The following is a 144179-nucleotide window of genomic DNA, read 5'->3' as shown; positions in this document are numbered from 1 at the left end:
AGGTGTCTGGTTTTGTGCTCGTCCTGCTGCCTTTGCACTAATTTTGGCATTTGAATGCACTGTGAGTTGACTGAACTTAACAGCAACGGGAAAAAACAAGTGCAGTGATAGAGGGAGTAGCTGTTTACAGGCGTAGTGAGTCAAATTGCTCTGTATTGCCGTGCCAGAACTTTTGCAAAAGCAAAGCAAAGGGAGCTTGGGGGGAGGTGCATCAGCAAAGAGAAGGGCTATGAAAGGTCCGTTGCTGAGGACCTGCTGATTTTATTCAGCTGTTTTGTGAACCCATGCCCCTGGTGTGAGGAGATCAGGCTGGTAAGCAGGACCTACACTTTCTTTCAGTATTCTTAAATGTAACTCACAGATTCCTTAACTCATTCTTTTTTTTGGGGCTTTTCCAAGCTTTCCTGGTGTCATGGTTTCACCCCTGCTGGTATGATGGGGGAGAGAATTGGAAGAGTAAAAGTGAGAAAAACTCATGGGTTGAGATATACACAGTTTATTAAGTAAAGCAAAAGCTGCATGTACAAGCAAATCGAAACAAAAAATTTATTCACTCCTACCCATTGGCAGGTGTTCAGCCCTCTCCAGAAAAGCAGGGCTCTGTCACTTGTAATGCTTACTGTTGCAAATGGGTGATTTAGAACCAGTCAAAGGTATTAACAGTGGTATTTTTCAAAAATAGATTTTTACATGGCTTTGATTTAACAACAGTTTAGGATTTATAAATAGTTTTGAGCTGTATCACAAGATTAGATTGTGTAATTTTAACAGCACTTAATCATCATCCAATTTGATGAAGGGATTCAACAGAATTTACTATAATGAAAACAGCAACTTAATGGAAGAGAAGAAAATAGCAAGGTTTACATGAGACACTTCAAGGTTTCCCAAAGCAAATCACGCACACCTACACAGAGACACATAGATATACACAGAGGTTAGCCTTCCCTGAGTCACCTTCCCTGGAGGTGTTTAAGGCACAGGTGGACGAGGTGCTAAGGGGCATGGTTTAGTGTTTGATAGGAATGGTTGGACTCGATGATCCGGTGGGTCTCTTCCAACCTGGTTATTCTATGATTCTATAATAAAAATTTCCCTCTTCTTGGTTTTATTGAATTACTCACTTTTAATGCATTGGCTTTCATCAACGGACAGTCATTGATTCTTGAGGAATCTGACTTTACCTTTCTTCTTTGTCAGCTTAGTTAGCAGACAGTCATTAAATCTTGAGAAGTGTATACCTTCATCGGCTTTGTTAGCTGGTGGTCTTTAAACCTTGAGGAGCCCATATCTGAAAGGTGTCCCATCTCAGGAGGAGGTGCTGGTCACTGCTTGCTGCAGTCTAGAAGAGCTCAAAGGGTCTCACCTAGGATTGCTAGTTATAGGATTGTAAGATGATTGACTTTGGTAAGTGTTTTTTCCCCTTCTGGCTGTAATTCAGGATAGGCAATTCTGGTATTTTCCACCAGCTGTACAACTCTAGTACTTTTGAGACCATTCTTCTCAGGCTACAATCCAGGCTGCAGGTGTCCCAGGGCTTCCCAGGAGGACTGATTGTCCACCACCACTACCTTTGTCAGGCAGCAGGAGTTCCAGGTGCAATCAGAGTGCCTCATTGCTCCAACTCACTGCACTAGTACAAAGGCAAGGACACAATGGGAATTCTCTCCCAAGACATGTATGGCTCACCCTGAGAACTCCTGAGTGGCCTGGGTGGGCTGCAACACTATAATTATTGGGGCAGAAAAATTCCATAACTCCAAATATATTCCCCTTCCTTCTTCTTCCCCTTAGTTTATATAGATGACACCATGTCATGTGGAATAGCCCTTTGGTCGGCTGTCCCAGATGTGTCCCCTCCCAGTTTCTCGTACTCCCAGCTGACTCACTGGAGGGGTGTTAGGAGGAGTAGAAAAGACCTTGACTCTGTGTAAGCACTGCTCAGCAATGGTGAAAACATCCCTGGATTATCAATGCTGTTTCCAGCACAAACCCAAACCAGCCCAACACGAGCTGCTCTGAAAAAAATTAACTCCACCCCAACCAAACCCAGCACACCTGGTTATTTAAACTAATTAGGTCACAATTTATTTCCTTTTGTGAAGGCTGAAAAAGGCAACAGATGTTGTAGGTTTTTCCTTGTTATTTCTTCTTCCCTGGTAAGTGGTAATTTGTACTTATTCTTGTTTTGCTTCGGTAGTGTCTGGCAAATCAAAACTGATTTGCAGTCTGACCCTTGGCATAGCCAGTGTTCTGCTTTTAAGTGGATAGATACAACATGCACATGTGACTGGCTCAAGTCACTGAAATATTATGTCTGAATACAAATCCTTTCTGAGAGATGAATTAGGAAGAGTGCTGAAAGGAATCAGCCCTTGCAGGACAGCAGAATGTGAGTGTGGGTATTTCCAGCTCTATTCTCCATGCTCCTGCCAGTAGCAAAGGAGAGGTATCTCTTATTGCATTTAACTCTTTATTTATAAAGAGAAATACCATTGGAAAGAGTCCCATCCAGCTCTGGAGAGACCTAGTAGTCTGGTGACTTTGTAGAGGGGATTTATGTTTTCAAAGGGATAAGCAGTGCAACTTAGGAAAACATCTGGTGGTCGAAACCTAGGGATCCGATGAGAGAGCCTGAAAATTGTGCAAACCCTAAAGTATGATGTCTTGGTACAATTTATTAATAAAAAATGAAAAACCAAACAGACATAATTGCTGCAAGCTACAAGAAGAGTTAATAACAGAAAAATGCCAAATATCCAGTCGATCACCACTGTTTGCTGTAATAGATCTGACCCACCTCAGGCTGGGAGAAGTGCTTCCTGTGAACATCTCAGCAACTCCAAATGGTGGTACTTTAAGAACAGATCTATTCACCTCACTTCTTTTTTTTTTTTTCTACTGCCTCCTGTAAACAAGATGACATCTGAAGTGACTGGACAACGGTTAAACATGAAAAATATAATTCAAATGTAGTTTAACTCCCCCCTGTTTATAATTAGGATAAGTTAAAGAGTGACAGATATTCTAAGGACTTTGTTTCTTAGCAACGCATTTATGGAATCTTAAAAAAAATAAAAGCTCTGCGGTCGCAGGAATATAAACATGTATCTGTCTAGCTGTTTAATTTCAGCACCATGGTTGCAAAATAAATACTTGCTACAGCAGTTTGCAAAGATAAGTCCATTTTTTTTTTAAACCTGACAAGTTAAAGTACTTGAGGCAAAAAACTGTTATCAGCAAAACATCACTACCAAGTAGCTACCATTCCCAGCAGAAGTTTATGTGTGCATGCCTTTACTTTCTTCTGAAGCCAGCAGAAGAAAAATGCTTTACATTCTATTATCAGTTATAAATTCAGATATTTGTGGTTGGAAACAATTTCTTCATTGGATTACGTGTTTTAGTCCTATTTTTACTTCAGACACGCTGAAGGTAGAGCTGTGTGAGGGCTCCAGCAGGAGAACTTATGGTAGTCCATGCCAAAGCAGGCTGGCAGCTTAGAGTGAAACTTTTGCAAAGTCATTGGGACAACTCTCAAAGTCTATATTCCATTTCTGGATTCAAATTTTTAATTTTTAGAAAGCCCCATAAGCAGTGACTTCTAGTAATTTCTAGGGTTTCCCAGATGTCTGAAATAGCATGTGCTATCTGCTGCTCCTTCTTAGCTATGTAACACAATCACCAGAGGAAGATGAAGGAGGCACAACTTTAATCCATGATTGCCTGAAGCAATTAAACCCCCTGCTTTCTAAACCAGTAATTTGACATCCATTGTCTGTGTTGAAGGTATTCTGGTTTGCAAAACCCAGCATGACTGACCCCGCAGCAGGGGAGGGCTGTGACTCCGTAACGTGTGCCCTCAGCAGAAAACTGCGCTGAGCCCTGGAGTCCAATTATTGCTTAAGTCAAGAAAACAAAGATCCTTTGTGGGTTTGAGATCTTGAACTTGATACATTTCTCTGGCATGTGGATGGTGTGACCTTCTCCGTTGTCTTCCCTTTTCTTTTCTGGTATTTTTCCACTGCAGCGGCAACAATATTCAAGGCCCCTGGCTGTTCCCTCTTGGCTGGTACCAGCTCCTCTGTGGTGGGTGAGATTTCTTTTTCCATGGCAATAAAGTTTGTGAAGGTGCACCCTCAAGTTTCAAAAGCACAAGGTGATACCCACCTTCAAAGCTTCCCTTGCTCTGAACTGGGGACATGATGACCTCCAGGATCACTTCCAACCTAAATTATTTCATGTTTCTTGCACAAATTCTCAGCATGTGCCCCAAGTCAGGCATGTCATCATTACAGTTTATTCACTTATCTGTGTTTGTGGCTGATGGAACAGTCATTCTTGTTGCTGGGCGTACTCTGTCAACAAAGTCATGGCTTCTGACAAAATCCTTGGTGGCTTCTCTACTTCTGATGTCTGAAGTTCTTTGTAGTTACTCTTCTTCCAGCACGTTGCCTGCCATTGTTGGAGATCAGCAGTGATCCCCTTTACGTTCAGCTTTAAGCAATCCAAACCAAGTACTCTCTTTGATTGTACATCCTGGCTCTTTAAATTTAACAGAGCATGTTAAATTTGCTCATTTATGGTTTTACATCATTCCTCAGAAGAGAAGGTATGATTTTTAAGAGAATGTTATAGCAGTATAAAATTTTACATGATGTAAAATAAAATATCTTCTTCAGATTTATCTCCTTCAAATGCACCCACATGTTACATGATTCTCTGCAAATATGTTTAACCACGCGATAATTTTTACTGCTGTACTACAGTCCATAGAATTAGGAGCTCACAGAATATTAGCATAGGGAAGGGTTATGGTAAAAGCCTTTTCAGGAAAAATCTGGGATTGAAAAAAATATTTTCTTCTTATTGAGAGTTTTAGGAAATAACCATAAAATAATTCCTCTGCCACCTTAGTTGAAAAGTCTAAGGTGTCTGAATCTGATCAGATATAAATAACACCTTACTGCTTCAGCGATCCTCTTCCTCCTGGTTTTACACAATCATCCTCCAAGGGATAGTGTTATGCAAGTTGCAAGTATTCTTGGGAAATCATAGAATCACCAGGTTGAAAGAGACCCACCGGATCATTGAGTCCAACCATTCCGGTCAAACACTAAACCATGCCCCTTAGCACCTCGTCCACCCGTCCTTTAAACCCCTCCAGGGAAGGTGAATCAACCACCTCCCTGGGCAGCCTCTGCCAGTGCCCAGTGACCCTTTCTATGAAAAATTTTTTCATAATGTTCAGCCTGAACCTCCCCCAGTGGAGCTTGAGGCCATTCCCTCTCATCCTGTCCCCTGTCCCTTGGGAGAAGAGCCCAGCTCCCTCCTCTCCACAACCTCTTTTCAGATAGTTGTAGAAAAATCCTCAAGAATGAAATGCAGTCACTTTAGAAGTAAAATTATCTAATTAAAAATAATTATAAAATAAACTGCATAAGAGAAATTCATACCAACATCTCCACACCTACTCCTCGGGTGAGCTCTCTCTTGTGTGTGAGTAGGAGCTAATGGCTAGAAGAAAGCATAGTGAGTTGGATGATTTACCCTTTAGAGCTGAATAAGCTGTCCTCATGTAGGTAGGAACTGTTTATATTTTTATACAGAAATGTCAGACTTTCTACATATCTTTGAAGTTATTTTCTCTTCCAAGAAATCACTAATCCACTTCAGTAAGAGCTTATAATTCTTTCTGTCGTGTTTTATTGGTTCAGTACAACAGAACCAGTAAAATGATTTTTAAAGCGTTGGCAATGTTTGCTGTTACTTTTTATTTGATAGGCTTACTGCAAGCCTGTTCCTCTTCAATTCACTGGCAGAGTTCACGTTGACTTTGATGGAACAGTTTTCAGTTCTAGAAGACTTGACAGAGCTCTGGTAAATCATTCAGTGCTTGAAGAAATACTGATATGTTTTAAAATTACTTCCTTCTACCAAAGAACTCACAACTTGACAGAAGTTATTTCCAAAAAATATCACTCACTGCTTCATTTCACACCCAAATAAATGTCCATGTTACACTATGACTGGTGTATTCCTGTTCACATGACTCTTTTCTTAGGAAATAGCTCATTTCTCAAGAAATAGTTTATATGCTTTCAGTGTTCTGAAAGGAATGCGCTGGAGGATTTGCAAATATGTATAGAAAAAACAGGTTTCTCCCTTGAAATTTTTTAAACTATTTCTAAATTTTCTGCTTTCAAACAAAAGAAAAGCAATTGTCAAGTAAAAATAAGTATTATTCATAAATGAAAAAGTTACTTTCCTTTTTTTAAAACACTTCAGGTCATGAAGCAGGAACCATGCTTTTTGCTATGATTAAGCAAGAATGATTCTTCCAACTTGTGTACCTCTTCTGTATTAAGAATTATCCAACTCACTGTAACTAATTTGAGAAGGTGATATTTTGATAAAGGAAAAAAAAAGGCCCAAATGAATTGTTGTAATACTGATATCCCAGTAATGGAATATCGCCTACTGCATCAATAAACCATACACTCATTTTTGTGTCATAGTTTGTGCTGTGTATAGTCCTGCTAGTGCTTATATGTCAGAAGTTCAAGAAAATGGACTGAGTTGAGGGTAGTAACATGTAGAAAAATAGTATCCTGAGTCAAAGCCTCGTTAAGGTTATATATGAGTGCTGGCGCCTCCTGCCAGTGTAATAATTAGCGTTGTATGGTTTTACATACTGCCACATTTTGCTTAGTTAATTTTGCTTTCTCAGCTATGAAAATCAGAAATGCCATTTTAATTTTAAAGCTCTAGAGTGAATATAAGGGGGACTTAGTGTATGTGTCTGTGCAATGTGTGTTTTCCATAGAAACACACAATTGCTAGGATTTAGCAGTGTAAATGTTCAGCAGTGAAATATAAAAAGTCAAGCAGTAATTTAAAACAGGTTATTAGGACTTGCTGATCATATTCAGTTTTTATTTGTATGCAGTTTTTACTTTCTTCCATAGAAAGGGTTTGAGAGATGCAAATAAAACAAAATCAAACAAAGAATAGTGATAGACTATTGTAACATGTCTGAGCCTGACCTTATATTATAAGTGAGATCACAAAACATCTGGAAAAATCCAAGGACAAACCCAAGCCAGTATAACTTCATAAAAGGTAAAAAATATCAAGTGTGATGTTGTCTAGTATGTTTATTTTCAGGGAAATTATGCAAAGAACAGATGGGGAAAGTCACAGATGTGGCCTTCTTGGATTTCAAAATAACTTTTGACAGAATCCAGTACCATGGCCTGGATGGATGAGCTTAATCCATATCTCCGTATCTTCATCCATTTCTCCAAACAAGGAAAAAACTTGGCTGGAGACAAGGAAAAGTGCATGAAGTGGGTTAAATGATAGTGTCATACATATGCCAGCAGAATCCCAGCCAGGAAAGTCACTCTTTGTGATTGTGCTCTTGCCAGAAGAAATGATGATGTGGCAATCTTTTCCCATCTGTTTTATGCTGCAGGTCTCTCCAGAAAGACCCCAGATAAATTTGACTTGTCAGTGCTCCCCACATCGTTCTGGGGGATGCTCCTGCGGTTGGGATGTGATGCTTTAGCAATGTCAGTGATTGGCCTGTGAAAGGAGAGATTAAGTTCAGCTTAATCTCCTTGTGAAAGGAGATTAAGTTCAGCTGCTGGGATGTGCAGGCATCCTCAGGTGGTTGGGTGGAGCATCCGAAAGCCCTACAAGCCTCCAGCATCTGCAGACCCACTATGCAATTTCTGAGATATGTGAGATCGCTTATTTATACTCTGACCAGTAAAAGAAAGGTGGAATTGTGAAATGAATGTGTATTCTTTTCACTGTGAAAAAGGAGAAAAAAAAATAATTTCTGCAGCAGTTATTGTTTTAATTAATAAAACTTTTCACCTTAATAGAGTTCTGTGAGAACATACTACTCAGAGGGCAGCTCCAACAAGGGCATCTTTGGGGGATCCTTATTCCTCAGGGAGATTGAGATCACCTGAGAGCAATAAGTAATTATAAATTTTCCCACTTAGCTCTGCTCTTACTGACTATTTGCAGTCAGAGCCAGGAAATCTCTCAAAGAAGCCAAGGTGGAAGGTAGGTATGGCTCTTATTTGCTTGAGATACTTGCGTTTCCTGCCCTTGGCGACTTAATAAAATTAACCTGCAGCCTGGTGAAGGGCTTAGAGAGGAAGCTGTATGAGGAGCTGCTAAAGTCTTTTGGTCTGTTCAGCCTGGAGAAGAGAAAACTGAGGGGAGACCTCATTGCAGTTTACAGCTTCCTCTCAAGGGGAGGAGGAGGAGCAGGTGCTGATCTCTCTGGTGACCAATGATAGGACCTGATGATGTGCCAGGGGAGATTTGGGTTGTGTATTTGGGAAAGCATCTTCCCTCAAAGGGTGGTGGAGCCCTGGAACGGCTCCCTAGGGAAGCAGTCACAGCGCCAAACCTGACTACATTGAAGAAGCATTTGGCCAATGCCCTCAGACACATGGTGTGAACTTTGGGGTTGTCCTATGCAGGGACAGGAGTTGGACTTGATGATCCTTGCGGTTCCTTCCCGGTTCAGGACGTTCTGTGGTTCCAATTCCATGCCAAGGGTTTGTCTCGTGTGTAGTGGTGTCAGAGAGTGAGGATGTAGCAGTAAGAAACCTAAATAAATTTGAGGAACACAAGCATTTATGTTGGAAAGTGGTGTTGATACTTTTCTTAAATGGAAAAAACAATCAAAGCAGGGCTGGGTGTTTTTTGCTGGTATTTCTGATGTTGTGTTCTGTGACTTTACTTGGGAGAAAGTTTGTTTTTCATTGAAAATGAAACTGGTATGGAAATAAGACTCTGTTCTGAGGAGACCCCAGGTTTTGGTTTAATAAACCCCAATATAGGAACAGTACACCTTCAAATTAAGATTTATTAAGTTCAAATGGTATCCACATTGAGACTGAATCAATTACTTTCCCTCACATGGGAAAACAGCTTAATCTGTAATCCTAGCCTACTACAGAAGGCACAGTTAAGAAAATAAACCAATAGAGAGAGGAAAAGCTACCTGTAGTGCTTTAATCAGCACTCATCATCAAACTCTTGTATTTTCTATTTTTCATCTTTCCTCTAGTTTTTCTGTGTAGGCAGGGGGAATTATGGTAGAAATAGTCAGATCTTGCACTGTCACAGTTCTGATATGTCTTTATATCACAATTCCTTCACTCAAGTGTTCATGTCTACTGCTTATCTTCAGGACTACAAAATGCTCATCTCCTCCACTGTATGTTAGCAGAAAAATCAATGTATAATGTCTTTCAAAATTACAAATGATGCAAAAAAGACTGTGTTCCAGTAGAATAAACAAACAGAGAACAGCTACCAGTCAGATGCACGTGGCAGAGGACTGAGTAAAATGCAATTCACGTTATTCTTAGTCCTGCAAATTCAGAGTTGCTATCCTCTCAGCTGATGTGCTGTGCAAACCAGTGGGTATGAGGACAGGACTTGTAAGTGTTTTGGTTTTTTTTAATATCTCCCCAGTATTAACAAACATTTCTTGTTTTTTTTTTTTAATGAAGAAAATGAGAACTGATAATGCCCACACTTAAAAAAATTGATTCTTTAATGTCTTTTCAAATCGCTTAATCTGCGCTACCAGTTTAGTGTGGCTTGTTCTGATCTGGTGATGAGTTATTCTTACTGTGAGCTGTGGTGAATGATTCCACTGCTGCTAACTGGTGATGATTCATGTTGCAGTTTTTAGTGAGTGCATTGAGTCTACTAAGTCCTGCTCTGCTGTCTCCAGTAAAAATGACAGTCCACAACTACATGGCCTGCCTAAGACAAAAATAGATGTGTGAGTAGGGTTAAAACAATGATCCTCAGTGAGTTCACTTGTGCTGAAGACAGGATGTTCAAGTTCTGCCATCAGGAGGAAAAGGAAGGTCAGGGTAAGTTCCTCAACTTGCATGAGAGGACCTCATACTAACTAGGTGGGACTCCTTTCCAGCTATGGTTATGAGGAAAGTTTCTACTTAGCTATGGAAGGTGAATAAGTAGATCCTCCACCCATTCAGTCATATATACGTATAAATTTCTGCAAAAGTTGTTCAATATTGGCTTATAACTCTGTGTGAGGCAACACACCTCTATTTAACAAACTATTTACCAAAACAATGCAGAGGTTGCAGGAAAAAAAGTCACAGTGCAGAAGCTCCAAGAAAGGAAAGAAAGGAAAACTGAAAAAAAGAGAAAAAAAAAAAGAAAAAAACCAAAAAAAACCCCGAAGAAACCCAAAAAATAGAAAAATGGTACAACACTAAAACTAGAGAAAAAGGTTCACGTGGTTTTAATTTTTGAAATGTGATTCAAGCTTAGCCACAAAAAGCCCTATGAACTTTATAGCTGAAATGCAATGGAGCTGTATTTTTAAGGCTTCAAAGACCAGATAACTCCTTTGACATCCAGCTTCCACCAAAGCAAGATAGTCTTCTTGTTGCCATCAAAAGCAGCAGTAATTGTGTGCTTTGCAGTACGTTTCTTTGGTGAATAGAACGATATTTATTTCTTAGACCTTCAAGGTAAAACCATTGAATATATTTCAGACCTGTAGCTGGGTAACTTGTGTTTTGTTGGGAGAGGGAGACCAGTTTGTTTAAAGGCAGTTTATATAAAGTTCAAAGTTCAAATTGTGAAAAGTATAAGGAGCTAGAAGAGGATCCCTTATCTGTCTGTCATTAGCAAAGTGCTGGCTAATTGCTGCCAGCATTGTACATACACCCCAGCCACAGCTGTGCTTTCTGAAGCAATGACTTATACTCTTTTTATCTGCTTTGAGATAATTTCTTGAAGGCAAGAAATTACTTCATTTGAGCTAGTACAATAAAGATAGTTATGTAGATAGGTATTAATATGCTTTTAAAGTGCAATTACACCAAAGGAAGCATTATTAAGTCTGCAGAAGGATTCAGCCTTGGATTTGATCCTGTTTTTATAGTGATGGAAATAAAAAGTGTCTAATGGAAAAGGAAAGACATCCCAAGTGATGGACATGCCAACACTTCGTGCTCGACTGTGCAGTGGAGTGATATTTTATCTAACTTCATCTAACGTAGTAGGGATGCCAGGATCGGTGTCACTGTAATATGGGGCTTTGCAAGGCAGGCAGGCATGTTGTAATGGAATTCAGGAGATAGCCTTGCATTCATTCAGGAAACTGGTTAGTCATGAATGCACGTGGTTCAAATGATCAGGAAAGAAATGAGTATACAGTAAAATTGGCTAATTTGCTTCTATAGTTTAATGGCATGAAAATGCTAGACTTATATGTAACCTTGCATCAAAGTCGCATCATATAAATGATACAAAATCAAATTACTTATTAGTAGATTAAATCATTGCAAGAGAGAGGATTTGCTTGCAAGTCCTTTTCATGTAATTTAATACAGACCTTTTGTTAAATTGTGTTACATGTGGTAGGAATTTAGATTATGTTCCTAGCTCAAGTGGCTGAAGAAACCTGCATGTTATTAACTTGCTAAGAAAATGAAATAGTAGTATAATATTGGATGCTCAGTCTGGAAACAAACATTATAAAATAGTGGCACACAGGCTTGCTGAGCAGATAGATATATTTTATTTTGAGATCTGGCAAGAAATAGGACACTGGGACAAGTGAGCACAATTGAATGGGGCTTCATAGCACCTGAGGCAGATCTCAAAACAGTTGGGTGGGATAATAGTCGAGCTGGTGCCATGAGCAGCTGCATGGATCACATTCATACAGTGCAGTCGCAGTCCTGAAATAACTTTGTGGCCCAGTAATGTTCATAGTCTACTATCCCACCCCTTTCCTGCTCCCTTTATAGAAGAAGAGAGTAAATGAGTTGCACAATGGCTGGATCCTTTTCTAATGTGTGCTGCCTCCTTGAATCCTCCCCAAGGATGTGTCCATTGCCTATATCCATGTTTGCAAATATGTGGTGGCCTTGCCTATGAGACCATCTGTGAGGCTCCATGAGAACTCGAAGTACAACCAGTTGTACTTGCTGAAATTTGAAATGTTAACCTTTTGCTTGAAAAATTCATGTTGGATGGCTTCCTGAAGGGAATCTTTTTGGGAAAAATTCAACTGTAGCAGTTCAGCTGTCTGTGTAGCTGGGACTGGGGAATGATATGTTGTTTGGCTCACAGCCGGTGGGAAAAATAGCTAAGGATTGTCTTGTAGTGTATGTGCTTGCAGTGTAAAAGGAAAACTGATTTGGACATTTCCTATGTCCAAAAATCTAATGAAGATTTTTATTAGTTGCTTGAGATAGAGAAACTTGCCTTCATAACAAAACTTGATTAATATGAAATCCCACCAGAAAAAAAATCGAGAAGGTCTTCATCAGCCAGAGGGTAGATAGTGTTTCTTTGGGCTGTATCTGTTCTAAATTTCTCTGGAATGGTGATGCTTATACCTTTGATGAAGGGAATGGTACGTGAAGTTCCTGTGAACAGGACAGGTTGTGGTAGAAAACACGAAGGTGTCGTGTGGGGATTAGGGTGGTGTGGAGTACAGGTTACAGAGCTGCACACAGGTTCTGATCCTTGGAGCGGCTGCTTGCTGTATGTCTGAACTTTCAGGCTGGTGTAAAAATATCATTTTTCAGTGCTCTGAGGAAATATAGCAGGTAGGGGTGGAAACTCTGCTGCTGAATTGCTCTGCTGATGGAGTTATGATGAAGAGGTAACCCAGTTTCTACCTTTTAGGAGAAAAAAATGAAGTAAAAAATGCAGGGGAGGTGTGTGTGTGTTTGTTTTTTTTTTTTAAATAATACTTTTGAGCACAAAAGACTGCAAAAACCTCACAAAACTACTGTTTTTTGTTGAAGAGGAAATATAGCTCTTAAAAATTATACATTTTCCCTGATTACTGTGTTTCCCACTTCTATTGAATTCAGATTATACATGTAGAAAAAGGACTATATAGAAATCTCTAATATTTGATACAACAGTATTGTTTCAAACAAAACCCCTGGCAACAAACACCAAATAATAATAATGAATATGCAGTGTGAAAACATAGCAGCAATACTGATGGAGCGAAGGAGTTAAACTATTTAAACATTGTTCTGCTATGAGTAAATCTGTAGATAAACGCGCACACGTAAGGGTTTTAATTTATAAGAAGAAAGCTCGAAGCCTTGTACAGCCCTTTGTAATTATTAAAATGGTTTATATAGCAAGAGAAGGAACACACTCTATGTGTAACAATTAATAATGTGAAAGTAATCTGTGTAAATAAAATATATCTGTTCAATGTAAAAGTCACATTGGTACTTTTATTGGTGTAGAGGGATCAACAAAGTATTTCTATCCTCTGTAGAAAGGATCATTATTATTATAATTTTAGACTAACATATTATTATCCGCATCTGAAATGCTTTTATTGCTTATGTTGTAAGTTCATCTTGGAAGGTTGTTTTAACTCTGCACAGATTTCAATTTACATAAGTCATAATTTGTGTGCAATATTGACCATCGCGTTATTCAGCTATAATTAGGAAACCACATGGGAAAATGTCATACTTTACACCTGTTACCACCACACCAAAGTCATTGCCCATAGAGTTGCAAGGCATTACTCTGCAAAATCAGTTTAAAAGTTTAATAAGAAAACAGGATATGCTCATTCTTTCCTGCCCTCTGACCTTTATTTTTGTTATTTTTATTTCTAAATGAGGTTTTTTGTTTTCTGTTGTTTACTACCAGAAAAAAACCCCAAACAAACCCAACATTAAAATGCTGCAGCTGAAAATGCGAAGCCTTTGTCTTACTGGAATTTTGATTCCTTTTGAATCACTGCATCTAATTGTATAATTCCACCAGATAAATGTACTTTCACAGATAAACCCATAAAAAAATGAATTAGGAGCTGTGTTTGAAAGTGTGTTGACAATGTTGATATAGGACAGATCATGATTTCAACTGTTGGTTGTTTCTCTTCCTGAAAAATGTTTTCTTTTATTTTCTCTTTTATTTTTATCTTTCTTTTTTTTTCTGAATCAGTATTTTCTAATTTGATAATTTTTTAGCTGAATCTAATAAAGCACTACTGGTTAAGTTGTATTAAATTTGCTGTTAAAGTTGTGAGAATTGACTTCAGACAATAGGAGCAGCTAGCAGGGCACTGGTGTGCCCCCCTCTCTGCTACATGAGCCTGAAGGATCTTGAAGGGAGTTCGCCTGCCAAGGTCAGATCTTGTACTCAGCCCATCCCTCCTTTAAGAACAGGTGCTTTCCACAGCAGGAATAAAAGAAAAGAGAGTTTCCTGTCCACATCAATAAGTTCATGAGCAATACTGATGCTACGCAGGACAGGGTAAAGTGCTTTGCAAAATTATGCAAGTACTCTGCAGGGAGTCGATGTGCTGGATTTTCTTCCCATCCTTCTTGAATAACGTGATTCCTGCTCCCCAACTCTTTAACTCGTGGAGAAGATCTTTAAACCTAAGCTGCTTCTTTCTCTCAGCTCATACCTGTGGCTTTTGGGGCTTGATGTATGATTAAGGCCAGCAGACAGGACACTTTGCATCAGACACTTCTGCTTACTTGATGAGCTATGTAAGTTTTATTAGTGTCACACTGAAAATGTAATACAAATTATATTCCTGAAAGGTACTTTGTGTTGTGATTGAAATTGGTTTGTGCTCTTATGTGTACAGAATCATTAATGATTTTTAATAGTACTTTTATTAGAGTTTCTAAAATTAAAAGACTTGATTGGTTATTTAAGGGATTTAATCAGATTTATTAACACATTTTAAAGTTCTTCAGGCTGAGTGAGAAACTGGGGTGGAATTCCTATGAGTTAGACGTTAACTGAACTATCTTAGTAATGGACTTGTCATACTAATAATCACATTTCTTTCATCAATGCCAGAACTTATTTTATGGAGTGTAAAAGATCTTTTCTAAAGATATGAGGAAGCACAGAAAAAAAAAATCACTCAGTGCACACATTTATAAGAGAGATCTTTTGGTTGATCTATTTTACTTACCATATATTTATTATAGCCTTCATCCACTAATGGCTTCCGTTATTTTCCCATTCAAATTCTGCATCACAGGACTATCATAAATGAATTATCTTCTTAGATTTATTTGACCTAAATGGCAATAATTTTGCTACGTATGTTTGCATTGGGTTTTTGTCTTTTGGCTTTTTTGTTGTTGTTTGTATTTCAGCTTCCAGGAGATTGCACAGATAGAAAAAAAAAAAAACCAACCAAAAAAACCCAAAACCAGAACAATTGAGTGCAATTTTCTTTCCCTTCTGCGTTTATGAGCCCAGCAGGAAGAAGTTCATAGCTAAACAGATGGAGTAGATACAAATGAATCACTACATCTGTTAGATATTGAAATTATGACAGGGTGCTTAAACCCAGCCCTGTGCAAGGAAGACACAAGGGCTTACGAAGCCAGAGCCTGGTGGATAACTGTAGAGAGGGGTTGAAAACTCATTACCCATGCAGAAAGATGGAATCATGAATTGCTGCTCTTGTGGGGCCATCAGTTCATCTTGTTCGTTTTGGTTCAGTGGCAAAATCCCTCTCATGGAGAGGAGCAGATGAAGTCTGTCTGGGTGATGCCAGGAACAGCTGGAGATGTGCTCCGTGTCTTGGATATTTAAAAAGAGAAAATCGACTTCCTTATCCAAAGTCCTGAAAGGGTCTGGAGCAGAACAGGAAAGCAAGCTGTTGGTCGTACTTTCCATCCAATCCGCAGGTTTAATGTGTAAAACAGGAAAATCCCTCGTCATGAAATTCTCCTCAAGTGTGCCTTAAGCACATCATGTCATTTTTAGGATGACTGAAAGGTCTGAATTAAATGAAAACAACCAACCACAGGTTCATATAAAACAAAACTGAAAAAATATTTAGGCCAGTTTAATGATCTACAATATTTTGCAGGATGCTGTGCCAACAGATAAAATTGAGGGAGGTTCAGAAACTTGATGTAAAATGTAAACAGGGCTGTACAGGGCGGCTGTAAGGAAATACAGTACTTTAATCTTCCTCCTTTGAAGGAGAATGGGAAAATCCAATGTGAAATTGCTTTGACTTAATTTTATTTTGAGATTATTTTACATAGTCTGAAAACGATATATCTGACATAATGTTGTCTTTGTATAGCATCTGTATAATAATGTGCCTGACAAATACAAAATAGGTAGGCTGTGGGTAGTCAAGTAATACCTGAAACTTTGCTGACTGTGTATCTCTTCAGGTTAGACATTTTAGAGGATAATTCCAGTCACAAATATTATTGGGCAAATCTGGCTGGGAAATGTTACATGCCTGTCATGGTTCAGCCTTTTCTTCTACGATTGTAATTGTGATCTCTGTGGTTTCCGGTATAATTCATGTTGTACAATGTCCAACATTTCTACATATTGGCAATAGGAACTAAGAAAGACCATGTAGTGTTGCTGACTTCCAATACTTTTTCATCTTTTAAGGACAGCAAAGTCCATAAGTAGGTAAGATATGTAAAATGTGTTTGTAAAACAAATAGTTTACCACAAGACAAGACATCAAATTTTCTATTTTGATGTATACGAAACGTATACTGAAATATTTCACTTGGAACTCCCAAGTGTACTTTCACCTTTCTAAACCATTTCTGAGTTTAAAGAAGCTTCACGACATTCAAAGGAATAGCTTTAGATTTCTGTTTCTTTTTTTTTTGGTTTTTTTTTCAGGTCGTGTTTATTTTCCCTGCAGATGCTATGAGTAAATGCTTTTAATAGAAGCAAATTTTTAAAAATTTAGTTTATTTTCCTCCCTTGAACCTTCTGTAAAGAATAATGCTGGTAGATGTTGTTCAGTGTTTGCTTGGAAACAGTATGCAGTTGCACTGTGCTTTTGTGCTTTTGCTAGTGTGTGTGTTTTCCAAGCATAGCCTGACCAATGACTCCACACCAGGTGCTCTTGAAACAAAAGATTCCTCACGTCTTTGCTTTCTGCATGTGCATAGTGCTAGCAAGAGTTAAAATCACCATTTCAAATTCCTACAAGCACTCCATTACCCAAATTAATGAACTGTTGTGGTCTATGGTGACTTGCCTCCTGGGAGGAACTGCGATGGTTCTAAAGCAGCCTCAGAGCTGTCAGGAGAAGATAAATCCACTGGCAGTTCTGCTCAGTTATTTAAGTATGCTGAATGTTTGCTCTTATTTGAGATCACCATCTCAAATCAGTATCCATTCCTTCCTTCTTTCTCAGTTCTGAGAGTAAAACTAATTTTGAGCTTCTTGTGCCTATGTGGACATTCTGCAACCATCTGCACTGACGGTGTTTGCTGTTGTCTATCCAATACAGTATAATTGGCTTCAAGTGTGGACCACCATAACTTGGATTTTATTTTTGCATTCCTTTTCCTCTATATTTGCATTTTTGCAGTAATATGACCAGACTCCTCAAACAGTGCATTCCAGGTTTAAGTTTTCGGTTAAACAAGACGTTAGCCACTGACATTGTTTGCTTTAGGAAAATGCTTTGTTGTTATTGCAGTTTGTAAAGCCGTGTGTTTTAGCACATTAATAAAGACGGTTCGACTAAATCTGTCAGAGGACTGGAGTAATGCATCTCAAATCATGCCTTGCTGAAAACTGCTTAATTTCCTACCACTATGCAGTGTGTGCAGATCTAGCAACTACTTCAGTATAGCTTTTTTTCTATGTTTGAATCTATTTTTAACAAAAGGCTTTCAAGTGGTTTAAAAAACCATGTACTAGAATGTGTTGGTAGAGAACTTAATTGTTTATATTTATCGTGCAGGAACAGTATGATGAATTCCAAGTAATTGGAGGTGGTAGAAATATGTGAAGATCAGCCATAAAATGGAAACTTTTCAGCACTTTGTAACGCTCCTTTGGCTTGGGCATTTGAGTACATTAATTGCAAAGTCAAGTATCTATGCCTTTAAATTGAAATGTTGCACTGCCTTTTTTAAGTAATCCATTTATCTTCTGCTATAATATTATCCACCAGTTCACTTTAAATTCCTTGGAATTACTGTTACTCTTGTTATCCTTTATTTATGCTGTGGAAGCTCTGTTGATATTCTCAAATTCTTGCAAAGTGATAGAATCCTTTGAAGTTTTTGCATCTTTCCCCCAATACAGGGTTTGTTTAGTGATATTTCACCCTTCTGTAAAACAAAATAGTCTTGAAGATTGAAGTTCACATTTCTGTCTTTATCTCCCACATTATTTTGAATATTTTCTTGTCCTTGGTGTCAGGATATCACTCAGCCTTCAATCTCAACTTTTACTTGCCAACAAATAATTCCTGAGTTTTCTAGCCCTTCTGAACATCCTGTTGTAGAAAACTGTATTGCAGTCTGAAACAGCTCAAGTCGTAGAATCATAGAATAGTCTGGGTTGGAAGGGACCTTAAAGATTATCCAGTTCCAACCCCCTGCCCCATCCAACCTGGCCTTGAGCACCTCCAGGGATGGGGCAGACACCACTTCCCTGGGCAGCCTGTGCCAGAGCCTCACCACCCTCATAGTGAAGAAATTCCTCCTTATGTCTAGTCTAAATCTGCCCCTCTCCAGTTTATACCCATTGCCCCTCGTCCTATCACTACAAGGCTTTGTAAACAGTCCCTCCCCAGCTTTCTTGTAGCCCCTTCAGGTACTGGAAGGTCGGTATGAAGGCTCCTCGGAGCCTTCTCTTCTCCACAAAAACCTAGCTCTTTACTTTTAAAATAGTCACTGACTCTACTTCCTTTTCATGCTTTGTCTCAAATTCTCTTGTAAGTTTGAGTGTGGTGGATGTTGTATGTCAGTATAAAGGACAGTAGTAGCTTGTCTGTCTACCCAGAACAAGGCCTGCTGAAAATTGCTTCACAACTAGCAATATCCAAAAATAAAACTACTTTCTTCTTGTCTTCCTTCTTGCTCACTCCCATTGACTGCTGATACAGCCTCTGCTTTTGTTCTCCCCATATTTCCCGGTACATTAATACTGCTGGGACTTGTTTTTTTATTTTAAAGAACATTTCATTAGCTTTTGCCTACTGCAATATTCTTTTCATTGTAGTTTTGCACATGTCTGGTGGACACTTGCTTCCAAAAGTCTTTCAGTTCATGTGTCAGTCGAGCAACAGAGTCGTCTTCTTAACTGTGCGAGTTGGGGTTTAGGCTGGATATTAGGAAAAAGATTCTTCCCTCAGAGGGTGTTGGAGCACTGGAACGGCTCCCCAGGGAGGCAGTCACAGCACCAAGCCTGACAATAATCAAGAAGCATTTGGACAATGCATTCAGACGCATGGTGTGAATTTTGGAGTTATGTTATGCAGGGATGGAAGCTGGACTTGACAATCCTTGTGTGTCCCTTCCAGCTCTGGACGTTCTATTATTCTAAGCTGCCTCATGCCACTTTCTCTTATCCATATTTATTTAGTAAGTTCTCTGAGCAGAGAAGCTGAACATGTGGCTCATCCCTTTAGCAAGTTGACATATGCCATTCTTGAATCTATTGAATGGTTCCTGATGCTGAGACAGTCATTTGATTACATTAATTTGTCAATATTTACCTAAATAAATGTTAACGTTCATTCTGTGGGAAAAGCTATCTCTCAAATTCCCCTCTTATGGAAGCTTTGTGTGAAAGAATTAAATAAAACATTACATTCTAGTTGCAATCCTTGATAACTATTGCATGTTGTATGATAATTTGATCAGATTTCCTTTATTTTTATGAATAAGTAAGCAGTTTAAACTGCAAGAAAGTGAGTAGTGTTATTTTGCCATGCTTGCTCAGATCATGACATGATGAGATCCAATTGCCTGGAGGTCTAGCAGGGATAGAGGGTTGAGTTTAGTCCTGTCTCAGTTTCAAAATCACTGTCCCATCTAAGGAGTGAACTTAGAACTTGCCTTTCACTTCTGTGGACTTCTGTTGCTCTGTGAATGTTGACCTTTCACTGTTGCTTTCTTGGTCTTCTGCTGCTTTCTTCTTCTGTGTTGTTTTCTACCTGTGATTTTGTTCAGCATGCAGATGAGTTGACAGGTGGGGAGAGAACTTGGCCTTTCAGATACAAATTTATACCAGCCTCAACATCTGAGGGTGGTCCATGTGAAAAGGAGCAAATGTTCACCCCAAGGAAGTCATCCTCAGCACAAATAATCTGCTGTTGAGAAAAGGTGTATGATGGAACTAGAGGAGGTTGTCAAACACATCTGTGAAAGTGTTTACATGGCAAAATGAATTAGTAAAACTATAACAAGGTGAGTCCAATGGGAAATTATTGAGTCTGTATTTACTACTTATTTCCTGCTGAGGTCGGAAGAGAAAAGTGGCCTCTGTTAATAATGGCAAAGGCATGAAACTCAAATTACAAATTTGTGCCATATGTTTTCTGATGCATGAACATAACCCTTTAAGGCACTTGGGTGTGGAGGTTTTACAGCCTAATGAAAGGCTGTCAAGGAGATCATCAGGTTTCTAACAAAATTGAATCACGAGGGTGTGTTATCAGTGAACTGATGAGCAGAACTCAGGTGTTTGGAATAATTGCCCTTTGCTTGCATTGTTATGGTGATGGGTTTTCTATTTTGTTGCAAGTCACAGATGTCTCTTGAAAGCTTCTTTATGTCAGTAGTGCTATTGTGTGCCTTTTCTCAATAGCAAATATCATGTGTTTGGTGTGGCTGCGTCATAACCATATTTGCTTCTCTTTATAAACTAAAACTGGCTAATGCTTCTTCAAATCAGTACGTGAACATGTTCTCCTCCCTCTTCCTCTCCACAGCTATCACCTCTCATTTATGCAAGGGACCAGGATGAAATGAAAATGCAGTGATAAAAACACCAAGGCAAACTATATTTTTCTCTCTGTTTAAACTTTATCTAGTTTCTTATTATCTTCCTTCTCCTCTTTCATACTGTTCTCTCTCTGAGCTCTTTCCTGCTTAATTTTCACTTCCCTTTCTTAGGTGTTGCAGTAGAAAATATGAAGGTATTGTCCTTCAGGACTAAAGAACAGCCACAGGAGAAGAAGGAAAAAGATTTAGAGATATATTTATATATAAATTTTCAATTTTTCACCATCTACATTCTCTTCCTTGGGATCAGAGCAGAAGAAAAGGAGTATATTACATAGATACAGATGATAGAGTAGGCTTCCAGTAGTTTGTTGCTACATGTGAACTCACTGATGAGATGCTGCCTTCCTCATTGTAAGTGTGGGAGCTAGAAGGTCAGTTCTCACTCTACTCTGCTCCAGACTCACATGTTTCCCTGAGTGTGCACTCTGGACCTTAGTTCACAACACTTTTTTATTTAGTAGTAATTTGCTTTCATTTCTTCATGCTATTAGAGCATAATTCCTATGCATTATGTCCTATTATTAATAATATATTGACTACAATTAATTTTTTATTGGTGTGTTTGCTATTTCTAATAGATGTGGTGGATAGTTACAGTGTTTATGTTATGGGGCAATATGGTGCTGCACTGAAATAATGCCCTGAAACAGTGCAAACACCTGCTTCCTTCTAATTATGAAAAAAGTGCAAGTTATTTTCTTCTTTAATCTTTGATTTTGATGCTTTGGCCTGGCAGTGATTATATGTTATTGTAGATACTTCTAAAGTGAGTGAAAGTTGCTTCAAAATGTCTCCAAGAAAGTGGAGGTGGTTTTTTTTGTTTTTGTTTTATTTGAAATTGAAAAATGTCTCTTCTCGGCACTGGCTACTGTACAAAACATCAGTTGCATAAAATTTGGGACTCACTAACTAATGAGGAGGTGGCTGTGGTATTAGTTAATAATGGGTCCGAAAGTTAATGCAGCAATTCACAGTTTGTGTCCTCTGTTTAATTTTGGTGTAGGCAGGTAATTCTTTAAGGCCTGATAATCGTAGTTTGGCATATCCCAGACTTGTAAGACTAACAAAGGTAAACTGGTCTCTAATTAATATTAATGTTTGAATGTCTCTTTCTTATTTAGAACTGAAAAAGCAGCCCATTTCTCATACACAAATCCCTGTACATATGATCTCAAGCTGAACAGGAATTAAACGATGTCCCTTGTTCCTTAAAGTCTCTGACAAACAATATATCTTAACACCATGAGTCATATCTGATGCCAGCATAAAGACAGTGAATCATTTCAGAAAAGACATTCATCTGGAGGATACTATCTCTCACTTTATATTCTTTCTCTCAGGATCAGGGCAGGAGAGGAAATTAGTAATTTTAAATAGGCTTTTTGGGGAAAAAAAGCTATTGATTTATTAGCAAAATAACAGTTTCTGTAGCTGACAGTTTTTTTTCTACTATATTTGGGAAGCAAATTCCTATTCTTTGCATAACATTTATTTAAGATCACTTATGCAGGAGGAAAATTTTAAAAGAGTTTTTCCAGAAGGATCCAAAGGTCTCACAGTAAAGAAACTAGGCTCGTTTACTGAATTCTGTGCTTTCTTACTGGCTTGAGAAATGGAAGGTAAGACTTATTATGGCTGGAGACACCTTCATTATGTCTCTATAATTGAGATAATGAGGTTCACACATCTCATCTCTGAAAGAACTACCTAGATGCAGTTCAACTTAGGCTTTCTGGTACTTCAGACTGTATTTGAGAAGCCAGTTATACAGTCTTGCATACTTGCTTTAAATGGCTGTAAGACACACTTTTCTGTATTACTTGTTGACTGGAAATTCATCTAATGGAAGTGGTGCTTTCAATCAGCCCTATTCAATAAACAAATTTAACACATCACAACCTAATGAGCAATGAGACCAAACCAATTATTCTGTCATTAATTAATAAGGATTAGACTAACAGCTGATAAAGTGCTTTTCACCTGTTACAACGAAGCCCTTTGCAAGTTGGTATCCCTGGTCCACATAGAGACTGAGGTGCTGATGGTAAATAACAGTGAATAGGAAATACAACATAGTTTTACTGGGGCGCAGTCCTGTCCCCTGGGCATAAAAAGCTCAATTACACTGAGATGGCTGACTTTTCTGGTGATATTACAGAAACTAATGCTGAAAAACATTTAGACTTCAAAAAAAAAAAAATTCATTGTGAATTATCTTTTTTGCAATCAACAATATTTTGTTTCCAATTACTGTAAAATTACTCTTCAGCCTTGGTCAGAATATTCAGTGGTGGAAAAATGATCTCTCGTTTATTTAAGAAAAGCTTTGAGATGTCAGGAGTTGACAGGGGCAACCCAGATGTTTTTAATTCTGAAAATTGAGAAATAGATTTTGAACAGGAAAGCTATCTTGCTTAATGTGCATCCTCAGGAAGGAGGATAACTGAACATTCCCCAGTTCTCTGCTATGCAGTCATTTATATAAAAAGATGGAGCAGAAGCAGTTTCTGGGCATCTGTGCAGAGCCTTAGGAAGATTTTGAAGGAATCAAAAGAAAATCGATGGCAGCTACAACACTTATATCTTCATCAGGTACTAAATCCCCTATCAAACCTCTCTGAGTAAATCTCATAATGTCTATTTTTCTTATCTTTTCTTAAATACTGCAAGCACAGCTTATAAAATAAGATCTATGATTCTAAAACCCCAACACAATAGAGTCAGAAAACGCTAACTAATTTCTGCAAATATTTCTTCAAAAACTGTATTTTTTATTTCATTTTTTTTGTACCCAACTATGCATGCTATGACATACTCGCACGTTATGCTTAGCAAGCAGCATGATAGGATTTCCACACAAGTGTCAAGGAGAGCACTAAAACTTTAGGTTTTTCTCTTTGTTGGTGTAATGGTCCCCACTGGATCTGAAGCAGAAAACTTCCTTGAAGGACAGTTTGTGTATAGAATCATAGCATAACCAGGCTGGAAGAGACCCACCGGATCATCGAGTCCAAACATTCCTATCAAACACTAAACCATGTCCCTTAGCACCTTGTCCACCCGTCCCTCAAACCCCTCCAGGGAAGGTGGCTCAACCCCCTCCCTGGGCAGCCTGTTCCAGTCCCCAGTGACCCTTTCTGTGAAAAATTTTTGCAATTTTTGAAATACCTCTCAGTTCTTCTGAAGTCAGCATGAGCCACTGGAATGTGGGACACAGGGAGAGCTTCCCCCTGCTCAGATGTGATTGTTCCTCAGAAACCAAACCCCCTTTTATAAAGGATTTTTTTTTCTGACTACTTAATTCAAACAAGGCATGTGACGTTTTATTCATAAATTTGAGTGCGAATCTGCGGTTTCTAAATACACTTGAATGCATGAGCAATTTTTAAGAAAAAACTGTTAAAACAATCTCGCTCATGAGTCACACAGTATGGACAAATATGGATCATTTCTTCTGCTTTCTTTGTGATTTCTTTTACATCCTCTGTTGAGGATGTTAGCCCAATGGCTAACACAATATTTTTCAGTGAGTTGACTCTTGTGCAATTAACACGGAGCGACAATCTCTAAATATGAGCTGAGGCTTTTTGTATTCCTGGTTCTGCTGCTCAGGTACTCCTGTGGTGATTTACTGGTGCCTGAGAACACAAGGTGCTGCTGACATCTGTTCTGGACTTTGTTTTAGCAGCACTGTGTGAATAGCTTCTAAACACACCCGTTAGCCCTTCCAAACCACAGGATGCTCCAAACAATTATTGAAACCATTAACCACCTGCTTTCTTTGCTTCAAATAATAGCGTTACTCTGAATCCTTAGTGCTGTATCTATTCATTTACACTGAATTATAACTAATATTTGCTTTTTTGTTGTTTTTTTTTTTTTATGGCCATTATTATTTGGTTGTACTACTTTGGAACCATACTGTTAAGAAGTGATCTTTACAGAACAGTAATTTATCTCAAAGAGCATTTCAAGTGAGTTAATCCATTATATTTTTCCAGCTCCTAATTCCTTATTTAATGGTTTATTTCATGTTTTCACATTCATTCTGCTCTAAATGGCCTTTTACCGAGTAGTGCAAGGCCGGTAATGATTCTGTAACTGTTCTTAGGCTCAGGCTGGTACTTTAGAAATGTAGTACATCATAGAAAAATAATGAGAAGTGGTCAAGAAACATTAATATTCCTTGGCTTTCAGTGACTGTAGTTTACATTGAAAACAAGTAGGGATTGGGTTTTGTATTTCTTTGCCTGTCCTTCAGTGTCACTTCTCAAAATCAATGTATTATTTTTTTTCCTCTTTTTCAAACATTAATGGTACATGTCTCATGGACGGCAAGATCGGGTCTTGCAAGTGGCGCGAGTCCTGTTAGTAATCCTATTCCCTCATAGTGTTGCTGATCCAACAGTATTTGCAGGACAGGGTGGTGGTAAAGGGCTATTAATTCAAATATATTGGTAGCTGTGAGTCTGGATATAACAACATGCCCCGGGAAAGACATATTTATCAAAAAAAAAAAAAAAAGGAAAAAAACAAAGGTGTTTGAGTTACGGTTCTCAAGTTCTCTTGCTAGACTAAGCTACTAGAAAACTAAGAGCTCTGTGTTTACTGGATGTACCTTTAAGAGATATTTGTAATATTCTCTTCACTGGTCCAACCACAGTGTTTTCTTGGGCACAAGTCAGATAGTAGAGATGAAGATGGTTCAGATGATGCTACCTACAGCTTTTCACCTTTTTTACTACGGTGTTCTCTTGCCTTGTACTATAGAAACAACCTGATCTGCTACCCTTAGTCTCACTAGGGATCAAAAGGTTGAAAATATTTCTCAACAGTAAACATCCATCACGGTGTGAGGAAAACTGTGCATATTGTTACAAATGAAAGGCCATTTTGAAGGCTGAATCTAACTTTCATATGTTTCAAGTGTTTTAGCCTTTGCTTCCCCTTGCCTTGCCAACTGGATTCTGCAGAAGTCTGAACGCTAAGTCTCAGTGATGTAGAATGGAGCATGAAAAAAATGAACCAGTTTAAATCTTATAATGAGCCAGGAGACCACTTTGACACCAAACAGCAAAAGTAGCTTGCCACAAAAATGTAAAGGTGGAAGTAAGGCTCTTCTCTCTTTCATTTTATATTCTCAGTTCCTTTTTGTGCCAGATGAGCTGGATTTCTGCAGAAAAATCCAATTTTCAGCATGTCTCTGTAATCAGAACTTCCACAATACAATTGGATTTCCCAATTACTGCCGATTGTTTTCTTTCAGTTCACATCTAAGTCTACAATAGATTTTTTTTTTTTTAATAAGTAAAAATTCTCATTGGAAATTCCTGAAAAAATTGTTGCTGTTACATTGACAGGAAAAATTATCCTTAACTATGTGCCTTAGAGCTCAGTTTTTCACGCTGGTAACCATTTTCAGGTTTTCTGCTTTGAGGCTTACAGGTGTTGCCCTGTGAAGAAGTGCATTTTATGGTATTGTACTTGTTAGTGGAGGTGCCAAGCCTGAAATAATTGAACCAGAAGTTTAATGCACTTTCCTTACCATTCTCTGAATTTTCAGTCCAGCTGTTGAGTTGTTGCACAGATCCTAGTGCTCAGCTCAGAGTAAGAACTACTTAGAGTATAAGTGCTTTCAACTCCACGTGAGTTCAAAGCGTCCATTTAAATCATAGAATCTAGAATGGTTTGGGTTGGAAGGGACCTTAAAGATCATCCAGTTCCAACCATGATACCATGGGCAGTGTTGCCTCCCACTGGATCAGGTTGCTCAAAGCCTCATCCAACCTGGCCTTGAACACCCCCAGGGATGGGGCAGCCACAGCTTCTCTGGACAACCTGTTCTGGTGATAAGGATAAAGTTGTTAACTCACACAGATAATCTGAGCAGCCCTTTCCCCTCTATCTGTTGAAAGGGAAAAAGTAGAACATTCAACCAGCTGTTCTAAAATGCTGGAGGGGGCAGGGGAGTGAGGTCTATAAAGCCTGTGCTATTGTGTGCCTTGAAAAGTTCACTTGACCATTTTAAGTAACTCATGAATAACTCTTCAACAAAATATTACTCACCTTTTATACCTTCCTCTTCACTTCAAAATCTTGTTTTAGCAATATAATTCAACAATTTAGTTGTAGTCAATGTTAAAATCTTTCATATTCTTCTACAATTCTTCGTTTTACCTAGTGATTTTTGTTTTCCTTGGGAATCACAAAATAGGTAGGAAGAGAACTCAGGAGATTATTTGATCTAAACTGTAAGCCTGTGTAGGTCTAAATTTAGACCAAATTGCTCAGGGCCTCGCAGTCAAATCCTGATTATCCTCAAGGATGGAAATTTTAATGTCACTGGGAGAATGCTGTTTGAATTCTGTGGTGTGGAACTTGGGCCTAATGTATTTTAGCCTAAACAATTTAATACTAAACAGTCAGGTGGTCACTGAAGCTGGGATTTCTGTGATGAATCTGTAGCTTGGGATAGCCCTCAGAAAAGAGATGGATTTTTATAGCAGCGTATCCTTGAATGGTGTGATGGGAACATAGTACTTGGGACTGATCTAGTGTGACGTGTCCCTATCCATGGCAGGGGGGCTGGAACTAGAAGATCTTTAAGGTCCCTTCTGACTCAAAGGATGCTTTCCTGTAAAGGAACAATCCGTATTGAATCAGTTCATCACTAATAGAAAGCTTTCTGCTGCTGTGTAGTGCACTAATATCAGATTATTGTGACAAGCCAGTTTTGAAGTACTTCTCAATACAATGATACATTCTAGTTGATGTTTGAACTTGGGTGACTTCAGTTTCAATGGGATCTTGCTACAGCTTTGATTTATTGAAGAACATCTCTCTCTCTTTTTCACTGACAGAAACTGACCTCACAAATAAGGTTGAATATTTGACTAGTAGGACATTGATAAATAATACTGTAAGAGTAAACCTTCTAGGATGCGATTTTTTTTTTCTTTCTTTTTTTGTATGATATACTATTTTACTTCTTGAAAAAAATAACCTATCCCAGCTCCACAGTCTACTCAGAGCTTATTTGTGGTGGATAAATTTACATATCTAAAATTGTTTTAGCACACACTTTAGTTATACGAGTACTAGTTTACATGGAAGCTACATATAGTGTATTTGGATTAAATACGTCTATTTCTAATAAATTACTGTAAACTTTCATTGCATACATAATATACTACATATAGTTCTCCTAAACGGGGCTATGAAATATCATACCTCTCATAGAAGTAGTAAAGGCAAATTATTACACCTTAGAAATATTGATACACCAATTCTATGCTGCAATAAAGGAAAAGATGACAACTACAGTCACAGAACCTAATTTAAAAAAGGTTAATAATTTGTACTTTTTATGGTATCTCTATTCTTTCAAACTCACAGGATATATCAGAGGAAAAAAAAAGATGCGAATTTCAAAGGGAAAACTCAAAACTCTTATTTTCTCATGTTCATTTTGGAGTTCTCTGTTTTTAGATGCTCTTTTTAGCAGTGGAGAGGGTTCTGTGGCAGCAATCTTCTTTCTCCGTGATTTTCCTCCTGGGAGGGTTTCACATCATCAGGGTGCAGTGAGAAATGGCACTGAGCATCTGATATCAGGAAGTTCATTCAATTTATTGTGACCTGTATTGTGGGAAATGTGTAGTCATATTGCTTTCCTTATTTCTCTTTCATGCTGGCTCACTCCCAAACCAGACTTAAGAGCAGATACATCTGGAAATTTATTTTTTTTCTTGTTATTCCTGTTTTTGCCAAATTTTCAATTAAAAGTGTTCTGCAAGCCAAGAAAACTGTCTCTCCTCTCTGCTCTTCCCCCTTACCCTATTTACTTTTTTAATCAAGTTTTTGTTATTTGGAATATTTCTGTACTTGTATAACCTCATTTTATATGTACACACATAAATATTTGAGAATATTTTCCCTGCAAAGGCTTGGTAGGGATGGTCCGTAATTTTTAGAGAGCAGAGAGAGATGCCAAAGTTCCTTTATTAGGGACAGCTATGTAGTTTATGAAGATTCCAGTCCTAAAGAGCAGAGCAGGCCCTTAAATGTAGATTTCTTTCACACTGTATGAATAAATTACCACCTGGGTTATATAAATCTGTCTTGTAAGGAATCTCTCCCATTTAGGAAAAGAGATTTGACATCAATAAATGTCAAAACCTTAAAATCCATAGTGAATTATGTTCTTGTCACTGGCCAGCTGTACTTTTCTTCCCCCTTTTCTTTTCTCCTTTACCCCCTGTAATTTTTTTTGCCCTTCCTAGGAAAATGGGAAAGCTTTTTGAGGAGGTTCAGTTTCACAGTATTAAGAGCACTGCTCTGAACCTAAAGCATGTAATAACAGCCTCAGTAACAACTTGGGACTAGTGACTTTCCCTGTTAAATGAACAAAGAGAAATGGGATTTTTCACACACAAAGAAAAGCTGAATATCTTAGACTCTGTCTGGTAAAAGACTCAGTATGATCGCTGAAAAGCTATTCAGGTATTCTGTGATCATTTACTTGTTAGTTTTTGAGTTAGAATTAAGTCATCTGAGCCATTCTGCTTCCTCTAGGAACCAGAGCATTTCCAAAGAAAAAGACCTTAATGTGAATGTGACCCATGGCCCTTCTTAAAATGTTTGAATGAGAGAAAAAAAAAAGAAACCATAAACTCTCCTGTCATCTTGAAAATGTTTGCGGCTGATACGTGTTCATGAAGCGCTTCCTCTCTGCACCTTGAGGAGAAAGAGTGAAAGGGCTCTTTGTATTATCTCTGAGAGAGAAACTAATAGAATTTAATATAGTACTAAAATGTGCACTGAGCAGGGAGGAGGGATGATGTGTGGGCAACACGTTGGTTGACATTGGGGAACTTGCCACAAAAAAGCACAACTAGGAAAATGAAGATAAAGGGGAAAAGGAGCTTGCTGGGAGGCATTGTAACACTCACTGGTCAGTGCACAAAGGAAAAGTAATGCCTGAAACACCCCATGCAAGTGAGGAGTTGCTGCTGTACTTGAATACTTTTCCAGAAGAGAGCTTACCTGAGGGGTCAGGGCAAAAGCAAGTGGCTTCATCACTATTTCGTCTTACTCTTTTATGTAGAAATAATTCAAAAAGCCAGTAAAACTAAAAGCCCACCCAGAACTAGACAAAATATCATTTTTAAGCCCTAAGGTTGACTGCTATAAATTTAACTGTTGAATTTCCCATGTGGCTAGAAAACAGATAGCTTTTGTGTTTAGTTTTGGGCGCCTCAGTACAAGAAAGATATTGAGCTGGTGGCATCTAGAGGTGGGCAATGAGGCAGGTGAAGGGTCTGGAGAACAAGCCTTATGATGAGCATCTGAGGGGACTGGGGTTGTTTAGCCTGGAGAAGAGGAGGCTGAGGGGAGACCTCATTGCTCTCTACAACTACCTGAAAGGAGGCTGTGGAGAGGTGGGTGCTGGTCTCTTCTATGAAGTAAAATGCGACAGGACAAGAGGAAGTGGCCTCACGTTGCGCCAGGGGAGGTTTAGGTTGGATATTAGAAAAAAATTCTTTACTGAAAGGATGGTGAAGCATCAGAAAAGGCTGCCTGGGGAAGTGGTGGAGTCTCCATTCCTGGAGGTGTTCAAAAAACACAGAGATGTGGCACTCTGGGGCATGGTTCAGTAGGCATGGTGGTGTTGGGCTGATGGTTCGACTTGATGACCTTAGACGTCTTTTCCAACCTTAATTATGCTATGATTCTACAAAACAAGTTGCAATCTCTTATACGGTTGCGGTGCTAGATATTAAAAGCAATGTTGGCACTGGAAGCAAGAGGCCTACTGGATTTCTCTGGTACCCAACATTGCTCTGGGTAACTGTGTAGGTCTTGCAGTTCAGTTTGAGCTCTTAAGATCTCTGTGTTTAAATGTCTGAATGGTTGTATCTTCTTCTAGGTAAGAGATAGTTGAATAAATATGTTGTCCGAAGTTCCTGTGAGAGGGAAATGCATCAAAAACTCTACAGCTGTTGTGAAGATATCCCTCTTCTCTCACTAGAAAATCCACAAATCCTTGAGGAAGTGAGATGGAACTGGGGCAAGGCTGCAGTCTAGCTAGTCTGCCCTCTATAAAAAGGTCTGCTCTTAGGTAGTTTGGGAAGTTTAGGAGGGAATGTATCGGATTAGTGTTTAGTGATATAAATGAAAGTACAGAGAACAGACTTTTGAGAACTTATAACTTATATAATTCCGAAATTCTTCATAAGATATCTGGAAAGTACATGGTTTTGAGAGCAGTGATTAAATAGATGAAATGATGATCCTTGGGCAGCTGTTTAGCTGCGAGGAACGGTACAACATATACTTGAAAACTGAGCCAGGAGCAGAGGCATGTGCTTCTCCAAATATTGACTCCAACATGTTTTTCTTTAAAACTCTGGTCTCTAAATATAAGGAAGTCAGAACTGGAAATAGCAACTGCACTTTTCAAGATATCAGATCTTCGAAGTGCCTTATGCTATTCTGATGTAATTAAGTCACATTTCTGAACAAGCGAGAAGCTTCCTTTCTAAAGAGGAGTCATACAGTTAAGCACTGTGCATTTTGCTATGAATACTGGATCCCAGCAAAGTAAAATATGGGAGTACTGGGGTTTCCACTGAGCTTCCTAATCAGATTAACACCACTATAGCTCTTTTTTTTTTTTTAAAAAAAAAAATTTATTTATTTTTAGACTCACTGATGTCTTGTTCAATTTCTATTTCTTTCTGTCTTCTTGACTGTGAAGTTATTGGACAGAATAAATAGCAGTTTTCATTCTAATTTTCACTAACTTTATGTACTTGTATCAATTTTAGTGATATTGTTCTCAATTTGTACTATCATAAGAGTAAGGAGAGATAATGTATTGAGAATAATGGATTAGTCAAAAAGTGTTTTTATTAAATATTGATCAAGGATGAGAGGCTACTATGCAATGTCCTGGTTTCTCGCTATTGACTTGTACTCTGGTACAGGGTGTATGTTCAGGACATTCTCCAGCCTCCTTCCTCTCAGATTCTCTATTGGTATAGAGAGATTCTGTGTTGAGATATATTCTTCTGTCAATAGAACATTAGCATTAAGAGAAATAATCTGCGGAATATTGATGTGTGTAATACGATACAGCACCTTGTATCACTCAAGTCATGAAAAGGAATTAGTTTCAGTAGCTTCAAGGAGATGTTAGCCTTAGCTGCCAGTATTAGACAGTCATTTTGGATAACTCATGGTCATATTTCAGAAGTAGAAAGCAGCTACGGGAACTGGGATGCTGAAAGCTGCTAGCAATAGCAGAGGCTGTATGTAAGATTTCTGGGATTTCTTTTTTAAATCAAAGTTCCTGGAAATGGAATTTATTTTATGGTTGAAACTTATGCCCTAAACAGGTTGAAAATCATATAGTACATTCCTGAAGCAAGTTCTTTCAGGTCATCTCACTTTCACATCAAAAACTGAATCTCACCCGGGGAAAAAAATGAAATTTCAAAGCATCTTTTCTCTTAAAGAAAAAAAATAATGGATTTTAAAGAGCAGGTCTTTGTTTGTTTGTTGCTACTTGTACCTTTATGGATACTAATCTCAAAATAGCCTGAAAGGATTTAATTGCATCTTTTATTTTTAAAGCTATTTCTACCTTATTTGCCACCAATTTAACACTTTTTTCTAGACTTCTTCAGTTTATTGTCCAGCTTGGGCAGCACGGTATACAGAGTGAGTCAAGATGGCTCGTGCTTATATTAATTTTGGTTAAGCACTTCTATATAAAATTATCCTTTCACCCCTGTTGCTTCGTTTTGCATGCAGAGACTGAGCCCATTTATTTTGCCTCTTAGCAGATGGCTGGGAAATAATGACGTGCAGGCAAAGCTGTGGTTCTGGCTTTAGCTCACCTGCCCCTGCAGTCAAGCAGGAGAGGCAGCGCAGTGACATAAATTGGTCTGGATGTATTTCACAGTGACTTATTGTGCATAAGAGCAGCAGGGAAGTGTACAGCAGGCAGAAGTTTTTATCAGTGAAATCCAGGCTCCTCTTCTGCCTTTGGGAGACTGCAGCGTAGCTCTGTTGATGTTAAAAAGAAGAAAAATCCCTAACTTCTTCATCCAGTGTATCAGTGGTTTGAAGAGTGGAAATCTCTTTCCGTAAAGACTTTCATGCTTTTCAGTTTCATTTCTTTAGTCCCATTCTGGGCAGAAGCTATGCAACCTGATATGAGGTTCTTTTTTTGTCTTTCATGGAAAAGTTGTCAACCAATTTCTTCAGCGTGATGGATCCTTTCCTTGAAAGCCTTGTAAATATTCATTTCTTTCAGGAGAAAGAAAAATTTATTACGATCTTAAAGCTGCTGGATACCCTTTACTTCCTTTCTCCCCCTAGTCTACCTGAGTCTCCAGAAGCAGTAGGGCTTCTTCCCTTCTTCCCCCCTTTGCTGAATAGTAAATAAATTACGGAGATTACAGAGCTAAACTGACTTTGGTCTGATATTCAGTTGTTGTTTAATTCTCATGTTTCTTTTGGTATTCCAAGCTCTTTTGTAGGTCAGAAATTTAAGAGATGATGTGCCATGAAAATATTATGGATTGATTCCTCAAAGCTGTAAAAATATTTTTTTTCTTAATGAAGGAGAGAATTAGACTTAATTCCTTGCAGTGAACTCTTAATTTGCATGACTGGCATCAGTTCAACATTTTCAGCATTTTAAAGGGTATATAAAATCACACAGATTGCAATAAATGATAACTACGCTATTTAGCTATAACTCGTTTTGGCAGGTTATCTATCTACAAAGAATTATTTCTGTATTTACAGATCCAACTTTTATTGCTCTTTAATGGAATACAATGCTTTCCTGTTGTATTCAAATTATGTGTTGGAGTGATAATCAAGAAATAATTGGTTTGGCATGTCTTTGGTGCTTTTGCTAAGTTTTCTGGAACTGCTCAAGGATGCATCTTTCATCCTTTTAAGGACTGTCTTATTATTGGACCTCTTCTAATAACTCACATGAACTTTTCATTGTACTAAACAACATATGATCAGTAGTCAGCTACACAGATGTTGCTCACAAATACATTGCTTAAGATTAGCATTGCTGGCTGAATGATTTAAATCCTGCATCTTAGCTGAGAAACACAGATCAGAGGTGAGAGGCAGATTGTAATCGTGCTTGTTATCACTCTTTTGGAGCATGGGAAATATGCGGGAAACAGACACACTTAACTAATACTTGGAGCATGAATTATTGCTGCTCTTTTACTCAAGAGACGTGTTTGGAGTGTGATTGGTACCCAGTCCTGTTCTGAGATCGCACCATCCTTTGCTAAATCAACATCACATTGTCATGATCCCTGGCTTTCATGATTTTAGAAAGTCTCTCAGCTGGGCTGAGACAGGGTTGTCCTTGTGGCAGTTCCATCTGAAAATTTTGAGCAGGTTCAAATATGTGCTCAGGCAGGAAACATGAAGATTTCTGGGCGGAAGGCTAAACAGGACTTTGTTTCCTTGGTCTGATTTGAGTCATCTTAAGCTAAACTTTCAGGAAGCGTTCTTATGAAACTAGAATCACAGAATAGTTTGAGTTGGAAGGGACCTTAAAGATCATCTACTTCCACCCCCCTGCCATGGGCAGGGACACCTTCCACTGAATCAGGCTGCTCAAAGCCCCATCCAACGTGGCCTTGAACCCCTCCAGGGAAGGGGCAGCCACAGCTTCTCTGGGCAACCTGTGCTACTGCCTCACTGCCCTCATTGTGAAGAAATTCCATCAACATCTAGGCTAAATCTGCCCATCCCCAATTCTAGATTGGCATCAGCCTTAAAAGAGAGACACCTGAGGGCTGTCACTGCAGCTAAAGGCTGCAGAGGATCCATTGCAAAGAAACAGTTTAGTCTCTTTCCTTGGCGTCACTGTGCCTGCTCGTGCGGTTACTGGGGAGAGAGCACAGGAAATGAATGTGCCCGCAGAAGGAATACCAAGCATCCTTGAGGAAACAATGCTAAGCGGGAGATGCAAAGCATCTCCGGGCATCTGACTTGGCAGCAGCCTGATCTGGCCATAGGGAAAAGATCTTTCTCCAGACACACAACTGGCATGTTCGCAGTGGCCACAGGTGTGCAGAAGTTACGCTGTGGGATGTGTGGCCATAAGGAGGTCGCAGCGGGCGGCGACAGCATACACTGGTGCTTGTGCTGGGGCCAGCGTGTGAGGTCCTGTAGCTCCGCCAGGGGAGGTTTAGGCTGGACATTAGGAAAAAATTCTTCACAGAAAGGGTCATTGGGCACTGGCAGAGGCTGCCCAGGGAGGGGGTTGAGTCACCTTCCCTGGAGGTGTTTAAGGCACGGGTGGACGAGGTGCTAAGGGGCATGGTTTAGTGTTTGATAGGAATGGTTGGACTCGATGATCCGGTGGGTCTCTTCCAACCTGGTTATTCTATGATTCTGGGGACAGCACAGCCGTAAATACCCTTGGCCAACACTATCCCCAGGGCCTGTGAATTTATCTGACAGATTCAGGATTTTTGCTTTGCCTTCTGCTACCAAAAGGTAACAATGGAGAAAAAGACTTCTCTTCTAGAAAAGAGGAGGCTGAGGGGAGACCTCATTGCTCTCTACAACTGCCTGAAAGGAGGTTGTGGAGAGGAGGGAGCTGGGCTCTTCTCCCAAGTGACAGGGGACAGGACAAGAGGGAATGGCCTCAAGCTCTGCTTGAGGGGAGGTTCAGGCTGGACATCAGAAAAAATTTTTCACTGAAAGGGTCATTGGGCACTGGAACAGGCTGCCCAGGGAGGTGGTTGAGTCACCTTCGCTGGAGGGGTTTAAGAGATAGGTTGATGAGGCTTACTGATTGATAGGACTGGTTGGACTCGATGATCCTGTGGGTCTTTTCCAACCTAGTGATTCTGTGATTTATATATATGTGAAAACAAAAGTTAAGCCAGAATATTACAAGTTATGTATCATAAGCAGGCAACCATAGCACAGCGAAGGTACTTTGAGGGCCATCTTGTGGTCAGAGAAAGTTTATTCTCTGTGAGCAAAGAAAAAAGAATATGCCTAGGGATTTATTCTGTATCTGAAGATGCTGTCAGCTAGATTGTAGTTGTTAGAAATTGGTTCTGATCTGTTGCACAGACTGGAGCTGCTCTGCTGCTGGCCATTAATCAGGTCATTAATCCTCATGTGATCGACAGCAGAGTTAACTGTGATACTGTGCCGATGAACAAAATAATGTGTTCCATGGGTAGGGAAGGCTGTTGCAGGCTAATAGCTGTAGTCGGTGTTTTCTCTAGATGAATATTCAGTACCTGTCTGTTTTGGAAATTTATTTCATCCTCTGTGTTGTAGAAAAGCTCTTTGAAATCTATGGATTACATTCCATCGCAGTGCTAGAGTTAAGAACACTATTAGCTATTGTCAAATAGCAGTTTATACCGAGAATCAACACCCTTTCCATGGTTATCATCCAATGAACCCACTCTGTGCCAGAGAATTTTCTCAGCTGCATAGCTCTTGAGATCCGTATGCCTGTGTTCTGGGTGAAAGCCTAAAGATATTAAGTTAAAAGTGAAGCCTGCCTATTTAAATCAAATGTCTTCTCCATCACAGATGTGGAAAGCTGAATATGACCTTTTCTATATCACCTGATCCACAGATTTACTAGATTTTCCTTTTCCTGTGTGCTTCCCAATGAATCCAGATGCTTTTTAAGAGCCCAGGAGCTTTTCTGTAACGCTTCTATCAAAGGGAACCGTCAGCCAACAGTGCTGGACAGGCGCAACTTTAATTAGTTTATAGGATCGTGATCCATGGTCGATTAACTGGGATTTTTTGGTTCTAGAAGAGGTGTATTTACAAAAGAACAGCCCTACCATCTGGTACCATTGGCTGTAGATCTGCTGTAGATCAGTCAGAGGGAACAAATATTTTTTTCTAATTTGTTAGCCAGCTTTTGTCCACACACAACTGACTTTTCTAATAACATTAACTGTTCCTTATTGTGCCATTTTACCACTACTTATGGATTATTTAATTCTTTTAATGGCTTTGCAATGGTTCATTTGCTTTCTAAAACTATTCTTTAGAGTACTTGTGCAGAGGGAGAAAGACAGGGTTGACTCCTCCTGCAAGGAGCTGTTGATAGATTCAGAGATGCTGGTTGCTGAACACTGCTATAAATATTCTCTATCTCGGCTCTGCAGGCTTAGCCTCTTTGTAGGGTGTTTGGGAACATTTGATAGTGCAGAATATAAAAACAGAGCAGGGGAGAGCTGCCTTCAGCTTCCAAATGAAAATGACTCATTATAAAACACGTATTTCAATGGCATTGACTCTCCTAGGGACATTTTGAAAGTTAAGCCAGCAGAGTCCCAAGCAGACTTTATGGACAAGGCGTATCCATTGTTTGCCTGTGGTACAGGAATGGGTCATTTGCCGTGGTATTGAGCACCAATTCCCAAACTCCTGGTTTTATAGCTTTCTGTCCATCATCTCAGCAGTGCTACCAGCTGCACGGTCTGGAGAAATGGGCTGCCTACACTAGTCATGAACCAGCCCACGAGGTTTCACTTGGAATGAGGTCTCAGTGACAGCATCTATTCAGTAAAGGTTCAGTTGGCCTTGTTGTTAGGACCATGTGTGATAAAACAGCCTGCCCCCTGTTTGCCTGCTCAGAAGAGGAACCGCTGTCGTGTTTCCAGGAGGGGAAATAAGAGAATCATCATGAGAGAAGGCACTCGTGCCCTCTGGGGTGGATGTCCATTCTCCCTTTCCAGCTCTATGCAGGACTGTAGCATATGATGCTTTCACAGTGCCCTCTGCTGCAGGCTCACGATTTAAATCAGAGCAGTTCTCCACCTGCTATACCTCACTTGGGAAAGTATGTGTCAGTAGGTGTTGTTAAGTCAGTCCCCAACCCTGAAGTATGTTTATAGGCAAAGAAACCCTTGATGCAGTAAAAGGGTTGTTAGCTAAGTGAATTGTGGCATTAAGGTGTATTTAAAATTTCGTAGTTTTTAAAAACAAAAGGATTGCTTACCTCTGACTGTCAGACTATACAACTATTGAATCCCTACTAGAAATGCTGGTGAATTTTCTTGTGGCACTGAAACACACTGAGGCACTGTTAGAGATGGAATATACCATCTGGCAGAAAGCATTATCAGATATAATTAGTGTGCACAGCGCACTTTCTTATGTTCTTGAATTGTCTAGTAATAAAAAATAAAAAATGTCCTAAGAAATTCAGATTAGAACCTTTTTCGAAGAAAAGCGCGCGTACACACACACACACACACACACGCATATACACAAGTATGCGAAGTGCTATTAATTACTTGCTTTCCATCTGGAACAATGAAGATTCTTGAACTGCAGCACACCTGGGTCCAAACTTGCTTGGGACTTAGTGTAGGTGTGTGTGAGAACTTGAGGGGGCATTTTGACACACTTCTCCAGCTTTTGGAGGGGTAAAGATATGTGAGTCCAAGGTCAATTTGCAGGACATGGCTTCATGCTGACCTTCGTCTGTCTAGTCAGACTTTTCTCCAGCAGGTGGAAGAAACCTGATTTCAGTTTTCTTAGGGGACCTGTGCAGAGGAATGAAAGAATCGGTGGCCTAGCACAGGGCACCAGTCACTCTGAAAGCCTTTGGGTATGGAGGGACCTGGTTGTGAATGGGCTGTGCTGCTGAGTTTTTTGTCTTGGCAAGGAGGAAGGAAAGAGGCTCCCATTCTGACTGCATTTACAGGATTATTTACTCCCTTCTGCTTTTTTGTCTCTGAAAGGGTGGAAGGATTTAAGTATCTCCCCCACTTGTTCATTTCCATTTCTGACAGCATTTGCAGTATGCAGTGAGTGCACAAAATTATAGCTCTTTAGTGGGTGAGAAAGCTGCTTGCGGCAATTGAAATGAGACAATTAGACACTTGACAACAGACTTTAATGCTTGCACAGAAGAACAGAATAAATGAGATACAGCATCAGAACAATTCCTGATGTATCGAAAGCTTTGGGTGCCAGACCTCAGGACAGATGTTTAACCCTCTTATCTTCTTCTAGCATTGCCACTTGTTAATAAAATGCCACCAGAAGATTTTCCCATCTTTGGTTGTGCTAAATGATGTGTCCTGTGCTGAGAGATTTCAGAGGGTTTAGTCTGTTTTTCAGAGGGATTGTAGCTGCATTGCTTTCCTACACGTAGGGAATAATTACCCCTTTTAAAAAAATACACACAAACATCTATCTACTGTCCTCTCTAACTAAAGCCTCAGCATACTTCCATATTAATAACAAAGAACATCGAGCATTGTCACATTCCCTAGTGTTAAAATATTAGTCAAGTTAGGAAAAATCAACACTGTCCCATTCATGAACCAGGCCCCATTAAAGTAATTGTTAAATATTGGTTAATACTACTTGATATTTTTGACTGTGCCACAGCTGGCTTGTATTTCGCATAAGGATATGGTCACATATAGCTCAAAAGTAGTTAATGAAATTCGTTAATAATTAATAGTGTGATAAATAATGTGACATCTTTTTATTACAGGCAACATACAGAGCAGAAAATTAGTGTCAGTGGCATATATCTGTGGAAAATACTTGATACATATTTACTTTAAACTCTTTGGAACTTAAGAGTATTCACATGTAAAGCATGCTCTAAATATTTTATTTAATTAGTTTATCTAAGCTAGTAACATAAAGCAGAACCCTGTGGCATTAGTGCTGTCCGGTTTATTGTCACCCTGCACCTTTTTGGCAAACAACGCACGTTTTTTTCTCTGTAAGAACTCTCTTTGAATTTCCTAAGGAGGAGAAAAGGAAAAGAGAAAGGGTGTAGAATAAGAATGCTATATTTGCAACTTATGCTCGCTTTTTGTCCCCTGTGACAATATAGGTTTGATGTAATATTTAAATATAAGTAAAGAAAAGTAATTGATACAATTTCTTTCTTGTGCCATGATCTATTTAGGCTGAATTCTGTTGACAGCTGAATAACACTGTTACCTGCCAGTATGATTACAGCAGTGTCCACCTTCATTTTCAAATCCAATTTGCATTTAATAAAATGAGAGATGAAAGCAACCTGGCTGAAAGTGCATCATCAGCACTGGCTTGCTGAATAATGGATTTGAAAGACTGGAAAGAAGTCACCAAACTAGTTACAACGTTGGAGTGAATCTAGGGCAGGGAAACTTCAGCATGACTTATTGCAAGCTGATGACATAAATCATCCAGGAGAGGCCAGTGAAGACCAGCTACTGAGCTTATTTATTGTAGAAGAGATTGGCGTTAATGAGCTGGAGGAGCAGAACACATTCATCTGGGATCAAAATATCGATATGTCCTTCAAAAAAGCAGTGACTATCCAGAAGACACTGTATCTGCTGTGTCCAGAAAGACCCCTTGCTCCAAAACACAGCAGCTTTCCTGCTGTCTGTGGTGACACTCCAACATATTTCATTGCTCCTCTGTGCAGCACCAGGGAAGGCGAGAGCTCGAGGAGGTCCTGCTGTGGTGGTGTGGATTAATCTACCCCACTGGCAAGATCAATAGGTCTGTTTGGGGTCTGGCAGTAGGAGGATGAATGCCGTAGCTGTTGCTGCTTCTACAGCTCGGCTTGCCTGGGTTTGGCTGACATTACCTACTTTATCCTAGCTCTGACAGCATTTTCGTGGTGCTGCTGCAGGTGAGAGGGTTGGGGGGGAGCTTGCAGCACTATTACAGATCACAGTAAACCAAAAATCAATCCCCAGTGAAAAATGCTGCATATCTCTCGCTGTAATTCTTTTTTTTCTTTGGGCACAGGCAGAGGAAATATTTCAGCTTTGTTTCGTGTGGGTTGAATGATTGCTGGTTGCTGCCTTTGAGCAGAAAGGATTGAAAGTTTGTGGTTTTGGGACTAGTCTTGATTAAGGCCTTTTTCCTCCTCTGGGGGATAGATATTCAGTATTCAGTTGGACTAACTGGGATACTTTCCAGTGCAGTGCTGTTTTCAGCTGTGATTTGCATTTAGCTTCCATTTCTAGAACAAAAAGCTTTACCATGATGATTCTGGATTAAAAAAGATGGAAGTAGTTGGGTTGTATTGTGGGTTATTGAATGTGAGACACCTTTCTCAATGATGTACATATGTTATTTTCTTTCTTTGCTGTACTTGTAAGGCCCGTTAGCTAACTGTCATTTTCCTGGCTGGATTTTCCATTTTGTGTTCCTGTTCCGAGATATTTATTTCTCTTCAGTCTACAACTGGTACGCATAAGTGTCTTAATTTTGCTTCTTTTCTTGACATGCTCCTGTGATGCTTTATTTAATAAAAGAGGACACCTGGCAGGGAAGCCTTGTTTAGCCGATCGGTTCCCAAGAGTGTTTATTGAATCAAAAAACTTCCTGATGTTTCTGAAGGCGTAAATGAGTGTGGCTATATCTGGCATTCAGAGCTGTAAATTATTTTAGTGGCCGTCTTTTGCAGGAAATGATAATTACACAACAGTCATTTCTTTGAAGTTTTATTATACCTGGATTCCTGCGCATGGGGCAAGCTCTTTGGTTTCAAAAATCTGTATATTTTAAGAGAGATATAACTTTCTTTGGGTACTACTTCTGGCACAGTCCCTACATTGCCTGTCATTTTAACAAGAGGAAGTAAATATCTAAGAGTTAAGCTGTATAAGCCTTGTTTCTGAAGCAAGAAAGGAGGACTTGAATATACGTAACCAGTAAAGATGAGCAGAAAAGCTGTATGAATCTTAGTGAGGGAGATGAGGTAACTGGAACCAGGATGTCAGAACTTTTGAGGGCCTGACAGCTATCAGCAGGACCTTAAGTGAGGGGAGGCTTTTGTTCAGTGGAGCTGATGATATTTTCCATGTACTTCCAATTTTTGGACTTTGAATCCGGTCTAACATTCTCGCTGGATGTGTGATATTGCACTCCCTCTGTTGTCATAAGAATGACACCTTCTTCAGAGGAGATTATTTTCTTTTGGAAAGGGAGGGCCCCATGAAGGAAATAATTGATAGTCTTAAATCCTGTACTTTGGAAATTCAAGTCCTTTTCTATAATCCTTACAGAATAGGAAAAATGACTAGCAACTTCACAATACTTGAAGCACACCCGATAATGGAGTAATTATTTTACACAAGAGTACATTCTTATTGCAAAGATGAGCATTTAGCTCTATCTATACACAGCTTTGTAATAAAGGTAATAATTTCCACCAGAACATGTATGATTAACTCAGCAACTCGGTATAGAGTTGTCAATCCTGAGTGTTCTGGTAGCAAGGAAAGAACAAGGACACCTTGTCTTTGATTATTGTTATTGGGGTGGGAGTGGGCAGAAAGATCTTATGAATAGTGTCTCACCTCACCTTAGATGTATCCTTTATATCCACGAAATACTGAATATAACTGAGAATGGGGGGTAAGGAGAATAAAGAAGTTAAAATGACTGCCTGCTTGCTGCTGAACAAAGCTGTCCCTAGGAAAAATCAGCCTTAGAGTAGAAGGAAAAGATGGGGGAAATGCATGAAGCGTACCCAAGGGGAAAAATATGAAAGTAAGGAGAGAAATAATTAGCACACTTTAAAGTTTAGGTGAATAATATTGTCTCAACTAGAATTATAATGCATTAAAGACAATAAAGCTATTTTAAACTATGACATCCCCCTTCTTGAATCTTTCTTCTGTTCCTTTAAATTAGTAAGAATCGGAAAAGTGAAGTTCTAAGTAATTTTGTTGAAATATGTTATTCTTTCTAGTTGTATGTATGAGTGGATTGGTGTAGCATTAAAAATAAATTATTCTGTTTTATGCTGCTGCTTAAACCGATAATTGCATTTGTAGTTCATAATCTGTTACTAGCAATGTTACTTCCATGTATTTTGAGTGAAAGTCACCATCCAGAAAAGAAAAAAGCATTGCAGTTGTGCAGTGCAATCTTCAACATGCTGGGAAAATACTGGAATGGTACATAGTGGAAATTAAAGCGAATTTTTAGGAGCAAACATTTTTAACTTATTATTGATATTAATAGTAACGAATATATTATTATTAATATATTTAATATGTTATGAATCACAGCAGCAGGATCTACTGCTCCTATTCAAACCACTAACCTGGTAACCTCTTTGGAAGGCAACCACTGCAGCACGTTTTAGGGTAAGCAGCTTTCTCGAGCCAAACACCCCGCCTATCACTACAATGCAGAATATAAAGAAAGCTTTTGTTCTCATCTCTGAGATTTTTACATTGCCTGGCATGTGTTCTGCTTAGCTTTTGCTTGCGTGTTGTGTAAGCAGTGGGCCTACGCAGTATTTCAGTTTGTTGATATCCTTTGGCATTGAATTCCACAGGCTGCATTTGCACAAAGTGGGTTTTTTGTTCTCCTTTTTTGTTTGTTTTGAATTTCCTGTTATTTCTCGCTATGAATGTAAGTCTGGGAAGTCAAAGGAGTGTGGTATCTGTTCCCTGAGCCCTGTTAGAACGAGAGTTGTTGTTTTAGGGGAACAAAGCACCGGCAGAGGTCAAGGACAAGGATATTTTTGTTGGCAAGGACACAAATGCAGCAAACCTCAAGAGCTATGAGCAGTTTAAACATCACGTCAGTGTCTAATTTGCCCATTTGCTGTTGTTCAGGTGCTGTCTTCTTTGGTGAGAGAGATGGGGTCTGAATGGATGAGGTTTTTCTCTCCATCCTCCTGAGAGCCTCTTGACTTTTGAGGTGTTACTACTTTTCTACATATGCTTGCACAGGTACTTACTTCTGAGTGAGGTGTTAACACATAAAGGAAATATTTGCATTCTGTATATACTGAGCAATGTTATGAAGAAGGACCAGATATTTCTAGTACCAGGTGTTATAAGTGATGTAGTTTAATGTTTTCTTACACAACCTGAGAAGATTTGCTATGGCACAGTTTGTTATAAAATGACTGGACAAACAGTCATCTCTGTTTAAAGAACCCAAGCTATGCAATGCTGCTGTGCCAGTCATCTCATAGGATCATAGAATAGTTTGGGTTAGAAGGAACCTTAATGACCATCCAGTTCCACCCCTGCCATGGGCAAGGACACCTCCCACCAGATCAGGTTGCTCCAAACCCCATCCAACCTGGCTTTGAACACCTCCAGGAATGAAGCATCCATGACTTACCTAGGCAACCTATGCCAGTGCCTCACCACCCTCACAGGAAAACATTTCTTCCTAATATCTAATCTCAGTCTCTCCTGTTTAAGTTTAAAAACCATTCCCCCTCCTCCTATCATTGCACTGGCTGATAAAGAGCCCCTTCTCAGCTTTCATGTAGCTTTCAATACTGGAATGTTGCTATAAGGTCTAAATGCATCAGTCGAAATCACTCACTAAGCAGAAGAGGATTACTTTTGTTTTCTGAACGCCTTCATTCAATGGCATCAACAGCAAGAAGTTCCTATCAGGTAAAACCTTCCTAGTGTGACACTGTTCTAGTCACTATATGCAGAAATTCAAAATTGTATTCCCAAGTTACAACTGTATGCCTGAGACTAGCATGTGCCTTTGGAAGTACTTTTTCAGGGATGCGTATGCCACGCTGTTAGTCTGCATCTTGCTTTGTCTGTGAGAACCACAGTGCTGAGTTTCCAGTGAAGTTCAGGCTGGTAACTCTGGAGAACACCAGTGAGCCTGTTAACCACAGCCCTCTCTCTCCATCTGCAGGCTTGGTGATGAACTTTCAAGTGACTGTAACACAAGAAATTAAAACATTCCCTCGACATCAGAGATGATAACTCAGTCTTTGTTTCAAGGTGAAAGCGCAGGTACTTGCTACTGCAACGGAAGAAATTTCAAAGCAACATGTGTTAGGGAGCAGCCCACGGGCTACAGTGAATTACAGGTTAATTGCTTCTTGTGCCTTTTGTATAATTTTTAATCTGCTCGGATTCACGTTACTCAGGAAGTCTGAGAAAGATTCTATTAAATTGCCTGGGACTGAGGCATTGTATATGTTTGAGGCAAAGCACACGCGTCATCGTATCATAGAATAGAATCACAGAATGGTTTGGGTTGGAAAGGACCTTAAATCTCATCCAGTTCCAACTCCCCTGCCATGGGCAGGGGCACCTCCCACGCAATGAGCCTGCTCAAAGCCTCATCCAGCCTGGCCTTAAACACCTCCAGGGATGAGGCATCCAGAACTTCTCTGGGCAACCTGTTCCAGTGCCTCACTACCCTCACAGGGAAAAATTTCTTTCTAATATCGAAACTAAATCTCTCCTCTTCCAGCTTTAAAACTGTTCCCCATCATCATATCACTGCACTCCCTGAAAAAGAGCCCCTCCCTGTCTTTCCTGCAGCCCCTTTAAGTACTGAGAGGCTGCTATAAGGTCTCCCTGGAACCTTCTGTCCTCTAGACTGAACAGCCCAACTCTCTCAGCCTGTCTTTGTAGGGAGGTGCTTCAGCCCTCGGATCATCTTTGTGGCCTCCTCTGGACTCACTCTAAGAGATCCACGTCCTTTCTGTGCTGAGGACTCCAGAACTAAATCCAGTACTGCAGGTGGGTTCTCATGAGAACAGAGTAGGGGGACAGAATCACCTTCCTTGACCTGCTGGTCACGCTTCTTTTGATGCAGACCACAGTATAGTGGGTTTCCTGGGCTACAAGCATTTCATGCCACATGAAGATTTATTTTTTAGAATCATTAACAAATTTTTCGTATATTTACAGGCAGATGACCTAATGATTCAAAGATACCTTTGGTAATACAGAATAAGAAGCTTGAAAACAGTCTAACACATTAGTCAGGACTTTGTAGTCTGGGCTAGGCATACCTAACCAAAAAAGGACACTAATCTTGTTTGCAGGCTCTTTTCGCATCTGGCCAAACAGCAAAGATTTATTCTGGCAAAGCTGTTGGTATGGAGGAAGACAAAGGGTGCAAACAGAGTGTGAAGGAAAAATAAGTCAAACAAAAAAGCTAACATCTGGTTGGGTCAATCCAAATACCTGTTTGACACCGATGCAAAAAGAGGAGAAGGCAAGTTGGCTAGGAAAATGCACAGATAAAATCATTGTGCTCTTTAAGGGATGCAATTTGCTGAAATACCAGAACTTGGGAGGTTTTTGTAGACAATAAAAGTGTCAGCAAAGCAGTCTGTTCTATGATAGTTCTTTATAGAAATTATTTAGACTATGTTTATAAAAATATATAACCAAAGAGAAAGATTAGCGAGGACACTGATACAGTTTTGCTTCTGCAGGACTGACTAGTCCAATACTTTTGAATGGCCTTCACTATGCTTAATGGATAGAATAAGCAGTAACTCCAAAGGTAGCAAAACCCATTAGAGTGTACTGATTTATACAAGTTAAAGATTTGTCTTCCTGTGCTTCTTTTCCTTTATCTGAAAAATCAGGGTAAACCAAATTTTCTTCTTTTGTTTGTCTTCTTTTTTCCAACTTTGGGCCACGATGACAAGGACCCTCATTTCTATTTGGGCTGCTCTCAGACCTCAGTCCCTAACTTCAAGCTGGTGTTTCTAAACATCACGGTTAAAACTATAACAATATTAATGTGATGCTAGCATTCAGCATGACATCTGACAAGAGAATTTATCTGTAAATATATTCTTTTTCACTTTCTCTTTCCAGAGAAAAGGAGTGTCTCCAAGTTACATGGATGTAATTTTTTATCTCTTTTTTATAAGAGCAGTGTCCACGGTTACGTTGCTGCCACCAGTCACGCCAAGTGTTATTATCAAGGTCTGACTGTTGCAGCCATACATAATAAATGCAACTGTGTTTAAGGAGGTTTTATTACTAGAAATTATATTAAAGCTGAAAGGTTAACTAAAGATGAAATGGAATTTTACTCTGCATTAAACAGGGAAGAGTACAATGGGAAAAAAAATCCTGTTACAATAAGAAACAATGCACTATATCCAGGTTTATAAATTTGACCCTAATTTTGGAAATGGATCTCCAACTTGTTGTGTAAGCAGCACATGCCACACAATATTAGCCCAGTTATAACTTCAGGTTTTAAAAACTGCAAATTCAGTGTGACAGAATTCCTTGGAAGTGATTTAACTTCTGTGGACTGTGAGTCGAAGGCTGGTTGATGTCAGAAAACCGCATGTTTAGTGTGGAAACTTTGCCTGCTTTTAATGTTGCACTAATAGATCTCCTGGTTACTTATAAGTATCTGAAATTTCCACTGAGACAAATTGCATGGTAGCTAAGCCTTTCAATAACAACTCATGAATATTGTTGGGTAAGTGGCTTATCTTGAAAACTAGCTAGACTTTTGTTCTCCTAGGAGGTCATCTGGTTGTCTTTGATACTTAAATCTTAGGTATTTCTCCATCCCTGTGAAATCTGAGTACCTTGCTGGTTTAAATGCACCTGTGCTCAAATAGCTGTGAGTGTACGAAGTAAAACTGTACTAATGAAAGCTAGTTCTCTAAGGAGGTACCATACATTTTATGCATGGAGTCAAGGTGTCCAACTCTTAGGTGCTCTGATACTTCATAGGATCAGCAGGGCTCAAGGACAGGATTCGCAAGAGCTGCTGTGCTCATAGCCACTTCAACAGGCCAGAGGGACAATTGCCCTTTCCTCAGGTAGGCACTTCACTCCAGCTTGTAGGCAGAAGGTTCTGTGGACTAAAGGCTCCATCCAGCAAGGAGGAATGAGTCAGTCCCTCTTCCATGCTCCCTGACCTTAGAGTGCTGACCTGGAAATACAACTGTCCAGCAAATCTCTTCCCCATTGTACGGAGGGTGAGATGTGTTAATAATGACAACAGCAGATGAAATATAACATCTTACTATTCCTTGTCAAATAATCTTTGCTTCAAATTCCTTTAGTATATTTATCCTAAAATCATCTAGGGTGTTAATTCCTAGGTAGGAGATTCTCAATTTTGCTTTCCTTTTTCTACAACCTAATTAAATATTAAATGAGATATTACTTGAAACAGGAGTATAATACCCAGTTAAATGAATGACTGCTGGAATCATGGAACATCTTTGAAATTACAAGGAAAGTATTCCTGCTCCAGGTGCAGGCAGTGCCATGGGTACCAGGGATATGTACAGTCCCAATTTAGAAATTCATAATGATGGTGAAGCAGTAGTAGTTAAATTAATGTTACTATTATGTATAACTTCTCTCTTGCCCAGGGAACGATAAGGTAGTTTGTACCAAACTGCTTCAATAAATGAGAAAAAAGTATGTCTGGGCTGTGCCACAGAGGGGCAGTACTAAGACACATACCTAGTGGCAAACAAGCTGCTGCAGAACTGAAGTAATAGAGTTGATTTGCATGTTGCAAAGAAGGTCTGCCAGGAGAACTGACTTCATTATCCAACCTAGTGATTATGGAGCTTGGCCAAGAGCGATGTGTTCTTGGTCTCAGTCTCTATGTCCTTGATTATTTCTGGCTCTTATTTGTTTTGTTTTTTTTTTAAATCCAGTCGTTATCCAAAGTTAGATGAACAGCTCAGGGAGCAGAAACTGGGTCCCAGGTCTCTTCCACTTGGTCCATATTTGTGCTCCTCTGTAGGCTCTGCCTGGCCCAGTAACTCCTGTGCTTTCCTGCAGGAGGTGGAAGCTGTAGTTTCAGCCCTCTTCACCAGGGAAAAGCCTGGAATCCAGGTCTACCACTTCCTAAGCAAATACTCTACTTGGGTATTATGCAAAATGCCATGGCTGTGAATAGAAACTGGCATGCATTAAGATTGCTCAAAGCATACCAAATAAATCAGACTACTCATGAGGGACCGCTAGTTTTTAAATCCCAAACAGCCTTTGTTGACAGAGTAGTGCTTAGATTGTCAGCTCAGCTTGGATTTCTCAGAAATCTAGTGTAAAATCCCTTTGTGTCCTTGGTTTTCATTACCCCCTGAGCTGAGACAGAGTATTCGTGTTTGGCATTCAGGATGAGATGCATTTCAGCTATTTGTTTGTCCCATGCACCTATAGCAGCTGGGCTCCAGAACACCTTTTCTCTAAAAAGTTTCTTGCCTAGAAAGCAGGAGCAGTGCTGGTATTGTTTGAAGACACAAGCCCGGCAGCGTGCACGACCTGGTGAATCGGGATTCAGCACAAGAGGCTGGTGAATGTTTCAGCAGGGGAAAGCACAAACATCCCCAGTCTGCTTACATGTTCAAAAGCTGCTCCTAAAAGAAAAAGGAAAAAAAAAGTTAAAATAAAGAGGTTCATTTTCAAAAGTTCTATGAGCATAAATGGGTAGTTTGAATTCAGGTCTGAAAGAAAATAGGCTTTTAATATGTACTTGAGCGGTTAAAGTCTGAACCTCACTAGTTTCCTGAAAAGTGATGCTTATTGCTTGCAACGAGTGCTCAAAGTGACTGTCCAGTGGCAGAGGCCAATACCTAAGTAGCCAGACAGCTGCATGAAAGAACCTGCTGCTGCTTGCTAATGAGCTATGCTAATCGTTCCAGATGTCCTGGAAAATGATGTCTAATGCCGACAACATAGGTGAGACATCTTTGTCTTGGTCCTTGTTTCAGAAAGGTGAAATCATAAAGCTTGACGTGACTGTCCTGGGCACTGTCTACCTCGTGCCACTCAGACGCTTATTTCTACGTTGGCTTATCTTTCCTGGACAATATTAATTCTCTAGCTGAGCTGCACAATGGCTTACGTATGCTAAATCTATTTATGTGTTCACAGTAAAAAGCTTACCAGATCTGATTTGCATTTATGGTTTATGAAACCTGAACTTGATTTCCTGAATACATGACAGTGCCCTATATCGTCTCCTTGATATGCTCTGAAAAGCAACCTCCTAATGACTTTTAGCTTATTCCTAAGGCTGCTTATGTTATTGTAATGTTGTTGAGTTACCTCTAAGAGAGCCAGCAGCTCGCTATCGAGGTTTCATTCCCTCGTGAGATGGCAAAGTAACTTTTTTTCTCAGCTGTATTAGTTGTCTCACTGCAGATAACTTGGCCCAGATTTGCAGAGGTGTTGAATGTCGCAGCTGCATGTCCCAGTGGCTGCAAAAGGGAGTGCTCAGTGTTTTCTGAAAAATGAGACTATACAGATTTCAAATTTACCACTGCAAATTAGAGGAGTGGAAAGTATGAGGCAATGAAGGATGGGATTTATTTGCATTCTCCTGATTCCAGTATACTGGTGTGACTACTAAGTATATTTTGAGATCTCTCGAGTCTTTGAGAGCACGTAATATTTTTGTCTTAACAAGGAAAGGAAGAAAATGATGGATGAAATTGGATCATACAGATTTTATTTAAACACGCTGTCATTGATTTGCGTTTTATTTCTTGGTCCAACTGGAGCTGGAAAATCCTGCTTTTTCAGCTCTGCATATTCTATGATTACATGAGAACCCCCTAAAGAGCTGATAAAACAAGTGTGACAACTCAAGATAAATAATTGCTTCTGGCTAATTGTTTCCAAACTACAGATGCAGTCATATAGTCAAAAATCACCACGGCCAGTTCATGGAACATCTGTTTCATATCAGAATGCTGTGATTCATTTTGTATTCCTGTCCGTTATGTGCTCTTGGTGAATTTAGTGCAATTACGTGTAGAAAAAGGTTATTGTTGTTTTGCGGAGGGCATTGGAAGCTGCCATTTTTCAACAGTGTATTTCTGTGCTCTGTTATTCCCCCGAACAAAAAGCAGACAGAAAGGTGTGTCAGAAAGACTAGTTATCTTCAAAAATGCATGAAAGATGACAGTCTGGTTTCAATACAGTTCTGTGCAATTTCTAATTGTTTTTTCTGTCACATTAACAGTTAAACTGCCCTATTTGGTAAAGATCTGTGTTGATAGGGAAACAATCCAAATAAGAGTCACAGAATCACTAGGTTGGAAAAGACCTCCAGGATCATCAAGTCCAACCATTCCTAGGAACCACTAAACCATGCCCCTGAGCACCTCATCCACCTGTCTTTTAAATACCTCTAGGGAAGGTGACTCAACCACCTCCCTGGGCAGCCTGTTCCAGTACCCAATGACCCTTTCTGTGAAAAATCTTTTCCTGATGTCCAGCCTGAACCTCCCCTGGTGGAGCTTGAGGCCATTCCCTCTCGTCCTGCCCCCTGTCCCTTGGGAGAAGAGCCCAGCTCCGTCCCCTCCACACCCTCCTTTCAGGCAGTTGTAGAGAGCAATGAGGTCTCCCCTCAGCCTCCTCTTCTCCAGGCTAAACAACCTCAGTTCAACACCAAATTCTGAAGAAAATTGTTTATGAGAAATTTTGCTGGGCTGTTCCTTCTGCAGCAACAAATAAACAAACTACCACAGCAACAAATAAACAAACTACCACACAAATAGAAAAGATTCTGCTCAGATTTGGCTCTCCAACCACGGCAGTGGATGCGGAACTGAAGATGCAGTGGTCCTGGCTGTTAATTTTCCTGGGTGTTTGCTCTTCTCTCACTTTCCTCCCTATAAAATGGGATATTAATCCTTCCTTCTTTCAGAGAATTAGTTAGGTTTTGTACAGTCCTTTGGCACTATTAATGAAGGATTTTCTCTGCAATTTAACTTGCCTCTCCTTTGTGCAGACACTCCTGCCTACACCAGGAATCTTCTTCTGCAGAGTCAGATTCACTGTTTTGCATTAGTAGCTGGTGAATGTAAAGCTGAGATTTTCCCCAACGATCTGGAAGGGAAGCTGAAATCGCTCCAGTGAAACGTGAGCCAGCGTGGGGAGTTCTATATCCTTAAATTAGCACTGAAGAGAAGGGGAAAACTTAAGAAGTCATTTCACAGTGAAGCCCTTAGTATGCTGGTGAGTAGGAAAATAAAGTATTCTTCATCCGTGAATCATGCTCAGTCCCGGGGAGGAGAGATAGATACTTATTGCTCTTGCCATTTACCCTCTGGCCAGCTGTCTGAAAAAGAGTCATGCACCTATAGCAACACGTTGAAAATATCTTCTCTGCTCTCCTGAGTTGTTATAATGCTTAGAACAGAGAGGAATTGTGAAGGACTGCATTATTCTCACCTTTTAATTTTGCAGGATGCCCTTTGGTGCTTCTGCTCTGCAGTACAGCAGAGTCACCCCGATTGATGTGTACATCTGGTGGACACATAAATGAGGCTGCTACTACTAAGAAATACTGACTTTATTGTCAAGAATTACCAAAAAAAAAAAAAAAAAGACACCAAGACCATTTGCCATTTTCGAAATGTGAAGTAGCAATGCTTATTTATTTAGCAGCTGTAGCCTAGAAGGAGAACACCAAAAAGCAAATAAAAACCCCCTAAAGTATGGGAGTCTAGTGCTAGCAAGCACCAGTTCAGTCTTATCTCCTATGGATACGGTTGGATGCAGCAGCAGGAGTGTTATTTTCTCCCTGCATGATACGAGTCACTTCCACAGGAGACAATATGCAATCCTAAGAGCTAAGCACTAGGTGTTTCATATTTGCTGAATCCCTTGCTTTGAGTCATTGATTTCTTCACATCGAATCTCATCTCTGGCCCAGTTAGTGAGCCATTAAGAGAGGAGTCTACTGTGTTGATGAAATAATAATTCTGTTTACAGAGGGCCTTCTCACCGAGGCACTGTAGGTGCAGCACAGTAACTGCTTAATTCATACTCTTTTAATAATTAAAGCTTTTATACCTAATGCCTTTGTGAAAAACTGAATTCTTGTGCTGTCTTCAACCAGAGGCAATTGCAGAGAGGCTACCTGGGGAGCAGTTCCTAGAAGCCTGCTCATTTGTTTGGCACCAGAGGATTCTTTCCTCTAGAATTAAGGAAATGTTTCCTTCTTTTATGGAAGGTGCTCAGGCCATATGCACATGCATAGCAACCAAGAAGTAGAATGCAGTGGTTGCTACTCCATTTCTGCCATACTTGTGTGTCATTATGGTCCATGACACTCTCAAAGCATAACTAATTTGACTATTCAAGTTCTTTTTTTCCCCCTTCTAAAAATTCAAGATCTTTTGTGCTGAAATAATATATATCCCTTAAAGTATAAATTGGCTGATGACAGCAGAGGAAGACTCAAGAAACATAGGAAAAGTAAGGACTAGGATGACTTGCATCCACAGTGGAAGGAGCTTACCCATCCAGATAAGAATCACCCTAGAGGGGAGAAAATCTTATTTGTGCACTTTCAGACTATAACATTTTACAACACTTAGTCTTTCTTATTTTCATATATATATATATATTTAAATTCTGGTTTCTACGTAGAGAAAGAAATAGTAAAGAAGGAACTCGGGTGTGCCAGCTAAGCGGTCGATGTGCCATCTCATCCCCTACTAACTGCAGACTTATGGCTTGACTGTGACTAGTTCTGCAGTGCGGTGCTGCTGAGAATCTATTGGGACACTGAAAACACCTGTCCAGAGATAAACTTCCTCAGTCCACCAAAGCACTTTTCCATAGGCTTAGTGACTCCAACTCATGGAAGAATAAAGATTAGTTACAAAGGCTTGCGTTTGAAATATTCTTTGAGCAGGTAGAAGGGCTAGCAGGGCAAAGATGATAATCTGTGTTGGCAGGAATGAATTAATTTGCCTCTTGCACCCATGTGAACGTTGGCTTCAGGAAGCTGTGTGTGTTAATGGCTGAGTCAGGGGGTTGTCGATATATTCAATACATTTCACTGGATAAGGTGAAACTACTTGAAAGTGTCTGACTTTCTCTTCATGTGCTGGTACTTCTGTGCCCTCCATTCCTATGTTTGAAGGTTCCCTGCGTAAGGAAGGGTGTAGAGACAAACAATCATTTCAATTCATCCTGTATCACCCCAAGCATTTTTTGAAGGTAATGGGCTGTAGTAGTAGACAAAAAGTCCTGGTGGCATTAGCCCACTTCTGTGTAGTTTTCTGGAAGCCATTGAGTGCAACGGTGTCCAGGTACTTGCTGGAGCCCACGAGGGAAGTGTCACCAGATCCGAAGGAGAGGTGATGGCTGAGAATGAACTGTCATTGTCTAAACTGCACCTAAGGGACACTATTGCTGGTGTGAAGGCATAGGAACACCTAAAACCTAAAATCTCCTCAAACAATGCCATTGAAAATATTTTCCTAAGATTTTTACTTTGCTTCTGTCACAGAAAGCAAGACTGGAAAATAGTTTGAGAGCTCTTTAAGATAAATCCTTTTGTGCTTTTCCTACAGATGCAGGTAATTGCAGAGAGATTTGGGATCTGTCTAAGTCAGATCCTGCCCATTAAAAAATATATCTCAGGGTTGGATTTGACATGCAGTGTTGACATCCTTCTTTCTACACTAAGGCAGATGATATGTTTAGCAGACAGCTACTTTGACAACTTCCCTTCTGAGAAGCTGCAGAAAAATGCTGAAAACTTCCTGTAGTTTTTGATATTTTATGTGCTTGCTGGGCTCATCTTTATAAAATCCTGGCGCTGGTGGTGGGGGATTGCACTTAGTGCTTCCAGAGACAGATCCAAATCCAGAGACATCAGTGAAATTGCATCTTGTTGCAGTTATAAAGCTGGACCTCCCATGAAGAAAAATATTGCCTTGCTTACATTGAAGGGAGAAGAGACGGGGCGACTTCTGATTTTTGGTACCAGTTCTGCAGACTTGGTACCAAACCTATAATTTCTTTCCATTAGGAAAACCACCAAGAAATTATCAAGGTTATATTATTTCCTCCTCATAATGTGGATTACAGCTTGAGTTATTCCCTACACATTGAGCGTGTTCTTTACTTTCTTCCTTTCGCTTTGTCACAGTGGAAACTAACACTGAATAACTACGCGCCCATATTATGTGATAATGACTAACTCCAGACACAGACCCAGAAGCCTTTATAAAGAGCTATTGAACGAGACTTGAACTGCCAATGTGCTCATTCAGAATGAGATGAAAGCCAGGGAAGTGCCTGGTAGAAGGAGACAGTCTAGATACTTCATTGTATCACCTCCTCCTTTAATAGGTGATTCCCTGAGTGTGATCTCGACCATTTCCTGGAAACATTCCAACTGGTTGCTGTGAATGTATTTTTCTAACTAATTCTTTTCCACGAGAGGAAATGTATCTGGTTTGTTTTCACTAGTATTGGTTGGACTCTTGTTAGGACGCATATTGGATTTGCACGTGAATACCTGAGAAGTGTGCTTGACTTGAATATTTCTAAAATGTTTAGGGACACGTAGAGGAGTGGCAACATGTTTTGGCAACTGAGGATACCTCTAGTGGGTCTGATATTGGTATGTCTGGTAAAAGATGCCATTAGCGTGTCTTTTCTGAAGGCACAGTCAAAGAGGCTTCTCCTCACGTGATAAGCCATAATTAAAATTGATTATATATTAATGTAGAGAGATTTCTTTTGTGACATGGCTTGGTCACGTTTGCCCTCTAGTGGCAGAGAGTTGGCAAACGCTGGACCCTCGGGATGTCCATCTACAGAGAACACGGCTAATGGGTTTTATTTAATGCTGTCGTTTGATTTATGGTTCAGTTTATTTATCAGCCTCTACTGCAAGCGTATAACTGTGCAGGGATGGCATTTTCTCACTTAGAGGTCAGGGTGAAGTGTGAGTAAACAAGAGGGACAAGAGGGAATGGCCTCAAGCTCCACCAGGGGAGATTTAGGCTGGACATTAGGAAAAAAATTTTCATGGAAAGGGTCATTGGCCACTGGAACAGGCTGCCCAGGGAGGTGGTTGAGTCACCTTCCCTGGAGGGGTTTAAGGCACGGGTGGACGAGGTGCTAAGGGGCATGGTTTAGTGTTTGATAGGAATGGTTGGACTCGATGATCCGGTGGGTCTCTTCCGTCCTGGTGGTTCTATGTTCTAAACCTGCTTTCCCGCTGCTCCATTCCCTCAAGGGTAAGGCCATAGAGGAGATCATCAAGTCTCTTATCTGGAAGATAAGAGCAGCAGCAGCTGGCAGGAGCGGAGAGGGATGCTGTTAGCTTTCCTAGGAGTTTGATGTAGGAATGTTCATATTGTTGAGATGCACTTGGTTACATAAAGCTTTCATTCCAACCCTGCTTTCCACCTAAGAATGGAAAAATAAGCCCCACATAATGAAGAAGTCAAGCCAAGAACTTAAAGTAGGACTAAACCTGAAAGGTCTTTCTATATGAAGAAAATCTTTTGGGGAGGGAAGGGTGTAATGAAACCTGGTGGCTGTGAAATTGCTGTGTGATAATCAAGTAAGCAACCTCTCAGCCTGTCATCAGAAAAATTCTTACAGTTTTCAGACTTGAGTCATTGGAAGAGTATGACAGACTACGTCACATTTTTTTTTTTTCTCATACATGGGTTTAAATGATCTACCAACATTTTTGAAGAAGAACTTATTTTTATTTTTTCTAGACCGTGTGCTGATGTGGGGGAGAACAGCAAGATTCAATGATTTCAGTGCTGTTAGTGAAACAATTGAAGAAATGATTGAAATTCAAGGATGGTGTAATGTGAAAACTATCAGATGTCATCCTGAGAGGGCCAACCGTAGGCAATCCCACTTCATCTGTGTTCCAAACACCCACTGACTTGGGGGTATTGGCTTTTAAAAGGTACTGGTTTTTTACCCTCTTTATTGCATTAGGATGAAGTGCTTGTAGAATGGTGGAAGTGTAATGAGATGCTAATTGGATGAAGGACTTCCTGAGCTAAAATATGAGTTTTGGCAGCTTGGCAAAGCAAATACCTTTAGAGCTAGCTGTGGTGAGAATCTCATGTTGTCTACAGCTCAGAGGTTATGCAAATGTAATCTGTTGTGGCGGTGGAAGCCTTATCTCTTCTGCTTGATATGGAGCTGCAGTTAAGGGGACTGGATGACTGAAACAATGGTAAAGGGGGGGACACAATTACAGAGAATATTTATATTGCTGTTATAGATGAGACAGTTCAGTTCTGATCACCTAATCTCATAACAAATCAGTTGCATGTATAAATCATTGAAAAAACCCTTTAAAGTGAGATTTTTAAGGAAGGAGGATCCAAAGGGATCCTAATGATAAGACAAGAGTTCAAGAGGAGTAAAAACTCATACATTTCAAAATCTTCTCAGTGCTATGCTGAAAGTGTGCAACAGGGGAGTGAAGGCGACAGTCTCATGTTTTTAGCATAAAAGATTTAGCCTTCGAATTGGTGGTAGAAGCTTTGAAAGAAATGAGAAATCCTTCTTAATGGTATTTATATTGACATAATATTAATCCTTAGTATAGTCAGATTAGTCAGATCCATACTTGGCCAAGCCAGGAGTGTCTCAGTAGGTGTTTGTTCATGTAGCTGTGGATTTAGTAGGACTGAGTAGCACTCTAACCACAGAGCTTTGCCTGTGCCCGTAACCTAAGCCTTGACCTTTAATTCAACTAGTCTGCACCTACCCACCAACAGAAAGCTGGAATGGGATGCCAAATGGTGTACAAAAAAAATCAGTGCTTTTGGGCTTCAGTTCCTTTCAGAAATATAAATAAAATAAGCTCATCACACCTGAAAAGCTCCTCCATCCCCATAAGGAGTGAATAAAGGGAGGCAGAGAGCAGCCCTTGCACACTGCAGAAAGGAACCGTGTCTCAGGGGAATTTTAGGCTGTCACATCGCGTTTCGCTCTGTGCAGGAGGGAGATGTTGGCATCCTAGCATTTCTCATGAGTGGAGCAATCCATATTGTCGATCCACCAGCTGGCCAAAAGGTGGGGGCAGTGCCAGGTTCCCTGTCTGCCTGGTGCTAACCAGCTGGCCCTGGGCACGCTTAGGAGCCTGCAGAGCCAAGCTGAAGGCAGGAGGCAGCGCAGGGGAGCTGGCTGCTTGCTGGACTCGGAGCTGGCAACCTTACCTGGCCCAGGAAGCTGTGTAATCCGTATGGCTGCAGCTGGGGATCTAAGGACTTGGCAAAGGGGGCAACCTGCCTGCCAGATTTATTTTGGTCTGTCAGACAAGGTCACCAATTAATTCCTCTGGAGCATTTCAGTTTGGTTGCATCAGGATTTTCCGGTGTGAAGTTGTAGTTTTGTAGACCGATGCCCGGATTCATGGAGGAAGGTAAAAGACTTGCTTACAGCGTAGTTGCTTATACTCAAGACTGAAATCCTTAATTCTCCCTTCTGTACCTTTAAATAGCAAAGTATATTGGTGCCTAATTTTTGCAGCTCTCTAGCTTCCTAAAGAATGGCTTTGCCTCTGCTCAGAAGTGCTGGAGAAGCTGCAGGGCTCAGCCCCTTCTCCCACATAAGACATGAATCATAGAATCACCAGGTTGGAAAAGACCCACCGGATCATCGAGTCCAACCATTCCTATCAAACACTAAACCATGTCCCTCAGCACCTCGTCCACCTGTCCCTTAAACCCCTCCAGGGAAGGTGACTCAACCCCCTCCCTGGGCAGCCTGTTAAAGCCTCACACAAGCCATTCTTGCCCCTGCAACCCTTAATCTCTATCAGTGAGCCCCTCAAAAGCACAGAATCTGTGATTATGCTCCTTCAATGATACAGCTGTGGACCCCACCTGTTTTAATATAATGATTTAATGACTTTAACAGTCACCTGAGAAGAGAAGATTCTCCCCCTCCCCACCACTCCCTAGCTGTGTTTCAGAAGGGATAACGTAGCTGCCAGAACCTAGAAGTTTGTTTTGGCTATGGAAACCTATTCCCTGGGAGTCCAGGGCCCTGGGAATGGGATGTGTATGACGATGTCTTCAGCTTTTCCTCTTGAATAGTCTAGGTAGCTATCAGGCTGGAGGGAGATGTACCTTAGATCCCACCTAAAGTGCTGAACTCTATCGTACAGAATTTAGTCCAACACTCCTGGGAGAAGATCGTACTCTTAAAATCTTAAAATACAGCGAATCATAATATCAGAGATATTGGGGGTGCTAGGACTCATGGTGTAGAGATGTCTAAGTTAGTATCAAGTGGAAGTGATACAGCCACATTTCACAAAGGTGAAACACCATTCAGAGATACCAATGTATCTGCATTGAGTTTGAAGGAATATACACAGGTTAGTGTCATGGTGAGACAAACATTTGACTGCCAGCTCTAGCCCCAGCCTGAGCCTGTGTCAGTCTCTTATACCCACAGTGAATCTAATCTCTATTATCCCCCAACCCTCATGGTCATGATCAGATCTCGAATTTTAATCGTTTTCTTTCGACCACATAAGCAGGAATCTAAGTAGAATTCTAGCGTGTTAGCTTATTCAGCCCAAATTCTTGACTCTATTTCTTTTGCTGTAATTATCTTTTTATCAGCTGGCAAGAAAACAAAGCATCCAAACAGCTCTAGCTAGAGCAAACAGGCTGCCCAGGGAGGTGGTTGATTCACCTTCTCTGGAGAGGTTTAAGGCACGGGTGGACGAGGTGCTAAGGGGCATGGTTTAGTGTTTGATAGGAATGGTTGAACTCGATGATCCGGTGGGTCTCTTCCAACCTGGTGATTCTATGATTCTAGGATTCTAAATTCTCAGCCATATGAGAGACAGATATGACCACTATTAAATAAGGCACTTAAATGTTGCTTCATACAATGTTCTTAAAGATCATTGAGTTACTTCTGCTTGTGAAGATTAAGGGAATACATGGAAGAAATAATGTAAAAAATAATAGAGAGAGGTTTGAGGGAGCAGTCGCAATTCCATGCATTCCACTTACTGTATTTTGAAATGAATTTCATTACAGAGAAAAAGATTTTGAAAGTCATGGAAGTACCCTGAAGGTTCAGAATGAAAAGAGACTGTGATCCATTTTCCCAGCGAGACAAAACAAAGATGTGGTAAAAACCTGAGGGGTACTATTTCAGCACCCTAGTTTAGCACTTTATTTATTACAGTGACCCTTTGCAGGGTTTCATGCAGGACTTGGGGTTTGATGGTGCCCAGTCACTCAATTTACTTAAAGGCAAAATCACACCAAAGGTGATGGAAAATGTGACTATCAGTAGCAGGATGCGAGTTTACTTGGACTAACAGTTGTGCTTGACCTGATGAAACCCAGTTAGCTTCTACGGAAAAGGTTTTAATTTAATTTTGCCTCACTTATGCAGATGGAAACTGGAGTATTCCAGGACAATCCATAAAGGTCTTGGGTGTTCAGACTTCTTCTTGGCCCTGAACTCCAACCTTGCCTAACGTCAACAACTTTCCTTTACAATAACTGCTGTGTCAAAGGTGTCCCTGGCCCTTAGCCTGTTGGTAATTATAGATGAGTGAAAGACACTGCAGAAGGAAAACACAGGGAGAACACAGACACCAGGCTTGTTTTGCTAGGAGAAGCTGAACAGGCCAGTGGACACAGGTAAATAGGGAAGGGAAACTGGGCTGTCAGGAAGGAACAGGTAATAGATAATGAAGGGAAGTGCTGTGATCGGATCTATCTATATATAACTCAAAGCGCATCTGAAAATAAACTTAATAATATTAGGACATACAAGGGTTCACTGTGAATTGCAACTGAGTGAAATGGAAGGGGAAAAAAAGACAGTAAACCAGATATTTTTTTGTACATTAAAGCATTTTCAGGTACCAAAATAACAACCTTCTCACACTGATTGAAGGAGAACCATAAGTACTGTTTTTGAACAGCTTTGAATTTTCTTAGTAAACTGTTCTCATAGCCCTACTTGCAATGTAATTACTGCCTATCCAGCAATAACAGAAATGAGAATGTCTTAGGCAATGTCTTTTTCCTCCAGAGACAATGTAAAATGGTGTTCAGAAAGGTACAGAGTTGTAATGTACTTAGAGGGGAAAAAAACCACATAGTAATCAAATGTGGAGGTTACAGGGAAAAAAACACCCCAAACCTTGATTAGAATTTATATAAAACTGCCTGGAATGTATCAGACCTATAAATAAACCTGGAGGAAGATTTAAACCATTGTTAGGGAACAAAAAAGCCAGTAGATGGCATGAGAGACCTTGAGATGCAACATAAAGCTCGGATGGCCATTAATAGCTACTCTCTTCTGCAACCTTCTGTGCTGTCTCTGGTTTTAGCCCTAACTACTGTATTTGCTAGGTTCCCAAGGTTTCTTATTCATCAGCTGCACTTATATCCACACAGTACATTTATTTTTAGGGACAGCTAAAGTTCATTTAATAACTCATTCAAACATGCTGAGTAAAAGCCTAGCTCTGTTGAGTTTAACCATTGACTTCAGTGGGTTAGAATTGTAGACGTTATTTTTTTTTTAATGCTTATGCTGTGAAGCAGACATTTCATTTCCAGGAGGGGTCTGATATTAACGGTTTTGTCCTTCCCTATCACACTGCAGCTATTTTCTCTGGAGCAGAGTGTCTGCGCTTTCCTGAGAGTCACTGTGCCATATAAAATTAGTGAATCAAAAGAACCAGGTCTGATGAACAAAAGGTTTGTTGTCCTTGTCTCGGATACAAGAGGCTGACTCCCCACTAGCCTTTTGCCTATCCCACTGTACTAGCAGGATGCAATTCTAGGTTTTTATGAATAATCCACTAAGGTTTAACCAAAGCTGACCATGAACAAATTAAGTACATTGTTTTGATTTTTTCCAAATGTATAGTTGTTTTACAGTTGGATGAACCTGAAAATGAAAACCTTCAACTTAGTAATAAAATATACTCATGTGGTTAGATGATCTAGTTGAAAAATTTACTTTTCATCTCTAGAATCACTAAAGTACTTGCAAAAGACATATGGGAATATAAATTCGTAAGCATTTCTGACTCCATCACATAGGTAGGTAGTCATATCTTTCTGACACAGAAAAAGAGGCACAGAAATCCCCAGCCTCATGCAAAACCCCATTACGGAGCTGTAAAGGCAGGATTAGGACTTAAGCCTGGCCTGCTTAGGCTTGCATCTTTTTTTTTTTTTAAACAATACTGTAGTACCTCTAACTGCAAGGTCATATTCCTTGATTACTACAGTAAGGTTCAGAGTTCATTAATTCATATCATTGAGAAGCACTAGGAATGAAAAGTAGAGTGCATAAAAGCTCAGACTGTGAAATACACATTTTAATACTCAGTAGGCTGCGTGACTTTGGTTTGTTTTACAAGACAGGACAGGCATGATTTCCAAATGAGGTTTTAAAGCTGGACTGCAGATATCCTCCCAGGTGGGTTGGAAATGCCTGTGTTGCACATTAGAAACTCCAGAAGGGCTTTTTCACTCTTGTACTGCTAATGCTCTTAATTCCTTTGGCAAAATGAGCTAGTTCTAAGTGTTTTGCTTTGCCATGCCCACTGCCAACCTCAGACTTTACTAACTTTCATTTTAGTTTGATTTTAGAGCTGCAGCATCAGTGGAGTCTTTCAGTCTGTTGAAGGCGTTCAGCTGTCTCGGCAAGAGGGCACTAATGAATGGGAACTGGATGGAAATGAAAGCTGCACCTTGAAAGTGGAAATAAGGGCTGTGTCTCATCCGTACCCTGCACAGGGCAGTGAAAGGAGATGCCTGGGTTTTGCTAGTGACTGCTGTTCCCTCTGCCTGAGCCTGAACCCCAGCCTGGGCTGTGTTACTGGGAAGGTGACGTTGAGCAAATTTCCTGGTCGTACTGACACTGTGGGGCATTTTCACCTTTCTTTCCTTGTGACTGGGATGCTGTGTAAGCTAAGAGTTTCTTTAGGACTTTGGGGCATGAGGCTTTGCACACGGCATCTTGTTGTTGGGAGCTTTATTCTATGATTCTATAAAGGAGGTTGTAGAGAGGAGGGAGCTGGCCTCTTCTCCCAAGTGACAGGGGACAGGACAAGAGGGAATGGCCTCAAGCTCCGCCAGGGGAGATTTAGGCTGGACATTAGGAAAAAATTCTTCACAGAAAGGGTCATTGGGCACTGGCAGAGGCTGCTCAGGGAGGGGGTTGAGTCACATTCCCTGGAGGGGTTTAAGGCACAGGTGGATGAGGTGCTAAGGGGCATGGTTTAGTGTTTGATAGGAATGGTTGGACTCGATGATCTGGTGGGTCTCTTCCAACCTGGTTATTCTATGATTCTATTGCTCATCAACACCACAGCCAGCAGAAAGTGCTAACAGAGGAGCTTCTGCTGGGGCAAGGCAGACCTGTGTGGTTTTAGCATGGGAAGGATACATTTTTCTAGGCATGAGAACTTAGCAGAATGAGACATGTAGCTACGTTGGTGGCTCCCTGTACCTGGGGTGCCAGAAGTGCCTTCTCGTTGTGCAGAATTCAAAGTGGGGATGAGCAGGGACAGACCTGACCTGGCATGCTTATTGTTTTTTAATGCTGTACAGAATGTATCATCATTATATATCATCATTGTAGAGTAAACTAATTTAGGGCTGCTGATCAGCCTCTGCCTTCAAGTTTTTCCCAATGACTTTAGCAGTCTGTAAATTGTTTCTGGGAGAAGACATTTGCCTTTATGAGCTGCTTATATTTTTTTCTACTGTACATCCCAGCTTGATCATTGTTAATTAGTGTCATGCTTCTGTGTAGATGACTGTGTTTTACTGCAAGCAGAATTACTTCTCCTACTAATGACTCTTTGCTGTTACTTAATTCCTCTTCTAGTAGTTGAGCATGAAAGTTCATTTTTCTTCTCTCACTACATCTCTTCACTACCTTTGTCTTATCTGAAGTGGTTGACTGGCAAAAGTTTCTCTTTTGTAAACAAGTGGATTAAAGAGAAAGGTTTTGGATTAAAGATGACAGTCTGATCCTATGAAAGTCAATGGCAAATTTCCCATAAGCTGCAAGGAAAACAATACCAGGAAGAAAAGGGCTCTCCAGGTATAATATTACTTTGATTTTAAAGGAAAGTGGCATGCGATATTCTTCATCTCCCCACTTACTTGGCTCTACTCTTTTTTTTGCAGTGTAGCACATCTGATGACTTAGCAAAATACAGATTTTGTGCAGGGAATTTGTGAATGCTTTATTACGAATGAAAACACAGAGCAAGATCTCACGTTTCTTGTCTTAGTTTGAGCATACTTGCAAGGAAAAAAACTGTTGAGTAGATAGAACACTTGCTACCTGCATAATGGCCCAGTACACAGGAAGGTTCTCAAATACAAGATACAGACTGAATTAAGGCTGGAGGAAGGGAAAGAGGCAGATAAGCCCCTTTTGCCCTCTGAAGGTTACTATCAGGAGACAAGCTTATAAGCAGATGCAAGCATGCTTGCTATAGGGTACGCACTAGCCATCAGCCCACTGAGCCCTGGTTTGAATAATCCCATAATGGCTCCTTTTCTTCTGGAAGTAATAAAGTAAATGCAGTACACTGAGAAAAACTGGATCTTTTCTGATTTCAAGCTGGTGGCAAGCTGCAACTTGAAACAGTGAGAGGAATATTATATGTTACTTGTGTTTCTACTCTTGAAAGAAAAGCACTGAGGAATGTTATTCTGCAATTTTTCAGCTATTTAGTCTTCAATCGTCTTTCTGATAGCTCAGTTTTTAGTTAGAAAGAAAAGTATTTTCTTTAATGACAGTTTCCTGGCAGCATCTAGGTTCAGCGGTGCCTTGCCCATGCTAAGGCTTCTCTTGGAAGAGCATGCTGGCTGCTTTTGCCAGTTATGGGAAACGTATCATGACTCACTGCAAGGCTGATTTGTGTATGAGGTGAGGAGATATTGTGCCAGTGCTCAAGATTTGAAAGTGCCACCTATTGCTGGTCCCCTGGGGTGGGAGGGAATTAGCTTTCTGCAAAGGCCTAGTGAAAGCCAGCAGATTGACAGTTCACTGGTTAAACACAGTCTAACTGTCCTCCTTGTACGGTATTTTAGCTTTATGATGCTATTGATCTTACATATTTATATATATATATTACCTTTTTTTTTGAATATTTGGAATGCTACCTGATATATTATTGTTCCCTGGTGTTTTTGAAGGCATCATTTTCCTAGATATACAATAGGAGATGGTAAACCATAAAAAAACTTCCTATTCGTACTTTTAGCTCATGAAGAAACAGCACATCCATTGAAATTTAAATGAAAATGGGGACTGTGTGACACACTATAGCTCTCTGGAAAGCTACAGTGGGAGTCTCGCAGCCCAATTCATTCCTTTGTAGAGTGTACTAAGGCTAATGGTCTTGCTGGGAGTAAAATGTATTTTTTTGCAGAATGGTTCCAAGAACAGACTCTGCTCTTTACCAGGAAACATAAAAGAAAACAAATGCTTACTGTGTCTTTAGTATGCTAAATATGAAACTCTTTGCACAACGGAATGTTAGCACTAGCCGTAATCATGTTTTCCTTTCATCACCTAGTGAACATAATTTTAAGAGAGGACTGCTGTAATTATATTTCAGATAAAAGGGAGCAGAATTTCTGGATAATATTATAGTTGGTCTGATTGTTTTGTTGATAGGGAGAAAATAAAGAGAGACCACATGAATACTTATTTAATGAACAACATATTTATTAAGCCGTGCAGACTGTACATAATGCATTTGACTTTGGATGCAACGTAGTAGGCTTATTATCTTCAAGCACTTTTCTTAATATTTTACTACAGCTATTACATTCCCTTTTTATCTGTCCAGCTATTCGATTATTTGTATTGTATGTCTATGGTACAATACTAAAGTGTTTAGCTTAACTACAGTTGCCAGTGCAGGTACAATCAATGTCAGCATCCACAGACTCCACGACATCCTCAGATGCAGATTTCTTATCGCTGCTCCTCTGCCATTCCAGCAGGCTTACAGCAGTATCTGTCAGAAGAGCGAAGCCATTGTTAACTAACATCAAACAAATTAACACATTTCAAGGAAATACCGTTTTGATGGCTGCCAACTCCCTCATCAAGTAAAGAATGAAATTCTGCCCCCACAACTGACATCTAACTGATTCATTGACTTGGAGCAGGATTTTCATCCATGGTATAATTACTATAATATTACCCTAAAAAGAAAATGAGTAACATTTCATGAAGCACAAAGACAACGGGCGGGAGGCTGTAAAAGCACTGGAGGTAGCCACCGTTAATGTAAGACCACCGCGTACCAATGCACATCAGCAATCTCTTTTTATGTTAGTGCGGCATATCACTGCATATTTCAGCTGACTATTTGTCGAAGTTCATTCTGAAGGATAAGCCCTTTGGAGAATTTTCAGAGGTTCATAAACTTCTAATTAAAGTTTCCCATATATTGTGAAATCTGGCAGAGCATTGTCAGTTGCAGTATTAACCTTACCACACTGCTTTATCAACAGCAGCTTGAATAAGCCATATCCCTTAATGCTGAAATAATCTAAATGGAATAATGATATTCATCCGTCCAATAAATATTCTTAGCAAGCTGGAGGTTTATCATTGCATCTGGAAGAATATTAGGACATCTGTTTAGATTAAGTTTGTATAATGAGAATGGGGAAAGCTTTCATAATTTTACCTCCACTTGTTTTATCCCTTAGTTGGACAATACGTTTATAACATGCCATCCTTCATCAGAGGAAAATCTGGAGACTGCTGGATGGGTTCAGGTTGCACCAGTCACTTATCTCCTGAAATGCTAACAATCTCTTTAGCTAAATTATGGTCCAACCTGAAGCACAGGTATCGCATAATAAACTGGATAATAAATATTTCCCAAGAAAGGGGCTGGAGATGCCTTTAAAAATATATATAATCTTTTCAAGTTGTGAAATGAGAAATGCTATAAACTGAGTTCTGTTTTTTGTATACATTAATTCTTGTTATGGCTTTTACTCTTGGGCACACTGTGGATTTGAGCACATTCATATACATGTAGGAAATAGTTCTCTTGCCAAACTGGATAACGGCTGGTTAACTACAATCCCTAGAGGTAGAGGTTGTGGGATGTTGTTTAGCCTGTAGAAGAGGAGGCTGAGGGGAGACCTCGTTGCTCTCTACAACTACCTGAAAGGAGGTTGTAGAGAGGAGGGAGCTGGGCTCTTCTCCCAAGTGACAAGGGACAGGACAAGAGGGAATGGCCTCAAGCTCCACCAGGGGAGATTTAGGCGGAACATTAGGAAAAAGTTCTTCACAGAAAGGGTCATTGGGCACTGGAACAGGCTGCCCAGGGACGTGGTTGAGTCACCTTCCCTGGAGGTGTTTAAGGCACGGGTGGACGAGGCGCTGAGGGACATGGTTTAGTGTTTGATAGGAATGGTTGGGCTCGATGATCCAGTGGGTCTCTTCCAACCTGGTGATTCTATGATATTTGGAATATAAACCAATAGGTGGATTTAAACTTGGAATGATGTCTGCCTCAGTCAGGATCCTGGGACTATAGTCTTGCTGACTTGAGGACAAGAGGGGAAATTCTGCACCCTTGTGCTTCATTTTGTCCTTGCTCCAGTGGTGACAATGATGGGGTCCCTCTCTGTGAAACAGCAGACTAGCAGGCCTGAGTTCTTATATGAAGATTTTTGTCCAGTGAATGCACAAGCATGTTCTCAGCTTGAGAAAGAAGACGATTTTGTTTCTGCTGCTTCTCCAAGTCACCAAACAAAGAAAGAAAAGAGCAGTTTTTAAGGGCTGGCCTTGTATTCTTATTGATCCTTAGCCTGAGGAAAAGCAATCATCTTGCTTAAAAACTACAAATAGCAACATTTTGCTTCCTTCCTTTCCTCCCTCTCCTCCACCTTTTCCCTTTCTTCCTCCTCCTTCTCCTCAGGATAAATAAACAAAAAAAGCCCTTGATTAGGACTGCTGCTAGCAGACTTCCTAGTCTCTGGTTCAGTAAATGAACCAGAGAAGCCTGCAGTTGCTGTAAAAGCAGCACTGGCTGCGACAAGTAACATATCTTTTTTCTGATTTTTCCTCTTTTCTTGCACATTTTTGTGAGAGAACAAGACAGCTTTATTATAGCCTAATATTCTGAGGCAGTGAGTGGCCTGGGGTGATGACATTTCAGAGATACAGACTTGGATGCACAAAAGCAACCTGTGAAACATGGATATGACAAGTTTTGGAAGGTTTTTTTTGTTGAGGGTGGGTTTTTCTTTTCATAAAAGGATGCATCTATTCACAACTCAGGGAGACATCAGAAAACTATTAGCACTCTGTGCTACTTGTTGAATAGGCTGTTGTAGATGGTTGACTATTATAGAAAGATACTTATAGCTTTTATGGGCTGGTGCAGCACACTGCAGATATTAATAACACAAGCAAAGTGCAGAGTTCTACAGAGATGTTGTTTAAAATTAGACATAAAATACTCTGTTCCTCTCCAGTATTACTCATCACAGGGGTCCATTGGTTTCAGTGAAACTACACTGGATTATCTCAGCTAACAATGGATTTGGCCAACAGTTAACACAGAGAACAGACCGCTTCAGTTGATACTTCTGAGTGGTAGGTTTCCATTTAAGGTATGTACAGATGGTGTAATTAATTAATAGATTTAGGAAGGAATGCACTGGAAATATCTGTAGGTTGCAGGCTGGATTCTCCTCTTGTATTTATCTAAGTTTAGCGTGAACCTGTGTCAGACAATGCATCGCGTCCATGGCAAATTGGCATAAATGCAAGGAGAAAAAGGCCCAGTATTTTTAAAAATCTGGGGCACAAGCGTGTGTGAATAAAGCCCCTTCAAAACCAAATCATTTTTTGGAGCAATCTAGAGAACATTTCAGCAATGTTTTTTGCTGATGTATTGCACAGTGGCGTAGCATGGCAGCCTAATCATAGCAGTCGTGTCTCACTACTTGACTGGCTTTCAATTGCCTTGCTTGCCCTGGTCTACACAAAATTGCAGGCTGTAATGTGCATAAACGGACTCAGTGCTGCTTCTCTTGACTTTATGGAGATTCTGAAAATGTGAAAAAAACGTTTATCGATCACTGCTGCCCCTTTTACCACCTGAGATGTTTTTCTCAGATGATGGTACCTGCCATCGTTTAAACTAGCTTTTAGCTGGCCAGCACTGCCAGTGGTTATAGCAAATACTAATGGAATTAAAACCAGCAGCTCAGAGAGGAGCTGGAGCAATACAGGTCTGTGCATGGCTGTGCTGTGTTTTGTTCTTTCAAGCGCTCTGACAGAGCTCCTGCAGTACGTGATGCAGAGAGAGAAAAATATCATACCTTTTGGGAAACAGTGGAAGCCAACCTTGACTGAAGTTTTTTCGATTGGAGTACAGTCCTTCATACATTTCAGTACTGGGTCAACCGAGTAGCATGTAGATTCCTCTCCATCAATAGTAGGGTTTCGATTCAGCTTCACGTAACTGCGCTGCAGCTTGCACCCTAAGAGGAAAAGGAAAGGTGGTTAAAATTGTAGAAATAAATCCCAATCAATCCTTGCAATAATAAAGGTCCATATTTTCTCTTCAGCTTTTATTAAAACACAGGTGCCTGACAAACCATTTTCACAGTAGCAAGGTTATCAAGATAGGATGATAATAAGTTGGGGGATAGAGGAAAGAGCCTGAAAAGGGAGCTATTTTTGAAATCTAATTGCACAATACAACCCAAATGGAATCAGGTATACCCAGTTTTTTAGGACTACATAATACGCAGAAAATAACCTCTTATGTCTGAAAGCTATTAAGGATAGATACTGCAAGCACAATGGCTACTTCATTGCATTAGGAAAAATGTCAACTGTAGTGAATGGATAAAAAAAAGAGGCAGCATTTATATAATAACATCAAGGATAATTTTTGTATTGGATGATTTTTATAATGCTGCAATTATCTCACTAGAAAGGTATAATGTAACTTAACAGGATCCCAGCTACGACTCCGTTTCCTGACACACAGATAAGTACAGTTCGGCTGACAGTGAAGTCAAGGAGAAAACAACCATTAACTCCAATAAAGTTATCTCAGGTCCAAGGTAAATGGAGACCTACAGAACAAAACTGTATTGATGTTCTGGGAGACAATCATTATTTTTCCAGCTACATGTGAGTGGAAGCTCTTTTACTTTTGGCTTATTTCTAAATATTTCACTGAGTTTGCACCCTCAGATGGTACAGAACAAAAATGAAATTTTGTGCAGTCTGAAAATTTACATAAACTTAAGATTTGATACTGCATTCACAGTTTACAACATGTTTGATTAAATTAAGTCTGCAGAAAACAGCTGAAACTGCACTGATTCAGTGGTGAAAATCACACTTATTTTAATGGCAGCAAGATTAGACCTGATTTTGCATCTCCAAGAAAAAGCTGCTCAGTATAGGAAATTATAGTAGAATCAATTGTTTAACATTGAACTGCACACAAGACAAAGAATTTTACTGTAGTATATACTCTCTGTATACACAGGCAGTGTTTTAAACAGTCAGTGGTTAATGATGTTAAAATAGACATATATCTTTTTATTTTTTCTAGGTAAAAGACATCTGCTGCTTTTAAAAAAAGTATTTCTAACTATTGGCAGAAGAAAAGTGGAATTGTATGCTCCCCAAGCGTAAATTGTTTTCTGATCTACTCACCACCAGAGCAGGTTCCTTCTAGCAATACCCATGAATGAACAAAAGTAGAACAGCTGTGTGCCAGTTTATGATTTGGCATTAAGAGTTCATTGTGCTTTTCTCTGTCATTATTTCCACAGACTCCACAGGTCTTTCCTCTCATCCATGAAGCAACGGTAACCTATAAAATAGCACATCTTTGTAGTGAACACTGAAGTGTTGGTCTGCTACATCGACAAGGGACTAAATGGAAAGAAAGTAGTAACCTTGAAAGTAAGCCCAATACCTGAAGGATCACACCATCAAAAGTCACTTTTTTCAGTCCGTGTGTTGGAGCTTCCACGATAACCGTTGTTCCACTTTTAGAAATTTTAACATCATCTGTAAAAAGACAGTAAATCTTAAGGCCATCTGCTTAATTTCAAATTGATAGAGAAACTGAGTACCTCAAAGTATATCATAATGCATTTTGATTCACAACGATAATTTTACTGTTACAGTTGGATTTTTTTTTTTTTGTGGGGAGAGAAAGCAAAAATAGAAGAATTATGTCTTTGTAAAAATATTCTGTTGGGCTTTGTTGTAGTTGGAACTGACTTTTCTATCCAGTCAGCTAAGTCTGGAAATTATAATGATATTGGTGTTGCTCCAGGTAAATACCTGAAACAAAGCATCAAATTGTGACTGTAGCAAGCACTTTTCTAAACAATCACAAACACCATGTATATAAGAAAGGGCTTTATTTACCTGTCAGTTGTGCTGGGGGGAAGTAAGAGTGTATATATCATAGGATACAGGAATGTAAATCAGTACAAATCTTAAGAATGTAAAGCCTCAAGATTTTCTTTGAAATAATCCTGCTTGTTTTCTTTACATTGAGATGTTTCTATGGAATGTATAAAAGGTCAGTCCTGGAAAAGTGGGTATCACAGCTTACCTTTTTCATACTCAGAAGCTCCACTGTGTGATAAAACTGATTCTTCATTGCATACTACAAGGAGAGACGAATCTGCAGCAGGACAGATTGTGATGTTCCTTCAGAAAAAGAAAAAGAAAGAAGAAACTAGTGGTTAATTTAAAATGTGAAAAGTAGAGATAATTTGTGACCAAAGTTAGCAGAGAACCAATTTGAATATTTGAGTTTTGAATGAATGAATGAGCTGTTTTAATTCCTAAGTGCAAAATTCATTGGAATGTAGTATTTTGAGATTCAAGACAGCATGAGGAATTAATAAGTAGGTTATCAGATAATGGTGGCTGTGAAATTGAAGATGAGCAACTAAACCAAAGTATCTCAGATGAGGATCCTTTCTGGAAATCCTCTCTTTCCCCAAATATCTGATTGTAAACTAGTTTCACCACCTAGGAGCAAGACATGCCCATTCCGTAAACTAACTCCCTGAAACTTTATACCTAATTCCTGAACCCTCAAGATAAACCCCACTTACGCTGAGGTTGTATTTATGTGAACCTCTCTTGAGGGAGACTGAGGATCAACCTTTCTTGTAGTAATGATGAATTTTGGGTGTTCAGTACAGTCTTGGGCCACTACCAGGCTGCAGCTTTTATTGAAAGAATATGTATGGCTGACACGATCAAACGTTTTGAAATCTGCCTCGCTAACTTCACATGTGGCTGCAAAACAAAAGCAGAAAAGAAATGGCAGATGTGACAATGGCATTTGTACTTCTGTGAAATATTGAAGGCCACCTCTGTGAGACTGAGCTATCCAGCAAACAGGAAAAAACTCTCAACACCTCCTTAACATAAGATTTCAGTGCTACCAGAGTCTGTAAAGAGAGGATAACACCACAGAATAACTATCAGATATAGATTATACTGGTATTGATTTTGATTAGGTGCTAAACACAAACCCCAAGCTAACAGGGACTAAAACTTACCATATTCTTGAGAAACTAAAAGCAATAACCACGAAAAAAGTTCAGATTTCCCAGTGAAGTGTTAGGCACTGACCAGCTATCACTCACATGACTTCTTTTTGAAGAAAATAAACAGAAAAGATGTGATCCATCTTGTACCTATCATCTGATACCTCTCAATGCAGAGATGGCACCTTCTTAGAATGGACAAAAGACAACCTCAAGTCTTTACAGACAGAAATGTTTCCTGAATTCTGAATATTTACATCGGTTTGAAGTCTCTTCATTCATCAGCTGACAAACATACCTCTGAGAAAAGAAACGAGCTGTTGAGAAAATAGAGTCAGAGATGCTGTGCTTCCCAATAACACCACTACAAGAAAATGCAAAGCTCAGTCACGGCAAAAGACGGATCTACAAACTACCTATTCATAAGACAAGCACATAAGTAATATTTACATTGATCTTCTTGTGCAATTTGTGAAGCCATTTCAGGGAAAAAATTCCAGGCAGTGATATCTCGAGCCTCATACGTTGGAGATGGGCCTAAGGGCAGAATGAATGGCAGTCGGAGTGCCTGATAGTAAAGTGTTACCTGAAAAAGCAGAAATGAAAATACATTAAGACAAATTGAGCTGTATTGCTTGAGATATGACTGCAAACAAAACAAGACTCTTATCTTAGAAAAAAAATCTTGAAGATGAATTTATACAATTGTAGTTGCATTAATCTCTCCAGGATGCACACAAACCTTAAGTTCTTGACAGGAATCGCTGTCTTCTCTTCTAGTCACACTTCTTAACTTTTTGAGAAATTAAGGACATTGGAAAGTAACCGACACAGTTGAAGTTTAAGTGATAATTAAGTAAAAAGTAATGTAACAATGACTGAGAAAGTCAACGGATGTGTCTGGAAAAGTGAACAGCATCCGTTACAGGCTGAAAACTGGCATGATGAGCATTGGGGTAAGATCCTTCGCTGTAGTTACAAATTACATTTACCAAGACAATCAAATCAATGCCGAATGTGCCTACTTCTTCATTATCGTATATTAAAGATCTTGCAATAGCGAAGCACCATGAAAGGTTAAAGAGACAGTAATTTCTCTGTGCATGAATAGCTAGCTGTTATTAATTTGCCGGAGATCCACAGGGGACATTTTTCAAAGTGGTGCATAGGGATTTGGTGGACAAGGACCAATTAATCAGTGGGATTCTGCAGATCCAGCCAGTGCAAGCTGCTCTGAGTGTGTAAGTAACTGCTCCAGTTTACTTAAGGCAGAGTTGCATTTGTTGCTGTCATAACTTGCTTGCACTTGTCATGTCAAGCACGGTTCCTGCAGATGAGGGACTTGAGCACCAGCACAGACAGATGCTGTACATGGTTGCAACAGAGTGCAAGGTGTTCTAAAGGCCTTCATTACATGCTCTGGCACCTCTATACATCCTGCAGAACTACTCACACTGGGTAAAATGAATAAAGGTATGATTGCAGAGCAGTCATACTTGAGACAAAGTGGGCCTAACTGCTGCTTTCTCAGCATGGAAATAAGGTATTTGACTACAGAGTCTGATTTGCAACTTAGTGTTACATTGCACCAAAGCAGCACAAATTCAAGAGTACTCCTGTAAGCATTTCAAGACCCATGTAGTGTAGTCAATTATATAGCAAGTTCTCTAAAAGGGATTTTTTTTCTTTACGTGAACTATCAAAATGTTATTAATTGAAAATCCATTCAAGGTAAGGAGAAGGAAAGTAAAAATTGACACATACCCCAGGAGCTTTAATTACTGTATCAATTGTTCGTGGAGATGTTGCAGCTGCCCTTACTATAAATTCATCAGATGGATTTCTCTGACTTGCTTCTGAGAAGCCCAACACAAGTGCTGCACCTGGAACATATTGCATGAACCTAGAAAGAAACAAGATGTGACAAACTCAGGTACATGAGCAAAAGTGGACATGGGAGGTTGAGGAGTACTGGTGCACCTGAAAAATCAGGGAAAGAATGGCAGGCCTGAAAAGTCAAAGAAATAACGTTATGGGACAAATTAAAAGGTTGATTTTATCTGAAGGAAACACATTGGTTTTATTTTACTCATTTTAATGGGTTATAGAAGAGCATTTCAAAATAAAAAGGTTTTCTGAACTGAAATATCAAATAATTTATACATAAAACAAAATTAAGCATGTCAAGTTTTTAAATATTTGGGGGATATCTTTTAATATAAAACACGTGGAGAAAGTAGAACATGCTCAGACAGACCTTTGGTTTATTGAACATGTTTTTTTCCATCCAAAAAAACCACCAACCATGCTTGGGTTGAAAAATGTCATCCAACTCCTTCAGTGAATTTATAAAGCCAGCTAGCAAAGAAATGCAAAATAACAACTTAGGAAAGAGTGAATTACGTACGCCGTGCTTGTCTTTTTTATCCAGGATGGAAGACTTCCCCATTGCACCTTCAGCTGCACAGCCGGCTTCCTTGCCAGCTGGCCCGTGCTAGCCACGGCTTTTATCCTGTAGTCCCGGCACTCCTTGCCCCATCTCAGTCTGGCCTTTATGAACAAGGAAACAGTCATCCAGATGTCAGAAAAGAATCACAGAACCACCCTTGACCATTTTGAAACGTAAGCTTTTCTTCTTTCCCAAAACTTCACAGTGATCCTCAACGATTTCAAGTCTTTCTTTTGCTCTAAATTGGCTCACAGAGAAATTTTGACTACCTCTGGAAAAATCTGGGTCACAATAGAACAAAGGTTTGCTGGGCTGTGCAGAAATATTTGTACACGTTCCTGTCTCAAAGCAGCCCCCAAAACATCAAGTTTACCATAATTTTCTGAGATTTTCTTAGAATTAGCAACTTCATAATCAATAAGTATTTCTTTCCTAGAAAAAGACCATGCCAAAATTTTACTCAGCCTTCCTAACACATCTTGATTTGAACCCCATCCCCTTTGTTTTGATACTGAAATATCAGGCTGAATTTTTTAATTGCAAAAAGCACAGGTCTGTAAAGTGTTATTGCAAAGACCTTTTGTATTAAAAGGCATAAGGGAAGCGCAGCACAAGGAGTCACAAAAAAAAGAAAGACCTGTTCTTTTAATTTATGATGCTCTCTCAGATATCAGCCTGTTACCCAACTTTACTTTTTCCATTTTTCATGCAAATCCTCAGAAATACATTTTAAATGTCTTCCAAATAAATTATACAGGGAAAAAATCAGCCATGTTCCTGTGCAATCAAACTTGTAGTGGAGCAAATACTATAATGGGTGGTATCAATGCAGTTAATTTTTCAAATATTTGTTCCACTTCTAGTGGTCATATTTTGATTCACCTTGAAAGTTGGTATTTCTTTTTGCCAGATTCTGAAATGGCTGATATAATTTTAGTTTAGTTTAGTTTTTTGTTATTTTATTTTATTTTGAAAAATAGAATGGTGAAAGATATGAACATTTTCTGAAATTTCACAAACTTTCCGAGATGTTTCAAAATACGTGTGTTTTTCCTGTTTGGTTCTGATCAGCACGTGCTCTGTGCTTATTTACAAAGCTCTGGGCTTTTTAGATGTCTCTCTTGGCGAAGCTGCCTGTGTGCTTACCTGTGCTTTCCGAGGTAGTATTACAGCATCAGCGCATGCTTTCCACTTGGTTTCAGCCAGCTGAACCATAACTAGTTGCACATCAACTTTGGCAGCATCGGAACGAACATACGCTGTAGCTTGATAACCTTGATTTCTGTTGTCACTCCTTACTGCCTGTGCCACAATCGTGATGCCAGGTGGAATTACGTCTCCCAGGAAGTTGCGCTGAAAAACAAACCCCAACCATCTGTGCGTAAATATTTCTGTGTGTTCCCTGGAGAACCCTCAGTCCAGTTTATGTGTGCTAATAGCAAGAAGCTCCCCTTCCTCCATCAGTTCAGTTTGCGGTACGTATTTCTACATCCCCAGTAGTTAAGAATAAATTTGGTTGGAACCTTGATTGTTTTGTTAACACCAGAAATTGTCAAAGATGTGATTGTTTTAATGTGGGATCCAAGATTCTTTTAAACTATCTTTATGCCTGTAGTAAGATTTCATAGATTAGTTTAATATTTCAAATAGCTGCCTACAATATGCACTAGATAACTTTAGAGAAATATACACATTCACAACGTATTTGACGGTACTACAGCTTCTTTAATACAACTGATTGTTTTGAAATCCTTTGTCGTAGCAGAGTTTCCATAGACATTGCCGGAATTTGCAGAGCTATTGGTTCTATTATTATGTAGATATCTTTACTTAGTACAATTCCAGAATACTAAGTGTGTATTAAAGATAAAGATGATCTGTGCTTAATGGGACTTTACATTTACCAATCAGTAATGACAACTGAGAGTCTTATTTATTTATATTCTGCATGCACTCATAACCTCATGTCTACATAAAAAGAATTAGGCAGACTTAAGATAAACAAAATCTTTAAATGAAACCTATTTATTTCCTCTTAATTTTCACTTAATGCAATTTATTTTGCATTTTGGGCTTTCATAGGAAAAAGAAAATTATTTCCCCTTTAACCAACAATGTTATTCCCTTCAGTTTGTATAATTTCCAAATCCAGGCGTTCACATACTCTACAAACCTTCAGAAATGAAGGAAAATACACCCAAGAAACCAGCAAACAATACCGTGAAGCAAAAGAAATTTGAAAAAAATGTTTTTGTAGGGGAAAAATATCTCAACGGACTTCGACTTTCAATTTACAAACTTGACTTGCAGTGTTCTTCCTGAGCCTAACCCCCCTGAGGTGGTTAGAGTGGGGCCACATCTGCAGGTCCTGCTCAGCAGCGAGAAGAGCCCAGCTGCTTGTTTGTGCCACACAGATCATAGAATCATAGAACCACCAGGTTGGAAGAGACCCACCGGATCATTGAGTCCAACCATTCCTATCAAACACTAACCCATGCCTCTCAGCACCTCATCCACCCATGCCCTAAACCCCTCCAGGGAAGGTGACTCAACTCCCTCCCTGGGCAGCCTCTGCCAGTGCCCAATGACCCTTTCTGTGGAAAATTTTTTCCTAATGTCCAGCCTAAACCTCCCCTGGTGGAGTTTGAGGCCAGATCCCGGTACCTCGTGCGTCAGGCTGGAACCGTGGCCGTGGTGGGCGCTGCCTCTTCTCTCTTGGCCAGCTTTTTGTGCATGGTGGTGCCTCTCACTGCTGCTGCTGCTGCTTGGGCTGCTGCTCTTGCTGCTCCTGTCACTGCTGCTGCTGTTACTGTGGGTGCTTCCTGACTCAGAGGAAGATGATGATGAACTGCTTGACCTCTTATGATCTGAATGCTATGAAACAAAAATAGGTTAAAAAGCTATGACATGGCCTGTAGTTTTACAGCATAGACACTAAAATCAGAACTATCACCCTCTCTTTATAGGTAACAGACAGTCATATCTGGAGTGTTATTTTTTTATCACATACAAACGTGAAATACTTTTGGAAGGAATGTGCCTGGGATCCACCCGGTCCTCCCTGCTGACAGAAAGGCCACATATACAGAGACTGCAAGTGGCAACATCGCATTGTTGGGGTTTAATGTTGGAGAAAATAAAATCTGACACTTAATAAGTGGTCAAATGCATGCATATTTTTTAGAAATAAAAAGGAGATTAGAATATAATTAAAACCACTGTAAATCGTCTACCTCTTTCACATGCAGTATACATAACAACACAGCAGGTAACACCTACAAAAGCCACTCCATTGTCATCCTTCTAATATATGCTTAAAACACCTCTGTGCCATAATGCATTCTCAATCTGGTTTCTCATACAAACCACATACCTGATGATTTTACCATGACTGCCTAAAAACTGTGGACACGGCTATTCTCATTGGAAGATCCTGCTCTTTTATAATTCCCCCATGGTCTTTGTTAATTTAGCTTTGAACTTTTCTAGCTCAAAGGTGTCCTGACCCAAATTTGAGCATTTCAAATGCTACAACAACAGAAGCATGTAGTGCAATAGTCAGTATTTTAGTAACAAATCTGCTTATTTTGGCCATTGTCAATATTGTTGGACAGTGTGGAATGCTCAAGTAAAAGGAACCAAACAAAGCCCTTCAGTAATATCCTTGATTGTATCAACTGTAGTCACCATGGGAAGGTGCACTTGAATTAAGGACATACCCAATGGACGTGAGCAGACCTGAAGCGGAGCCGGTATACTTTTGGAAGATGATAATCCTGCAGAATTTCAAAAGAAATCATTATTATCTATGTTCTGCAAGGATCACTTGCTAGCAGAAGTCAAAGCATTTGAAAATTTTACCCAGTCTGTAGAAATGTCGTGGCCACTCTCACTGTCAAACTGGGACTTGACTTGTCTCCTCTCAGCTTGTTTGTCATATTTAGTGTGATGTTGGGAAGCATCACTGCTTTCACTGCTGCTGCTGGCGCTTCTGCTGCTACTGCTGCTACTCTGGTTTTTATGTTTTTGCTCACGGACAAGTCTCTTTCCTTCCGCGGTGCTGGCATGTGGAAATGGTGTGGTCTTGGACTGCTTCTTAGCCTTCTGCCATATAACAGATGCTTTGTTACTGCTGCTATTGCTGCTACTGCTGCTGCCTTTGCTGCTGCTACTGCTACTTCTGCTGCCTTTGCTACTGCTCTTGCTGCTGCTACTACTACTGCTGCTGCTTCCTTTGCTGCTGCTGCTACTACTGCTGCTGCTGTCCTTGCTGCTGCTGTCCTTGCTGCTGCTTTTACTGCTGCTACTGCTTTTGCTGCTTTTGCTACTGCTGCTACTACTACTGCTGCTGCTGTCCCCAAAGGGATAGAATTTCTTTTCTTTAGCTTTGGACTGTCTTGTTTTTGGACTTTTCCGAGTGCCTCCCTGTGATGCTTTCTTGTCGGAGTCACTGCTGGAGGGGCTGCTCGTTGTACTCTCGGCATTTCCACTGGCACTGCTGGCACTGGATGATGAGCTTTTGGATTTTCTTGTCCCCTAGTCAATGGTACCATTGGAAAAACATAATTATTTTTCTATCTTCCTGCAGAAGGTTTTAAGCAAAATCAGATACAGAGAGGTATGAATCTTTCTGCACTCTTAGAAGATAAGATACATGCCTGATAGTATTTTCCGAGTATTTTTATCTCAATAAGGACAATTCATAATAATGTGTTAAACCCAGACATAAATAGAACAATATTCCAAACCCTTTTGTGATAATGAACACATATAGAAATCATTAATCATGTAATTATGTGTAACTAACGACAGTGCTGTAGCTGTGACTATCTCAGGGCAAGTTGTGTAGGTAGGCTCAAACCTTTTTACTACAGTTGCAGTGGGTGGAAAGAAGAGACTACCTTTTGGGCAGTTATTTTCTGTCTTACAACAGATTTTCAGGAAAAAACCTAAAAAACAATCTGCTTTTTCCAATGTCCTTCACCTGTAGAAGACATGAATGCAAAGAAAAGATCTGCAGAAAGAGTTGTGTACCTGAAAGGCTGTCTTTGATTTCCAATTTTTGCATACTCTTTAAACAAAGCAAGCTACTTAATGAAAGATATAGTAATAATTAAGCCAGTAAGTTTTATATGATGTGTCCCACAAGTCGAGAAGTGAATTTTTACAGCAGTACCTGGTCATCAGTACCATCAAGGATTTTCTTCACTTTTTTAATTGCTTCTTTCCTGGAAGATACTTGTGCTTCTGGATCTTCAAAAGTTACCAAACGTACCATTTTTGTGGGAGCTTGGTCTCCTGCTTGAATCGTGACTTGTATTTTTTCAATAGGTGCCTCTGCGTAAACTGAAATTACACAACAATGAGTATTACCATACCTATTAGCAACTGAGTAAAAGAAAAAGCCACTTCTTGCTATAATTTATGTAGTCATTCTTCCTCAAATGAAAATATAAACGCTCATTGATTATTTTTGGTATTGAGCAACTTTGCTAAAGATTTCTGTAATAGCTAAGCCAAGCACTGGCAATAACCACACTTTAAAATATTAGCATAATACTAGATTCTTTTAATCCATAAACAAAATGATCAGCAGATTTAAGTCAAGCGAATTGGATTGCTTAACTAGATAACACTACAGGACAGCGAATTAGGCACCAGAGAGGAATTGAAGCTCAGCTCTTGAATTGTAAAGAATGGATGGAAGGTTAGGCCATTAGTTTGGTACTCAGGGGACCTAGATTCAGTGGCCTGCCGTGCATTTACCTCTTATGATCATGGATTAAGACATTAAGGACTAGATCCTGGCAAGGCTAATCCATAATTCCCTTTAAAAGTCTTGGTTTTTAGAGTGTAGCTACAGGATACTGCATCAGATCTGTTGCCCATGTCCAATTGCTTTGTGCTTGCATCCCAAATCCAACAATTCAGGATGCATCAGACACGCTCTGCAGGCACAGATCAACTCTGCTTGACGCTGGCCATGCTGAGTGGCATTGCTGGGAGAGCTGGGAAATTGCAGCTCAGAAGAGTGAGGGAGAAATGGATTCCCGCTACAAGCATGGTCCCTTGCCAATGCTGGCAGGTCTGATGTTAGTTTTAGTGGTACCTAAGATGCAGAAGATACATATGTGCAAATACAAACATACATGTGTATATACACACACCCCTACCCACCCACCTGTTATTTTGGTTTTTGTGCATAGTTTTATTTACCTGGCTTGAAGCTCATTCTAAGCTCATGCTCTCCGACTACGTAATAAAGAGGCATGTTTTTGATAAACGCTGCATGTACACTTTTCCTCTCAATGCACGCTTGAAGCCCAAATGTACTTGCATTGAAGCACTTGGAGTGAACAAATGGCTCTTTTGGTGGAGAAGAGCGTCCAAAGGGAAAGAGTTTTCCTGATGAAACATCTTGTGCAGACTGTCTGTCCTATTAGATAATACACATGTCAAGTTAAACTGGACAACAGTAAGAGGAATACTTGCAACTTATGAATCCTGTTTTGTTAATAGTTACATGAATTACCCAGAGGTAATCAACCAGTTTACTCGAGACAGAAAACCCATGACATAGGACAATTTGGTTTTCAATTGGATAGAATTGTCAGCTGAATGGCTTGATTAGACTAGCAAGTGTAAAAAGATTTTCAGGCTACAAGAATGGAAAAACTGTATCAGAAATAATTTCTGAAAGTTTAGTTTTGTTTTCCTGGAGTATAAGTGTTAACATGTTCTTAATAAAACTGAGTGTGCTCTACACCGAGTGCAGTTCTTTCCTTTGATTTTCAATTGGGTCAAACATCAGGATCTTCATCTATGTCCATGAAAATTGTCTCAGCTGAGGTCTGACATGCATGTGAGACTATACAATCTACATGGTCAAAGCATATTAGATGTTAGAAATTTCCACTCAAAACTATGTAATTTACATGTGCTAAGGAATGCTTGCAGAAGAACAAATTAAAAATGATTAAAATTAGAATCAAGTCCATGAAATGAAAACTATGATTTCCTGGAGCAGCGAAGCAAATAGCTAAAGACATGTAATCAGAAGCTTTCATTTCACATGTAATACAGGTTTGCAATTAATTTGTTGCTCATGTCCCACAAGATTCCAGACTTGTATGAACACCACTGAAAACCTGGAATTTTATTTCTAATATTTTCTTTCCAAAGGAAATTCTAATGATCCTGGGAAATGCTCCAGTTAGTGTCTTTTTCAGTTGCTGTTCATTTAAGAGTAGCTGTGGAGTGCTGGGTTATCAGGAAGGGCAACGCGGAGGCAAAAAGCAGAACTTTTTTTCTTGTTTCAGGATATTGGAAGGTGCTTTCACTGACAGTATGATTTGCTATTGGCTTCTCTATGGGAAAGCACTGTAGTCATCCTCTGCTTGTCTCTTATTTTATCTGAAAAACCCTTCAGAGTTGCAGGACAACAATGAAACAAGAACAGGACAGTTTATGCCTCACCTCTGTTAGTCTTTCACTGAATGTATTGTCACAGTGATGCCTTCGCAACACTACCCTATCGTATAAAGCCTGTACTGGCTTTTAATGGAAAACTGTAGCTCAGGAAGTCATTTAGCTTGATACACAAGCTGTGATCCATCCTTGAATCAGGTTGCTTATAGGCATTAAATTTGGCTCTACAAGTTGAGCAATGGAGCATTTCATGGAACATCTGTGGCTGCCCCAGGAATGTGATGCTTGCATAATGGCTGCAAAGCATTTTAAAGATTGTGGGCCTATCCTGTAGATGGCAGTGTAAAATTAATTACCAAAGAAAATGCTTTTGCTTTTGAAAAAGTGTTGTGAGTCTGATGTATTACACTCCAGATTTTAAAATGATGTTACTATAGGGCTATTTGTGTTATTAGATTGAACCTGACTTTGAGCAAAGCAGCATTGGTCAGAGATGAATTGTACATTTTCCTATAGAGAAAAGAAATGGTCTCCCACTGATTAAAAGCCCAAAAAAGAATAGTCAGACGCTACATCATTTACCCTGATGCTATCAGTCTCGCCTGATGCAGAATCTGAATCAAAAGACATCTTCATTATGTCAGGAACTGATTCAGGTCGAAGAACTGGAGTCATCTTACTAGCAGCCAAATCCCCAATATTTCGTGTAACAGCAAACGTCTTAGACCTGCAGAATAAACATTAGAGGAAACCTCTATCAATAAAACACTGCTGAGGAAAAGACCTGAATTATACCTTGTAGGCTACACACAGCAACAAGTATCATACCTTGCAAAGTGCTTTAGAGATATTTACAACATCTTTTCCATTAGTTGTATATCCAAGGACTACTAAGAGGGAATAAAGACATGGACCAATGTCAGGGCCAGACAGCTCAGTTAGTTAAGCTTTCAGAATCAGGTGTACAGATTAAAAACATTGGATTTGGTGGGATCTCTGTATGCCTAAATCCTTGAAGAACAGACCATCTACTTAGAAGTCTGGCTATAGATTACATAATTAAATTTTTGAGTCTCCTATTTCAACTCCTGGACTTTCTAAACTTCTAAACTCATCTTCTTGGTGTTCGCTACTAAACTTTGTTCATATTTCCTTTGACATTATATTTGGGAACACACTGTTGTAACTTCAAAAATACAACCTGAGGACTGGTGTTTACTGACTGCTGCTTCCCGTGCAACTTTTGTTAAAGTAGAATTAAAGAAAAGAGACTGAAAACATCAAAATATCTCCAGATTTATTTAAATCCTCTGGTACTCATGGTTTAGCAACGGTTTGGTCAAGAGGTCATAGAGAGATGTGTAGGAAGGATGAGAGTTTATTTACATAAATGTGCTCAGTAGACTGTTTCTAGTGCTGTGGACTCTAGAAGTATTAGCCAGGATGCAGGATGAGTAATATAAGGTGCAGCACGAGACTGAGATACCCACAGCTAAATACCCTGACCCTCTGCTTCCGTGCCCCACATTCTTCATGGAAATTGTTACAGTGCTGTGATAACTATCAGTTTTGTTTTGGGTCAGAGAAACGTCTTGAATGCTGAATACTTTTAAGAGGCAAAAACCTGTTTTCCTCAGCTATTAACATTGTGCTAACTCCACCTTATTAGCCATTTATTGGCACTAACATCCTGCTCAAAATTCCCCATGTGCTGTTTCTCAATTATGAAGTTGATCTGCTTGCACTGGGGCTTCTGTAGTTTGCCAGTGGAGGTGGCTTTTGTGACAGGGAATGGGAAGATGGTCTGCAAAGCAGTCTCTATTTTAATATGGTCCACACTGTACTTGCTTAGCAATTCCAATCTAACCTGTTTGAAATATGAATTTGTATTCGTTTGATAGCCCTCTCTTCCTCTTGAAGGCTCCTATCGTGCTGTGTGCACTGTATAGCACACAATTGCTCTTCATGTGGAACACCTCAATAAAACGAGTGTCACCTGTGGGCTTTGTTTTCTTTTCCATCACTCTCTTTTTTTTTTTTTAGATAAGGACATGACAGCAGTGCTCCACGCTGGGTGATAGGAGGACCTTGAAGAATGGAATCTGAAATAAAATATTCTTCCTAACAAGCTGAGGGGATAAAAGAAAATACAAATCAACTTGCATTTCAGATGGCTCATCTGGGTAAAGGGACAAAAAAGGAAATGGCTTTTATTTTAATCCCATTCAATAATTCAAATGACCACAGAACTGCAGGCTGGGTCTCCAAGCAGAAAGCCTTAGGGTTTCTTTTCCAATTTTTTTTTAGTATTTTTTTATGCCAATAGTCTACTCCTGCCACCTAATGAAAGTGGAGGATCGATTCCTCCCTGTTGAGCACAGAGAGCCGACAAATGTAGCTGCATCACAGGTGACACATGTCAATGCCTGCAGAATCACACGGCACAGTAAAAATAGGCTACAAGAGCCAGCTCTGGTGCTTTAACAAGAAAAACAGTCACAAAGAAGGCCTAAAGCTATGGTATGAAAGAATCTGTTCTCTCTGATCCCACACAAGGGAGAAAATATAAAAAGGAGATTTTCCAATATGTATTAGTGTATTTTTTTGGATGAGAGAAGAAGCTGTGCTATAGTATAAGCCAAATTCACTGCAGGGGTAAGGGACGAGTAATTCAGCTGTGTTGGGCCCACTGATGTTTCTGGGAGTGTGGCCTTACATACATCCCTAACCTGAGGACAGAAGAGCTCAATCTCTGTTTAAAACAAAAAAAAAAAAAAAGAAAAATCAGCAAAACACTATTTTCCCAGGTTTTAAAGCACAGTATGACATCGTATCTAAATAAACGAGAAGCAAGAGACAATCCTCCAACCAGTTCTTTAGTTCTTTTTCTGCTGTGGTAGAATGAAAATTTCTGCCTTTCCTACGCATCATCCTTCTGACCTTGGTGCAAAGGTGTTATAAGAATAGAGACTGGAAGCATCACTTTTTTCCCTTCTCTGTCCTCAAACGCACCGCGCTGCCTCACGAGCTCACAGCGTACGCCGACTCTTCTGCATTTTCCATTACACATGCTGCATACATGTTGTACACAGTGTTGTAATTTCATAATTCATCTTATAAATGAGATGCCCATGTAAAGCAATTTCTGCTTATCCCACAGCTAAAGAAGAAAGCCCTATGATAGAAGCTCTATTCAAGATTATGTATATAATTCAGTAGCCTGTCATTATGAATATGTGACAGATTTGCAAAGTGCATTCTCTGGCAGCTCTTCATATTTATATGTTAATCACAGGGTTCTAATTTTTCCTTGAAGTTTATTTGATTTTTACTTCTTCCTGTAAATTCTGTTTAAAAGTATGTTTAAGTAGCCATCTGTAGTATACCAAATAATTATGTTAAAAGAGCCTTAAAAATAGCTATTATTTTTAATTAAATTTAACTTTGATAAGATGGAATTGAAACACATGCTATATATTCTCTCCATGGCATGATTAATTATTTTGCTTTGATTTTTGCTATAAAGCCAAGTCCATAATGTGCTAATTTGTCTTGGGAATGCAATCTCTCCATCACCAAAGTTCTCAGTATTTTTTTTTTTTTTGCACTGTGCGGTTGCTCACCTGAGTTTCTCTTTGGCTCCTGAAAATTTATATAAATCCCACAGCTGTGACAGGTTATAACCTGTACGGTGTGTAGGATATAACTGAATGTAATGCTATTGAAGACTGTTTGCTTCCTGTGTCTGGGCACGAGAGATGAAGGGAAAAATAATATCACATCCTGACTAGCCTTAATGACATGGGACTGTAGAAGGTAACCCACTGACCATTAAGACAAAGTGCCCAATACTAAAATACTTCGAACAGAGCTCACAAACAAATTAAAGAGTAATAGCTTTCTAGAACCATTTCTTTAAATGGTGAATTCAAAGCTAACAAGGGAGGGCATCAGAATAGCTCTAAAATGTTGAATTCAATAGGGTCTTTATTCTTTGGTGTAGCTATGCAAAAAGAAGAAAAAGTCTATGCTAAACAAAATTGTTTTACTCAGTCTATATAGGATAATGTGCATCCTTTCTCTCTCTATCATGCCTACTTGTTTCTCTTCATACCTTTAAGATTTTACTTTGCTTAGTCTTTGACCTCCTCAGTGATGTGGTTCAGTGTTACATTCTCTAGTTATTGCTTTGCCTTCACTTGTACTCATTGCTCTTTCATTGCTCGGTGTGGTTTCCACTGACTATTTGTTTTATAACAGTGAACGGGAATGCTTTTTGGAGAAAAACTGATGGTGCTAAAAGTTAGCTAGTGAGTATTAGCTTTCTCATACACTTGGCATTATAGAGCTATTTCCTACTGACTACTTCACTTTATAAATGATAATGCTGCAGGGTCTAGAGCAGGGCTTGGGCTGGAACTCATGGGCTCCTCTGCTGTAATTCCTGTCTCTGCTACCAGCTTGCTTTACGCTTTCTGTAAATGCATTTAACCCTTTTCTGTGTCTGATTTGATTTCCCCTTAAGCCAGAGGAGGAAAATATTTCGCTTTGCAGGAAGGATCTTTCTGCTAACATTCGCAGCTCTGCTTGAGGCTCTAAACTCTATATCAGTATCCAATAGTCTCATTTCAGTTCAGCATCCTTATTGGGTTCATTAATATCCGCTTCACCCTCTCCAACCGTGACAGCTAGTGAGAGCAGGTGTCTGCTGCCCCTGATGACCTTGGGAGCAGACTATCCTGGTCTTCACAAGAAAGTAAACAAAACTTTTTGGCTGTGGTGCCCCAGCAAATTACACACAGCTAACTGATGCTCTATGAACTGCTGAAACCCTCTCTCCTCTGCATGGGAACCTGATTACAATCACATTTGATGGAGTGGAGGAATCATCTTAGGGAGCAGGATGTGATGTGAAATGCCTACTAGGATGGTCTGTGACCATTGAAGGGCAAGGGAGAATAATGATTAGCTTAACTGGTGGCTAAAGTGAGGAGACCTGCAGAGCTTCTCTGGGCCAGCAGCCATGAATGCTAATTGCAGCTGGATCAAGAAACTGAGCTCTTTTGTTACGGTGATATTCCTAGAGCAGAAACTTGTTAACATTTCTGCAGATTGTATATTAGCTGATTTCTGTTGTCAGTGATGCCTTTTTCCTTGCAGTGAATTTTCAGCTTGTCTTTCTCAGTATTTTTACATGTCTGTGTGTGTGAAGGTTTTCTAAGCTTTGGTCTACTACTCTGAATCCTTGGACATACTCTTTCTGTTTCCTCCCTCTCTTTGTGCTTGTATTTCCATCTGTTTTCATTTGTTTGGCATCTGGCTGTAACAGTTTTCCAGAGTGTATTGTAATTGCATGCACTGATAATAAATCAAGTAGACCTAACAGGCAAGAAAACCAAATGGCAGCCACGGGGAAACAAGGTGAAAACACAAGAAACACAAAATCCTCAATGCTTCAAGGCATCAGATGCAAATATATGTGGCTTACCTGTTATAACTGATAGGATTCAGCTGGCTTATATCTCACCTAGCGTCTCAAGTCCAAATATATGTATTGGGATAGAAATTCTATGGCATTTGTGTTTCAAATAGCTTATAGGTCTCAAGAACTGAGAAATGGTCTTAAAGAGGATTTTCACGTGAAGACCACAGGAAATAATGCATGTTTTCAAGCAAAGCTTTAGTATATGTCACTTCATTTAAAATAAATAAACTACACCATTCACTGTCAGTTACCCAATATCCCAGTCAAAGACAGGACCCCTAGGAAAATGCTTTGTTTAACTTGGGAAGACTCCGCATTGCTACACAGAAAGATAATAAGTGCTATGTCTTACCTTACAGTAATTACGTTAGTCTCTTCTTTACATGGTGGAATTTCAATTTTGATACTTTTTTCTTTCATTTGGACAGCAGCAAAAACATTCACTGGTACATGAGCATTCATTTGGGTGTGTGCTTCCAACCCTGCCTGAATTATCTGTGTGTTGATCCCCATTACAAAAGTCATCTCCTTAGCCATGCTGAAAAGGTAGAAAGAGGGTAAAATTATGTTCATTCAGCAAGCAACTGTTGAATTTTTATGACCTCTGTCACTTGTAAATATAATTATTTTATCTTACACTAAACATTTACCTTAGACTCACTTTGGATCGCAGCCTAATGTTGGCATTTAGTAACTCAGTCAGTCTGAAATCAGACTTTGGAGAGGGTGTAACCTGTGCTTGAACTGTTACAAAGAAAGCAAAAAAAAAAAAGCGTTAAAAATCCCATCAAATTCTGAGAAGCATGTTTGTGTTGCTCAAATCTTGAAATACATTACCATTTCCTGCCACTTTTGTGATAGAAGAGTAATAGAAACTGGTCTCTGTTGGGAAGCCAGTGCAGGTGGGCACGATAAAACGGATCTCAGAGGACAGTAAAGCCTTGGTCCACTGTCTCCCTACACCACTCTGAAGGCTACTGATTATTCTCCTTATCGAAGGGATTTTTTCATCAGGTCCATACCATGCCTGCAATTACAGAGTTCAACTTGTCTAATAAGCAGAACTTGAATATAATGATCCATGTCATTAACTATGCCTCAGGGGAAAGTCTGCCAGCAATGATTATAGCTAATCCTGATCAAAGCTTGACCTTATTTGCCTTGATTAATACTAAAGACAACCCCCCCCTCTTGAATTAAAAAGTTAAAAAAAGGAAGAGTATGTCTGAAAGAAAGAGTATTTTAAAGCTTTTGATGCCTTCACGCTGGTGTTTTTGAAATGATACCTGCAATGCATTTTGGACAGCAGTTTTGTCAACTCCTCCAAAGAACAGCTCTTGGCCAAACATCTTCAAGTAGCCTGATGCAAAAGGTTTGTCACTGGAGAATGCTTTCCAGTCAGAGAGCTGCACGAGAAGAGGAAGAAAGTTTGATTTGTCATAACATTTGGGGAAGTAATACCTTAGAGATTTCCCTTTCCTTGAAAATTTACCGTTTTCAGGATTTCCCTGAAGTCATAGGAAGTCTCCCAGTCTGTGTCAGGAGAGTAAACTTTAGCAAACATCTCCTGCAGTCCTTCAACTGTTATTCCCACCTGTGGGAAGAAGTAAAGCATAAATGCCAATTAGATGAAGACTGTAAGAAGGGAGGGTGAGAGGGCAAATTACAGATGAGCCCAATTACCTCCAAAGGATCAGCCACTCTTCCAAGGAAATGTGTCCGCAGCTGGGTTGTTGCCATTGCAGGAATTAAGCTGCCGGCATTATTTAACACCAAATACTTAGCTGCCAGTCCACTCATAAGGAAATCTGAAGAGAAATAAGCAGTAAAACACAGCACAGTTAGTTTTTTAAAGCCACATTGCGCAGACTCTATCAATCTAATTAATTGCATAATTCAACTGATACAGCATGATATGAGAAAGGCCAGAAAACCCAGCTATACAACTGATGTTAATAAACAGTCATAAACAGAATATTCTGCATTTTTTTAACTATTAATGAGCAAAATTACAAGCCTCTTGCTCGTTGCACGGTGTTTATGCTACTTTCCCAATTATTTCTGCTATTTAATTTACATCTGGCCAGATTCTGTAACGTCAGTTTATGAAATTCTTTTACGAGATACCATTTAGGGAAACTTGACAAAGGGGATCAGAAATGAAAGCAGATTCGCCATCCTTTGCTAATAGTTTAGGGAAAGTGATATAGATGTCCTGTAAGGACAGATGGTGAGGTGTAGATTTGTCTCTCAAATGACTCAGAGGCAATTTGATACATCTAGTTCCAAATGCTGAAACTCCTTACACAGAATGCAGTAATTGTTAAGTAGTTGTTAACTATCGAGTGAACTTTGAGCAAGCATAATTTGAGTCTATTTGTTTTCTCTACTTTTAGATTTATCATCTAGAATCTTAGATACAGGTAATCACTGCAGAACACAGGCTTATATTCTTGGCACAGGTCTATACAGTCCTGTAAAGTAATCCTGATGTTTCCTAAGGTTCTTTAGGTTTCAAGCAGAACAAGGATGACATGATATGTAGGCATCACTGTCATACTTCCTTTTGTCCAGCCTCCTCTCTCTTCTCTTCTTACACTAATTAGAGGACAAGGAAGTATTTTAGGAGTCCTTGTGTTAAATTTATGCTGTCCTGATGTTAATAATAGGCGTCATATACTGATTAAATCTCAGCACCATCAGAAACCAGCTCTGGAAATCCAGTACAGCCAGGGTAATTGCAGAGCCCTGGAAAAGCTAATAATAAGACTAATAATTCCAGTCCCTATATAGAAATTACTGACGAGTAGTAGGAAGTATATTTTCAAACACTGTGAGAGGGAGTGAGTCTTTGACCTCTTTTCAGAAAAGTAGTGCCTAAATTCTCATAAATTATATAGCCAAAAGTTAAATTGTTTGGTGCGCAATTGTGAGGCTTTATGAATATTCATGCTTGTATTACGTCTTTAGTGGCACTCTCTCTATTTCAGATAACATCTCACTTATGAGTCGACCCTTTCCCATTCTCTTTTGAATCCGCACATGCAGACAGGTATCTAGATAGTCCTTTCCTCTCATTTATTCCTCGTGACTAGTTGTTTTGTATCAGATTGCTGGGACTAATTTTAATTTCTTAGGAGAGATTCCAACTTTTCATGTATTTGAGAAACAGTCTGTTGGAAGAGCAATCCACTTAGTCTAATAAATCTGTATGAACTGGCATTTCACATCACCTTCACTGCTTTGCTGTATGAAGCTCCTGTGCTACCCAGAGTGCTGGGCACTATCTCCTTACAATATACACGGTTCAGAAACAGCTCCCAAAAGTAACGTACAGGTATGTTACTGTGTCCCCATTGGTGACACAGGAATCAGTGGGGAACCTTCAGCAGATAGCAAGGAGAGGTGACAGAAACTCGAATTCTAGTGCTGATCCTATAGGAAATAAAAAGCAAAGCAATGCCCCACTGGGACATTACTAATGAGCAGACCTGAGACTTAGAAATGTGAAAATTAGTTCTTCTCTGAATGAGCTTAAGGCAGAACAGTCCTAGCTGTTATGTGGGCTCCACACTACAATGAGGCATGGTACTTTTGGTGAATTTGTTAAGGCTCATTTTTTGTGTTCTAACCCATGAAAACTGTTCAAAAACCCATTCCACTTACTTAATAAGAAGAGTTGCTCATAAATGATTTAATAATTATACAGAATTAATTGACTTGAAGAAGGTAGGGATATTTTCTGCACCTCAGGCACTACATAGCATGAATGCTTTAAGAAAATATTTACCAATGAAAACATCCTACCGCCACAGTGAGATGATGCACTGTAGCCACTTCATTGTGACAGCGTGATGGAACTTGCATGTATCTGACTAAACGTCTCGCCCCAAGGAAGAGGGAAAGAGAAATCAGTGATCAAAGAAAGCAGCCTTTGGTACCTATGAGCATTAGTACACATACTTAATTATATGAGTCTGTGCATACTGAGCAGAACCTGGGTCAACCCGTTGATTTCAATAGCAGCGTGTAGAGCATGAAACACTATTTGTGGTGGCCATGTGTCACACATTCCAGATGAGAGAGAGATTCAGCTGATATTATTGCCTGTCATTAAAAATTCAGCATCTAGCACCACAAAGATCTGTGATGCTGAGGGCACATTTTTGTTTTTAGCAGGGAAATAGGTACTGCATTACAGCTGTCACTATGGTAACTCCTCCAGAATGGACTCACTGAAACACATTTCACCTGTGGCTAGTGGTGACAAATCGAATCAGAAAGCTGGAGGATGGATCCTTCTTCCACACCAGTGTAATAGAGGATTGACTTCGTGTAGCTAACTGGGTTATCCAAGTCTAAGATTAGCATGTGATCTTGTTTCTTATTCTTCAGGATGAGAGGTTTAAATATTACATATGCATGGTAACCAAATTTCTGACACTGGTCTCCACCAAAAAGTAACAGTAATTCTCTGATGTGCTGCATTTCAAGGCTACAGCCAGAGCAAAGTATTCCATTTCACAGAGTGCTCTGCCAGCTACCCTCATGCTTAGTGCACCCTTCTTTCTCACTGTTTGAAAACTCGGATACCTTCATTTAGAAAGCAAAAATAAGAAGTGAAAATGAGTACCTAAAACTAGAAACACATATCTGCATATTACTGGAAAACATCTCTCTCCCTCAATGCATTTTAAGTGCTACAAAAGTTCACACTGTGTATCAGTGACTATATTTCTTTGGGTACTCTCTGTCTCTGCCTCTGAGGCAACATGCATGAGTATCATATATTACTGTAGTATGTATTATATCTGTTTTTCATTATAGAGCACACTAAATGGTCATGTAAAAACCATGAAACAGGGGCAGGGCAACAATAAGATCTACAAAGGTCTTTCAAGCCACACCTCTCCTCTGAAAAGAAGGCAGAAGTACACGTAGCACTGTGTAGACATTCCAGAGTCTCTTTTTCTATTGATTACTTTGAAAAGAATCTTTACATGTACCAGTGAATAACAAAAGTGCTAGAAACATCCAAGTCCTCCTAGATAAACAGCATGTGTAAGGAGTCTGTGTTTGTAGATATAATCTCCCTAGTCTGCCAGCTCCATATGCCAAATCACTGAGGCTGTCATGGTCATTTACATAGGGGAGTTGCTTAAAAAACCTCTACTGAGAAAAATAATATACATGGAAAATGGAAATAGCTACAATTTGGCCCAGCAAGAGCTGTATTTTAATCTGGTCCTCCCTGTTCTGACTACATTTTTATGTGCAACTCCCACTGTTGTAACAGATCAGCTTCCAGATCCCACGTGTGGGTTTGCTCTTCCAGTAAAAAATCCTGGTAAGAAGGTGCAAGAAAAAAAATCTTTAAACAATAACCCTGAGTTAGCTGCTCAGAGGTGCAATCAATTGCATCATCTGACTATTTTCAGAGTTTGCTGTTTCACTGGGCATTACTGTTGGGGTGAAGAGTATTTAGCATCACATTTGAATTCAGCAAGAGTTATAGGTGTTCAGCACCAGCAGAAATTAATCCACTTCAGCAGTAATTTAGGTCCCTTCTGTTTGTTTGGTGCTGAACAATGGTATGAAATTGTTAAGCACCACTGAGACTATGGCATTTGATACAGGAGCATGTGCCTCACTGGTTAATGAAAATGGGGGATTAGAGCCCCACAAGCCCTCTGGTAATTTCATGCTGGCAGTGTACAAGAAGAAACACACAGGGACCTAACCACACTCCAACTGGAGAGCCTGAGATTTTTATATTTTTTTTTCACTGAATATAGAATATGGAGGAACAACATGCAGCTAACCAGCTGGCTAGGAGAACTGGGTTCTGATCCTGTATGATTTTTCCCACACATTGACCTGTAGGAATTTCTCTACAAAATCTTCTGAATCTTACCTTTAAACATACTGAAGCGGAAAACCTTGCTGAACTGATACCCAGATCTGTCGAATTTGGGACTTAATAACCTGACAGCCATTCTGCAGGCAGAAGCCCTGAAAAAATACAGTGAGCACATTAACATCTTAATTCATTTGCAACAAGTTTTTTATCTAGGGATGGGATCCAAATTTTCCTTACATCACTTGAAGATCTGGAGCTGTGCTTCTACCCAGAGCCCTCAAATGAGAGTAGATGAAGCTTGCCACTTGCATGCTAGGTTCTTTTAGCACAGCATCAGCTAATGTCATCAGTATTGGAAGACCTGGCTTGGTTTCAAGCAAAACCACTGCAGCTACCATTCGGACTCGAGGATGGATTTTGTGATTCAGGAAAATCTCAAGGGTTAGAGATTGGACCTGAAAATAATAGATACATTCAAATTTACAGTACGTTTGTATGTTTTGCTAATAACCATTCATCATCAGTGAACAAGCTCTTCATCACTAGGGCAGTAAAGTTTTTTACTTTTTAATTACTATGGCCTTAGTGTTCCCATTTCCATCGTCTGAGGGCTGTAAGGAGCATTATGCTAAAGTAGTCCAACTTCCTACACAAACAAAGCCAAGCAACTTCACTGGATAACTTCTACATCAAATATATTATCCCCTTTTGAGCTGCAGCAAAATTTATCTGTAGCATAACCACTCTAGGTAAAAGAGATTTCACGGATCCATCACGTACCTGAGAAGTGGTTTCAGTGATCACTTATCCCTACCCATAAGTGTATGCATTATTTCTAAACATTTGATCTCCCGGAGTCCTTGCTGCTAGAATAAAAAACAGTTTAATAGCAGAAATTTCTACGTCATGTAGGCAGTTTTAAATTGAAAGTTTGTGCAACAAACGTAATTTCCACAGTACTGCTTGTGACCAATGCATTTGACTCCGGCAATATTAAATATCAAGACTAATTTTGCACTGGAAACTTCCAACTTTCCATGAGCTGCACTGAAGCCTTTGACCCCAGTGCTTCCAAATGGATGTGGGCGGTGTAACACCATTCTGGTGTTATGGTCCTGCACAGCCCTGTCCTGTCTGGGACAGGGCATATCCATGCTCTCTAATGAGAAGACTGATCCAGAAAACTTCAACAGACTTAGGAAATAACCTTCATTGGTTTTGTTAATTTGTGTATGCCAATTATAAGATACCAAGGTAAAAGTGGCGTGGAGGCAGCAGCCTCTTTCTAAATGTAACTACTTTTTTCAAATTAAACAATAAAAAAAGACAGACCATGCATTAAGTCTGTTTAATGCAAAGGTAGGTGTGTAGCTACCTGCAAACCAGGCATTAAACTGGGTTTTGAGCAATGGAAAATCTGTCCGCAGTCAGATTGCTCCAGATCAATTTTCTCCAAAGAAAATGCATAGAAAATGGGTGGTCTGCGTCACGTGTGGAAAGCTGGGCCAAAGGACAATCAGATACACAGCACTGTTGTCAAACACCAACCTGGCTGTTTTCTTCCCCAGCAAATACCCTAATTCCTACCCTTGCTGTTCTCTCCTCCCCCTCTGCTTTTCCCCATCTAGCTCCTGCACTTTAGTAAATTGTTTCTTTATTCTCTTGCTTAAAAGCATACCCTGGCACACTATTGTCTGTGGATCAATACGTGCACTCAAACTGCGAGTCATATGCAAAAAATGAGTATAATGGAAAAACTGATACAGATTAGTAGGAGAATAGTTAATGAAAGCTTTTATTTTACTTTTCATGTTAAGAATAGTCTTATAGGAAACAAAAAAAAAATCAGTATGAGGAAAAAAATCTTGAAATTACAAGGTTTAGTTTTAGAAGCAAATTGCTTTAAGGTGAAAATGCTTGTAAAGTGATGGCTGTGGTGGATGCGAGTGTGCCTGTGTGACCATTGTATGTGATATCTAATCATTATCTTGTTCAGGGGCAAAAGTCACATTTATTAAATGTTCTGTTTATGACTTAAACCCACACAATGCCTGTAAATTTGTAATTAGGATGCAAACCCCTAGTATCTATTTACAATAAGATCTGGTCTTGTACTACGATTAGATGTGACACTCAGTATTAAATGTCAATTCTCTGAAAACCTTGTTTTGTGGTTCTCTCACACACCAAAGCTGAAGTAGCACTAAACACATCTCGGTCAATAATTTAGCTTTCTTCCTAATGTCCTTGGAATAGAAATGTTTGCAATGGAAATACTGATTTGCCTTCAACAACAGGGTAATGAATGTATCCTTTTAATGGGATTTTTGTTGCAGTCTGAAATACTAGAGGTTAATGTCAAAAGGAATAAGACACGTCAACTAAGGAGTGGTTAAGTATTTAAAAAATCTACATTACCGCTACATTTGAACAAAAGGTGTACTTTCCCCTCATCACCGATCATCAATTAGCAGCCTTGTGTTCGGTTCTCATAAGTGCAAAGGAGGCAGCTTTGTTTCCTTACCATTTTTGGGTCTTTCATGCCTATGTTTTTCAGGGCCATCACAGCAGTCGCATGGACCTTGAGTGGCAGATCTGAGGCACTGGGTGCGTATCCCGGCAAAAACTTCTTGATGTGCTTGATGCTGGCTGGATGTCCCACATTCCCAAGGGCTTTCAAAGCCAGGGAAATTTCTTCTGTGCTAGACTTGCTCAATGCCTCTCCTGCAAAGCCATGAAGTAGCTAAAAAAAGAAAACAAATCTTCTGTTGAGTTAAATTCTATCTCTTATCTATATTCCATCCCTCCAGCCTATTCTGAGGTTTGACTTTGATAATTTCAGTTTGTTCAATTCACTTATTTTAAATATTTTAAAATTCTTTTTGTCCTCATGAATAGGACATTTATTCATAGAACAAGCATAGCCAAGAAAGCTGCAATGAACAGCTTCTTCATCATTGTGCCTTAAAGTTATCCAGTAAGATTTTTAAAGGAAAAAGAAAAGATTAGGAGCTAGTTTCCATTGCCCTTCAGGGTGAGTTGGGAACCCTGCAGTAATGCTTTTCGAATATCTCTGTCTAGTAGTTGAAAAAAGATGCAAAAATGCAGATACAGTTGAGTTCTTCAGACTTTTATATAAGATTTCTGAAGATATGACAGTTGTGTCCTTAACTTCAGCTGCGACAGACGCTTTTTATTGTGGATTAATAGCTGGCAAGGGGATCATTGAGCCATTTTACAGCTTTCATTGTAAGCATGTGGTTCATGCTTACATTTACTTGGCAAGATTAGAAATACTTGTCTGGGGGTGAATATGAGGAAAGAACTAAATCCAAATAGAAAACTGTTTTCAGTGCTAAAAAGCGTCTCTAAAAAAGAAACCCTGAGATGTTAGAGAGTAATTTCAATACCATTCCCATGCTTCAAAATAGCACATTTGAGATCCACTGATGGTGCAGAAAAAGTCCATTTGATATTACTGATCAAATGAATGAACATTTAAAACCTATTGAATAAACTTGTACAGTCATTTGCTTCAGCAAAGAATTTCCATTCGTTGGCACTGGGTTTAGATTTAATTTGCTCAAGAGCATTGGTGACACTCATAACACAAGAAGACACAGGTAGGAATGTCAATCATGCCTGTATACTACAAGAAAATAATCATGCCAGGTGCACAATGTGTTTGGAACACCCTGTTCTACTGGAGATGGTGGACAGACCAATATCAAAGACTGAAAACACCTATTTTTCTCTTCCTCTCTATCACTAGCTGGGGAGCACGACCTCTGTAAACCATGACACGGGTCTCTAGAATGAGGAAATGCTATTATGGCCCACCTACACTATTTTCAGGCCCACTAATTAAAAACAGCGCAAAACAGGAAGGGTATGACAATTATTGAAGGCTTATAGTCCACGTGGATGGCTGGGCTCTGCTTCTGGCTGAGGAATGGCTGGGCTAAATGACTTTGGGCAAAAAACTGGGCTTTTGTGTCACTTAGTTTATTTATAAGTATATATAAGTACCTATATTTAAAGCGTTTCAGAGCAGTGCCATAGGATTTCATTAATAATTGGCAATAAAGCACTCAGACACTCAGGTAGAATGCGCTATGAATTATATGCTTCTTCCTCTCACTCTCTCTCATGTGTTAATCTAAAGATAAAAATGCTGTATTTAACCAACTGGGGTTCTTTCCTGCAAAAAGAAACACTATAGCGAAGTGAAATACAGGTTTCTGAATAATGAAGAAGGAACTCAAGGTTTAATTTTTCTTCAAAACAATAAATAACAACGTGGTTACCTGGAGACATTCAGAGCAGGAGCCTGATGAAGAGCACTGTTTGTGGCACATTGATGCATAGCTGAGATGGCAAATCTTTCCAAGCACAGTACTTGAGCGTGGGCAATGTTTTTTCACAATGAGCTGGGGAGAAAGCAGTTGTTCATTAGCACCGTTAATGAAGAGCAGTAATATTAAAATTATTTTTCTGCCAAGCACAAGGCAAAACCAGGCTTTTGATATTTTTCTATCAATGGATTTATAGTTAATCAGTGGATATTAATATATTTGAAAATGTAATTGTAAAGTAATTCCAAGTAACATCTGGAAGGCAGATCTGTTGCTTTTATAGCGTTTCAGATTTACATTTGGCATAGGCTGTAATCCAAAGGGAGGAAATCACCCAGTTATGGAATGGAAAACCACGTTTTATTCAAGAAACTTTAATCATTGTTTTATAATTGCCGTAGCTATGGGTATAAAAAAAATTGAGATATGTCATGAATGGACCTCAGCACTTTGAGCAGACAGGAATTTTCCCCATAAACGTAGAAGCTGACAGGAGACGCCAGCCCACTGCTTCCTTCAGTGGGAAGCTGAGCATTACCGCACCATAACAGCCAGGGTTTTGATGGCTTTCACAGAGGACAAAACTCTAGCCTGAGATATGACAGGCTGAGAGAGCTGGGCTTTTTTCAGCCTAGAGAACAGAAGGCTCTGGGGAGATCTCATAGAAGCCTTCCAGTACTTAAAGGGGGCCTCCAGGAAAGATGGAGAGGGCGCCTTTTGATCAGGGATTGAAGGGAAAGGACAAGCAGGAATGGTTTTAAGATGAAAGAAAGGAGATTTAGATTAGGTATTAAGAAAAAGTGATTTCTTCTGGAGTGGTGAGACACTGGCACAGATTGCCCAGAGAAGTTGTGACTGCCCCATTCCTGGAGGTCAGGCTGGATGGGGCACTGTGCAACCTGATCCAGTGGGAGGTGTCCCTGTCTGTGGCATGGGTCTTTAAGATCCCTTCCAAGCCAGACCACTCTCATTCTTACTAGATATGTGGTCTCTATCTATAGCAAGAAGAGAAATTCCTGCATCTGAGGCTAGATAGAGACCCTGCAGAAGAGGAAAAATTTGTAAAAATCATTAGACTTTATCCTATGTGGGCCCCACATTGGCATAATTTCCTGGAGTCTGACAGATCTGTTCAAATTTACACCCATCCGGCTAGGTCAATCAGGAAGAACACAGGATATAACAAGTAACTAGCCTCCGTAGATACACAGGGATCTAATCTGATGTAACCATAACATACATCTGGGCAAAGGGACACTAGGACTCACTGTTTACAGCAATAACCTTTGTCACTGGGAGGTGTTTTGGTCGTTCTTCCCTGTTTCATTCTGGATTCATTTTTGCCCTTTTGATTTGAATTCTCCTCCCCTTAAGACAGTCAAGAAACAAACTATGTTCAGCTTCACTGTATAAAACCTTTATATTTTCAGAACTCTTGCATTTTTTCCAAAGGAATAAATAAAACAGATGTCAATATCAGTAGACAGTGATTTAAGAATGTTTAGAGAATCCTACTGTTGCTTCCTCCATCACTTCCCGAGTTGGTGAGCTTGAGTGCAGAGCCACAAGCACCGCCTGAGCTGCTTCCCAGTTGGTAATTTCTTGCTTTTCCATTTTCTGTCTCAGGAACCTGAGAGCACGGTGACTGGCAACTGCAGGAATAATATCCAAAATGTAGTGCCTGTAATGGGAAAGGCAAGGACTATTTTCCAGATCTGCATTTGAATACAATCATTCCAGATGGTCTCCAGCAGAGTTTATCAGCAGAAGAACCACTATTTGTATTGCTTGTACCTGTACACTGGCTGACTGGAGAACTGCTTCCACACTGACTCGTAATCCTCCTCATTTGCTGCACGGAAAAGGTGCAGAAGCTTGAGGGCTTTTGCTGGTGCATCACTGGGAAGCTGTTCAGATGTGGTCTCTACTAGGTCTTGCAGACTTTCCTCTATCTGCAGGAAGATTAAAATCATGAAGCTCACACATTTTTTTTTCACACACGTGGACTGCAACCCCAACAAAGGGTCAATCCAGTAGCTGAATTTTACCTGGCTTTCCACATTTTTTATTTTGAATAAGTGGATAGGAAGCTGGAGCAATTCACTGCCAAACTGGTATTGAAGTGACCCCCGATTCTGGAATTCTTTTGGTGGGACCTCTGCGATGTACTTTTGCACGTCAGTCAAAGCAAGTTTCTGTCTAGAATGGAGGAACCCAGGGAGATAACATCATGAAACACAAAGCACAAACTAAAAAGACAACAGTGTTTCTGCCTCCTTGCATTGAAATAGAACAACAGTTGTTTCAAAAGGGTTTTGTTATTGGGTATTTACAAACAGATAAATTTGTATATGATGCTCAGAACTCTACTCTGAGATGATGTGCAGTTAGAAAACAGGGCACAGATTGCAGCCAGCCTTTGCCTTGCTTTGGGAATAATATGGCTTGAGAATTTAAGGAAGAAGTGGGAGGTGAGAAGCTATGGACTGAATATCACAGGAACTGTGTGTTGTGTCTTAAGGAGTAAATTAGGGACTAGAGAAAAATAACTGATGGGGAAAGTTTTTTAGAAATTATCACCTAATTTAAGCCTTTTAAGAAGTTCATAAAAGGTCTCACGCTTCTGTGCCTCCTGGAAGCTACAAAAGGAACTGAAAATTGTTAGATCCAATAAGAAATGCTACAATCTTTTTACTTGCACTGTTACAATTTCCTCCCCATTTTGCCTGGCAGTATAAACGTCCTGGGGACTGCAGAAGAGAAAAGATTCTCATGAAGTTTCAAATTGGATTTCCCAAACAAGGGGGGCCAGATGAATTCAGGATTAGTACTCAAGTTTTTGGAACCTTTTCAAAGAGTATCAAACCTTTATCCTTTGTTATTAAGAATAATTCCAATGAGAGACTGTCTTTGTAAACATTTTATATCCTTGCTATATTTTCTGCTAAAAGGATGCATCCTATCCTGCCAATTATATTTAATATAGGTCATTTAGGACACAATAATAAAGTTATGCATTTGCACTGAACAACTGAAAACGTTCCAAAAGCAATATCGTTGTGCTAAACAATATCTCAAAATCTTTGTAGAAAATTGGTGTGTTTATTCTGGAATCTCTTTGATGATCTTCTGTATCATTTCTATCCACTCCTTCCATATGGATTACAGGGAATTGCTGCAGAAAATAGCATATAACTGCTTTGCAGACAAGCCAGTAGAATTTGAATAGAAATTACTACAGAATCAGCAGAGACTTTTTCTCTCTTGAAATTTTATACAATATTATTGAAAGGGCATTTGGGTCAGTAAGTATAATGCCAGGTACACTTGGACAGATTTAACTCCCCCTTCCAGAACATGATGAATCTATTATGCCTTCATCTTCATCATTTTGGGAAGAGATATATCTGCCTAGAATAGATGGGAAAATGTTATACTCCAAAGAGAAGAGCGAATGAATACTAAGTATAAGATTAAAATGGTGAAACAATAGTAAAACCTCTCTTGGCTGCATGAGGCTTATGCTGAACAGGTCTGAAAACATAGCTCCAAATATTTTAAGTCCTTGGTGTTCGATTTTTCTTTCTCTCTTTTTTTTTTCCCCCCCCTCTGGTCTTGGGTGATATATCCACATCTTCCCAGTCATCTTCTATTTGGCCCCCTCTGCTGGACAATGCAAAAGAAAATGGGAAAAACCACTACGTTTTCTGGGGGCTCAGTACCTGATGGCAAACAGTAAGGAAGACGGTCTCTGCAGGCTTGCAAAAGGAGAGTTTAGGCCAGTAGAAGTCCACTGGCTCCAGATTAATTGCTCACTTACAACAACCTATAATTTGATAAAAGCACTACAGTTGTGCCTATCTTCAGCTTGACTGAATGAGATAGTAAAGCCACTTTCACCTTTGTTGGCTTTTATTTTGGTTAACCAAACTGAACATGCTCATCTTATCAATGGAGATAATCAATGAATTATTGACATGCATTGAAATTAGTGACGTTAGTTTCCAAAAATGTGTATTATACCAATAGTTCCTTGCTGAAGCTAATGGAGCAATGGAAGATTACAGCAGCTAGAGTGGGACTGAGATATATCTTCTTCTATACAGTAACATTTATGCATAAAAGCTTCTCTGTTCAGTAGGGCAGCCCTGGCTACAGAGGCCATGACTAGAGCAGGGAACTAAAAATTGTTTTCAGTAATGATTTTGAAGAGGGTGAAAAAATTTTCAAACACTGAAAGTTTGAAGGCTTTAGCTAAAAATGAGCAGGGTTTTGATTTCTTCGACAATCTTACTCTCATTTTGCCCCACACTTTCTTAAGAAATATGCAAAATTTGCTGCGGAAAAGTAAATAGATTTTATATGCTTTGTGGCCAATCTTCTTGCAATAAAACCCAATTTCCTATCAAGAAACTGTTTTGATGGGAGATTTGCAAGCAGCCCACTGTACTTAGGAAGTATATTGGAATCCAAAGTCCTATCTAGGTTTCTTGTGAACTAGTCTCTAGGGTTTCTTACTGCATTATTATTTTCTGGGGAACTCTCTTTCAGTGAGTAACTGTCTCTCAAAGTATTTTACTGAAAATATATTAGTTCACAATTTTTCAGGTGGAATTACATTTGTTTTGGCTTTTATGACATAGATCAAATATTCCTGAGGAATAAAATAGTCAAACCCTGACAAGTTTAGCTAACAAAATTTGGATAGTGATGTCCATGTTTTTGACTTACAACTAAGAGAAGGTTGTTTTTATGAACTGTTTGGGATTTCATGGAATTAAATACTGACAAACAATAGGCTGTGGAAGTAAAAGACTTATTTCAGTTAGGGAGTTAGAGCAGATGCTGATTTAGTTGCTGAATTAAAGGCATATGTACAGTACCTTGCTTCTACTATAGCATTTCCTCCTGTTATCTCATTGAAGGGTGCAAACTGGTGGATTTCCTCAACATCAGCTTGTGTAATTACAGCTTCATTACGTGTATATTTAATTTTGTAATTGTAAGTAGCAGTGGCTCGGGAATTCTTGTTTCTCTTTAGAATGTAAAAAAGGAAAAAGATAAAGAAAACATAAAATCACTGAACTTTTAGATTCTGTGGCTAGAAGCTATTACATCACCCGCTTCAACCCACTTCCCAGGGCTGTTTTGTTCCTTGACCATACGAGCGCTTTATGTGAATTCTGGGCACACACTTTGATGGGAGAGGTCAGGTGTGCTGCCTGGCTCCATTACTTTTACTGCTAAGAAATGTTAGCTGTTTTTTCCCTTTCCAAAATATAAGTAATTGGTTATTCCCTTGAGAAGGGGACACATTTTCTGAGAACAGCAGTGTAAGCCACATGATTTCTTATTTCAAAAACAGGATTATAATAAGATGCAGCAGTACCTATCTTGAAACCGGTCATCCTGACAGTTTTTCATTCAGCAGAGTAGGTGAATTAACACATGCTGATAATTAATTGTTTCCAAACCAGCTAGTCCAAGCTAGCTGAAGTGTCTGCAGTATATAATAGCCTGCAGCACAGACCTCTGCTGCTCTGTGGATCTGATTTTCATACAGAAAGACAATGTTGATAACCAGATACAGAAGATCTGACTCCTCTCTTATTTTAAGTGCAACAAAGCAAGAGATAACATGGATGCCAAATGAATTCATGTAGATAAATATAAAATGCATATACATAATACCTGCTGGCAGGACTGACACGGATAAGTGTACGCTGAACCTGTGACCATTTGAACTTTCTCTTCACAGCTGTTCAGGTCCTTGGATTTAGTCACATAGACTAAGCTTGCTCTCTTGTTTTCCTGGATTATATATGTTGTGTTGCAAATACCTCCAATCCCAGCCTGGCAAAAATGAGAATACAATCAGAGAAGTTCACCCCTATGTAAATCTTCATCAAATACCCTCACAGACTGTCCTGGTTAATTCTGTATTTTCCAAATTCTCAATAGTAATTAATGCTTTTTTAAATTTTATTTTATTTGAGATAATCTCCAGAAGCAAAATTGACTGGTGCCTTCATCTCTTTTTCATGTGTACAGGTTTCCAGTAAGCCAAATCAGAGTTTCACTGAGAGAACTAAAATTCTCATGTTTCACTGAGACAAGATCTGGAGCCTCAGAAAAGGTGACTAACAATTTCCAGCTTGAGCTATCGATTATGAAATATGATTTAAGGAATATTCATAAAATGTGCCAAAGTAATTTGATCAGTCAGAATAAAATCTCAACAACAAAGTACTTTAAAGTTGGAGATGACATTCTACCCTTAAAATCTGCTTTTATAGACAGCTTATAAATACCAATGGAACAGGCCTTGCAGTATCAGATGATACGTCACTATATGAACAGCAATAATTAAAAAGAATTTCAGGACAGATAGTTTTGATTGTGGGTTTTTTTGAGCTTGCAATTTTAGCTCAGATCTTCAATAATATATCAAAGCATATATATGTATAAAAGCTCTTAAATCTCCTCAGTCAGTGAGGAGATTTTAGGAGTGAAAAGTATTTGATTGCATTTTAGGAGGAAGGGTTATTTCCACAATTTTTTCTTTTATTGTTATTGATAGCATAGCCACTCCAGAGAGCAGCTCTGGGCTATGTCAGAACACCAAAATGGTGATGCGGTGGCTGCAAGGCAAGACATACCCACTTCATCTTTGGCTTAACAGTATTCCTGAAGAATACACCCACTGTGTCTTTGGTAAGGGCTAGAAATAAGAATAGCTCAAGCTTTTTAAAAGATTTGTACTCTATAAATATAGATGTGGGACTCCTCTGCTGACTGTAGGGTGTGGTAAGATATCTCGACTTTAAAAATGGGAATGTCCAGCCCATCAGGGTCAGTGGGATGAAGCAGACTCCTCCCTAGCTCAGCTTTTTAGCTGTGTGCAGTTCACGGCTAGCTCAGATGCCTTCACACTGCACCCTGTGGGATGTGGTATGGACTTTCCCAGGTTAGTCCTTTAAACCTTCCTGCAGGTCCTAATAACTCTCATCTTCCTTTAAAGAGTGACTTGAGATTGTCAAGCAAGGGTGCCAATGTTTGTTAATCAGTTACTGTCTGAGAAAACCAAAGAAAACTTGGAAACAATTCTAGGAAGTGAAGTCACATATATTGCTCAGCAGCAAGATTAGGACATATTGCTAACTGAATTAGAAAGAATGAAGATGTAAAACTAGATAAAAGAAAATACTGCTGCAGAATATGTGACACCACCACCTGAGTTTTTATGTGCAACCAGCAGCTTGAAAATATTAAATCATGTAATTCCTTTCCCAGAAACAACTCTACTTACATAAAGATACATTTTTAAAAAAATTAAAGTTACTCCGGTCTGCATTTTCAATAAAATAACATGAAAGTATAATAATTTCAAGGTTTTTGCTGATGTCTGAATTGAATGTAGTCTAATCAATGTAAATATGGTTTTGCAAAAACTAAACACATTGCAATTTCTGTGCTGAATAGAATATCAGATGATTCACCTCGACTAAGATATTAAAACCTGAAAAACAGTGGAAATTCCAATAGAGCATCAACTGCAACTGTCAAAGCTATTACAGTAATGTCATGGCAGATGCACTGTTTTCCTCCTAAAGAGTAGCTAGAAGAGATTAAAGTATATATGATTGGTAGAAAAGTCAAATTACTGTTATTTTAGCTTTAATATTGTGCTGTATGTTAAAGCTTGTTTTAATACAGTATTCAAATTTTATGTAGGCTTCTGTTTTCACAGGAGTTTACTTTCTCTAGAATCACAACGCAGATTTTCTAAGGGTCTAATATTGCAAATACGTTTTCTGAAATACTTTAATCAGCCAGATTAAAAATTCTGCTATTCTGTTGTCCTGTTTGGCTAGAGCTCTATCAAATATTGTCTCATAAGAGCAACTTAATCATGATTTCCCAAGGTTAGGTGTTTCTTGTTAGTGAAGGTTATGTCAAAGATAAATTCAGAAAATGCAGTAGAAGAAGGTTTATTCAGTAAGAAAGCAATGACAACGGCCAAAACAAAAAGCTCACCTCCTGTAAGCTGTATGAATGCTGCATCTTCTTTAAACTTAGCTCCAGCAAATGCAAAATCCCTCTGTAGATGTTAAGAGCATCATCCGAGACAGAATCAGGAGCCATAAGGCTTCCAACGTGGCCATTGCTGTACTCGAACTTGATAGGAGTGCGAAGTTGCCCGGTTAGTACCTGGGTCAGCTTGAGTGATCGAGAGAATGAGCTTGTAGGCCAGACACCATTGTATTCTGCTGCTTCGATTGAGTGTACCTAGAACAAAGAGGGAACATAATACCTCTTTAATTTTTTCAGTTAACTTTTTTTTCAATGCACATAAAGATCTAGAGCTTTACTCACATGAAAAAAAAAGCACTTTTAAAGAAGACAAAGCCTCTTCAAAGGGAAAACTTAAATATTGTCATTTAACACTGCCAGTATTGATATTCATATTTCCATATATAAAAGGAAAGAAAGTAATGGAAATGATGTGACATTTCCACAGACGCTGCACTCTTTTCTGTTTCATAGATAATCCATATTGCCAAAGGTAGACTTGTATGAAGAAATGAGCCAGAGAAGAGCCACACGAAGCAGGTTATTACCCAAAAGTAGCATGAAAGATCTGCAGGAAATTGCAGGAGGAAGTTAATGTTGTAAAAAGCATCATTAACTCCTGTTGTGAACTCTGTCGTCTCCCTCACTGGGGTCACAGAACACAGATAGCAGTCAGAAACTAATAACAATGTGGCTGCTGGGCCAGCCAGATAGTCGTAATTAGTCTGAGCAGAGGAGAGCGGATTACAAAAATTGTCCTTCCCTATGTGTTTTGCCATGGAGCCAAAGGCTCAGGCATTGTCGACCAGCCCTGCTCTTCACTTCATTCTCCAGCCTCAACATGGGGCACATCCAAGTAAGTAGAAAGTTGTGCTAAGCTCTGCATAGCTCGAATGATTCCTGCCCCGTGGGAACAGGGCATGTTTAGCTTAGTTTCTCAGAGGACCCTTCCCTTCTATGTATTTTGACAACTTAAAGAGACTTCTCTCCGCCACCTCAGGCTGGCGATGCGATGCAAGACATGGATTAATTTCTCAAAAAGCCACACGAACTAAATCCTCATCCAACAAATCACTGGAGACTGCGCTTTCATATTTATTTTTGTTATTGTTGGTGGAGATCACTGCCAACCCCAGTAAGTGAAGCTTACAGAGGAAGCTGTTACCGAGCAAATCCCTCATGCTGCCTCTTGGACATGCTCCTGGCATATTGCACACGGGCAGGTTTGGGACTGCTCTGCAGGGTCAGGGTGAGGTAGTTTTCCCCAGCCCTCAGGGCCCAGGCAGGACTTACGCAGTCTGCAAGGTTTTGAACACAGCTGGCAATTCTTACTTGTGGGTTTGCGATGAAAAAAATTGTCAGCTGGAAACCGCTCCGGGAGCGCAGCTTTTTGCTTGGGCTGAATGCGAACTAGGAGGCTACAGATGAAAGATTAATTCCCTGAACCATACCTCCAAACTGCCTAATTTAAATATAACAGCAGCAAAATAAACTTCCCAGAGCAGAATGGAATAAATGCATCATTACCTTTCACTTAGAACTTGCCACAAAATCTTGTGATTGTTTTCTAGTCTCTTCTTTTTCTTACCTGAAATTCTTCCTGTATTGAGGTTTGAAAAGAAACCCTTTCCCCAATGCATTAGGGCATTTTAGAAGGTTTCGGGGAATGGCAGTTTTGGTGAAGACTCACCTTGGCACACCAAGAGATGTTTTGGCAGGAATGGAGTAGGTTGTGGGCCAAAGACAGGACTGTTTCTGCCTCCTTTCCACCAAGGAAGCCTCCTCCTCACCAGTGAGGATGTATAGCTCTTATTTTCCTTGGGTTTTTTGGTTTTTTTCCAAAAAAATCCAACCATTTGCAAAGATCATGGAAAAACAATGTTTCCTGCCTAGAGCTATTATAATCTGAATTTATAAAAATACCTTATAATGGAAGACAATTCAGGCTGGAAGTCTACAGCGTTTACAAGCATTTATCAGAAAGTCACCAGTCTTTTTAATCTGCACTTTTCAATTTGCTAAATAAAAGCTTTTAAAAAGATCATTTTTCCTTCCACACATACAGAAGACTAAGTGGAGTTTGTGTAAAGCAATTGAGGGGTGCATTTCAATACATTCATTAGAAGCACGTATAGGCTTCTGTTAAAGGTAAAGTGATTTTCACATAATCAAAACTCCTAGTAATTACTCAGCATGCAGTAAAAATATACAACTGAGGGTGACAAAGAATGTCATTTGGGACTCTGTAGAAAAAGAATCCACCAGATGACATTAATTATGCTAAATATTGAATCATATCCAGCTACTGTCGTATGTTTCATTGCCTTTCATTTGCTGGTTACAAAATCAGTTGATTAAATAATCCTAGGTTGTACAGTTTGGAACAATTGGATTGATCCAGTAATAAATTATTGGGCACTTCTAATTACATTCCATTGTCTCCCTGGCCACAAAGCAGAAGAAATCCTTCAAGCCTAAGGTTGGCTTGAGCTGAGAATTACCTGGCAAAGTGCAAATAGAATTTAGGGCACTACGTAAGAAGTAATAGTGTTAGTTACATTCTCCCTGGGTAAGCATAACATATGATGAAACTTAATTACTTCCCAAAAGCTTAAAAAAGGAGTCAAATATGAAGAAAATGTTACCTTTCAAATGCAATACATTTTCTTACCCTAATAAGACAAAGTTTTGGCTCAATACTACTAATTTCCACTTTACTATTTATCCTTATTCCAGCTCTTGCAAATCCTTTCTCTGGAAGTCCACTGAGAAGCACGCTTTCATAATCAAACATATAAACCTTGTCTTCACTGAAATCAGGTTCTGCAAAGAAATGGTTCACATAAAACATTACAGAAACTGTACAGAACATACTGAAGTACCTATTTTAGAATGCATGAAACAAAAAAAGATGAATTTGTTCATTTTTGTATTGTACCTGAACAAAATTAGCTGTTGTAAAATTATATTAAACATTGATATACTTTTCAGATTCTATTCTAAATTTCACTTATTATAATTATATTAGCTGATAGGAAAATTACTTACGGTAATTAAGATGCTGACTCCCTGAAAGAGAAGGACAAAAAAAAAAAAAAAAAAAAGAGTAATGAAACGACAAAGTAAGAAAAAGAAACAACCCAAAGTCTTAATGTATTTTAGGATGAAAGGCTTGTACATATGGCATAACTCTTTCTAATTAACTTTACTTCTAGTTCAGCACATAGCCAAAAGGCTTTTTTTCCCTAAACCCCAAAAAATTTGTCATAAAAATTTTTTCTATAAAATGTTACAGTTCTTGTTGTAAATGAACTATATTTAGCTTCTGAAGCCTTCTCCTGAATCCGTTTTAAATTTACCAAAGCAGAAAAGTTACTTACCAACCAGGGTTAAAACCAGGGCAAATATCAAGCCCCTCATGATGGGGATAAAGTAAAGGTGAACACGCTGGATTCTCTTATATAAAGGAATGAGCTATCACATGTTTCTTTTGGCATGTTAGTTTGACAAATAAGGGCATTTTAGAATGTGTACTGATCAATCAAAAAATAAACATTTCTCAGGTCATGGATGCTGACAACTTCAAATCACCTCATGTTTTCAACTAACTTACTTACTATATGAAATATAGATTTAATTTTTAAAATACCTTGCTTTGTATTTTTCCCCAATTTCTCCACATTGTACTTGTATAGTAAAATCATAATTAAAACTTCATATGAAATAAAAATAGTTGTTCAGTCATAACTGAAACAATTTAGCTTTTCTCCAGTTGTGTCTTCAGTCTTCTAATAATCTGCTTTTTCTAAGGGTCACAGCTTTGGAGGCATACATTGCCCTGTCACATTGAAACTCTACTTTTAGAGGAGAATTTATGATTGATTTCATAGATTTAGGATTGAGATACCATAGAGCTCATAGATATGCAACGAGAAACTGTCTTTTCATGGTATCTACCATAGCTGTCTTTGAAAACATATCTTGCTACCCACACCTCTGGAGACAAATCTTGTCAGTACGACCTTCACATAAGCTTCTGGCTAGTTGTCAAGTTTTATACTATGAAAACAGGAGGGAAATTAATTTCTCTGTTTATGAGTTGAATCTAATAAAAATCAAGTTACATTTCCAGAAGGACCTCAGTGAGTTTGGAATGTCAAGTCCTTCTCAGTGGGTTCTCACAGGGCTTTGGCTGCTGCCACTCTTGGGAAGGAAGATATATCCAGAATTTCCCACTCGTGGTAATAACTTTTAGACCAATTCTTAGCAAAACTAAGTCAGGAGTTTGTGCCCAAACATCAGTTATACATATTTTTTTGCAAGTGTTTAACATTTACTTTGAATTTAAGCTTTTCTGTTGGTCAAATGGTAAATTAAATATCACATAAAAAACCCACCTGGGCATGAGGATTACTGACAGAGCAGGAGGGAGAGCTCGGGAATGTATATCTGGTATTTCCTCTAGACTGTGGAAGGTACGACACACTTGCAAGTAAAGCACATGGTCAAGCAGCCAAACACCATCCTTCAGGAGGAGAACAAGGTCTTTCTCAGCTGTTGCTGTTCATGAGGAAGGAGAAGGGTGAAACCTGAGCACAGCTCCTGAGGCCTCCACCCTTGGGTCTGAGAATATATTTACCGCAGGCCCCATCAAACAGTCCCCTTTCATGATTACTTCATTTACTTGGAGTGATGCCACTTGACTGAGGAATAATGAAGTTTATTATTGTGGTGCCAATGCACCTGAGCTGCAATCAGGGTTGCAACTGCGCGACTCCTCCACTCTGCTGCACCTCTCTGCAGCTGTGCTGGCCAAACAAACAGGGGAAAGGCAGAAGTCAAATGAAGGCTGTTTTGTTTGGGCACCTTTGCTACTGATGCCTCCAGAAGTGTTGAGAATGCTCACATCACAGCTTGCTGTCATAAATGGAAAGATAGGGAACTAGACGGGTAGTCAGATCTTCCTTAAAATGAAACACGTCTAGTGAAAAATGGCAGAATATATAGAGTCATAGAATCATTAAGATTGGAAAAGACCTCTATGATCAAGTTCAACTGCCAGCCCAATACCACTGTGCCTACTAAACCAAGTCCTGGAGGGCCATGCCAACGTGCTTTTTGAACAGCTCTGGGGAAGGAGACTCAACCACTTCATTGGGCAGCCTGTTCCAATGCTTCACCACTCTTTCCATAAAGACATTTGTTTCTAATATTCAGTCTAAACCTCCCCTGACATAACCTGAAGACGTTTCCTCTCACCCTTTTACTTGTTGCTAGGGAGAAGAAACCAACACCCAGCTTGCTACAACTGCCTTTCAGAGAGCTGTAGAGAGCAATAAAGTCTGCCCTCAGCCTCCTCATCTCCAGGATAAACAATCCCAATTCCTGCAGCTGCTCCTTATAAGACTTGTTCTCCAGACCCATCATCAGCTTTGTTGCCCTAAGACATATGAATCGTTACAAGAGATTGGTAATTGGGGTGTTGGTCCGCTGTGATTCAGATGCCAAAAAATAAAATGCACATGGATTTTCCCTGATGCTTTCTTCTAGGGGTGCTAACTAGTTTGTGAGATACAAAAAGATGTACCACATTTGCGGTCCCTCTGAAATTCAGTGACTCACACTGGCTGGCACATGTGTACTGTCAAATGCCTTATAGTTGCATTTTCTGCAGCCAGAACGGGAGCAAATGCACAGTTGTAGTGTGATACTGTAAGCAGGAACATGCAAAACTCTTCTTCTTCAATCACCCTGCTTTTATGGCGCTGCTCACCGGTGTTACAACAGTATTGTTGTGCTCTTGTGCTGAACTACCCACACTTCCACAGGACAGTATATACAAGAATATATACACCTCATATAAACAGCTCTATAAGTGAGACTAATAATTTAAGTGTTATTAACAGCATACTGAAATAATGTCTTAGGGACACACGTATTAAAGCGGAGCTATGCCATTTTTCAAGTCTTACAAAAGGTGTTGTAATTAAGGTTTAACGTGAACAGAGTTGTGCTAACTGGGTAGTGAAAATACTGCATTTCTTTTTTTAAAGGGGAATGCTGAGTCTAAGCTTGCGAGCAGCTTGTCTAGCTGATTGCTAGACAGTTAGCTAAAATAATTAAGACTGTGCAGGCTGCCGTGTTTTATTCATCTGCAGCATGTCCTCTCACTTTTTAATAGCTGCTCTCTACCCTGGCTTGTTTTTTTAGCAGTGAGGAGAAAGTGATCTCAGAATTGTTGTACCCATTATTACTTTAAAGGGACAACCTAATAAATTCAGTAAGTGGAGAGGAGACACAGCTAGAGTTTGAGGGTCACAGCACTGGGCTCTCATCCATTCTCCGAAGCAGACACATCCTTCCAGCTAGCTTTGAGGGAATAAACAGGCAATCTATCACTTTAAGGAAATGGATAAAAGGAGAAAAGGTGAGAGCCACACTTTTTTAAAGCCAAGATGATTTTTTTTAAACATTCAACATATCATAACAGTGAGCAGGAAAATGCATGAAAAATATAAAATGCAATTAAACAGGCCCTCCACAAACAACTTTCAAGTGCCGAAATTAGTTGCAAAGGAAGGAACTTTAATATGAGCATAGGCTTTATACACAACCTGGATATTTGCCTTTTTTAACTTCTTTTTTTTTTTAGCTATAAACAATGGAGAAAAGGACTTCTTAAAAAGCAATGGGAAAAATCTTGGTTTCTTTTTTTTTTAAGGAAGAAAATTTAAGATGTTGAGTGCTACAGAGAGCGTGATGGCTGTATAAGGAGTGCAATACGATGAGGTAGACTGCTTTGAATTTACAGGGCACTTGCACCATAAATGAAACATGAATACAGCCTAATTAACCTGATTAGAGCTATTGCTTCTACACTGCAATTGTCTTTACATAACACATTCTGCTTGAGTAACAGAGTCTTATTATCTGCTGTTGTACTGCTGCCGATAGCTCTGTGCTCTCCTTGTTCTGTATTCATATTGCTGAGTTACAGTGCAGTGATGCCATTTTCATCCTGCTAATATATAGCCTAACGACAAAGCAGGGATTAGCAAAACAGCTCCCAAGCAACCATAGCTGCTTAAAGTAGATATAATCAGTTGGCTAAGCCTTCAGTTTTCCTCATTTCTAAAGATGAAGGAACGTTACTTAAAAAATTATTTAAAAATTTTCACACCTATGTCATATTTAATATTCACTCCTTGAATTGTTTTCTCAAAATATTCAGCATTTGCTGTTGTAGCATAGCCTCCAAGATAATGTTTGATATTCTCACCAGAGACTCTTGACATTGTCTAATGAATGAGAATGTGTTCTGGGTTGGGTTAAATTGCCATATGCAAATTCTAGTACATTTACAAAGGGATTTTGTTACTTTAAAAGGTGATTTTTTTTTTTTGACTTCTGTACCTTTTACTAGAAAGAAACCAACAGGGCCAATTCCCTGCTGCTATTCCAGTTTGATGCTGGCACACCACCAATGGAGTGATAACTGTGGGAATTGGATACAAGGTTTGCAAAAATGAAAAAGATAGAAAGGCTATTTCTATTTTGTCCAGCTTTTGGAGTATGCATGATTTGGAAGATGCTGTTTGTTAGATTTATAGTATAGCTGTAGAGTTTTGTTTTGATAAATTTGTTTTTCATTACTATACACTGATAAGGCAAAGCCACATCTTTGTGCACTTCAGTGAAGTAGTCAGTGGGACTGTTCCTGACACCTAGCATGGATTTTCCTGTCCTCTCCAAAGAAAAGAATGAAGTTAAGAAAAAGGGAGGAAGAGTGTGTAAACCAATTCCAAAATTCTCAAACTGAAACCAAATAATTTCTCTATGACTTAGCTTTACTAAGGTGTTCAAAGGGTTTTATTTTCATTCAAATATGAAAAACACATTCTGAAGCCTAACAGTCCACCGTTGTCGCTATCAGTCAGTACACTGATTAAGTGGCTTCTGGATTTCCACCCCACCCCATTTCTGTATATACTATTTCCCAAGTTATTCAGTAGGGTTAAATGTTAGACAGTTTGCCATCTGAGATTTGAATGACGTCATATTTGAGGAGTGGTGTTTGCTATGTAATTCTATTGCACTAGAAGATAACTCCTCCAAGTTTATCTTAACCCTAACTTAGACTTCATGGTCACAGAGTGATTAGCTGCTGTGGCATTGATACTGACCAAAAAACAGGTAGCCCTGGAATTGACCCTTATCATGTCTCCTCGTCTGTCACTTTGAGGATAAAAAGGTGACTGCATATATAGGATGGTGGAGAGCTCTGTGCACTGCTTTAAATATTGTTCTATTATAGGCTGAGGTACTGGTTGTAATTGAGTGCTTGATTAGAGATATCGTAGCTAGTAACCTATGCAGAGGGAAAAAACACTAGTGTAATATTTATTCCAATGTAGTCTGTATAAAACCTGGATACTGCAGTAAGGAGGTGAGGAGATCCCAGGCCACCTCATGGACCTTAGGATGGATGGCAGGAAGAGGGAACACGCCTGATTTAGCAGATTGGACTTCAACAGCACTTTCGCAGGAGGTGCTGTGACCACATAAACAAGCTTCCGCTTCAGAAATAGGCCCATTATCCTCTGCAATCCCATGTAAGGGTTCTCTGCTCTCAGAGGAACAAGACCTGAGTCTTTGGTGGGAGAATCTTAGAAAGAAGAATATTCCCAGTACTTTCTTTTTCTTACTTCAGGCTAAATACATTGCGGCTGAAAAATTTCAGACTCTCCTGAGAAAGGAACTAGGCTTACTTTTTTTAACTGTGGATTTGTACAAATACATAATGAATTCTCAAAATTGCTACTTACTTTGTGGATCCACCCAAAACATACAAGATTCTTTATGTATCAAGTGGAAAACATTGACTTTTTTTTCCCCCAGAAGCCAATATAATGATGATTATTTTTTTCTGTTTTAAAGACTTTCACCTTAGTGACTTATACCCTAGAACCACTGCAAGAACACGATGGATCTGGATCATCACTATCTGGTATCAGAGTATCAGACGGGTTTATGGTATCAGGAGGAAGCTCGATATGAACTTAGTCTCAGTACAGAATATATGAGGTGTGTGATACCTTAGTTTCACAGCACTAGGTCACTGTGACATTAGGTCATGGGTCAGATAAGATAAGCAGTGTATTATTCCCAAAGAAGGAGCAGATAATACTCTGCCAGTTTGCCTGTTCAAACAGCAGACTTTACCCTCAAAAAAAAAAAAAAAAAAAGGCAAAATCACCTACTAGTATTTAATCAATGACTTTGGCTTCTAAAGATTAAAAGATCTAATCATATAAAAATAAGAGAATTTTGTTTTCAAGTTACTATGGAAGTTATTTCAGTAATAAATTGAGCACCATATGTTTCATTACTTTAAAAGAAAGCTGCTACATGATTATTCGCACTACAGCATGTATTAATCATAATCACATTTTCTGTGTAAGACAATTACAGTTTAAAATATTAAATGGAGCACTGTTCATAACTGCTTATCAAGAAATGTGGACCACTACAGTGATATGTTTCCACACTGCCCACAAGCATCAGAGGACAAACTCACAAAAGTGGATTTTGCTAAGACTATGAAGAAGTAATTTCTTCTCTCTATTATTAAGAATGAAAGTTGACCAAATTCTTATATCCAGGAGATAAGGGATCTGGATGCAGATGCAGGCCAGCAGTTTTCAGCTGACTGGTATCTTACACTCTAACACAACTGCATTTTCTCCCATCTTGCAGAAAATTTCTTATCCATTTGGCTGGGAATGATTCTAATTTCTTGTGATAAAGGCTGTCTTTTGCTGAAAGAAGAATTTCATGTGGCCAGAATACTACAAATCCTGTTCTCCAGCACGGTGTGCGCAGCCTTAGTGTTTAACTGCTCAAATGTTATTTTCAAGGCTTTTTAGTACAAATGTAGGCACAAGTTAAAGGCAGACTCTGGCTCACTACACTCTCAACACTGCACTGAAGTTACTGTTATCTGTTCACAGAGTTTAACTGGAGCTATTTCTAGTATGTACTGACACTGATTGGCTCTTTGAGTAATCACAGTAACTTCACTGGAAACGCTCAAGGAATAGAATAGTTCTCAATACAAATAGGGCTTGAAAATCTGCTCTATCATAGGTACCTCTCAGAACATTTTAGCAAGTTCCTTAAGACTTTATTTCAGAAACCATCCAGGTTGTTTTACAGTAATATCTAAACTCATTTCCTTTTGCTCATCTCTGGAGAAAACACAGGAAGATTATTATTTTCTTGGTATTCAGAGGCAAACGACTGGGAAAGCAACTTCTGAATTTAATTTTCAAGGAATTCCTGCACTGATTAACAAACTATGTTGGTCTCAAAACAGAAATTGGATGTAATTATCTGTTTTTTAAGAATTCTTCAGGGAAAGCAATGGAATTAAGCCAGAGAGATTCCGTGGACATTTTCCACACTTTTGTCTTGTTGGTTTTACTTTCACTGACAATTTAGTTGTAAGTCACACCCAGGCAGAGTTTCTTCTGGGATAAACTGATTTGGGTCAGTTTACCCCACCTGTGTATCTAACCCAATATTTTAAAAGTTTTGACACAGTAAGATGATGGTTGATGTTACCTTTGTGTTTTTTCTAGAGGTTTTCAAACAAATAAATTCATTTGAACGGATAATTAGCGCCTTAGCCCCATAACTAAGCGCTTATGCTGCAAACCAAAAAGAAACTTAATTATTATCTAGTACATAATTCAAACAATCTTATTTTCCTAGAATTTCTTGACGTTGTGACACTTAAAATGAAGAATAACTGGAAATTTGGCATCCTTTTCATTTAGGGATTGATTTAAGACATTTCCTAGAGCTAATAAACTACCTGGATTCAGACATCTGTGAGTTTCCCTAGGTGATCATCAATGTTGTCACTCCATTCTGTCCTTGTGCACTTATAAATACATGCAGCATATATCCAGATGGGGTACAATAAATGTATACAGTTAAACACATACATTTTGTTTTAACTTCTAACTAGTTATACAAATGTCCTATATGACTTGCATTCTTGGTCTAGCATCTACTGGTAATTATCTTTCATCACAGGTGTCTGTGGTTGCCATCTCACACACAGTTTCAGCAGAACTACCTATTAACACAGCCAAGACTCTTAACACAGGATTATTTTGTGTGTTTATAAAGCTTGAATCTCTGTCTCGTTGTAACTATTACTCATAAGCATTGAGGATTTTTTTAAAGCTGTCCACATGCAGGATCTCCAGACAGCTCCTGGGCTTTCTGCAGCAGCAGTGTGCTCGAGCCATTGTTCTAACAGAAGACGACAGTGCCATTGTTGAACTTGGAATCAAAAGATGCTATAATTTTAGGTAGAAGTGTTGATACTAAATAATTCAGTGTCTTTCTGGAAGGTAGCAGCCCTATAACCTTTCAGTTTTCCTCATCAACCAATCTACAAAGAAATGTTGCTAGGAGAAGCTATGGACGAGTGTGGGAACAGCTCGTCTTCCAGGCATGAAAGTAACTGCTGGTAACAACAAAGGGAAATTAAAATATGAGATACACAGCTGTAAAAGAAAATATGCTCTACATGAAAGCACATCAGCAACTCCATCTGTAAATTTCCACCCATCCAATGAGTTGGGAAATGTACAGAAAAAGATAAAAAGGAGTGACAGCAGTGCATGTACCAAGACTTAGGCAATGTCTGAAGAGAGGGTAACAAACGCTCTGTCTTAATGAAGCATGGAAAAGAAACCAATCTCACAGTACAGTTTGAAAAACCAAGCCAGTCATCTGGGAAACAAGAAAAAAGGAAAAACAAGCAAACAGGCTATCAGCTCAAGCCTCACAAAGCATTCACGAAATAAAACTACCATAGACTTGTAAGTTAGTGGTTAATAGGCTCTAAAATTATAGAACTGTCTACGCTACGCGTGGAACCACAGGTATGTGAGCCAACCTTAACACTGAAGAAGATAATTACTGAAGCAGTAGGTTAAAAGCATATTGAAATGAAGACCATTAAAGGTATTTTTAGAGATATTTCTTCAACTCCACAGAGCAGTTTAGCAATGGGCTTGAAACAGTCTGCCTTTTCATCCTGAAGTTAGAGCAAATGGGAGTTTGTTGCTATTTAATGGCTAAATTGCTTCTTCCTGGCAGGAAGGGTGGGACCTGTGGACAGATCTTCTAAATGGGTCTCTCACTGAGCCCACGGACCTCTGGTTGTGAGAAATAAGGTATCAAGGGCCATGACCAAAGGCAAAACAAGGCAGTGTGCTCCTTCAGAAGCCGTGGGAAGAATAGTCACTGCAGTGGTTGTGAGCTGCCTGCGTTGGTGCTCAGGGTGAGGAGAAGACTTTCAAGAATGACAGGAAAAAGCAGGTTGAGGGAAGCAGCCAAGCCTTTCGCTTGAGTATTCCCTGACCCTGAGAGATGAGAGGAATGCGGTTTGCTAGAGAGCACAAGGCACACAAGAAGCCAACAACAGTTTAAGATCGATCTGCAGAAAGGGAAGAGATGCCTGACTCCCAGGGAGGCAGCTGTTCGATTTCTCGTCATAGCACTTTGCCTTCGCTGTCACTCATTTTGCTCTGGAATCTTATAAGATCTTCGACCCAAAACAAGTGTTTTTGTCCCACTAATGATACTTAATTGGAAACCTATTGTTTTTACAGAGAAACTCTTAGGTCTCTTCAATAGGCAGATTGAAATATCACGAGGGAAAAGAGGATTTAAACTGAAACTCACAGGTGATATTTTGTCCATTTTATTACCTCAGCATTAGTAGTTTATTTTTGGCTCCCTGTTCTGGGAAAAAATGATTAGGATTTACCTTTGTAAACAAAGGGCATTAGAGAGATTTTTAAACAGTTTAAATAAATATACACCAAAAACTACTCTGAAAACAAATGAGAATAATTTGCAGCTACACAATAAAAAAACCACTTTTCTATTTTGAAGCCCATTTAAAATTCTTCAGATGAGAAGGATGGAAAAAAGTGTCTGCTTCAGTCTCTTATCTAAAGCCAGGAGCAAGTGTACAATGCAGAAAAAAAAGAACCAAAAATAAACTTTTTTTTTTTTTTTTTCCACTTTGATCCCTGCCTGGATTCTTCAGAACAATATAAAAGAGCTTCAGGTGTTTTCTTTTTCTTAGTCTTGCACTTCTGGAAGACCCCTGAATTTCATACACTCTGTTTTTCCCAGCTGGCTCTTCTTTCTTATCTAGAAAAGTTCTTCTAACATCTCTCACCATTTTCAGCCTGTCTCTTGCTTTGTGGCACTACCGACACGGTGACTCTGTCCCAAACTCAAAGCTGGATGAGAAGCACACTTCAACAATACCTCTCAGATTGTTCCTTGATGTCTTCAACAGCCCATGCTGCAGTTCGCTAAATCTCTCACTAATTTACATCGCTTCACAGGGACTTAAACTGTACTAACCAGGAAGAAGAGTGAATAAAACTGGAGAGAGAGGAGTGCTCCTTTTAGCCACCCAGAGAATGGAAAGGGAGCTCCATTTAAATGATTCTTTAGGTACTGCTGCCTCCTTCTGTGATGCCCTAACTATGCCACTGTGATAGCCAGTTGGACACTGACCTTGCCCCTTCCCTCCCCTCCTTCGTGCACTCGCACAAAGATGTCAGGGGCACTGTGTCCCTAAACCACGCACAAAACTGGTCTTGTGTTTACCATAGGTGTTGCTAATAAACAAATAAGCCCCTTCCCCACAAAACACAACACTACAGCCAAGCAGTTCCCCCCCAAACCAAAGCACAGTTATTTGCATAACATGTTCTCTCTTTTCCTTGTGTGTATGTGATTCTGATTGCCATATATGTTAACAGCTACCACAGGGATGCTAAAAGGAAAAAAAAGCCCAGCTTCACCTCAGCATTACAGCACAAGGGAAAAAGGGAGAAATAGCAAATACATAAGAAGACAGTCCAAGGACATGATTCACTTGCAGCAACATACTTTGCAGGCAGTAATTCATGTACTGTGCTGGGAGGAAGGCACTCCAATCAGGGATGTGAGGGGAGAGAAAAGAATGCTAACTTATGAGCTGCACTTGTACAAATAAATGTTACTGTTTGCTTGTGAAGTACAAGAGACAACAACACTTAAGGTATATCTGCTTGAAGGAGGTTAACAGGGATGCCATCTCTCCACACTTCTGTTTCTTACTCTATTTCAGAGGTAAGAACTCTCCAGCAACAATTTATCTTAACCTCATTAGCAATCTCTGGCAACTGCTTTCTCTCCAGCTTTGCTTTCCCCAAATTGTCATGATCAAGAAAGACAGTTCACAGTTTTCTCTTCCCCGATTTTATTCTTTTTTTTTTTTTTTTTTTTTTTTTTATGAAAGCCTGCAGTGTGTAATGAACGATTGCTGCCAGGAGCACACTGCAAAGTGTCTATGTGACGATTATGTGAGAGGCTCATAGTCTTTCACTTTCCATAGTATAGAAGTGAGCCTTTGGGGCACCTCAAAAAGTTTTAAAACACTTGATTTCATTCAGGGAAGAATCAAAGAGTTTCACTGGAAGAAATTGTCTTTACACACATAAAAAAATGAAGGTTTCTAAAGGGATCTTTTAGTTAGATGACAGAAAACCCGCATTTTGTAATACCACAGGGGTTCTTTTAATAAGTCGCTGAAAAGTTCCATTTGACAAGTTAAACCTTGAATTTTTTTCATACTTATTATAGCCAAGGAGGTGCTAACCTAATACAATGGGCAAAGGAGTGTTATCACAATACAATAGACCAGACAAGGTTAGTACAATACTGGGCAATAAGGGATCTCGCTATAATGAGTGAGAGAAGCAGTGTCTGCAACATAAGAAGCATGTTTCAGAAAGGAGAAAAGAAATGTGTTTGGTTTGTTACTGGTCATTTTATAGCTGCAACTGTAACCCAATGCAATGACCTCAAGATGCTTAAGAGTCTCTTTAAAAAGTAGAATGATCATTTCAAAGGTTTGCAGGCCAAAAGAGACCATTATGGTGCCTAAACTAGGGCCTCAGTCACACAGCCTATAGATTTTTGCACACTGTTGACTCTCTATAACTTGATGGTTTGGAGTTACAGTGGTGTTAGGCTGGGGCTTAGTTTTGCCTTCTATATCGCTCACATCAGTGTGCTTTGAGGACTATGGGGGTATTTAAGGGATGAGATTCCAGTTACTCCTGGCTTCCAGTTAACTATATTTGACAAAATGTTGTATAAATTAAGTCTGAAACACCTTCTTTTTCTATGCTTCTTTGGTATATGTTTCGATAATCTTTATTCTGTTCTTGGCCCCCAAGGCACTTTCTTCCATTTATACTCACTTCTCAGCTTGTGCTCAAATTTCTAGGAACTCTAGCTCCAGCGTAAGGATAGTCCTGTAGAAAGTATAAAGGTACTTTGCCAGAAGAACATTCTCACCTACCGTATTGTTCTAAAGCACAACACAGGCAAAGGAGGCTCAGAAGAAATCCATATGATGTTCTATATGTAAATCTCCACAGGTATTCAGCAAACTACCCTCTGCCAATGTCTGTGACCTAGTTTTTCACATTGCTTAACACCTAATAGTATCCTTGCTACCAATCAAATGGCAACCACAAATATAATATATGCTCTTGATCTGGGAAGACTAGAACGATCTATGGATAACTTGAATAAAACTTGGGCAAAGTGCAGGAGAAAATGATATGGGTATGAGTCTGAATTTACAGCACAGCTGTATGAATGCTTTGCTGGGGAAAAAAAGTGCTGTTTGTTCATCTGAGAAGTGGCCAGAATGAAACGTGTGGGGTAGAAGGATGACATTAAGCATGATTGTAATGTATAGAGATACAATCTGGATCACTTAGATATGCATATGACAGGAATCTGAAAGTCCAAGTAACACCTTTCCTGCTTACCAAGAAGCTCATAAGGTCTGATGAACTAACTTGCCTGATGGATGTATGAAAGGAAGGCAAGCAAAGTATGTTGGAATTACTTGCTGCAGTTTAAGGAGGAGTGTGCTTACTTCTGAACATTTATATAGTTTAGTACTGAGAAAAAGGGCATTCTTATATAGCACAGAATAGCTATAGTGGTGTATAAGCTTGAATTCAAACATGACAAAACACAACAAAGTTATGAACATTGTTAGAATGAAACAACCATTTTGGTTTCAGTAAGACCTAGTTTACAGGTACTAAGAAAAAGACTGTGAAATATTTCCAAGTTCCATCTGCTAAATAACCTGCAGGAGTCAGAAAACTCAGTTTTATGGTTGAGGCAGTGGATAAAGCCTGAGAAGAACCGGTTTCAATTTATGGGTCCGTGTTGCTCTTGGAGCAAATCACTCTTAATACAAGATGCGGGTCGTATGTCATGCCTATTGGACTGTAAGAGTTTTAAGGCAGGGAAAGTCTCTCACTAGGTGAAGACTTGGGATCTACCTTAAAGAAATATCTATGTTGACTGAAAGGCTGAGGTATCCCTATATTAGAAATACTGATCAATAACAAAACCAAATATTGCTGTCTCTTTCCAGGGTGCCCTGGTCGCTGGAGTGTAACTCAGATGTGAGAGTGGGTACACAGATTTTCTTCTTCACTTAACTTTGTTGTGATGCTGGGGGCAGACAACTCTTGCTTGCAGGAGACGAAGAAGGCTGGCAAAGAAGAAAATGAACCGCAGAGGTGAGAGAAAACTGAAAGAAGGAGAAACTGATGGAAGAAAATGAGCTGACGATGATGTTGTCATGGGCAGGTGCTGAAGATCAGTTGCTCCTGAAGAGCAACTGTGAGACCAGGGAAGATTTTTGGGTGAGGCATTTCCTTTCCCACCTATTTACAAGTCAGTAACAAGGTCTTTCCATGTCTTTATTGCTAACTGTCAGTAAGAATCAGTGCTTGTCCCAAACAATTTCCACTTTGTAGTCTAGCCCAAAGTTCTTAGGGAATTAAAGAATCTTGTTTTCAACTCAAAAATAAACAAAATACAGGGGTAATGATTAAGGGGGGGAATCCTGATTATATAGTCAAGTATCTGCAGTTTAGAAAGCAGCTACAAAGCATAAGAAACAGCAAAAATGAAAGCTCCAAGTCTTTTTTTTCCCTTTTTCTTGCCAGCACTCAATGCAAAACCTAAGCCTTGTTCTGAAATGTCTTCTCCTTGTTCCTGTTTGATGCTTCATGCAGTCCTCGCCATCCTACTTCTCTCAGCCTTTCCTTTCACAAATTCCTGCATCTGCAATACTGCTGTGCCTTACTTTAGGCCATAACCAGGCACATGAGATGAGGGTTAATGGTTTCAATAAGCCTATATTTCGTTTTGTGCAGAATGAAGAGGGCATAGGTTAGAAAATGAATTGTGCCCTCTCAATCAGACTCATACCCTTCCTTCTCTAAGGGACATTTAGGGTATAATGTGGTGGGAAGACACATTACAGATGGATAAAGCATGCTGAGAAGTTGGTTTTATCTGCCTCAAACTAGACATGGAGATAGAAAGGACAGCAATTTCTGGACATTAAAAGGAAAGTTTGTTTGGCAGGGATTTTGAAACTCAGCCACTTCTTTTTTTTTTTTTTTTTAACAGCTTGCAAGATAGTGTATTATGAGAATGAGTGAGTGTTTATGATCTGTTTTGGAAACGGACTATGGGATGAAAGTTGCTTGTGAAAGTGGTTTCAGTCTGAAATGGCTGGCAAGGATGAAGGAGGCATTATTTAGCTTGGCCCTGAAGCCCAGAGAACTTGATAGTGACCACCCTACATCTACTCTGTGGCTTCTCCTGCAGCAGAACAACAGTAGCTACCATTTCACAGTGGGAATTCAGCACACAGTAATTACTCCACTCCTGTGCATTCACAGGAAGACAGCAAATTCCTTCAGTTTGTACAGGTATATGCATTTATTGCTAAGGGAATCTAGCTTCCCATTAAGTGCCTCTCAACTCAAATAGCTCCGATTGTTCTGTCTTAAAGATGAGACGTACTATTTTTTTTTTTGTGAAAGCATGTAGCAAAAGACCTATACTACCAAAGACAACTTTTTTTGCTTCTTATCCTTTAAAGGCTCTGCAAAATGTTCCTATTTAATAACAGTTATCTTTATGTAGTAGCTGAATCTTTTCATAAGCTAATAGTTGTAAAGCACTGTCTACTTTGCTTAATGATACTATTTTCCCAATATAAAACAAGGCTAATGGGTGTCAAATGTGAAAGCAATATTCCTGCAATTTATCACTTAAGCCTTCTTTCACTCTTTTGGGGTGAATTGTTGTATTTTTAAAGGGAAATTGATTGCCTTGAGTGAATTCTTTTATTCTTCTACATTAACAATTCATGAATGAAGCCAATAGCTGCAACACAATCTTCAGTTCCTTGTCCCACCAATAACCTCAGCTGTGTCCTGGAGGGTAAACTCACACTGCATCAATCAACAGTCTTCGTGGTCTGTAGCACAGCCATGTGAACTGTGGCTTACACTATGTTCTGTTTGCTCCCCTGACTTCTGGCAGTTGGGAACTGCACAAAAATGAATTAACTGTTACAAAGTTTCCTGGCATGCTGTACTTTACACCACTGGAAAGTTACGTTACTAGGAAGAACAAAGAAAATAGACATTTACTCTGAGGTTCAGAACCAAATGCCAGCGGTCAAATGATCCTTGTGCACCTCTCTTCTCTCCTCTCCTCTCCCTGACATCTTTAAGTGTTAGGCAAGTCCAGTTAAAAAGATTCCAGGAGATTAAAGAGATCTCAGTTAAGGGACACACTGGACTACTTATTTTTGAAAAAGACAACCCCAAAACAGCACTATAAAACTCAACTAGGAAAGGCAAAGAGGGCAGCACTTTAAGATTGCACCTGCAAATGAGTTCATTCACTTCTTTCCATGAGTAAACCTGGTGCTTCTATTCTCAAATGGGAAATAAACACACAACATCGGGCAGGCAAGCATCCAAATGCCCAGCTCGAGTGTGACTGTGTGCCTACAAAATTCATATTCAGAAAAATGGACGCTGTGAACGTGGACTTGAGCCTAACTTGAGAAGCCTGTTGTGGAGGTAAACTAACCAAAGTGTGGTGTAATTGCTAGCTTTGCATCACTGCTTAAACTTATCTCTGTCTCTCCTCACTGCTGCTGACGCCTCTCTTGAAAACCACCTGTCCTTAAGCAGATTTTTCCTCCTTTACAAGCTTTATTTGGCTCAGAGCCTCCACATAAGCATGTGCATGAATGTGCCTTTTGCTGCTGTGGCTCCTCTTCAGCCAGATTTTTCATCTCTGCATGTTGCAAACCATACCCATGTACACATACAGAGCTTGTGCACTGGGATGTTGCTGGTCTGCACACCCCAGGCTGGGCTAGAACAAGATTCTCACAGGAGGAACTCCTTCAGCTTATTGGACCTCCAAGCACATTTACCTACTCAGCAAAACATCACTGATATCAGCGTGTAAGAGGTTGCTTTTAAAATATGGGGCTGATTTCCAGTGCACTTTTGCCAGTGCCATAGTAATTTAAACATATGATTTAGTGCATGTTTAAAACAAGACGCACACACATATATAAATAGAAGGGTCTATTTATAATTTTTCATAATTATTTTCATTATTCTTCCGTATATCCCTATATATTCTGCCAAGTCTTTTTATCAGACATTTATTTCCAGCTTAGTATCATCGTGGCATTTTATAGGGCTGGTTACATCACTCTGTACAGCAACTCCCCACTGCTAGTTTACCAAAAAAAACCCAAAACTGAATGTCTTTCATTAGAAAAGAACATTTTTTGGTGACAACCCCCCAATAAAACATAATGAACTTTTCCTTTACTTTCTCGGGAAAACAAAAAATGAAGACGCAAAAAATGTAGCTCACCCTTGTCATTGAAACTATATTTCAGAGAAGCTGCTGTGGCTTCAGTTCTGAAGCACTTGGCCTCCTTGGGATAGAGGAAACACAAAACATTATCATTTGTTTGCAGATTGTAAGATAACAAGTAGTACATCTGAAAACACAAACCTGAATTGACTCCTCTTATAAATGATCTTGGGAGAAGAGGAAAAAGTACAAATAAAGAAAAGAATGGAAGAGGCACAGAAAAGAATGACATGTGCAGGTTCTATGAATAAAGAGCTAAGAAAAGACCTGTGGAAATAATTGATTTTTCTGATTCACCGTTGACTTTTCTTAAAAATCCCCAAGTAATATTCTGTCTACCCAAACTTTATTTTTTTTTCTCCAGAATAATTACTTGGAGTTAAATAAAAATGTTTATATTTATCTGGATTGTTTTTTAACTGTGATTTGAGGTATTTTCTGAGACTTAAAAAAAAGTAAAATAAGAAGGTCTTCAAACCAAACAATTTAATTAATAGGGACTTAAGCAGTGCTGTTAAAATTGAAGAGAGGAACAAGTAATGAAGGTGCCTTTCACAAAATGGAGGATGAACAAAGTCTGGGATGTGGAAAATCCAGACTGAGATTTCACCTCTATCAAAGCTGCTATCAAAGCTGCAGTACTGATATTAATCCAGCAGACCTGTCCTATCTTCGTGCCATTCCTTCAGACAAACATTCAATAAGATTTTGATACATGTTCGTTATTCAACGTGTTACAAAATAATGTCTATAGACCTCAGCTGAGATCAGGGGTCTGATCACCACACAGCACTAAAGAGACGACCTTACTCCATATAATGGAGAGAGAAGGTCTGCATCCTGTGCAATATACAGAAAAGCTAAAGGTTTCATGTTTATCCAAAGCAGCCCCTGGAAACTGAGGTCAAAAATACTCAGTTTCCACTTGAAAAGTTCAGCAGCTTTTCTGAAAAATATTCCACAAGTTGTGCTGTAAAGATTCTCTCTGATGTCCCTCCACCCCTTTATGAACTGGTAGTGCTGAGACGCCAGGAACGCTCTGACCAGATAACCTTGATTGACAAAACATTTTACACGGACAAGGGCAAGGTAAACTTCCCTGGACTAGTCTGCAGTGTTTGCAGGATTGACTGTTCCCTCCAGAGGCAGCCCCATGCTTCAGCATCCTTGTTGCATACAAATGAAGTCACTCCATAGCACAACCGAGTGCATATGCTGCAGTGTGACCTCCTGTTTGGTGACATCCATCAGTGAAATATTCTGTGGTAGCGGCTGTCTGAAAATCATCTGGTACATGAATTTTTACTCTGATTTCACTAAAGCCCAATCAATAAGGGCACGTAGCTTTAGTGTTCTCATATACCTGCTCTGTGAATAAAGCAAATGAAATATTTGTGTAGACTTTTCTGATTTGTTTTGAAGGGCCTGACCAGAAACTGGAATGTGTCAGGAACTTGGAGGAGGGCACTACTGATAAGCAGCATGCAAATGAGCTGCAAAGTCCTACCTTCTGGGGAGAGGAAAAGAAAAGTCAACCCCAAAATGGATGAACACTTACGAAAAATCTTGAAAGATTTATTTAGCATCAATTAGTATTGCACTTTCTGATGCTGGACTCATAGTAAACATGTCATTCTGATTAAACTAAAGGGGCATTATAGAAAGGTGTTCAAGTGTATGTACAGTTATACCTATATTTGCATAGGAACTTAAAAAAAAAGTTCTAGGGGCAAAATACTTGCAAATAAATTATAAGGGAATTTTGGTTTTCCTATAATAGGAAAAGCCATAACCCAGTCTGATTATTTTTTAATTATGGATAGATTAGGTATCAAGCGGAAACAATTGCTCCCTTTGTCTTCTAATAAGAAAAATGCGGCCAATCTAATGGAAGTGTAAGTAGCAGTTTCAGAACAAAAGGAGATTCCTCTTTACTGAATGTGTCCTTAAGCTCTGGGCTGGTTTTCACAAAGTGCCATGGCTGCTGAGAAATTTACATGGCTAATTGGGAACCTTCTGCCCCAAATAGCCGTTCAGGCTAGAACAGAGCTATCAGGCTTTGCTCAAACTGACCCAATGCCTCTGGTGGCAGCACTAAGAAAATATGGAATCATAGAATCATTAAGGTTGGAAAAGACCTCTAAGATCATCAAGTCCAATCATCACCCCAACACCACTGTGCCTACTAAAACATGTCCAAAACTGCCAGAGCTACAGGTTTCTTGAACACCTCCAGGGATAGCGACTCCAACATTTCCCTGGGCAGCCTGTTCCAGTGCTTTACCACTAGTTCAGTAAAGGTATTTTTTCTAATATCCAGTCTAAACCTCCCCTGGCACAATTCAATGTCCTCCTTGTACTGAGGAGTCCAAAGCTGAACACAGGATTCAAGGCGCAGCATCAATATCATATATGCTTGTTATTTTCTGAAGCTCATTCTTGGGTATTGTCTTTTAGTTACTCTCACAGACAGGACGTGTGGCTTTGTGAGTAAGAATAGCAGTGTTTATGTCAGGCAGTAGGGTAATTATTCCTAAATGTTAGGTTATTGTTCTCACAACATTCTTCTGCTAAAAAACAATGCACCGAGATAAAAACAATAGCAGTATGCTCAGAAGGAAAAAAAATAGTGGCTTTGAAAAAAAATCCTCAACACTAGGAAATGGAGAGGAGATTTTGCAAAAGTGCTAACCTGCTCATTTTAAAAATCAAGCAGGGTATGTTTTGCTTCGCAAGGGTTTACATGGGACTCAACACACTGTATGGCTAAGAGCAGAGACCAGAGCATTTCAAATGAGCTATTCAGATGTTTACTAAGTAGATACACAGCTTACATCAGGGACAGATGACAATAACCTGTTCCCTCCCCCAAGTTTTCTATTTTGGTAAAAGTGTAGGTAAAAATTAAACATATCTGCTTATGTTTATCACTGTTCTAGTGAAAGGAAGACATTTGATTAAAGCAGTAATTACTTTCCAGCTACAGAAGTTATATGGTAGTCTTCAATGTTCAATAAGAGATTATTATGTGAACTTATGCATTAAAACTGGTTGGTGCCATGTCTTCAAAACCTTCACCTACTCTCCAAGTCTCTTAATTCTTGCTCCTGTCTTATTCCCTAACTACTTTTCCAGCTGTCCACAATTATAAAAGTAAATGATTTCAATATGATGCAAAAGAGTAAACAGACCCTTACCCTGCAATTGTTCTAGGCACTGCGAAAGAACAAATAATCATTTTGACAGGTAGACAGGAGACAGGTCAAAGTGATCTGCAGGAAGTCTGCCTTCAAGAAAAGTCAGCAATGTAGAGCTTCTTTCTCCTTTCCTTTCCTCTACCTCTTTGTTTTCCTGTTCCTCAAATTTCAGGGTGACCCAACAGTATTCACAGATATTGAACAAAAATAATCAGCTACTCTGTTCATAATCAACCATTTCATATTTTAGGCAGGTGATGCAGAAATATATGATTTTTTTCTATGCTTTTTAAAGCAGTAGTATTGCTTTTCAATAATGATATTAAAAATACTGCCATTGTATAAAAAAAACCAAAATAAAACACACTGGGAACAGTAGCTTTTTAGAGGGATGGTAATAAGTGATGGAAAGTTATGACATTGGAATGGGGAAAATCCAGTTCATGAACATTTCTTTCTTTTTCTCACTATTCAAAGAGGGCACATGCTTTGACATAAGGACCCAGAGCCCTAAAATATGGAGGATAATAATAAAATAATGCTAATACTGCAAAATAGTTATATAAACATCTTTATGGGTATATATCTACAACCAGATTAATTTATATGTCAATGGGTCTTTAAGCACATATATACACTCTTGATTTTTATAAAGTATATATGCCTATATAGTGAGAAACAGAAACATGATATATCTGAATAATACATTTTTTATTCTTTTAAAGTACCTCTTGTCTCTTCCTCTGAAAATTCATTCACCTTCTCAAGCCTTTGCCCTCCCCTAGGCTTTGAAGATTAGACCTTTCTCCCCTCTAACGGCAGCTGGCATGATGCTGCAATCCTCACTTTCCAGCAGAAGTCCTTTTTTTTTTGCTGGTATGTGGACAGCCTTCTCCTGATGTGGGGAAAAGGGGCAGGTGGGACACTTGTTCTGGTACTCATGGCCTCCTGTGATTTATAGGGGATTGCAGTGGGAGCTGGGGCAGGGAACAGGCAGGTCCTGGCTGCAGCTTCCTGGGAGCAGGGTGGTGGCTAAAGGTCCTGCTGCCCTCTGACCTGGAGTGCCACGTGGGGAACAGAGGTGTCAGGGTGCACTGATGGCCCAGTGCCGGGAACAAATGTGTCATGGGCTTGGTCTGTTCCTGCGTGTATATGGAGATGAGTTCCAGGAGGCAACCTGGAACAAACCCACATTTGAAATTTTTGTATTCTGTTAGCTTTCAACTACACATTTGGTTGTGTTACTATTTCTCGTGCTATAGCTGGCTTAAACTACCAAGGGTAATTCTAGGACAAGCTACAATTACAATTTCTTTATGCTGTGTAGACATGACCTTTGACTACTTGATTGCAACTGGCTTTGGATCAGGGCCCGTAGCCAAAGCTGTGTTGCTAGCATAACAGGCAACACTCTCTGCAGAGCCTCCAAGTACAAGCCATCACCTCTCTGATCTAAAACACACATAACTGCAATGAGCTGGGAGATCCTCCAGCATTTCACAGTATATAGAAGAGATTTATTAACCAAGATTTTCTGTTTGCAGATACAGAAATACACAGAAGGCCAACTTCTTAGCTTGCATAAAACAGTGAAGCTTAATGTATGAAGAAGGGATGAAACTCTAGGGTGTGTGCATCCATGGGGACAAACCATTTCTGTGTATCATATGGTAGCTCTTAGAAGATCTGCTAAGCAGCTGAAAAAAAAACCCTGATGAAATGGTTGTGGCTTCACAGTCCAGTTTAAGCTAAAACAGAGCTATTAAAAGAGGTGATTTGAACATTCCACATTCTCTTGATAAATAAATTAGAGTCTTGCCTTTCACGTGTATTGTGATAACAAAGTCTTATTAGCAATTCATACATACAACAGAACTGCAGTTCTGAGTTCACAGAACACTTGTGGCTAAGGCTAGTTCAGCAGTCAGAGAAATAAGAAGAGCATGTCAACATCTCAGCTCCAGGCACAGCAGAGGGCTGCCTGGATCAATGAGACTCTGCCTTCAGCTCTCCTTGGCACTCTAGATGGGGCCTTGGACAGCCTGATAGGAGTCCCAGCCCACGGCAGGGCTGTTGGAATTAAACGATCCTTAAGGTCCCTTCCAACCCAAACCATTCTATGATTCAATGACTCTATGATTCTATGCTGTGCAAGCCAGGCACCAGCCGACTCTGACTCTAACAACATAGTGCGTCTTTCAGAAGAGCACCACAGCTTCCAGCACACTGAATATTATCAAAGCTACCCACATCAAAAAAGCAGCCCCAAAATTCTCTCTCAAAAGCAACCACCCTGTCAGCCTCTACATAACCTGATTTATCTGTCACACATGCTTTGTAAATGCATCAACCCGTTAATTTCACCAAGGTCAACTTCACACTCACTAAAAAGGGAATGGGACCCAATGAATAGTTTTTGGTCAGGCACAGTACAATATTTACGACCTTTTTCCCCCCACTACAGTTATGCTACAAATGCATTTTATGTGAATAGATCTCATTAGACAAGCAGGCATTTGCAAAACATTGCAAACGCAACAGAGTATAATGAGTACACTTCCAGAGAGGATATTCTAGTACCCTCCAGGCCTTGATTGGACAGCTCATTTAAACATCAGGTTAAATTCTGTTTAAGTGAAGTGCCTCATAGAAGTTTTTCAGCAGTGCTCTTAATGCCTGTGAAAAAAATGACAGGAAACAGAATGAAGTCAGTTCTCATTTTCTTTCCCTTTTTCATTTAACCTCCTTAAGAAACCTTACTCTTTTTTCAAACACATGAATTCAGCATGGACTTAGATGGATATATTTATTTCATTCTCCCTTTCCCACCAAGTGTCACACCCCCTGATGCTACACCACCACCATTTACTTGTGTGAATTTTGTACTTCGCTCTCCAGAGGGACCTTGACAGGTGGGCCCGTGTGAACTTCATGAGGTTCAACAAGGCCAGTTGCAAGGTCCAACACCTGGGTTGGGGCAATCCCGAGCACAATTACAGGCTGGCTGGAGAATGGACTGAGAGAAGCCCTGAAGAGAAAGTCTTGGGGGTGCTGGTGGATAAACTCAGCATGAGCTGGCAATGTGCACTTGCAACCCAGAAAGACAATCGTGTCCTGGGCTGCATCACAAATGTTACCAGCAGGTCAAGGGAGGTGATTTGGCCCCTGTACTGTGCTCTCAGGAGACTTTGACTGAAGTCCTGCAGTCAGTTGTGGAGTCCTCAGCAAAGGGAGGACATGGATCTGTTGTAGTGTGTCCAGAGGAGGCCATGGAGATGGTCCGAGGGCCAGAACACTGCCCTTGCAAAGACAGTCTGAGAGAGTTGGGTTGGGTTTGTTCAACCGAGGGAAGAGAAGGCTCTGGGGGAAATTCACAGCAGCCTTCCAGTAATTATAGCAGCCTTCCAGGGCTACAGGAAAGATGGGGAGGGGCGCTTTATCAGGGAGCGCAGGGATAGAATCATAAAATTATAGAATAACCAGGCTGGAAGAGACCCACCGGATCATCGGGTCCAACCATTCCTATCAATCACTAAACCATGCCCCTTAGCACCTCGTCCACCCGTGCCTTAAACACCTCCAGGGAAGGTGAATCAACCATCTCCCTGGTGAGAGGTAATGCTTTTAATCTGAAAGAGAGGGGATTTACATTAGACATTAGGAAGAAATGTTTTCCTGTGAGGGTGGTGAGGCACTGGAAAAAGGGTGTTCAGAGAAGTCGTGTCTGCCCTGTCCCTGGATGTGTTCAAAGCCAGGTTGGATGAAGCTTTGAGCAACCTGATTCAGTGGGAGGTGTCCCTGCCCATGATAGGGCAGTGGAACTGGATGGTCTTTAAGGTACATTCTGACCCAAGCCATTCCATATTTTTTTTTACTTTTTAAGATCCTTATATGTTTTCAAGAGGCTTGCAGAGAAATGATTACATGCAGCAAGTAGCTGATTCCCTCTAACCACAATTACATTTATATATGGTAAAATACATAGTAGCTGCATTTTTAAGGTGAAAATGGAGAACCAGCTTTAGGTTATTTTAGCTCGAATTTCCTAGGAAACTACTTATAACCTTCCTCAGATTGTGATTTTTCAATGAAAAGACTTTAGAGCAATCCAAATAACATAGAACTGCAATGTGAAACAAAATTCTGCTCCCTATCCCCTCAAAATAACACTCCCTAAGACAGGTCAGCTATTCAGCATGTCTTGTGAATCATAGAATTGTAGAACAACCAGGTTGGAAAAGACCCATCGGATCATCGAGTCCAACCATTCCTATCAAACACTAAACCATGTCCCTCAGCACCTCGTCCACCCGTCCCTCAAACCCCTCCAGGGAAGGTGACTCAACCCCCTCCCTGGGCAGCCTCTGCCAGTGCCCAATGACCCTTTCTGTGAAAATTTTTTTCGTAATGTCCAGCCTGACCCTCCCCTGGCGGAGCTTGAGGCCATTCCCTCTCGTCCTGTCCCCTGTCACTTGGGAGAAGAGCCCAGCTCCCTCCTCTCCACACTCTCCTTTTCAGGCCCCTTCCAACCCGAATCAAGCTGCGGGACGCTGATTTTTGCGCCTCATTCTGCGATTCTGTGATTTTTTTTTAATGTCTCTGGCTGCCTCAGACCCAAACCCTACACCCCATATCCAGCTGTGCCCTGGGTGGGGGGGGCTCCTCCAGCGGCCTCCCCCCAGCAGGGGGCGCTCGGGCTCCGCCGCCGCTCGCCTTCCACCCCCCTTTTCCCCTTCAGCCCCTTGTCTGGGCGCTCGGTGCGGCCTTGGGGTTCCCCCCCCCCCCCCCAGCCCGGGGGTGCCCAGGCCTCCTGGCAAGAGCCGAGAGCCGGGGCTTGTGCCTGAGCGTGTGTAATATCGCCCCAAACCGCCACGGAAGGAGAATTTATCACGGCAGGAGAATTTAAGCCGTGGTTATTCTCCTCAGGGGGAGATCTCCGCGTCGAGAGGGGGATATGGATGTGCGCGCTGCAACTTCTCTCAGCGTTAATGGGAATTATGTGTGTAAATCCCCAAATCCCAGTGTACAAAGATGAGAGTGTCCCCGCAAGGGTCTGAAATACGCCTTGGAATTAAGCCTGGCTGTTGGGAAACTCATAATGCCGTAGCTGCTATTATAAATTCATACTTACTAGGACTAAGTTTCACCTGAAACAACAGAGCTTGAAGTGTTATTTGTTCCAGCAAATTATTTTGTTAGATGTGATAATCAGTTCACAGCAGGACTGCAGGAGGCTACTCGGATTGTTGACAATTCTGGGGCCCGTCCAGCTTCTGAAGCAGCTTCTGAAGCGGCTCCAAAGGCTGCAGAGGGGACCCCAAACCCAGTTCCTCGGGCAGGTGTGTCCAGAGCAAGGCTGAGTGTCCACAGCCACTTCCCAGGACAACCTTTTCCCAGGGATGGAGTTCTCTCTCCTGCCAAGTGCACACCCGCTACCCCAAGGCACTAACGACAAGCGGGACTCGGCAGAGGTGCTGCTGTTCTCAGCCCGCTCTGTTTTGCCAGGTGGATGAGATTTTTTTCTTATGAACTAAGTGCCTCAGATGTAGTCAGAGGTGGAGGAGGAGCTGCAAATCAGTTCTCCTTAACTTCCTGGGGTTCTCTGTAGCTTATTTCAGGAATTATGTGACCTAAGGGTATGCTTTTCATTAGCATCACCTTTGAATTAGGAAGACGCCTTTTCACAGGAGCTTTTGCCCCATGTTTATCATCTCAACCTCAGATCAGATTTAATCCCAGGGTGGCCCTCCTCTCAAGACTGAACTTTTTCTCTCAGGACTGGGAGGAAGGAAAACACTGTCCTGACCCTTGTGTCGGCAGCTGCATCTGGTGATTAGTCATGGCACTGCAGGACAGATGCCATGGGACTGGGGGCTCCTCATGGGGAAACATACCTAAAGAAGTCACGGCCGTGGCTTCAGCCTGCCCTATGTCACCTTCTTCCTCAAATTATATGGCCCAGATCCCAAAGGGACATGAAAACATAGAGGAAGGGTATTGAGCATCTGAGCCAGCAGCGTGTGCATGGCAGGGAGGGGTCCCTTTTCTAGGGATGTCCAACTTACACACTGCAGGGATACAATGGTGCTGGGTGCCAGCCTGAACTTCAGGGCCACTGTGTTCAGGGACTGCCACCATCCTGGTGGGAAACACCTGCCAAAGAGGCTCTCACATCCTCCCACTTTGTCCTGTTTTCTCCTCCTTCCTTTCTCTTTTCCTGTCAGTGCCCAGACTTGTCATTCCCTTTGATGAACCCACTAGAGAGCAGCCATGTGTGCCCTTTAATCCTGTGCAGCCCCAAGGTTAGACTAAAGCAGACCTGTATCTAAAACCACCTTCGCTTTAAATACCTTTCATAAAGCCAAGGGGTTGCTTTATTCTGAACGATTCCTTAATCTGTTGAGTTTTCTGAAGTAGTGCAATTATTTTTGTTTAAATCCTATTCTCCTACTTTGCCTAGGTGTGCCTCCAACAAATTCACTTTGGAGTCTTGTAATGGCATAGAAGTATTGCCAGTGCTCATTAAAAATACTGTAGGAGCAGCACCATGTTCCTTGTAATGATTTGTTTCATGAGTAGATCAAACAGCCTGTTGACAATGGTTGACTGCAACCGGCAGCCTCTTCTAATAAGATAAAGAAGTTGTACATTTTATTGATTATAAAGCAAATTGGGGTTTTGTCCCTTTAAATATTTTATTGGCTACAAAATGGAGGACTTATGCCTTTGAAATTGCAGCTTGCCATGACACTACGATGAATTCATGCTTCCTCATAGGCCTAACCCATTTGCCATGCTGTAAAACGCATATATTCAAGGACTGTGGCAGACTCAAGAAAAGGAAAAGGGGCTGAATGGGCAAGAATTCAAGATCCTGGAGAGAATCCTTTAAGAGTTTTCCAATATCTCATCACAAGCTATGAGCTCGAGGCAGACATTTTTGGATAAGGTTCTTAGTTTTTCATTACACCGCAGGTGAAGTTTTTAATCCCTTCTGGCTCTGAAGGCCTAAGTTCCTGAACACCCTGGGAACAGAGCTCATATTGCCAAAATAAATCTAACACTTCCTAGATCAACATTTAGGGTTGGTTCTCATAGAAGCTCAAGGCACATCGTGGAGCTTTTTAAAGGTCAACCACCAAAATCAGGACCCTGAAACTGCTCTCAGCGTCTGTTTTGCAACCCTAGATATCTCCCTGCCTTACCCCAAGTTGCACAGACACCTCTAGCTCTGCCTTTGCACAGAGAGGGTACTTGGAGATCTATGGCGAAACAGTTCCCTGAGTGGTACCTGAGCCCTCGGTGTGACACCATTCAAAGGTCGAGGCCAGTGAACACCTATGACTACCAGGGTAGAGCGCCTCAGAACCACCAGAGTGTCAACTTTACTCACGTAACATAAAGAGAGAGGGAAGGGGAGAAGAGAAGTTGCGTGTCCCTTCCCCGACACATCTTTACAGATAAGAAAGGGAGACCACTTGAGTCTGATAGTAAAACTGCACAATTGAGACAGTGGGAGGGAGGAGTTCTGACTTCTAGTCTCAGGAGTATTTCTCTTCTCTTGTTCTTCCTGCTCACCCCTAGCAGTTGGAAAATATAAACGAGAAGAAAGAAAAGAAAAAAAAAATGAAAAGAAGACGGCAGGAGCTGACGGAGTGCAGGCTTCTACCTCTTGGCTCAATGCACTTCCAAAGGGAGAGACATTCAGACCTTGGCCCCATGATTTTTTGCTTTTGGTAGCTGAGATCTGTTAGAAAAACATGCCTCTACTCTGCTGAGTCCTATCTTATGAGCAGATGTCTCACAAATGCTCCTAAAATGTAAGAGGTGTCGTCCTCAGCTAGAGCATGTCCTAGCTAGATCCACTGCACCCAGCTACAAGGCACAAGGTGTAAGTGGATCAGTGTCACTGTTGCTGTTGTCTATGGATCAAGAGGGAAAAAACTCCTCTTGCTCTGTTATTAACCAACTGAATGTAGATTACATCTCTCAGAAATGCTGGATCCAGCACATATGGTGCCAGTTACCTTCCTAGCAACCACCTCTGCCTTGAAAGGACAGACTATCCCCATGCTCCTCCTTCTTTTTCAACCTTGATCTTATATATAAGAATAAAGTATAAGATGTAAGATACCACAGCACACTGAAAAACCTTACTATGGACTGAGCATTTTATCTATATAACCCTTTGCATGTTCTTATCTTCAGCCTCTTTCAGTAAGAAGAAAAGCGCGCATGCAGACACACACACTCAAAAGCACACAGAGTTTACAGCAGGTAATCAGGGTGACTCTCTACTAGCAACTCAGTTTCCAGCTGCTGCCTGCAAAGTGATGAACCACCACAAACAGACTCTACTGACCTGCAACAACCATGGGGCTTTCACATCCCAGGGTCCTGCATTCCCGTGCAGAGACCAGTTCCCTCATCAGCACATCAGGTCTTGAAACGGGTTCTGAAAACAGCTCCTCAAAGGGGCAGTATTTCCACAAGTAATGACTAACTGATTAAACCTGTAGTTTGATGCTTATATACCTTATTCTGTTTGAAAATTGGAGTCTGAATTAGTTTAGTAACTCCACCATTGATTTCAGTGCCAGTGTTAGGGGTTAGGAGACTGGTTTGAAAATTTTGGCCCAAGTACATGGTTTGTTACCAGGTAACAACCAGGCACTTGAAGAGGATCAGTTCAAAGAAGTTTGCAGTGCAACAGTTCATGCTGTCTCTGTCTTGCTGGAATTGAGAGCCCCTTGGTTTCCTGTTTGTCGATTGTATGCTTTTACTAGCGCTCAAGTCAGTCAAAGGGAGGAAAAAAAAACCCCAACAAAACAGAGCTTCATAGAAATATTGCGTTCTTTCCTGGAGTAAAGGCAAAACAAGCAGAAAGTTAAAGTAAACAGTCTCTACCAGCAGATCTTTTCCCCTTTTATTGCATGAATTACAATGCCCTTCAGCCAGCAGAAGGCAGAGAAAGTTCTGCCAGGAAGAAGAGTTATTTGAAAAAGTTTACTTTAAACCTTTGTTTGCTTTGCTGCATGCACACACACACAAAAGAAAAAGAAGACACCCTTTCTTCTTCCACTTTAGCACTAGGTAGAAAGAAAATGGATTTCTCTTTATCAACTGGTATACAGCTGGCAGAAGTAAGGGCAAGTTTCCTCATAATCATTTCTCATGATCTGGAAGAACATCCTGAGAGATAAAGCAGGACTGTCCTGTTCACCCAGGACATGCAAACCAATGGAGAAAACAAAAACGAGCATCTCTGATCACTCCACTGATATAAACAAGCACAAAGCTGCCAAAACCAAAAAAGCGTTTTATTCTAATAAAAGTGCTCGATGAGTCTCTTTCTTCTAAATCTCTCTCCCTTTTGTAAGGAAGACAAAAGTCGCAGTCTGTTTTCATTCACACTCCTGTAAATCTGGAGTAACTGGAAGAGAGCTAAAAAAAGCTCTGTGGTTGGTTAGGTGAGAAATCCTGACTAAAAAGTAAAGCGGTCTCAAAACAACCACCATCATCTTTTGTGAAAAATGTTCCCATTTTTGATCAGTTCTAATGTTTCCATTTGAAACAAACTCCTTGATCAGAAGTTAATAAAAGCATGTCATGTGAAATACACAGAGCACTTTATAAAACATACAAGAAAAATAGAGTTCTGTCCTGAAGACTTTATAACAGGCAGAAAAAGAAAGAGTAAAAGAGACAAAGGAAGATAAAAAGAGATTTCGAGCAATGCATAAGCAAAGTGGGATAAAGCTGAACAGCAGTTGGATTAGAGCAGCATGAGTTTGTTTTTAAAGTACATCCCTTCTCTGCACTTCCACCCTCTCCCATCTGCCCCATGGCCCTGACCTTGTTCCTCCCCATTTCAAAAGAGCCGTCCCTCCTTATTTCCCTTCTGACCTGCATTCCTCACTGCTGGCTGTAATGTGGCGATAAAGGCACCAGTAACCGCAGCCAGCTTGCCTAAGATCGGAAGATATGGAGGGTGATGTTAGCAAATTAACTGATTGGTATAAAACAAAAGGAGAAAAAATTTGTCAGGAAGCTGAGAACTTTTGAACCCATTTAAACAAATAAGTGGCAAAGGAGCAGTGCTGTCTGTCACAAGAATATCGTCCAAGAACCAAGCCAGAGTTTGGAAGCTAGGACAATCAGATGCAGCCCCTGAGAACAGCCGCTGGTAGTGGAACAGAGCTGTTTAAGAGAGGGGAATTCTTGCCTTGCAAAAAGTAGGACACACTGGGATGCTTCCCAGTGCCATTTCCACCCCTCATGGATGTGTACTTGATACCCTCTGGTTCCTCCAGCCTGCAATACATGCAAAGAGACAATGAAGACTCTTTGTGGGCTTCTCTTATGATTATGCTGTAAGGGCCCTGTGCTGATAAAGAAAGCATGCTGTACTGAAAATACTTGCAGTAAGGCTTTCAGATATGCACAGACTCATTTATTTAGTAACATGAACTGGCTTTCCTGCTTTTCCATCAGCACTAAGAGGGTTAATACCTTCCTCTTGGGCTGGCCTCCAGAGATTTCGCTCTTTGTGGCTCCAGATGGCTTCCAGAAATCTCTAAAGTTTTGCTGCCCTCATTAGTGACAGATGGGGGAGTTGTAATTTGAAATTTAGGTTCACTAAAGTAAAGCATTTTGATATCCGAGGAACTCACAGAAGCACTCTTAAATGTGCCAGTGGTACAGATCACAGAAAACATGCTCTCACATAATGCTAAACAAGAGAGTTTATTACCAACAACATCACTTTCTTTTCTCCTCCACTTTATCTCAGACTTCCACTGCAGCCTTCCGTGGGAGCCTCCTGCTTGGCTTTTTGCTGCTTCCCTAATGAGGCAGCCCCCAGAATTTCACGGCTTGGCAGCTCACCTTGGTGGGCACACTGGTAACAGACCTGGCAGTGCTTTCTCCTGGGCTCGGTCTTTTACGCCTCCCACCATCCCCAAGAGCACAGTGCTGGCCTCCTGCCTCAGATGCTCAATTCCTTGTACAGCTGAAGCCATGCACTAATTCCATTCTGGCATCAGCCCTGCTATTTCAGTAAATGTAGTTCAACAGGTCCCTACAGTAAGCTGAACCAGAACTTATCTCAACTGTTGCTTTTGTCATGAAAGGAGAGACTTTTTTGTTAGATCCATGTGGCATGCTTGAGAAGCACATCCAGAGCCTGATTTCATTACAAATTCCCTTCCTTTCTTCCTGCTATGGAAAAGGGAGATCCAAAATGCGGCCGTGCTCCTGGAGAGGATGTTTGCTTTGGCACCCGGCCCTTAACACTGATCTGCAGAACTTAACAGATTCACACCCTGAAGTCTTTAGATGTTCTATTACAGGCATTAAGTGCCAATTGTAACAATGAAAAACCAGAGATGAGCATAAGAAGGGAGGTTATCCTTCACTACGATCTGCACTGCAATTCCAGTGAGCATATACTCTGCTTTTCTCTGCTTCCATGTGACCCAGCTGCTGAAGTGGTGTGTGAGCTGTCTCTCGATTTGTGGGCATCTCTACTAAATGGGTTACAGCTGCTACTGGTTTCATTTAGGGCCTTACTTCTTGATGACAGAAGGCATGACTTGTGCACAGGAGTTTGATAAGTCCTAGCTGGGTATTTGCACATGGTATTTCTGCAGCTCTCTTATGCAACAAGGAACATATTTTCAGCTTAAGAAGTGTGACCCGATCTTTCATCACTAACATAAATGAGCTGATAGCAATATGGTTAAGGTGGGCATTTAAAAGTATGCCAACAGAGGGGAAAAAGCCATGTGCATTAAGGAAAACAGGGATGAAATCAACAATGGCTCAGGAGTGGCAAGAAAATAACTTTAAATTCTCCTTCAAAAACCAAAAAAGGCTCATAACATCAGTGAACAAAACCCAGCTAAATTAATTTCACTATTAATAATAAGCAGGAAACCCAGTGCTTGGGACTGTAAGTTTATGCAAATCTGTTATTACTGCAAATTGGCATCCTAAGACCCTGATCATGCAACAGTTGCACATATGCTTAGCTTTATGCACATGAGCAGTCTCATTAACGCCAAAGACTTAGTCGTGCATAAAACCGAGCAAATGCGAGAGTGTTTGTAAGACTGGGGTTTGAACACAGGGGATAGAAAACAAATTTACTATATCATCAACAATTATTTCTGAAACCCATCAGAAGCCAAGGTGGTGCCAGAAGTCTGTTTAGCATAGAAACATTCAAAGAGAGAAAGGAGTGGGATTTTGAAGGTTGCTGCCTTTAACTCAATCCATTAGGCCCAATAATAGTGGGCCAAACACAGGAGGAAATCATCCCTGCCCAGATTAAAACAGAAGCAGTTATGGGTATTGGAGACATAGTATTTCCCATCACATTTTACAAGGTAAACTAGATTTCCTCTTAAGAAACAGATTTCAAAACTTAATTATTGCACAGAAAAATTGGTTATAAACAACTTAGATTTGACTAAATTATTCAGCAGTGTCTCACAAAAGTCCTACAAAATTAATTTAAATTGTGTGAGGTTTATGTGGATTCAGAGCTGACTGCAGCATTTATACAAATAATTACAATAAATACAAAGGCTCACATTGGAAGGAGGTGCCTTTTGCACTGCAGTGAAAACTGATGGCTAGTCTTAGAGCTAGTTTTAATCAGAATATTCAGCAATGCTTCAGAAAACAGAAGAACTCTCTTATGTTATGAAACCTGATGAAAATATGCTATTTCCTTAAGAAACCAAAAGAGTAAATATAATAAAATACAAGTACTTACCAGCAAGACAGGATAAAACAAAGAGCTGTAAACTAACCTCTGTAGAGGCAAAGCTTCTGGCAAATTTAAAGGGGTAGCCCTGGAAAATGAATTCTGGGAAAAGAGAAACCTGTATTGTGAAGATGTAAAATAAGGCCTCTACAAGAAAATAAAGTCTTGTTATCACAAGTAAAGGCAGTCAAAAGTCTTATTTATGTTGCATGATAATTTCTGCATGCTTTTAAAGCATTTTTTGTTCCAGACTGAAAAAAAACAAGTACATTCTCAGCAGGCAGTTTTACTGCTTTATTCTTTTGTTGTGGGGCTGGCTTTTTTTTATACTTTTTGTTCTTTTCACCCAGTACAATCACCGCTGTCAGTTTTGCTGTGTAACAGCAATTATGGAACGTCACATCTTGCAGGTTGCTTCACAGCAGCAGCTCCAGGACCTCCAGGTACAATGTGAGGCTATGTATCTGACTCCTGACAAAGTCTGGATATTGCTAGGACTCTTGGTTGGGTTTGTTCGGGAGGGTTGCCATGGAGATAGAGGGTCTGAAAAAGGCAGTTTGGTCTTTCACGTGGCTGCAGTCGATATGGACGGGCTGCCCACAGCAGTGGCCATGAGATCTGAGCTGGCAAGGAGCCAGGCAACTTGTGAAAATGCTTTAGCACGTTTGCACTTGATGTTTTGGTTGTGGTTAAAAGGAGTATCGGTGCATGGATGGCCAGCTGTTTTCAAGTCTGAATCCATCTCAGAGGCTTAATTTTATTTAAAAATAACTTTGGGGGATGACTTTGGTGAGGTAGCATCTTCACTTCTCTAATCTCACAGCACAGTAGTGCTAAGTGTCCTAAATATATGGGAATAAAGTGTAAAGATCAGCGCAGGCTGGAGCAGGTTGTTGGCTAGAAGCCCTCCTCCCACTAGCTCTATCCCAAAGGAAAGAAAGTTTTAACTTTTAAGTTAAGTTTTGGCTGTTATTGTCTCATATATAAATATTTCAAAGGAGGTAGGACTTCTGTGATTAACTGTTATCTGGCAAGAGTGTGATTCTGAACTGGACTTTGAAGGATTGTCATGACAAAGATTTAAAAAGTGGTATTACTGGTGAGAAAAGAAATAATGGAAGTGCACAAACCAGAGGAATCAGCCCTACAAATGTTTGTTCATTCTGCTTAATGTCACCTTGTGCAATATTGCTGTATTTTGGCTGGTCAAAAAGATACACGATTTTAAAGCCAGAATTCCTGGCTTTAGGGCACCACCATGTTCTGAGAAGAACTGTAACAGTTGGAGAGCAGAGTAAAGTCAGACATGAATTCCTCAAGTACTTGTGATGGTTTCAATGCCTACCTGCTTCATTCCCGTAGGTGAAAAGCATATATGATCTGCTCATGACCGAATCATTTAGATTGGAAAAGACCTTAAAGTTCATCACGTCCAACCGTAAATCTAACACTGCCAAGTCCACCACTAAACCATGTCCCTAAGTCCCAAATCTACATGTCTTTTAAATACCTCTGCATCAGCAGAGCTCTGGCAGACTGAACATCCCAAGGGCTATGGTGATAATTAACTCCTAAATGTTGTGGTTTCTTTGAAGTGCACTTCCAATGCTTTGAGGAAATAATTATTTCAGAATAAACGAGTCTTTCTTAATCCAGAACTTATTTATTATATTCTGAAGCACACCTTGAAATGCAACACTGAACACAAATTTCTCTTTGATTGGTTTAATGGAAACAATTTCTCTCTTCAGCAAGCACTTGCTTTCAGAGTGAAACCTTAACATTTTACTTTTATCTGTCTTGTCAATCATTGATTTTTTTTTTTTCCTCTGCTGGCCCCACTTGGAGATGTCTTATACCTCTCAAAAACACGTAATCTGAAAAGATGCTGAACAAAGTTTTTATTTTTCAAACCAGTCAGTTAGTTACCAGCTGATCTGACAAATGTGTCACACAAATTTATTTTTGGAAAAAATATTTGTTCAGCTGATGCACAGTACTGGAGTGCAAGTTTCTGTAACAAAATCATAACTAATGCCCAAATGTTATTTTTCCAATTTTTTATTTCATATAATAGACTCATAGAATAATTCAGGCTGGAAGGCACCTCAGAGGGTCATCTCATCCACCTTCCTGCTCAAAGCAGGGTCAGGTATAAGATCACGTTGCTGGGGGCTTTATCCAGTCTTAAAAGCCTGCAAAGATTTTAACACAACCACACATTCTCTCTGGACAACCATTTCCAATGCCTGACGATCCTCATGGTGAAAAGGTTTTTCCTCATGTCTTGCTGAAACCTCTTATTTTTTCAATTTAAATCCATTGTCTCGCCTTCTCTTTCTCTGCTGGGCTGGGGCTCGTGTCACTAAGGGCTGTGACAAATAAACGCTTTTATTTGTTGTCAGTATTTCTGCATGCATTAGGGATGACAATTACAATATCCTTCAGGCTCTAAGGTAATGAATCTAAACAAAATTTTTCTGCTCCTTATGTGCTGTGCTAAAGATGAAAACTCATCCTTGCATGTAAGGAAAACAGACATACAGTGAAGATCTGACCCAGAGACTGGAGAGCATAGTTTTTTTATAAAAGATGTTCTTTCATTCAAAAGATTGTGGTAACATAAACATTTTATGACATATTTTCTTT

General features: G+C 39.8%; 1 protein-coding gene across 1 annotated transcript; it reads right to left on the bottom strand.

Annotated features, from left to right (window-relative positions):
- Positions 1-65171: 65171 nt before the first annotated feature.
- Positions 65172-139779, bottom strand: LOC138723727 (vitellogenin-1-like). Its single transcript, XM_069863088.1, has 37 exons — positions 139646-139779; positions 138984-139072; positions 138665-138727; positions 108714-108734; positions 108337-108488; positions 105630-105881; positions 103284-103445; positions 102476-102627; positions 99641-99791; positions 99387-99544; positions 99108-99273; positions 97545-97667; positions 95762-95980; positions 93475-93692; positions 93292-93389; positions 89061-89185; positions 88870-88971; positions 88664-88783; positions 88215-88404; positions 88028-88121; positions 87730-87915; positions 82475-82619; positions 80681-80900; positions 79641-79810; positions 78326-79000; positions 78184-78240; positions 77129-77338; positions 75611-75817; positions 74423-74565; positions 73780-73918; positions 72466-72601; positions 71575-71761; positions 71064-71161; positions 70413-70507; positions 70148-70307; positions 68791-68952; positions 65172-65450 (listed from the first exon to the last, which is right to left on the bottom strand). The coding sequence occupies exons 1-37, from the start codon at positions 139777-139779 to the stop codon at positions 65332-65334; spliced, it is 5898 nt and encodes a 1965-aa protein (XP_069719189.1). The 3' UTR covers positions 65172-65331.
- Positions 139780-144179: the final 4400 nt, after the last annotated feature.

This window comes from Phaenicophaeus curvirostris, chromosome 8 (assembly GCF_032191515.1).
Source record: "Phaenicophaeus curvirostris isolate KB17595 chromosome 8, BPBGC_Pcur_1.0, whole genome shotgun sequence".
NCBI classification, from domain to species: domain Eukaryota; kingdom Metazoa; phylum Chordata; class Aves; order Cuculiformes; family Cuculidae; genus Phaenicophaeus; species Phaenicophaeus curvirostris.
This window is presented reverse-complemented; position numbering and strand designations above follow the sequence as displayed.

Excerpts from the sequence above, each read along its gene's own strand:
- LOC138723727 (XM_069863088.1), bottom strand. The coding sequence starts at position 139,779 with ATGGCTTCAGCTGTACAAGGAATTGAGCATCTGAGGCAGGAGGCCAGC. Across the intron at positions 138,728-138,983 it reads TGTGTCCTACTTTTTGCAAG|GCAAGCTGGCTGCGGTTACT; the intron begins GCAAGAATTCCC and ends TTCCGATCTTAG. Across the intron at positions 93,693-95,761 it reads GCATGAAAGACCCAAAAATG|GTCCAATCTCTAACCCTTGA; the intron begins GTAAGGAAACAA and ends TATTATTTTCAG.